The 144,179-nt window shown below is 38.5% G+C and overlaps 1 protein-coding gene across 1 annotated transcript; it reads right to left on the bottom strand.

Annotated features, from left to right (window-relative positions):
- Positions 1-30,229: 30,229 nt before the first annotated feature.
- Positions 30,230-113,378, bottom strand: HS3ST5 (heparan sulfate-glucosamine 3-sulfotransferase 5). The gene is made up of 3 exons (XM_013948831.2): positions 113,366-113,378; positions 36,171-36,309; positions 30,230-31,942 (listed from the first exon to the last, which is right to left on the bottom strand). The coding sequence occupies exons 2-3, from the start codon at positions 36,275-36,277 to the stop codon at positions 31,012-31,014; spliced, it is 1,038 nt and encodes a 345-aa protein (XP_013804285.1). The 5' UTR covers positions 36,278-36,309; positions 113,366-113,378; the 3' UTR covers positions 30,230-31,011.
- Positions 113,379-144,179: the final 30,801 nt, after the last annotated feature.

Here is a 144,179-nt window from a genome sequence, read left to right as displayed (position 1 = left end):
TGTACTGAGCCAGCAGAGCGATATTGTATTGTGAAATGTATGCGCGTGACCTGAAAGGCACCACGTACAACGCAGAGGAAGACGCCAGCTTTCATCCCGACCCCCCCCAGCAACAGCCGGCGCAACCACAGAAGTTACAGGCATATAAGGGGACTGTGAGCGGGGGATCGCGCGCGCCGTTGGTGGAGCAGGAGACTCCCCGGCCGCCCAGCGCTGTTTTGCTTACTTGTGACTTGCTCAATTATTCTATTAAATTGGAATTTATGCAACCCGGCCCGAGTGGTTGTCAATTTGTCGCGTTTACCCATAACAATTTGGTGCCGTGACTCGGATGCAGGCTTCCCTGGTTTCGGGACTCTGACTCAGGGGAGGCGCCCCATCCCGTCTTCGGATGGCCCCTGAGTGGGTAGTTCCCCTACCAGAACCTGTATTTCCGAACCCTAAATCAGGACAAGTAAGCAAAAGAACTGCAGTATCCCGTAAACTTTGTGCACGAAGATCCGAACGAAGACTCAGGATTGAGTAAAGTATTGGTAAGTGGTTCCGTTCGGTTGGGGTGGGATCCCCGGAGCACGTCTAAGTGAGACGTCCCCAAGGGACGAAGCGAGAGCGGACCCTACAGTAGTGCGGTTCCCATTGTCCGCGAGGGCGTGGGCCACGACCTAGGGGAGCGATTGAGCGTGTGTGTGTGTGCTCCGGAAGATGGGACAGAAAAAGAGCAAGTCTTCTGATCCCATAGAGGGCTTTACAGTCGATAGCCCTTTAGGATTAATGATTAAGTATTGGAACGATTGGCCCTCCCGAAAAGGCAAAAGTCGAGAGAAAATGGTACATTACTGCATGCAAGTATGGGGTGGGAAGCAGATTAGAAGAGACCCCCTTTATTGGCCAATATACGGGTCTTTTGAAAATTGGATATGTCAGGCCCCAAATATATATGTGAATTCAAAGGAGCCCTTTAGTTTAGAAGAAAGTGAGTATGCTAGTTTATGAATAAGACCAGATACTCGAACCATGATATTTACCCTGAAAGAGAAGGGTTCGAGGAAGAAAAGCAAAATATTGGAGGAACTTCCCGTTTCTCCTCCCCCCTATATTCCCTCAGCTCCAGCTCAAAACCCAATACCAGCCCCTCCTCATAGCCCCCCCCCAACAACCCCGGACTGGGATCTAGACCCTCCTAGTTCCCCAGAAGAAACCCGAAGGGTCACGAGGAGTCAAACGAGGGGAGGTGGGCGACCTGATCAGCTGTACCCCTTGCGAGAACTCCCCATGGGAGGACCGCAACCAGGGATGGGTTTTGTGTCCGTGCCCCTGAGTTCAGGGGATGTACGGGATTTTAAGAAGGAAATGGGGAATTTATTAGAAGACCCTTTAGGGGTGGCTGAAAAACTAGATCAGTTTTTGGGTCCTAGCCTTTATACATGGGAGGAATTACAATCCATCTTAAGCATATTATTTACAGTGGAAGAAAGAGAAATGATCCGTAGGGCTGGGATGCGGATTTGGGATCAACAGCACCAACAAGGTCCCACAGCAGATATCAAATGGCCCACCCAACGGCCGGACGGGGACAATCAGAATGCTGAGCATCGGACACATATGTCCGATCTAGGAACCATAATAGTTCAGGGAATCAGGGAATCTGTTCCCAGGGGGCAAAATATTAATAAGGCCTTCATGGAACAACAAAAAAGGGATGAGACACCAACAGAATGGCTTGAGAGACTTAGGAAAAACCTGCAACTTTATTCCAGGGTAGACCCCAGTACCCCTGTGGGACAGGCTCTATTGAAAACACAGTTTGTAGCAAAGGCCTTTCCAGATATCAGAAGGAAGTTAGAGAAGTTAGATGATTGGCAAGATAGAGGACTGGGTGAATTGCTGAGGGAAGCTCAGAAAGTGCATGTGCGAAGGGAAGAGGAAACTCATCGGCGGCAGGCAAAGATTCTGGTGGCAGCAGTCCGAGAAGGACAGAGAGGGATCCAGGCGCAACCTCCTAGGTCGTATAACAGACCTAAAAGAAAGCCACCTCACCAAGAAGGACAACCCAGAGAAGTCGTGATGAGGGACTTGAGGCAGGTTGAGTGTTTTTATTGCCAGAAGAAAGGGCATCTGAAGAGGAATTGCAGGAAGCGAATGCAGGATGAGCAAATGTTCCAAGAAGATTAGGGGGGTCAGGGGCTCTATCTGCTGGGGACTCATAAAGGAACCGAGCCCTTGATAAAATTGAAATTGGGTCCCCAGCGACAAGAAGTAGAATTCCTTGTGGATTCTGGGGCAGAAAGATCTACTGTCCAAACGGTACCCTGGGGGTGTAAACCATCCCCAGAGAAACTACAAGTGATAGGAGCTAAAGGAGAACCCTTTAAGGTCCCAGTAATTAAAAATGTGAAAATAGAATCAGACTCTCGATTAAGTGTGGGACCCTTTTTATTAGTTCCCGAAGCTGAATATAATTTACTGGGCCGAGATATGATGGTTAGTTAATAGAATCAGGGCCCCTAGACAAAACTTGGTCGGCCCAGGCTTGTGAATTGTATGCGGTTTTTAGAGCCTTAGAAATTTTAAAAGGCAAAATAGGGACTATATACACCGACTCTAAATACGCTTATGGAGTAGTACATACATTTGGGAAAATATGGGAAGAAAGAGGACTGATTAATTCGCAAGGGAAGAATTTAGTGCACGAAAAATTAATTAGAAAAACTTTAGAAGCTCTGAGGGGACCTCGGAGAATCGCGGTAGTACACGTTAGGGGCCATCAAAAGGGCACATCTTACCACATAAGGGGAAATAATCTAGCAGATGAAGAGGCAAGAAAGGCAGCTTTACACCTATTGTCTGAAGGAAAAGAGGGCCAAGATAAGCTAGATACCAGGATGAGTTTTACTAAACAGGAAACAGATAAATTACGACAGATAGGAGCCCTAGAAAAAGAAGGTAAATGGGTGTTGCCCAATGATAGAGAAATTGTATCCAAAGGTGTGGCTTGGAGAATCATGAAAGAATTCCACCGACAGACTCATTGGGGAGTGCAAGCATTAGTAGACCAGTTTGGAACCAAGTATATGTGCATTGGAATATATGACATAGCAAAAAGACTAGTGGGAGAATGTTTGACCTGTCAGAAGGTTAACAAGCAACACCTCAGAGAAAAAGTCCCAGGGGGACGATCAATAGCCAAGAGGCCATTTGAGAAAATACAGGTTGACTTTACAGAACTCCCGAAAGTGGGCAGGTATAAATACCTATTAGTTATAGTAGATCATTTAACTTACTTTATAGAAGCCTTTCCCGTAGCCCGAGCTACTGCGAAATTGGTAGCCAAGATATTGCTAGAAAACATCATACCCCGGTATGGGAATGTATCGGTCATAGACTCAGACAGGGGGCCACATCCAAAGTCATTAAAGAAACATTAGATCCTTTAGGGATCAAGTGGGAGCATCACACTCCTTGGCATCCTCAAAGTTCGGGAAAGGTAGAAAGGATGAATGGGGAAAAAAAAAAAACAGTTAACGAAGCTAATGATGGAAACCCAGATGAATTGGATCAAGTGTTTACCCTTAGCCTTGTTGAATATACGAACTCAGCCCAGAACTGACACAGGAGTCTCCCCTTTTGAAATGTTATATGGGATGCCATATGATTTAGAAATACCAAAAGAACATCCTAAAGCAGAAGAGAGATTATTACAGAAATATATTACAGAGCTTATGAAGAGAAGACAAGAATTGATAAAGAAAGGACTAATAGTACAGAGACCTCCACTAGATGTAGCCATTCACCGAGTTAACCCTGGAGACAAGGTTTTAATTAAAACCTGGAAAGACTCATCCTTGACTCCCCGCTGGGAGGGACCTTTCCTTGTCTTGCTTACCACAGACACTGCTATTCGCACTGCAGAGCGAGGATGGACACATGCCAGCAGAATTAAAGGGCCGATCTCAGAATCATCGTGGGAAGCCTTTGGAAACCCGGACAATTTAAAAGTAACCTTTAAGAAGAAACCTAGAAACCTCGATAAGTAAGACCACATTTTGTAAAACCTCACATTGTATTTGTTATCCCTTTGTGTGTTATAAATATAGGATTTGTAAAGAGAAGTAGTGGACTCATTGGTAGCACGGGTACCTCCCTAGCGGCAGTTGTCGCCTTTGTTATGGCAAATTGACCCATTTGACATTAAAAAGGGATCTCAAGAAAAGATCGGTGGAATGGTGGGAAGCTTTTGCTAAAGGGGTACAACCAGAGAAAGGTTGTACCTACGCCAACCACCCCGATCACATAAGGCCAAAATTGAAAACACCAATTGTAGGTGGACCGTGCCGTATGTTGAGTGTCACTCTGGAGAACTGGGAAGCGTTTAAAAATCCAAAAAGCTCATACAGGAGGTTCCCCTGAAGAATACGGCTGCTGTCGAGAAGACGGTACACCCTGCTGCTCTGAGCAAAAGAGTAGGCAGAGGAGACAGAGACGTATAGAAACTGTGGGGATCGAGGCCGACAAGCCACCTCCTAAGCAGGGATACCCAAAATTGTAAGGCCCAGACTCTTTAAAGTCCCAGAGACACTTGGCATCACGGATCGCCCCTCCAAGGCATTAAGGGTTCGTAAAATATCCGTTAGCCCAGCCACGGGTCCACTACTCCTCTGGAAGATGATTGTGCTAGGCTTATTAGGAAGACGAATCAAAGGGGGAACATAATATACACCAACCCCTTAAGTGGTCATTAATAAGGTGGGAGGATCAAACAGTGATCCAAGTACGAAGTGTACCCGGGAGTCCTACATTCACAGCTACTTTATGTGAGTTGGTGCCTATTGAACCATGTCTAGATCATATGGGGTTTTACTTTTGTCCTAGTTCTAATCCTGGGCAAGGATACTGTAAACTCTTATTATTGTGCTTATTGGGGATGTGAAACTATAGCCTCTGATTGGACTCCAGGAGCAGGATCAGATAAGTTTTTATCAGTAAAATGGGGGCCTTCTGGGTGTATCCCCCCTAAAGAGGATTTCCAGCTGGGGTATCGGGGAAGTCCCCACTATACCCCCCTGGGAACTTGTAAATATTTAATGATAAATATCACCCGTCCGGAAGATCCGGGATGGTTCTTGGGAAAGACCTGGGGAGTCTGGTACTGGGAGACCGGGACCGATAGAGGTGGATTAATTTTCATAAAGAAAGAAAGTGTGCGACCTACTCCTCAAGCAATAGTGCCGAATTTAGTTGTTAAGGGAGTAGAATCAGGAATCCAACCAACGGGTGCGATCATGAATTCGACAAGTATTCCTATGAATCACCCCACCTCGAAAGATACTGTTGTAATCTCAGAAAGTAAAGCCACAGAGAGGATAGACAATCCTCTGTGGAAGGTTGTGCAAGCAACCTACAAAGTATTAAATGCTACAACCCCTAGTATAACTACCCATTGCTGGTTATGCTATGACATAAGACCCCCTTTTTATGAAGCAATAGGAGTAAATATAACATATACCTTAAGCAATGATCCAGCTTCACAGTGTCAATGGGAAGATAAGAAGAAGGGATTGACTATGGAGCAAGTTACAGGAATAGGAATGTGTATTGGCAAAGTGCCAAAATCAAAGAAAAAGCTGTGTGGATCTATATCATTGCAAAACCACATCCCTAAAGATGGATGGGCTATTCCCACCAAAGGAACTAGATGGATATGCTCAAAAACCGGCCTGACTCCTTGTGTCTCCTTAAGGGTGCTTAATGAGTCCCGAGAATATTGTATACAAGTAGAAGTAGTCCCCAGGATCTTGTACCATCCGGAAAAAGTGATGTACGATCATTGGGACACCCCTCATCCGGTCCGAGTAAAGAGGGAACCAATCACCGCGATTACTATAGCCACCTTACTGGGCCTCGGGGCAGTGGGAGCGGGAACCGGAATTTCCTCCTTAGTGATACAACAGCAGAGCCTTAGCACCCTACGGGCAGCTGTGGACGAGGACTTAGAACGAATAGAAAAATCCATCACCGCCTTAGAAAAGTCGTTAACATCACTATCAGAAGTGGTGTTACAGAACAGAAGAGGGATGGACCTTTTATTTTTACAACAGGGAGGATTGTGTGCAGCCCTAGGAGAAGAATGTTGCTTTTATGCAGATCATACAGGAGTTGTCAGGGATACTATGGCGAAACTGAGAGAAGGCCTTGAAAGACGTAAAAAGGAAAGAGAAGCCCAGCAAGGGTGGTATGAATCATGGTTCAGTCATTCTCCCTGGCTAACAACCCTATTGTCTACAATCGCGGGTCCATTGGCTTTATTAGTACTTGTGTTGACCTTCGGACCGTGTATAGTAAATAGAATAATTAACTTAGCTAAAAGCAGACTCGAAGCTGCCCACCTACTGTTGATAAGAAGTCAATATGAACAACTGAATGAAGATGAGAGTAAGCATAACCCTATGCTCCTCCTGGCACAGGAGGCTGTTGTTCGATTTGATGAACAAATTAAAAAGGACCAAAACAAAAAGGGGGGATTGTGATAGGTAATAATTTGTTACATCAACTCGTGAAGTGATTTTACCATGAAACTAGGTGCTAAGTACCGGCTATCACCACAGTGATTGTACTGAGCCAGCAGAGCGATATTGTATTGTGAAATGTATGCGCGTGACCTGAAAGGCACCACGTACAACGCAGAGGAAGACGCCAGCTTTCATCCCGACCCCCCCCAGCAACAGCCGGCGCAACCACAGAAGTTACAGGCATATAAGGGGACTGTGAGCGGGAGATCGCGCGCGCCGTTGGTGGAGCAGGAGACTCCCCGGCCGCCCAGCGCTGTTTTGCTTACTTGTGACTTGCTCAATTATTCTATTAAATTGGAATTTATGCAACCCGGCCCGAGTGGTTGTCAATTTGTCGTGTTTACCCATAACATAAAGATGGGGTGTACATATAAAGAAAACATAACTGAACTGCAAAGTCTATGTATTACATACCTATGGGAATAAAGCTATAGGTGACGAAGGAAAAGTTTTAGTTAGCTAACAGGAAGACAGTAAGAATAATCAGAAAAAAAACATTTTCTAGCAAATATTAAAAAAAAAAAGTATTGCTGTATTGCTGTTTCTACTGTTATAGAACCAGGTTCTGATACTCTTACTTTAGCGAGCTCATTTACATCACAAAAAAAACCTACAGCAAATGCAATGTTTGCAAAGTATGAAGTATGGCTTCATAGCTCTGAGTAGAGACATACCTGACTGCTGAGCATTCCCCCCAGCTATACTAGTAGGTATTAGGACTTCTCAGCTCAGATCCCAGAGGCTGTAGCATTGAAGAAAGCAGAACAATTCTGATTCTTTCTCAGAAAAGTGTGTGTGGATGGCAAGGGATTATCAGCATTGGAAAGGTATAACTTGTGCTGTCCCTTCAAGGACAGGGTTTTTTGCCACTTGAACTTCAGCCTAGAAGCCTGGATGGTCCATATTGCCACAAGTAAAAGAACTGTTGAATTGAGCAAGAGGTTTTTTTTTTGTGCTGGGTAATGCCAGGAAAGGGGTAATGTTAGAGCCAGAAAACAGACTGAGTTCTTGGCTTTAATGGAGATTCTTATTAAGCATTGATATTTAGTTGATTCTAGAGAGAATTGGGAGTTGTATTTAAGTTCTAAAGAGTTTATTGCAGTAAGATAGGATGATAGCTTTGTCTATACCAGCTGAACTATAATTAGCTAAATTAGACACAATTAAGTCAGTTAAATGCCTTCTGTCCATTTACGTGCAGCTTATTTCACTTCACTTTCAAACAGCTGCTAGTCAAGTTTTACTAAACTGAGCAAAATCAACTCTTCTACCTGAACAGAGCTTTACAGAGGTATCAAATTTACAGGTCGGCCCTGGGATGCTCTCTGGATACACTAGCTGTGTCCTCCCTGCCTATTTCAATCAAATAAATAAGCGTAGTTTGTAAACTATTAACTATTAGATTAGCTATAACTATAGATTAGCTTTAACTATAGATTAACTATTAGATCTTTAGCAACCTGGCTCATGAAGGAGTGAGCATTCACTCTGGCTGCTCAGCTGGAGATGCAAGGGGCAATCTCCTACAGCAAAGGGTCAGTACTCAGCAAACAGGGCAGAAGATAGACACTATCTCTCTCAGTGACATGGCTGTATGTGCAGCACCTGCTGTAGGCTACAGCAAAACTGGGAAGGTCTGTAAAATACAAAATCTAATTATTGTGCTATAAAAACAATGGGGAGCTGAAGAGTTTAACAAATTCACTGGAGTCAAGATGAATGGCAGAGTGACACTATTGGGGTCAACAGTATGTGGTGTTTTGCTCTCCATCTGCCTTACAACATTAAAAAAGGAAAACCAGAGATAGCTACTGTGTCAAGTTAAGCTTTGTGATTTTATCCAGTTTGCAAAAGAAGTGAAATTAAAAGCAGATTCTTGAGCAGTCAGTCACAACCAGTGGTGAGCTGTACCATGCAGTGCTAATAGTGGGGCCAGGTCCCTGGAGTACCTGAAAGATTGCATTTCCTAAGGTGCCGATAGTGGCAAATCAGACAGAAGTAAGACCAGAAAGCTGCAGCCAACATCTTTTCTCGTGGGGAATATATAATTCATTGCATGTGGACAGGCAGGGAAGGCTCTAATGCTTCCAAAGCTCATTACAGAGGGTCAAATCCTGAGAGGCATGGAAATCTTTTCCCATGCAAGGTAGTTACACAGGTGTGTGACCAGTCCTGAGATGAGTCAAGGTGAGGGAACACTAGAGGCACTGATAAGGGAAGGAAGTAAAGTCACAGTCCTTGGTGATCCTGGTGGTCTTCTCTTCTCATCCAGGTTGACCTGCTTAGTAGTGAGCACCCTTGTAGCTGCATGCTACTGGGTATTCAGTCTTGTCTCCTGCTCTTCTCTGCCTGTTCTGTTGTCATCACACTGTATAACCATGCTCCAGTAATGAATTCAGCCAAGTGACTAAAATTTGTCATATATGACTCATTCCTTTCCTCCATCCCAAAATAATTATATGTTGTGTTTTGTTTGATGTATACTGATGTGTGTTGTTTTGGTAGGATTGGGATTTCTTTATCTGTCTATACTGCAAAATGTCTATGTGAGAGAAGTCAAGGCAGATGAAATGCATTGTAACTTCCTACTTAAATTCATAAAATTAATAAGGGTCTTTGTATCTTGGGAGAGTTTGTTCCAAGGTTTTTGACTGAAGCTAGAAAAAATTTATGAACACCATGGCCTAGGCCTTCCTGACAGAGTGTGGGCAACTTGTCCTCCTGTGGCTTTCCCTACTTGCTACTGGGCATCTTCTTGCCCATCGGCTATGTTGCATGTACCTCTTTGGCAGACATGTTAGTCAAATCAGTATGGCTGGTGGAGAGGTGCTATGCTGAGAGCACCACGCAGCGACCCATTTAAGCCTCATTTAAGTTTTACTGAAGTGTGAAGAACAGGGCTGAGCCAAAGCATTGGCCTTTTGTATTGCAGCAGAGTGTGGGTATTGGGCATTTCATAGTATAAGAATTGTAATTTGAGTAAAATCATATTTAAGCCCCCAAATCTACTCAGCTCAATGTCCTAATCCTTTCTGGCCTTGACTTCTTTATTCAGAAACAGCCTGCCTTTTGTCAGGATGCCTCAGGGGCCAGGGGCTCCGGGGGTCAGTGGGGGAGGGAGCTCCTGGTGGATCCTCTCCCATCTCCCCACCCTGAGGGTGCAGGGCCCTGGTGGTAGCCAGGGCAACCCCAGCCCTGGGGGGCATCGGGCACCGCTGCAGGCCGGCCCGGGCTGAGGCCGGGGCTGGGGCCAGGGTGGAGGCCAGGGAGTCCCATGGCCGAGCAGGGGCCGGGCTGGGGCCAGGGCTGGGTTGGGGGGAAGCCAGCAGTGGACAGGGATGGGAGGGCTGGGGAGACCCCCAGGGCCTGACACACTTTTGTATGAAATCACTTCATAAACTGGAAATCAGCCATAAGTCAGTGAATGCCCCGAAAAAATATCTACGATTTTGTACATTAGAGTATCAAAATTGTTTTAGTCCAAATAAGAAGTCTGTCTCTTCCATCACAAAACTAGTTTCCCATTGTGTTCCTTGAGGGGGAGCTCCTGTTAATGAAAAGGAAGCAGGATTAAATCTGAAGAGAAAACTATGAAGTAAAGGAATATTTTCTGAAGATGCTAATAAGCCAATTGATGGAAAGAATTTCTCACTCATATATAACAAGATTAATTTTCTGGCTGATACACTGCCTTTCCAGCTGTCCTCCTTCAATTAGTACCCTGTAAAGTTTTGTGACCAGAATTTCTATGTCATCTTCACTGGAACACAACGGTGCAATCAGTTTGTGTTCTCCCAGTTTGAGCTCTCTGTATGCATTATATTTCTGTGAATCTTCAAACTTAAAGTGACTACATTATTTTACTGTGAGTTCCCATATACTCTCTCAAGGGAATAAAAGTTTCCATTGATTTAAATTTCAGAAAAAAAAAAAAAAGACAGACAAAGAGAAATCAGTTAAATCTTCTCTTCCAGCTGTAATTTTTCTCCATGGAACATTTCTCTCTTTTACTAAGAAATTTTTTTTTTCCACTTGAATGTTCATTTTAACATAGGATTATAATTGCCCTCTAGAAATTAACTACTATAGAATTCTTTACATTATTACCATCTCTTTGGCAAAAGAAAATAATTTACCCAGGCAGGTATGCTTGGGCATCAGTTTTACCTTTGATGCTTTTGAACAGGCACCAGAAGTACTGATCTGCTAAAAAATTAAGACCTTATGGATTTCCATCCTTGTTATCCCATATTTCAAAATACCAAACTAATGTTTGGATAAGAAAGCCACAAACCACCATGCCATCAGCTTGCCTTTACATCCTGAGCCATGCAACTGAAACAACAAGTATTTTAATAATTTTTACAGCCTTTTTTAGTCACATGGTTTCTATAATATTGTTTTGGCCAGGCTTTGAGCATCAGTAACTTCAGTAAAGTTGGAGTGAAAGTAATCTTTATTTCTTGACATACCTATTTCTGTCTGAATAAAGATAACAGGACTAATTTACCTTATGACAACCTGAGTATTGTATTACTCTTTTATCCATTTTCACATGCTTTCCATACACAAATGTAAGGAAGTCATGAAGTCATTAGGGAGTCATTAGGCTAAAGATGTATTTTACCACCATTCTGCCTTTGCTGAACATATATTCAAATACAGTCATTGCTCATCACAAAGAATAAATCTTTATCAAGTAGGGAGCCTGCTGAAACAGGCCAGACCTACAGCACTACCTAGCATCATCAATCTTGCCTCTAAAGCAAGTGTCCTCAAAATCAGGAGTGAGAGAAAAGCAAAATGCTCATTTGCCTATGTGCAAATCAAAAGCTACTCCCTCACTCAATGGCAATCTCTCAAAACCACCATATATAACTGGGACAGCAGTTTCCAACTCCTACTGGATTCATGAAGTTCATCACGGAGAAAGCTGTTCCCTACTACATCAAGAATTTCCCCTCTGGGCAAAGCTGCAGCTCGCTAAGTCATGCCAACCACATCTCAGTGGGAGCAGAAATCATTGCCTTAAAAAGAACAACCCATCTGTTGCTTCCTCCAGTGGTGGCAGTGGTTTCTGCCAAGGTCCTGCAAGTGTTTTTCATGCAGCCATTTCCTTCCAGAAAGTGAGTCATGTTGATGTTCAACGCCATCAGTTGCACTCGTGTAGCTGAGGAAGAGCATACACTGAAACTGTGGTGGATATTGCCCATGCTGACAGGTAAAGGAACAGGACAGTGTTAATTAAAGTGAAAATCCTGAAGACAGCTTTATGTAGATTTTCTAGCCCCAGACTGATCTGTAACTGTCTGGGCTTGATGTTTTACATGGAGTAATAAATAGCAGCATGCTTCTAGGCTTCGGTTGCATCTCAGTGAAGTGCTGAGACTTAGGAGCTGGGACAAAGCGTCTCATACATGTCTGTGAATATGTCTGGCATTGAATGAAAGTAACCTTACTGCTGCTTATCCCAGTTTTTCAGCGCAGTATGGCTCCACCGATGGACTGCTGCCTGTCTCAGAGCCAGCACTCCACATGCCAGGCATCTTCCATTAGCTCAGCCAACCCGTGTATCTAATATACATTTTGTGTTGAACTACTCTTCACTGTAAGGGACTTCTGACATTCCCTTTGAGTGGGACCAACAAACTCCTATGACTGGAGAGAAGGCTGAGACCTTTCTACTTCATCTATTAGGGAATGTAAAGTGGCAAAGTTACAGTTAGCAATGGTTGAGGGGTAATCCATTTGGCTTAGACCTGAGATAAAAGACCCAAAGAGAGTGTCTGTAGTTGTGTATGTACCTTATGTATTAACTTAAACATATTCTGTCTTTTTTATGTGCTTCATGCCCTAGTATTATAAGCTATGTATATACTAGTGAGTAAGATGTCTGGTAGGGCACTTGTCGTCACAAGTCACTGTCTTGCCACAGGGAATGCTAACAAATGGACAGTGCTGAGGCAGTGCTCTAGGAGAAGACCTGAACCTGTATGAGCTTACTGCTAGATATGTCATAGTGTTCAACAGGTTGTTTTCCTTCCAATAAATTTCTGATACGCCTGTCCTTGTGTATCAATATCCTTGTTTAAATGACACATTCTAATTCCTCACTCTTCCTGGGGAGGTCTAATTCTTTGGATTTCTAGAATTTAAGTAAAATAAAGTATAAATTTAATACAGTTTCTTATTTCCTTGAACTATGTTTAAATGGTACTTGGTCTGCATGGATTGTTTTTCATCTCTTCCTATTTGACTTTTTCTGGTATCTGTTCTTTACTTCACACAAGGATAGGACCTTTTTCTTCTTCCTTATCCATTAACTCTCTGAGACTTTTCATTTGACTATTAGACTGTAACAAGGGCAAGTTAGTCTTCTCCAACCCCCAAACCCTGGATGTCTTTTGTGCAGGTTAATGGAAAAGAAATATGAGCTCCACTGAAAGTATCAATCTTTAATGAAAGATCTTGACAGACATGTCTTTGCCTATGATTGCCACTGGAGATAAATTTTGCAGGCCTAGAACATTTCTTTCCACAATCATAAGAGAACAGAAACATTGCCTGATGATACCCTCTAAGTAAAAACAAAATGGTTCTGTGATCACAGCATTACAGTTCTTACAGTACAAAACAAGATAGCTGGTCCTAGCCACCTGCTTTGGAGATGTGGAACTTAACAATAGCACGTTAGTATTGACTAAGTGGTCACACAATGGTAGGGCTGGCTGCAGCACTCAGAAATCTGGTTCCTATGCAGCATAGCCAAGGTTTCAGCTTCATTTCTGTGGTTCTGTGTAATTGTGCCTTAATAATCCCTGGCGTGAGACTCTTCAGCACCTTTTATCATCAGAGGGCATGTGTAAGGCAAAGATGTAGTCAGATCCATTTTTATTACTGTTTTCCTTACCTTCCTTTGTGACAGGCGTGACAACCCTGATCCCAGTAGAGTGGAGCTGCACAGTCAAGCAGCCACATCCTGTGGTGTGGGAGTGGGCACTGTGCTCCCACACACAGTATGAATATGGGAAAGGGGGGATTAGAGGCCCCATAGTCCAAGAGGGCTAGGCATAGTTAGGATCTGGCCCTAACCCCCCTGGTATTTCGATGAAAAAGATCTGTGTATAGAGTTCTCACTGCAGAATTAGTAAAAATCTCTAAACCGTGAATTCTGACTTCTTGTACGTGTGTACAGCCCGATAATAGGAGAAATCAATAAGCAATAAACCTAACAACTGGTCACCTAACATCACTTAGAAACAAAAATAAATCAGATGGAAACAAATGGCAACAAAACCAGAACTGAATTGTTCCTTTTCTCTGCAAATGTATGGTTCATTAGGCATACTGTACGAACTAGATTTAAATGTGCAAATATGCAAAATACAAAGCTTTGAAATATTTGCTTGCTTTCGCCTTCAGTGTAAATGTATATTCTTTCTGTGGATTAGTACTTTCCTTCTGAAAATAAACAATGGTCATAGCATGGGAGATTTCTAAAAAATATTTGATCTGTTTCTCCTCATGTTACAACTGCTGCGAATCTTCAGATTTAGCTATTAACATGCTGTTCAAAGATGAGCAGAAGCAGCTGTTTACACAATAGTACATAGAATAAAGTCAAACCATCTAGCTTGATGCTCATGATACTTCTGAATATGTTGTGATTCAGCTAGGTGTTGTCAGTATATTCAGACAGGACTCATTCAATAAAAAATACTTATTTTTCAGAGCATACATATAAGCCACTAGACAGTGTATGCTAGTTGTTTCTTCCCAGATCCACTTTGCAGAGGTTACTTACGTTATAGCCCAAGCTAGAATACTCCTGGTTTGTTTTTTTTGGTTATTGTTGTTTTTTAATGAAAATCCTAATTTAGAATAAAAAAAAATCAACCTATTCTACTGTTAATTTTTGTCAATATTTTGACTTTTGTATCATTTTATATAGATATTTTAAACTCTGCTTTTATATTTTTCACAGTTTGGTCCAAGGAATACTTCCAGGCATTTTCCTTCATTCCTTTCATTAAAGAAAGAAATGTAGGGATAGATCCCACAACTGCAATGAAGCTGTTGAAACATTATTGCTGCATCAGAACAATACTTTGCATTTGGCATATTATTTTGATGAATAACTGTATTCTGTTTTCCAGATTTCCCTCTATTTATTTATTTATTTTTATATATCACCTTGCTCATTTATTTGGTTCAAGCTATCTGCTTCAAATGTACATTGTAATAATGGCCAAATCATCCTGGCTTGGGAGGATCCATAAAGTCTTTGACACCACAAAGAATTTTCAAGTTCTTAGTTACAAATATGAAATATTTATACACTCATCCTTTACTTTTCCCAGCTACAGATGTACTGGTGGAATTACCATAGACAGAAACTTTATTGCGTTTGCAATAGTACCTGGAAAAAGAACCTGGCAGAAAAGAGACATTAAGCATTAATAGAGCCTTTCCCTTGACTTTCATGTTCTTCACATCTGGTTCTTCTAAAGCACTGACCACCAGGACTGAGACTACAAGAATATATTCCTGAATTCTTAAAGTGGAGTCACCAGCAGAGGGGATCATGATACTAATGTGGTTTAATGCACGCTACCTGGGGAGGCCAGATGTGTTTGACAGAAAAATGACTGAAAAGTTGCCACTGGTAAAACAAGCTGAGAAGAAGGAGAGTTGAGACTACTACAAAGTAAATAGGGATGCAAGTTTTGAGCTAAAAAAGAAAAGTGTTTTCATCTCCATTTTGAGGTATGACCTGTCCCAGTCAGTCATGGCTACTAAATAAATCAATGCTATTGACTAGACCCAATTGTAATTTGAGACATGTGAAAACAGAAAGCAGAAGGTATCTGAGTTTTTAGCTCAATGATGGGTTGGTTATTATCTTCTTCCTATCCCTTTTCCAAAGTAGCAAAAATACTCCTGTGTATTTCTTTTTGTGGTGACACTTTCTGGCCTAATGTGACATTTGACCTTTCAACCATATGTCTGTTTGACCTTATGAACTTCTCAATTTATAATATTTCACCATCTGGTTCCAACCCATTTAAATGAACATGAACTTTCTGTTACTACTTTATCCACCAGTTTCTTGAGACAAAAAGTATGTATCTATGTATCTATAGATATGAACACATAAAAGTTTCATTGAGGAGATATACTTCATTGTAAGTTCATTCAACACACTCTCACTGCTTCCACAAGCAGGTCAAGATGTTGATAGAGGTAATGGTTTGATTTTTAGAGATCAGATATCTGAGTTATTTTGCAGATAATTACCTAATGCAGCCCAGGTGCAGAACAGGTGCCTTCTCTAATGTGGCATCTGCTACCTTATCAGGCTGAAGCTGAACTACTGAAGCTTGAAGACATTTTGCAGTTTGTTAAAAGTCCAGCAATTCTAAATGTCATGGGAGAAAAATGCACAAAACTTATTTGTGAAATTGTTTATCTCTCACACTAACAACACAAATATTTATAGCCACCAACTTCTCTGATACCTTTCTAGTTTATTTGCTTCTTGCTGCCGAATATTTTCAGATACAAATGTTAATGAATTTACCTGGCATAACCTTTGCGCAGCACAGAAATATGATTCCCACTTTGTTGAGAAGAAACTGAGACACAAGTGACCTACCAAAGGTTACATGGAGAGAGTGAGTCAGAGCCAGAAATTCAACCCATCCCTCCTGCATTTTCAGACAGAGTTTTAATGGTAAGATGAGCCATCCTTTTTATCAGATCATATATGTTTCTTAAAAGCCAAAAATTTCCAGCTTGGATACCTAAGGTTAGAAACATAAACCCATATTTGTGTGTATTTTCATAAATATCTTGCTTTTTAGATCAGGACTTGCTGATTCTATTGAGATTTTGTTGAGGTTTGCTCCAAGTTTACAATAAATTCTGGAAGATGGGAAATCCACCTGCAAAAAATACTATTCTGATATTATTATTTACAATTTAGAAACTGGCACTAATATCAATCTTGTAGAATGGCCTGTTTTCTAGTTTTAAATAGGAAAAAAAACAATAAAAAAACCCTAATATTCGTAGAAATATCATTGTTGCCAAAAGCTAATACTACATTAATCCCAGACAAATTTCTTTCACTTTTATCATGACTCTTAGCCCTTCACAACCACTGTGAAACTTCTTTATGCTGTCTCTGAAATTTTCATTATACTCTCTGTAAACTTTTGATCTACTCAAGATTAATGGGAGTCAAATACCTCTTACTACCTTTGTAAGTTAAACACGATCTTGCTTCTCTTTAAGAAGGTTGCCTATCCTTAAATCAAGACATTTACCTTTTTTTAAAAAATATTCCCATCTGATCTCTAAAAGATAATACCTAGTGCCTTACTAAAAATGAAGTTAGACTAACTGTTCTACAATCTCTGGAATAACCATAGAATTTTGCCTTAATTATAACATAAAACTAGTCCATTTTCCATCTTTGGGGATCTGTGTTGAACTTCTGTTCAGTGACCTTTTTTTTTTTTTTTTTTTCAAAATTGCCACTAAAAATTCACCAATTAGTAGCTACCATTACCTTTAGAAACCTTGGCTATGTCCTTATTGTCGTTGGCTTATGTCCTTATTCCTGACTTATTTTACTGAAATAAAATGTTTAAGAATCTTAAGTCTTAAACTCTATGGGCAGGAGACCCTGTCATACAAATCAACTAAAAAGCAAAGGATTGAAATGGGCATGAAGACAAGATTCTTCCCTCTCTTCTCTTGTCCTGCTTTGTCCTGCATTTATCATTATCTATAGAGAAACTCATACTACTCTTGGCTATTTGGTACTATTCACAATAGATTTCAGTCAATGGGGCTGCCAAACTAACCTCTTTCATCTGCATTAAGGGATAAATCCTGAGGCTTCTTTATGAATAAGGAAGAGATGAACTTGCTGTTTTTCTAGAACATGTGCACTTTTTTTTTTTTTTTTTGAATTGACCTAGAAATTTTAACCCTGTGCAAGCAATTTTGACCCAGCCAAGACATAAGAATCTTGGCCCCTGCGTTAGGGTGTCCAGCTATCTAACATGTCAAGTGGTGACCTGTTGTTCCTACTTCAGCTGAGCTGCCAGATGTTTGGAAATCCTAGCCTTGTCAGCATAACTGCTGTGCACAAGGCAGAAGTCTCACATGCTGAAGACATTTGCAAAAAACAAGAAATATAGTAACCCCCAGACAACTACGAAAATTACCCTGCATCCTGATAACTGATCCTGCAGATGACACAAAAGGGACTTGCACACTATCGGATGACAAAATTGAAGGGAGGGACGGTGATACTGTGGGAGAAATAATATAAATGGTCTTGACACTGATGGAGCAATTTGTGTAGAAACTGATCTTGATCATTTTTATTGTCAGGTTCAATAAACCAATGATGTATTTTTAGTCAAAATGACAATAAAATACAATCACTCTGTAACAGTAACCGACCTCCTGATTGTTTATTTTCTCATCAATTTTTATGTTATCTGGAAATGGCTGAGCAAAGATCTTTTATGCTCATCAATGCTGGTAAAATATTGAATAGCATGGAGCCCTTGAATCTTCTGTTTTTTAAAATATAATTAATTATTAAATAATACTCTACTAAAATATCATTTTAAAAGATATTCCACTGAAGCTATGTTATAAATTTGATGAGCTTTCCAGCAGAAGTGCCCTCAGATAAAATAATCAGCTGCAGCGCTACCTATAATTTATGGATGGATTTTTAAGGAGCAATCCATCCCATTCTCTAGTTAGATTTGGTGGCTTGAAACAGATTCACAGCAGTACCCCATCACAGTTACTATTATTAGCATTTATGTTGCTAACTGAAATTCTAACTTTCAAAGCACTGAATTTCCTGTAAATCAGAATGGTCTGACACTCTGTGACAGATAACGGGGCAAACAATCCTCTCTATTCTACCAAGTGTTACAGTGCATTTCTACAGTGGAGTTTGAGGATAAGATCACAATTTGAAGTTTTGATGGTTTTTATTTTTTAGCTTGTGGGTTATGCTGTTTTGCTCCATTGCTTCTCCTATTGCTTGGGAATTTTCATTTTAGCTATGATTCAGGTCTTTGAATAGAAAACTAACATTCCTGTTTCAAGTGATCAGCAGAGAGCTCTCTCTCCACAAGTTCTGTTGGGTAATCTAGCTCTTACACTGTCATTATTGTTATTATTATTATTGTTCTATGAATTACAGCAGTGTTAGTTCTTCAGGATTAGGGCTATCTACATTTGTAACACTTTCAAGTGACCTAGTTATGAGCCCAATTTGGCAGTCACTTTATGAACAGAGAAATGGAAGGCAGTTGCTATCACAAAGATCTGCGTTAAGCACTGCCATGATTGCCTTTTCTATAACACTCTGATGGTGAAAACCGTGGGTCATGAGGATTTTATACCCCACAATGTGAGGAAATTCAAGCATAAATATCCAGCCAGTGGAAGATGTTTTTAGAACATTCTGCTGAAGATGGTCTAAGAGGCTAGAAGAAATATGAGATTCTTGGGACCAAAAGAGGAAGCCTGATTCGTAGCTGAATTAAGACACTCAGCTGAGCAACTGGATCTCTCAAAAGTTCTGGAGCTGGTCTTGGCTTATAGAGGGAGATTTAAAAAATATCTAATATTAAGCTGAACTTGACTGCTTTAGATATGCAATACTTCTATGTAATAGGAAGGAACAGGACTTGGTGACTTACAGCTTTCTTAGGTGCCTGTATTCTTAACTGGGAAAGCAGAATAGTTAACTGGCACTCGAGCTGAGCCTGTGCCTTCATTCACACAAATACAGGTGTGCAGAGTCCAATCAGTCTAACTGGACAGCACATACCTGGAATAGGTGTATGTGATTATATAGGGCTGCATGACCATGTGGGAAAAGGTATATACCTGGTGAAACAGCTATCAAAAACTGCAAGCTACAGAATGTGTCTTCAGTTTATTCTGGTCCTTATTTTTTTATTAAAGAAACACTTGAAAATGAAGCGGTATTTTTTTCCATTTATATGTTCATGTATTCACATGTATTCTATGTGAATACATGTCCCTTCTGGTTTACTTATGAACCTATTTTCTCTAGTGTTTCCTTTCCTCGATAAAGCTGTAAAAGCCTTTCTGATTCATCATAGATACTTTGACTAGCGTTAAATTGTTTTGCTTATTCTCATCTCCTAAATTTTGCCCTTACATGTGCCAACTGACTTGTTTATTCTCTTTTTCTATTTCCAATATAATTCTTTTTGTGCTTAAACCCACAGATTTTTACTCCAATCTCTTGTCAAATTACATCAGACTCTTGTGATTCCATGTATTCTTTCTTTTCAAAGAAACTGGTGCCTTCTATCTATCACTTTTATTTTCTACTTTTTGTGTGTGTGTTTTTTATTCTGAGATGCAGAAGCAGTTTATCTCCTTGGGAGATATGAGCTGCAGGGTGATAGCAATGATTCATTTGGACAATTCAAGTTGGCTATCTCAGTGTATAAAATTTCTCATCCAAAACTTTTGCAGATTCCCCTGCATCCTGAATCCTAATAGAATCCCTGTCTTGGACAAGTAATATAATCCTGGCATGAGAGCTGTGCATGACTCTCCATGAGTTATGCTCACGTTGCTCAGGAGTCACGCCTTGGCCATGCCTGCTCTGTAGTGGCTCAATATGTGTGCAAACATCTCCCTTCATTTAAAACATGGAGCTGGCCTTTGGAATTAGCTTCTATTTATGTGGTTAATTTCTCATATATTTCAATTAGAAGCATAATAACCTTTGTCAATACCTGTGTCTTGACACACACTGCTGCCTTTTCTCCTCCCTGGAAATTTGATGAATCACCAAAGCAAGAAACACGGCAAAGGGGCAAGATTTCTCTCATGCGAGAACTTTGAACAATTACATATCTATTGCTATGCAAAAATACTTAGATCCAGAACACAAGAGTTACAAAGTCCCTTCCTAAAGCAAAAATACAAGAACATATTTAAAATAAGAACAAAACAACCAAAATAAACAAAGTCTTACTAAAACAACAACTTTTGTTAAACACCCTTAGGGAGAGACTGAGAGAAAACTATGTGACAGGTGTTTGTCTGACAGGTAGAAGGTAGTCATGTATGGTGGAGACGAACTCTAGAGACTAGGAAAGATCAGGTGTACACAAAAGATTTGGAGTAAGACTCGCTCTGCATGTACGCGTACTGAAAGGATATGTAGCAAGGGAGACATCTGTCTTTTATTCCCAAGCAGAAAGTGACAGCAGCTCTCCAGGAATCACATGTCTTTACTGAGTGATGGGTCAGGGCACACATCTGGTTCAGCAAACAGACTCATTTGGCTCCTGTCCTCCCACAGCTGCTGATTTGGATACCCCAACAAAGCCAAGTGTCTCTGCCAGTTTGGGGGCATAGCCCTCCCCTGGGGGCTGCACTGAGGCTGCTCACAAGCTGCTGTGCCTTGAGGTTCCCTGTTTTAATCCCTTTGGTATGAATCAACACCACCCACAACCATCCACATGAAAGACTTTGATTAAGTCATTAAGACTTTGATTAACATTAAGATTTTGGATTAAGTCATTACTCTGGATCTGTGTCTCCCTTTGGTAGAGATTATGGGGAGCCTGATGATCTGAGATTCAGGGTGAGAATGTGATGGGGTAGGTACAGCATGGGAGGAGGAGGGGAATGGGTGCACGTATGCTCCTAATGATCCTATGTCAGTTCCCAGAGACATTTCTATTCACTTCCTGACCATGGCAATGTAACACCAATGGAGTTGTCCTACTCTGGATACAAGCTGACAATATGTTGGATACACTGGCTGGATATGCTAGGACCAAAATCACTGCAGACAAAGCAGTCTTACAGAGTTTACTACATAACCCTGGCCTAAAGATCACATTAGTTTGAACAGTATGTTCTCCAGCAGCTGTGATGCTTCTCTCTTTTTCACACCCGAGACTTTCCTCTTTTCTCTCTAGGGCTATAAAGTCAGGTCCCACAGAACTATCTCTCTCTGATCTTTTGACAGCATCTTAAATTAAAGGCAGTGGTATTTCATTTCTGTGGGATCTGTTTCTCTCTTGGATTTGACTTTTAGTTCGCCAGAAGTAAATGAGTTCCTAGATTCACAGAATGCATTTCCAAAATGCTACAGCAGAATAACTGAAATTAATTGAATGCAAAGTGCTACTACACCTTCAGCTTGATCGCATGAAAAGCTGTGCAAGTTAAAAGGGCATCAAATCTGCTGAATTGTAACTAATGAAGAGCAGTTAAGGAAATGAAATGAGATCACAAGGGTTACTCAAGTTAGCTCTAATGCTTTTTTCATAACGTGTTCTAGGTTTGAAGATTTCTTGGTAGATAACAGAGCAGTTCTACCTCTTGACCATTTGAGTCAATTGGTCAGAGTATTTAAGTTTTCCCATGCCATGTGAACAAGTACAGTGTCAGCCCCATAGTTTACTATTCAGAGACGTGGTATTGCGGAGTACGTGGACTCATATCTCTCTTGAAATAATAATAGCAGTGGTTTCACTTGGAGACTGCTATGCTGTTCCTAAGCTTAGAAAGTCCAAAGTTGACTGATAGCTTGCAGGCCTAGAGTTTGGTTTCATAATATGTTTTCTTTTTACTAGACATTTGGGGTGACTACAACTCATTTTTACAACGTCTAAACTTTGTCACCACCTTGTGGAATTTGCAGCCCAGAAGTAGGTGCTTAGGTTTCCCTTACCATGTATAAGGAAATGTGCTTTCTAATACTATGTATAAGGAAATGTGCTTTCTAATAATTCAGCAATCAGTACAGTCTATACTGAAAATATCAATTTAGTCTCTTATCCCTTCGTGGCATCCATCAGTTAGGCTTTCCCTGAGGAGACGGTAGAAGATATAACAGGGCTGAATAAACCTAGCATACATTCACGGCATGTGATCCTGCTTCACCAGTGTCCACGTCTTGCACTTACCCAAATTAATGGCTAACTTACATTCCAGAGTTTCCCTAGCTTGGCGGAATCTGAATGCTTATCTATAAGCATATCCTAACCATGGTGCAGTCAAGTAGGAAGAATGTAGGCCAGGGCACTTTTTCAACAGCCAGGAAGAGAAGATCCCTGCCATTCTAGCCTGTTCCCATGATCATTTCTGCTCTTTTATGCAAAATAAAATGCATTGCTGCTACTTTTGTTAATCAAGTAACTTAGCATTTTGTGTCATTGCTATTCTAATCTATTGAGAAATTGGAGCAAAATTAAGAATCTAGAGTGTTTAGATGGATCCAGGGCTTGGCAGGGCTTCTGAGTAGCTATATTCTGGATATATTTTAATACCGAAATATCACAACTAGAAGTGAACATGGCGATCATGACATACTCAGCATCAACTTGCAGCATTTCAAAATAAAGCCCATGTGGCTTTGCAAAAGGAAATTTTATTGGGATCTCAAACATAAAAGAACCTATATGAGTAGCTGCTGTACTCCTTCCCTATTTGTTATCAGCTGATAGATCGGCAGGTGATTCTATCAGAGCAGACCACGTTCATGCAGGTGGCAAATGTAGTCTCCAGGACAGAAGCACTGTCAAGTTTTTTTCCTAATTAGCATGAATACAAGTTTTTTCCTCCAATTAATTCTGTGGGCCTTCAGAGCAAATTGATTTAAATGAGCCTGGAGGTGTAACAATACCTACCCATACTTTAGAATATGCATTGCTAATTACCACCCATGTCAATGATAATTACATGTGGCTACCTCTTAGATGACTTTGCCTTTAGCATTTCCTTTTTACAAAAAGACCCCCAAAATATAAACAAAAACAAAAAAAAACAAAAAAAAATCTCCTTGATGCAGACCAGCCCTTTCAATGCATAGAAAATCTGGAGGTTTTACTTTCTTAAAATACAATTTTTGTGTCTAAAGATTTTTAAGACAAGATTTAAAATTTTTTAAGACAAACGATGGTTTCAGTTCACCAATCTTCTGGGCCATTTCTTTACAAGGCACTGTGATCCACCAGAGCCATCCAGTATAAATAGTTTTTTATGTTTCTAAAGCTGTATTATTAGTAGAGCTGCACTGAAGCACTTCTAACAGCTGGAACAATTTTTTGAAGATGTAGCTGGTAATAATGCCACTGCTAGGTCCCATCTCTTATGAAATGCCTATCACTTTTTTCATATAGTAGGGAATTGTAAATTAATTCTTCTAAGTCTCCATGGGTTTGGAATAGAAATGGTGCCTTCACAGTTCAGCGAAGTGGAAAGTCTTTCATCAGTAAAAAATCAGCCAAGGAATTGGATGGCAAAGGCCTCATACGTTGCAAAACAGTTATTTGTAATCAAGGCCAGGAGTAAGATATGCATGAGTCTGTCATGTTTCTTTCTGTTTATTTAATCAGCCTTAGGCATAACATCAGATGATTTGAAGTAGCATTGTTTCCTTGTCATGTACTATGATAAGCTACATCCTTTATGTATAGTGTATGTACTATATCAAAGGACTGCAATCTGTTCAAAATATAGGCATTTCATATTTTGCCTGAATTCTGATCAATAACCAGAACTTTTTCATAGAGGCATTAACCTTCAGAAGTACTGACCACTGCTTGGGGGGGGAGATTATTTTGAAAATTGTTAGACACAATAAGCTAAATACAAAGACATCAACAGAATCATACTCTGCATGGCACAGTCCTACTCTGCAGTCACAGTGGCAATGACTGTGACAGCCTACACTGATGTTTCTTTGCATATCTCACAAGACATACATTTCAGGGAGTTCAGTGTCAACCGTGGCTTTCTGTGCACCACATTAGAGAAGTTCGTAGCTGAAATTGAGTTGAATAGAGTCAAAGCTCAGCTGAAAATAAGCTTGAAATAAGCTAAAAAGAGTAAGGTAGTCTGGCCAACATCAGCTCCTGAAGTCATGCTACTCTGCCAGTTTTAATATGGATCTCTTAACAGCAGGTAATCTTAATACCATATGCTAAGCACACTGCAGCAGATGGACAATGGTGTTCTAGTCTTTTCTGTGCTTTTCTTGCACTTTTCAGTTCAACCCCTAGGAAAAAGGCTGCTATTCAGATTGATAAATCATGGATGTTCTCTAAGGGCTTGACTCTCACGGGTGTACTGCTGGAGAAAGCACTGAAAATCACTAAATACAGTTAGTGATAGCTGGTAGTACTGAAGGTGGATCTGTAATATCTGCCTCAAAGTTGTCAGAATGTGGATCAGGATTTAAAGAATGGATTAGTCAGAGGTGATCAACCAGTAGAAATACATTATAGAATATCATACTGGTAAACATCTCCACAAAGAAAGCTGTAAACAGAGGCAAAAGGAACCATAGCTGGTAATGATGTTTAGTCTGAACAGGTCACTATTTCAGTCACATTCATGGGCCTTCGGTAACAAAATCAAGCACTTATTTGGCAATTTGAGACTCATTAGTTCTATATTACTACTGTTTTGAAATCTTTTTTTTTTTCTCCACTGCGAAGTAAATCTTTTTATATGATAGGCTTTAAACAGTGACACTAAAATAGAAGACTAACAACACTGTAGCCCAGCAGCCAGTGAGCCTCCTTGGAGCTGATAAGTACAAAAACGAATGTTTGACAAGGTGCATCACAATTACACAAAGTCAGTTGCAACACTTATAGCAATAAAACATTCTTTGAAGGCCTAGATTTAGATACATTTACATTTTTACTTTTCTAGTATTTCTAAAAAGTTAAATCTTGGTTACTAGTGAAAAATCTTTTAAAAGTGTTCAGCCAAATTTTTTAAAAGTGTTTAGCCAAAATTCGTTTTTCTGCAAACAAGCAATTCAAAAAGCCAAATTTACAAACACTTATTCTATTCCTGCAGTCTTTTACAAATCTGAGGACCAAGTCTTCTTAAGGGTTTCCAGTAAAATTAAAGGCTTCTGGCAATTGTTATTTGAAGAAACTAATAAAGCAAGCCATTGCATTTTCTAAATGAGGTAAGTAGGGAAATAAAACTTCCATTATTATATCATTATATTCATCATCAGATTTTAAAAGGTACTACCCAAACTTATGTGATTCATTTTACACATCTATTATTGCAAATTGATAAATTAGGTGGGGGTTAGATTGTTGCTCTGAAACACCTTGACAAGGGACTTAAGGAGTTTCTGGATAAGTGCATGGAGGAGAAAGCCACTTAAAGCTACTAAATATGAAGACTACATGCTCTCACTGAAGAAATTCCATGATTACAAACTGTTGGAGCCTAGAAATGTATTCGTGCTTTCCCTGTCTTTATACCTTTCCCGAGGCGTTAACTTTGGCTGCTTCTAGTGCTGGACCCTATTTTGAACATACCTTTGCTCTGACCCAGTACAACTTTTCTGATGTTACTCACTTTTTTAGATCAGGTTAGTTTTCTGCTTGCTTAGTGATCTGAAACAGCTCAGTGTGGAAGGACAAGGTGAGCATGAGAGTCAGTGCAAAGGAGAGGGAAAGAGGACATTGTGCAGGGAGGTTGGGGCCTTGGCATGCATCAGTGCCTACCTCTGCCAATCATGGATTGACTTAAACTGCCCTGGGATTTTAGGGTCCCTTAAACACCCAGCTTCCAAAGTTAGTTTTACAAGCAAAACAGCAGTGTATCCCATTTTAACAACTTCTGTCTGCTCTTTTTGAAGAAGAGTCATTTGTGAACTTCCTAATCACTTGCACCAAAAACATCAGCAGTGATTTGTAAGACTGTCGTTAACAAATGATGATTCTGGATAATCACTGCTCCAATATTAACTGCTTTAGAAGAAGCTGGGTCTTGACCTTCTTCAAGTGAGTATTAAAAATCCCTTCCAGTGATGGGTCTGTCTTTGACCTTCTCCAAGGAAGCAGAACATTAATCTAAGTGATATATTATTGCTAGAACAGTCTCCAGCACTGATAAAACTTCATTGAGTTATATCAGTTAAACCTCAAGCAAACGCCTTTTGTTAGAGCTTTCAGCCCTGCTGCATGGGAAATAAACCATTTACATTTGTGAAATCATGTCTGCAAAATAACTGGATGTGGTGACTTCAGTATGGGATTTAGGTACATCAGTTTAACAATGAGTTTATTGCATCAAACTGAAAATGTCTGGGAACAGAATTGTGGAATTCAGAAAAGCCTATAACTCATGAAATTTTTCAGCTTAGCAGCTTGAATGGGTACACACACATTTATGTAGTAAAGTCTCTCATGTTTCAAAACTTTGTTTTGAAAGCTTTACACAAACCAGCTCCCAATAACTTTAGAAGAACTTTATTTTCTTATTATTGCTAACATTCGATTGTTCAGAGGAAAATAGATCTAACTTGCTAAGTCATGATTTCACCAAGACTTACTAATATCTGTAGCTATATTGAGGATAGAGGAAGGAAGTTCCTCTGAAGCTTTACTGTCATGTTCTTGTGGGTTGACTGAACTTTTGCTTTTGTTTTCCTCAGATTATCATCTATGTTTTTGTCTTATGTATAACTCAAGTCAGAAGGGAGAAGCAATGCAAGCTAAACCTTTACCACGTCTGCTCAGTCATGAAACTTTTGCATTCACTCATCAGTCCACACATTCTGGATATACCGCTAAGGCATATGTCCAGTAAAAGTAGCTGCTAACATAATTTGGAACTGCAGAGAATTTAAATAATATGCATCAATGAAACAGATTTTCGTGGCTATATTGCCCAAGTTTATATGCATTCAACAGTGACTATTCCTCAGGGCCTTGCTGCAGAGAATGCCACGTGAGAGACATTGCTCACTGTGAGCTTTTTGAAATTCTCTTTTAATAAATTCTCTTTATTTAAATTATTTAAATTATTTTTAAATTATTTAAATTGTTAAAGTTATTAAATTATTCAAAATTTATTTCTAAATTTAATAAATTCTCTTTTCTGGAAAGTTTGCCTGCTATGCAACCTATATTATTATACCCTCTGCCATTCTACATCGCTGCTGAGGGCATCCAAGATGGGAAAAAGAAAGGTTTCTCTGAGTTACTTCCGTGTCTTCTCCAATCAGAAGACTGCCAACAGTTCCACGGGCTCCCAAAATGAGCTAAGTCAATTAGCCAGGGAGTAAACACATGAACATCAGTGCTTCCACAGCTTGAGTCTGAACATTGGTTAGACTGGCTCGTGACTGTGGGTTTGGGCCTTCTCTGTGGTCTGTGTAACACTGAGCTGATGGGCAGTGCTCAACAAGAACTTTAATGGCAGAGGAAGATCTTGGGCTAGTATAATGTAATATATTGCTACAAACATTGTATTTCTTGTATTCTTAGACATCATGGCAAAAAACAATGCCATTAAAATATGGCAAATATATTTTCATCATGCTTATTCTGATTTCCCAAAGAAAAGGCAGTATAAGGGGTTAATGGTAAGTGAAACAGTGATCTCCAAATGGCAATCCTTTAGCTATCTATATACTGATTTCTGAAAATACAATTTCAAATTCAGCTTTCATATTCTTTTATGTTGTAAATTGTTGTTCTATTGAGTTTAAATAGCAGCTGGGACAATCTGATAAAAATGCACAGAAATATTAGAAGATTTAATCCAAACATTTACCAGAGCTGTGAAGCCTGCAATTTTGCAGTACAGAAAATATGAATGATGCAATGCCGTTAGACAGCTTGAATGCCATAAGTTAACAGCTGCAACTTCATATAACTGTGCATCACGTTGCAATCATAAACCCAAGCTATGAGCTCTCTTCCCAGTCTGAACACTCAAGATCAATTTGAATAGAAGTGATTCACCCATAACTTGGAAGCAAAGCAAAGTGGATGAAATTAATTATTCACAAATTGGTCTTGAAGAGGTAAATACCATAGGGTCAGAACTTCTCAAACCAGTTATGAATACTGCAGCATAATCCCCATTATCTTAGGAGTGTGTTTTGGGTGGTTTGTTGGGTCTGTGTATTAAGAACCAGTTTTTATATTTTCTCTTCACTAGCTAATCTCAAAAAGACTCAAGGACATTGTGCTGAAGTTTCAGTGAAAGTGAATCAACATCCTGCTCCTTTAAACCTCTTAATATATTGCAGTGCCTTCAGTCCCACTTTACTCCCCTACTACTCCTGACCATTCCTTTGTGCTTTTTTTGAACCAGATTTATCTAAGGTATGTCCTAAACTTAGCTAGGTGTCTCCAAATTTGCAAATGAGAAGCTTGAGTTAAAGTTGACTGGCCTTGATGGGAATATGAGTAGTCAGTGTCTTTTAGTTTGTAGTCCCTGTGATTTTTTTGGACAATGTAAAGAGATATTCATTTCAAGTGCATGTTTCATGCTTAGAGGTAGCTTTGGTCTAACTTACCTCTTTTCATTGCAAATATATCTCAGCCCTCAGTCATAGCTTGTGGACATGACTAAATCAAGCCAGCAACTATCATACAAAGCCATCTGGAATCTGTCTGCTTACCGAAAGACCTTGCAAATTTTATATTGGATAATCCTCCTTCTCTTTGAACACTATTAGGTGAGATAAACATCTCAGTCTAGTGTCTGGTCATGGGCTGGATAAATGACTATCATACAGAAAGTAATGAGTAGTACTGTAACTGCTGTGGAAAATTTCACATATGCTCTACCATGTTGTGTTGGCAAGTCTCCAAATCAGCATGAAGAAAGGGCATATTACTCACAATCCTAGCACATACGATTAAAGATACAGTGAGACAAGTAGCAATCTCTCACAAGAGATTTGAAAAATCACTTGTTTAGAAAATGGATGCTTCCAAATCACTGAGCAAGATAAACAGCCCACAAGGAAAACTTGATCTTATTACAATCTGAACTACCAGTTACTCTGCCACCATAGCTCAGAATATTCAAATGTTCTGGGATACCTCCCAAAATCTGTGTCCCTGTCAATCTTTAGATGTTGGTTTTAAAATACTCTTTTTTTTTCTTTTTTTCTTGTTTCAAAAGACTTTTTTCAATCACTTTTATTGTTTTTCTTATGAATCTTTAAGAGCTGTACAACGTATAAAACATTAAAATATCCATTTCCTGAACTAATTTCTAGTCACTTGCTGAATGGAAACATGAGCTATATGTTTATATCAGTAATAAAAACTCTGTGGTTTTTTGTTTCTGAGCGGATGCATCTATTAACAGACGAAAGCAGAAGTAGCAGAAGTGTTTGCTTCACTTCTCAAACATCACCAGCTTTCAGGGATGTAATCTCTATAGCTCTTATTCTAATCCTGTTTGTCTGTCTGTCATTTTGGTTTTAATGGCTGCTCTGCTTTTCTGATATACCTGGTTACAGTAATCTTTTACAGTCATTCTTTAGCCTCATGGGCAACTGCAACTGAATTAATTATTGCAAAGTGCTGTAACAGAACAGCAATAATGTTCTTTGAAGTGTATATTACACCACATTTCCAGATGGCTGAGTTTTTTAACAAACTCAGCTTCACCTCATATATCAGTTTTCTCAATGGTCTAAAACCAGGTTTGCAAGTGAAACTCTTTCTCACGCACATGCACACAGTTTGTCTGAGCTAAGGGACCACACTGATACACATCAAGCAAAGGTGAAAAGCAGTTGCACATATAGGTAATTTTAATCCATTCCATTTTTAAATACCACAATAAATTTAATTTTCACAATAAATTAAATAGCCATATTCAGTTTACAAAATAGAATTACTTAGTGTGAAACTGGTATTTACAAACATTGTACACTATGTACACAATGTTGCTCTTTGTTGACACACGAGCATAGAAGAAGAAATTATTAGACCTTTTTTTGACGCATGATTGATATGCTACAAGTGACAGTATGGTCCATACAATAAAACAATAGTGCAAACTCACCACAGGAACTCTGAAACAATGTAGTTTATATGAGATAAGATACTCATTTCAAATAATAAGAAAATAGTACTATCCACTGTCATTGTAAAAATTCAGCACTGTATTTAAAGTGTCAGTATTCCTTTAGCAATATATATACCAAATATAGCCTGAATATTATGCTTCCCCACAGCTTCACAGAGTTTTGACATGAATTTGAATGGCATAAACTAACATTCTGCTTAGATCAATAAGTAAGTCACATAAACACTTTACTAAGCAAGAGGAACACTGACCCTTTTAATGGTATCTGAATTTATTTCCCTAAATACCACCTTTTCCTTTATTATTATATCTTAAAAGATGCAACTATGCTGACAGTAAATTTTTGTTAGTTGCTACTCTGTAGAAAAGATTGATCCCACCATATATTTGGTCACACACTGCATATGTACAGGTATGCACGAAAAAAGTTACTTTGATAGCCGTGTCTATGAAAAGTGCATATTTTAGCAGAGACATTATTGCATGTCTCAGGTGCAACAGAATGTGTTGTATGAAGTTCAGTTTAGGGCCAGTTAAATGTCCTCCCAGTGATCTGGTAAAATTTTTGATTAAAAGGATGAAAGAACTTGCGCAATTTGGTAATGACAGAGGTATCCACCTCTGGATGAATGCGTCCCTTGCTACCCGCCAGGCACTTGTTAAAGACAATGTTAAATCGCAAGCAATAAAACCCTCTGGTGGCATTGAAGTATAAATTGTACTGACTTATCCTTGGAGGAAGATTTAGGAACTTCTCGACCAGCTGGAGTTCTGGCAGTGGTTCAGTGATGAGTCGGTCTCCATCTACAATATGAAACTGCTCAATTGGGAAATATTTTAACCATCTCTCCAGGTGTTTTGTGTAGATGCTGGTTCTCACTGCCTTATACTTAGTGTTCACTTCGCAGGTATTAGGATCAATAGCCAGCTTCTCAAATTTGTAGTAAGTTTTGTTCTTTCTCTCCTTCCCTTCCAGCACCTGAGTGTAATCAGAAATAGCTCTTGTGGTGGGTTCCCTGACAATGATCAATAGTTTGATAGATGAGTTCATTTTGTAAATCCTTTCAGGTACTTCCTCTGTGATAAAATATGCAGGGCTTTTCTCAATTGTTATTTGATGAGGGTAAGAAAAAGGCATTTTTTTCCGGTACCACTCAATCCCCTTGGCATAGTTCTCATCATTGTCAAAGAAGTGAATCTCTTGAGAAGCTTTGACCACTGTGGGGTGAAGGTTCAGCATCTCCAGCAGTGCTCGGGTACCTCCTTTCCGCACCCCAATGATGATGGCCTTGGGAAGCTGCTGAACCAAATTGTGGAGTCGTATCTGCTCCTTTGTGGCATTACCCTTACGGAACTCATGGAGTAGCCCACGTTTGAACTGCAGAGCTCGGAGCGGGATTTCCTCTTGGCCATGGGGTCCAAATCGACTGTCAATGGGACAGAGGGGCTGCAGTCTGCAATCAGCATAAGAGATATTTGTAAGCAGAGGACAGCTCATAAGGCAAGGTTATAGTATAAGTCAAATAGATTAATGGAAGCCTATTGCAATGCAATGTGTGTATCTTTCACATTCTACTTTATTCTGCCAATAGTTAAAAAGTTTGCAAATCATTTGATTATTTATTCTGATATTTTGCTATGATTTGACTGAGTAGTTAGTAAGTCCTAACTCCACCTTTTCGTTCTTTTCAAGCACAGGCACTATGGTTACTCTTCTCTAGGATTCATGTACCTTGCTTCCTTTCCCATGCTACTGATTAGGGTGAGATTGCTTCAGCAGTTTTTTAAGTATTCTAACGTTAGTTTTATTTGGCCATTTTGATCTGAAAACACAGTGTATCTAAGTCTTCTGTTACCAACACTTCTCCTATTCTGGCCTGAATACTTTCCCATGGTTCCCATTGTTCACTTTATTAGCTGCCTGATCCAGAGCAGGCCTTTTTAGTGACGAGGAATAAAAAGGATTAGACACTCAGCTTTCTAGGCATTGACTCTCAATATTTTCCCTCCTCATTAGCAACTGCCCTGTGTTTTCCCTGAGATAGAATCAGAAGGACCAAGGTTCAGAATCAGGGATGATTAGCAAGGCATAGAAAGAGCAACAAGAAAAGTTTTTTTAAAATACATTTATTGCATTACCTGTACAATTTTCTTATCGTCTCTTATGTATCCTCCCAACTGTACCTCTTTTTTTTTTTGCCTTAGCTTTTCTTCTTTTGCCCCTGCATGTTTATGCTATTCTGTTATATTCATTTGAAATTATTTCATATATTTTCCACTTTTTATATGCTTCCTTCTGTTTGATATCACTGAATGCAAGAATTAATTCAGTAAGAAAAATGTTTAAATTTTGCTACTATAGAACTTTGAAGAAGCCCTCTCCCCCTTTCCCAGATCAGTGTTTCGCTCATTATACAGGCTAATACAGCACTGAAGATGAAATCACCATGTAGAGAGAGCTTCCAAAATCCTACAGAAAAATATCATTAATAATTTTGCAGAACTGTGTTCTTCAAAATTAAAGATATGTGAGAACAAAGGTTGCCTAGGCAATTTTAATATGAGCTTTCTGTGCATATATATTATATGTTTTTTAAATTACATGACCACATGCTATTACTTTTCACAGGACCCCTACCTCAGCCAGTACACCAGATGGGCAATGCTCATTAATAGCTGTTTAGGTATTCAGCATTTATTTTGGTTCCTCAGCTTGTGGCCCCTCACTCATTTACTGTATATTATTCAAAACCTGCTTTCAGGACAGAATTATTTATTTCTTTGTAGCTTTTCCATCCTTCACTGCTTGTTGGGGTCTCTAATTTGACACTGAAGCTAGCACAATGGATGGTGGGGACAAATAAGTTTGATCTCTCTGGCTGACCAGATCACTGTTGCCTTGATTATCCAGATGCTTGTCCAGACAGAGCTGAGGAAACAACCCAGATGACATTGCTGGGTTCACATGAGCTTTAGTTATTTGTTTTCAAGCAAAAAGGATTCCACAACAGCAGTTCCAGACCTATCTCAACTAATTTTATCTCTTTTGCTCAAAAAGACAGTTAGTGCCTTCAGTGTAACACAACAGCTTGCCAAACAGGGTGGTTTCCTTTAAAAGTAAATAAATACTCAAGATATCCTCTAGCCTAGGGGAAAGATTGATGCTGTTAAAAGTCCTTCTTCAACACTTTATATATCAGTTTTGTAAGTCTTTCCCCTTTCTTTTTCTCTGTCTACACAATAGAAAAATATCTTTTATGAAAACCTTGGCAGTTATTGGATTAAGCAGGCTGTTGGCTCTTGGTAGCTGAGCTCCAACCGTAACTATTAGCTGTTATACTGCAGCACGTTAACATTTTTGATTCTCTGAGTCTTTTTTTCCATTAAAATAACAGGGTCCTTTGCAAAGAGAGTGTAAGAGAGACCTTTATTACATCATTGTGAAGTTACTCTTCTGAAACAAGCAGTTTCTCAAGCTATTACCAATATTATTCTTGAAAAAAAACTAAAGTAGAACAATTCATCTCAAAGAATTATACTATTGGCAAATTTCAGAACACTTAAAATAGAGTTTTATAATGGGAAGAGCTGAGCAGTCTTAGTGACAAGTAGCAGTACTACCTGCACTGTCTCTCCTGATCCAGAGTACTTGCTAATATGATTCCAATGTAAACATTGCAGTGGCAAAAGATTATAAGCTTGGTTCCAGCAGGAGTGGTTCAGAGCGTTAAGTACAGAGGCTCCCTGCACTGCCAGTAGAGAGAGGTAGGCAACTTGAAGACTGATCACAATTTTCTCAGAATTGCTAGCCACAGAATTTGTTTGAGCTTCTACACTTCATTCACTCAGGATCCAAAGGGCCAGAGCCTCCCCTGTAAGTAAGTGCTCAACTTATAACATCTTATGACTCAGAGCATCAGGTAAACTATTGGTGATTTCCTTTCTGTCCCCCAAAAAAATAAAGAAAAAAAAATCCAGATGAAGAGCCTAATCTGAGACTATTAAATGTGGTCCATTCCCAGCTGTCTTGTTCAAATTGGAGCAGCATAAATAAAGCATAAATGAATCTGGATTTCTTCCTGAACAACTAGTTATTCCAAAGCCAATTGAAGCCACTCACAGTGTCCTTTTACTGACAAATTCAACAAGCTTGAATTGTGCCCTACTGCAGAGGTAGAAGTACATTTCCAGTTAATCCATCTGTGTTTTTCTCTCTCTTTCATAACAAGTCCAAATCAAGGGCTTTTTTAACAGTGTGGTATTTTTCATGCTGCATAATGCAAGAGGATGAAACTGAATTTTACTGCCATTGGCAACATTATATATGAAACCTGTGGAATTCACTGCTGCAGGAGGTCAGTGAGTCAAATACTGTGGCTGGATAATTTTACGGCCCTCAATAAATTCTGTAGATATGCGAGCATAGATAATAGTATAAGGTTAATTAGATTTCATGCCTCAGAGCATGAGATGTATTTCTGCAGGGACCAATAAAGAATGCTGTCCCCATTTACAGAATTGCATTAGTCTCAGTGAAGTTTTCACCTTTGAAGCATCAGCGCTGCTTTGACCACCAGGGGAAGGAAGATATAAATTCTGGGCTTAATTTACAAAGTGCTTATTCTTAGCTGAGTACACTGACTCCCTCTTCTCCTGGAGCAGGGCTGAGCATCTGAAGAAGACATCCAGGAACCTCAGACTGAGCTCGTCATTACCAAGCAATGGATACTCTGTAGTTCCATTCTTACTTAACATTGCCTATTCGGCCAGTGTTATGTCACAATTTTGAGCTCAAATAATATTTTCCGTCTTTTAAAAGAGCTAATAGACCAGTAGCACTAATAAGCTGTCTACTAGCTTCTGGAAATCCTGAACTCTAGTTTCACTTGCTTTTCCAAAGCAGCTTTTTTTACCCTGTCTTTGTGTATCACACATTAAAGCAATCCCAGGTCATTTTGAATGTGTCAGAAACAGCACTGTTAGTGCTGGTAGTACTACTATTACACTGTCAACAACCAGCTGGAAACTGGCCTGGTCAAAAGTGCCAAATACTCCTTGATTTCGTCTCTTGGATTTTCTACTTCTCTGCAGGAAATCACTTGCAGAGACAACCTACTTATCTGGCACATTCAACTCCAGAAAATCCTAGCTAATTAACACTGTTAAAATTCTCAAACCCTGCAGCAATCTTTCAAGTGAAATAGTATTCAAAACTTGACAAGCTGCTCTGCAGGCTCATACTTAATTTTAACTACCACCATAGCATATTAATTGCTTGATTGTAAATTTAGGAAAGACGATACATAAATACATCATAACTGTTTTGCTGAAACTAGAGGTCAACACACAGATGCACACAGTCAAAAATGAGCTACTGTAATGACATTTTTACTGGATGCTGTTTTATTTCTTCTCTGAAAATAAGTGCAAATGCATTTAGAATACAAATGGGAAGACAGAGACACTTTGACAGAGATGACCTGCAACTCTATTATATTATTCCCTTCTGCAAAGGGGAGGAAAGAACAATGAAAATCAGTACTAAAGTGGACAGTCCTTCTATACATGAGTAGAAAGAAAAAAAAAGAAAGAAATCAGGCCTTTGTGCAATTACCGTTTAAACAAAAACTCAGAACACTCTGAACCCATTATAATTAGGAGAACAGCTACTTAATGACTTACCTATCCAAGCTCCCAACTCTGGCAACTAGATACAGGAGACTTCCAATAGCAAGGCTGCCTAGCACAAGGAGCTTCTGTCTCAGCAACGCCTGCTGTTTGAATAGCATGGCCCTCCATCAATCTTCAGGACTTCTTCAGTCTGCAGAGACAAGAACACATAAAGCACTCATCAGTAAGCAATATGCAGGTTAATGTTTATTAACAGGTCTTCAATCAGTTGTTACAAGTGATTAAGTCACACTTGCAAAGATCTTTTCAAACTGCAAAATAAGTAGTTAAAACTTTTTTGTCTGTTACTGCTTTTTTTGTTCCACATAGCAACACTAAGCAATGTATCTGGAATAGGGTGCTAATTTTGGAAGTGACAGTTCAGTTACACCCACCATTACTAGGGCTGGCTAACAGCCGCAGTGTGGGACCTGACTGGGTAGAGATTTGTATTGTAATTGGATGTCTTGCTAGGCAAATCTGTTCAGATTTTAAGCCCTTTAGAGTCAGAATGGGCTAGATTTCAACAGAGATTTAAATGCTCTGCTGCCAAGTGAGGCATCAGACACCAGGAGTTATGCATACATGTCCCATGCACACAGTGTATGGGGGGCATGTTTACTGTGTCTGTATTATTATTATTATAGTGTAAGGAGGACAGAAATCTAAAACAGTGTATTTCATCATCTGTGCCAGCAATCCCATGATGTCAGACCTGAGAAGCATGTAGCTTGGGTGGGCACAACCACAGTTTTTTGACAGTAGCTCAATGGCAAGTGTGTGACCCATCCTCTCATCTCCTGCTGTGTATCGGGTTGGGCCATTCTGTGGAGAACCCCATAGGCACCTTGTTTGCCTGACACCAGCCATGGGATGTCACCTCAAGAAATGATCAGGCATAAACTGGCATCCTTGAGCTGAGTATGCCCCTACTCACCTCCAGCCTTCAGTAACATAGAAGCATGGACTTAAATTTCCTTTTCTGATATGCTCCAGAGCCCGCCTAAAGCCCACAAATGAGCTTGGCTTCGAATAGTTTGGATAAGAGGCAAGTCTGAGTCAAAAGATGTGACCCTGTGCCAAAAAGATTGAATCAGAATAACCACTATATAGAATTGGAGGACCCTGGGCAAGGTAAAAGGATGTGCTAAGCAAAACTATTTGTCTTCACCCTGTCTCTTCTCTAGGAATTAGGCTGTTGACTGGAATTGCAGACCTATTTAGGAAAAACAGTCATGAGCCACTCTTAGAGCTGGATGCCTAAATAGTTTCTTTAGAACTGAGGAGAAAAATCAGTCCTTTCTTTCAGAGCACAGGCAAAGATGATGTGATGCTCATTCTTTGTTTTTTACTCTCTCCCGCTCTTAGGCTTTCTCATAAATGTACAAGAGACTTACATTCAAATCTTCTCACTTGTTCAAGGGATTTAATGCCATATATTCTGCTTGCCAAGTGAATGCTTTAACCACCAAATTGATCCTCTTGGTATAAAAAACAGAAATATCAGCTGGAATCTCCTGAACTACTCATTCATATTCTCAATCCCTAGACCAGGGAATGTTTAAAGCAGTATGGAGCAGTTTCAATAGAAAGTACTTATTTTCTGAATTTTGACTAGACTTACTTATTTTGAACAATTTTTAATGGCAAGCTTTTTATGTTTTACTAGCAGTACAGGTTTACATCTTCTGCAGCTCCTTCCTTCTTTTCTAGCCTTGGCACTTGCATCAAGCAAGGCAGGGATAAATACATATAACTATATACAGAAGCAGGATGGATAGTGAAAGTGCAAGGTGTGACTGGCCACCCCTTACCAGAGTTTGCAAAAGTTCCTTTGTCCTGCCCATGTTGTTAAATTTTGAGAGTGACTGTGGTTATAGTTTTGGCCCAGAAAGCTCTAACAGGATTCTTGGATACAGTTTGGGAGCTAGTACAAGCCAGGGACCATTCCCAATAGGCCGCACATGTGGCCTGCCTTAGTGCTAAGTGAGTTTAATGGTATGGATACAAGCCACTCCATGCTGGTTGCCTTCAGGGCCACAGCATAGTCCCAAGCATATTTAATTTACTGCTGTAGAGAAAGCCTTTGTAAGTCCAGCTCATCATCTCTTGCTAAATGAACCATGCAACATTGGAACTCTGAGTCTGACTGAGCCTCTAACAAACTTCTGGTGTGCTAATAATAATAACAACTCCTTGTACAGCTGTAGAGCCAGGTCATAGCTCAGGACAACCTATCATAGAGAATATATTTATTTTTACATAGATAAAAGCAACTATATAATAAGAATTCTTAGATAAGTTCCCTATTGCAACAAGAATCATATAAAACAGAGAGAGGAAAGGAGTTTGTAATGTAAATACAGAGGCAGAAGAAGTATTATCATCCTTTTAAAAATAAATGAGGAACAGAGGTACAGATAGATGAAGTGATTTGCTCAAGGTCACAGAGAAAATCTGTAGCACTAGTGGGATTCAGGCTGAAGTGTCTGCATTCCTATAGAGTGCCTTAACTGCAAGACCAGTTTTCTCCTTTATTTCTTGATATACTTTTCTAAACATTGAAAGATAGATATAAAAGAGGAAGTCTAGATATTGAGCAAGGCAGACAACCCACAACTGAAGCATAATAATTTAAAAATGTAGGAAAATACATAGATATTGTATCTCTGTGTTGTTATGCTACTGCTAATTACTATGTCAATTAAGTTATTTAATTAAAAAAGAGGGAAGGGGAAGATATGATGATGACAACGATAATAAATGTTCGTAGGTTTTCAGTTTTAAATCCTTCACTGCTGCTCTGTCTAGATAAAAGTATCATATCATTACAATAATAAGTTCTGAATTTCATCTCTCTGAAAACGTATACATCCCTCTCTACATGAAACTAAAGTTCTGTCCACACATTCTTCCTTATACAGGCTCTTGGATCCCAGTGCATTAGTCACGCTAACTCCTGTCTGCAGGCCTCTCCAAAGCTGTGGAGATCATCAGCACATAATGAAAACAAATTAAAGACAACCTGTTTCCTGAAGTAGATTCCATAAGGTCTTATTCCCTCAATATTCATGTCTGCAATAAAATCTAATGCATTAAAAAAAAAAAAAGTATACACTTATTGGGAATGTGATTTCTCTAAAATGGTTCCACCCGGTCTGTGTTCATGTATGAGTGAGGGTATTTCCATGCACAGAAAACTCATAGACAGAACAATAGCAAGTGCTAAAATACTGCTAGAAGTACAGATACAACATTATTTATTTGTCTACTTAATTTGTTGCTATCACTTTCATCATCTAATTTGGAGCCAATTGAGAGAGTTTTACTCCAGAGGGGTTGTGGCCTCTGTAATACTTTTCTCATATGTTAGGCTCTTACAGGAAACAAAATTTAGAGAAATAATATCGTAACGTCTGAAATAGCTACATCTTGCAACGGATATATTGAGATAGCTATATGTGACAGAGAAGAGGATTAACAAAACAGTTCTGTTTAAACCACTGAGTTAATACAACCAGAATGTGATTAAGGTGAAGGTCCCTAAGGCAGATATGTTACTGAAGACTAACATGGCAACACTTAAAATGGAAAAAAATGAAAATTCTGGGACACATTATAAGCCGCATAAAGTTTACCTTACAGAATGCACACTTTTAAAGTTAACAAGAAGCTGGAAGGCAAGATGAAATGTAATTCAAAGTGACAAAATTTTAGCAGTTACTTGAGTCAAATACTTTTTTAATTTGGATTTATTTCTCTGTCAGTGACCATGACTGAACTCACACATTGAAATTACTGACCACTAGGAGGAGGCTTGTGAAAGCAGCAGACAGAACTTTCCCAGTAGCTGGATGCTAAGTATGGAACTTCCTACTAAAAGAAATGAAAGTATACTATTGCACATATCTAGTAGACTTCAATCAGAAATATCTGTCTTGATATATCTAGTTAAATATGCAAAATACATGAGGAAAGTCACTTCCTGGATCCCAAGAGAGTCATGATGACTAAGAATAACATAAACAATTCATAATGTGGAATGAAAATATTATATTTTCTAGAAATCATATTAAAAAAAAAAGTAAGTTGCCTTGTGATTTCAGAGGCACACCTGATTTAACTTGTTAGACTGACATGGTAAAGTTACACACAGAGGGTTCATTTAGCACCATAAATTAATATCACCAACATATTGATTTGAATGTCTTGCCCAGCCCCATTTCCCATGCTCCTACCCTTGTGGGTGAGAGGAATGGAATTATCAAGTGAATTTCCAAGAGAAGACAGTGAAGAGGACTAGCAGAACTGTGATGATAATACCAGTTGAAAAATAGACGGACTGTTCCTCAAAAGATGAAGTGGTCATGGATAAAGAAAGATATTGCATATTCTGGCCAAAGAAAGTGAATTTTTGTTGAATTCTTCCAAAAGTTAATTTTAATTTCAAGTTGAGTCAAAGTCAAATTAACTTCAAATTAAAGATAGAATATTTCTCATAAGTAGAATTATAAATTTTATAAAGAATTGTATAGGGGGTATAGAAGGGGTATAGAAGTAAAAGGAATATGTTAGGGGATACAGTGCTGGCAATATCAGGGAATAGCATCATTCACTAAAATAACCATAATAAGAACCCCAAACAGCAATCAAAAAGATTTGAATTTGAAAAAAAAAGAATGAAAGCAAAGAGAGTGACACAAATCAAACCACAAGATATGTTATTAGGATTGAAGGAGGTACATGCCAGAAGTATGTTTTTAAGAAGAACTCCCATAATACTTTTGGAAATGAAATGATTGTCACTTAAAACTTTCTATACTTGCAAAAGTACCAAGACAGAAATGTGGTGGCAGTGAAAGAGGCAGTGAAAGAACCGTAAATGTGTGAGAGGGAAGGAATTAAATCTCTGCCACAAAACTGTGTCACTGACTAAATGAACTGAAAGATCCAGTAGTAAAGGCAAAATTTTAGTCCATTGACTGAAATGAGGTGGGGAAAACAGAAAAACATACAAATAATAATGGTATTATTGAGAAAAGTCTGAATTTCATAACAAGAAATTTTGCAGAAACACTGAAACTGGAGGCTGTTGCTATAATCAACTACTCCAGATAAAAAGACAGTGAGACAACAAGATCACCAGCAAGTTATTTGACAGTAATCAGGGGAAAAATTTTGGGCACGTGGAGCAGAGATGAGAGGATGCTATTGATAAATGAATAATGTGTGATTGATTGTGAAGTGTAAGAAAGGAAGGCAACATATAATCCTCTGCTAAGAAGACTGAAGAGATGACGAGTTGACGGAGTCATGTGATTAATCAAAGTGAAGTACAAACCACAGGCAAATATGCACAAAGGAAGTTGAAAAAATAATAACAAACAGGATTTTTTAAAATAGAATATATCAATCAGTTGGTATAGATTTTGGGTTGGTTTGCTTTGCAAACCAGCAGGGGTCATCTGCTGACCAACAAATATTTGTCTCCATACGCTGCAGAAAAATCTTTTGAGTGTGTGGGATTTAAATACAGTGACTGAGAAAAGAAATCAGGGAAGAGAACACTCAGCACATTTCCTTTTCTTTTGCTTTTGCATGATGTTTTGTGAAAGCTAACTATAGCTTCTTTCATTCGTCACTGTGAGTAAAACTCATGCTAATCAAGCACTTAGACTTTGTCTGATATGGCAAATTACATAATGTTTGGAAGGAAGAAAATTTACCCCTCTGACTGTGTGCATTAGCTCATGATCCTCTCCATGGTCTAGCTGGAAGAGCTAGTTATGTTCCTGCTCCTTCTTTAGCACCCTCTCTTCCTCCTCCCACTTGTGCTATCTGGACACTGAGAAAGTCAAGGCCAGTGGCAAGGAAAAGATACACACCCTCTGTGCCTTTTCCCCAGTACCCATTGCTTAGATAGTTTAATTGTAACAGCACTACCACACCAGGTGGACTGTATTAAAGAACTGGAATAATCATGATAAATCAGAACATGATTTTTCATTAGAGAGGTGATTTCTCATTCCTAAGAACTCCGAGCAGCCAAAGAACTAGCAAAATTGTTACCCCTTTTGGACACAATAAAATGAGATCGATAATGGGAACTGAAATCTTTGAAAATACCAGTTTTCTGAGGAAAGGGCAAAGTGCTGAACCTGTAGAAAGGGAAGATGGATTTCAATCTTTCAAAAGTCTTCCTAAACAGTTCATCTTTTCAATGTCAAAAAGAATTTAATTCTAATGAGTAATTACAGTGTTTCGTTTTTTCCTCTCTCAACCATAGGTACCACTGAGTCAGACGGGATGAAATAACATTCATACATGCTTGCTCAGTTCACAACCTCAAGGAAGAAAAGAAGAAAATTCATTCACAAGAGAGAACAAGTTCATGGATTCTGGTAAATATCCCTGACTTCTAAACATGTCCTTTTCTCCTCATGATTCATATTGACTGAAACAGTGGAGAAGAAAATTTCAGCAAATCTGACAGAAAATAGTAATGGATGCAGATAAACTCCAACATAAAGATTTCCTGTAATCTTATGCCACAGCTGTGACAATGGCTTAAAAATATCTTTTTCTGTCTGCTATTGCAGAGTTTTGTCATTTAGGACTGCCTTAAGTCAATGCCCTTGAAATCAATTTGGTGCATAAGGAAGTGGTAATACACTGCTTTACTCTGGGAGACCTTCTACAAAAAAGCCAGCATCTGTATGTGAATATTAGATTAGAAAAATTATGTTCCTTTCACAGAAATTAACACGTTATCAGTGCTGAAAGAGAGCATTTGTTATTCAAATCCCAAGCCCATGGTACACGCAGATACCTGGTTCCTCTGAAGCCTACAGAGAATAGTAATTGTTATTTATTTAGTGCTATATCCACAGAACATCTAACTCCAGACTCACAGCTATTAATAATGCTAACAGTACAAAAGTCCACAACCAGCTCTTTATCTCATCCCTTTTTCATTTACCTTAATCATTCTCACCATTTTTTGTATCTTAATGAAAGGCATTGAGCAAGATGGTGACAGGAAGCAAGAAACAGATCCAATACTAGCTATTGCTGCGGCAGTGCCAAGTAAGTCTGCTGGCAGATTGTCAGAGTAGTTAGGCATCTCGGATGCTTTGATGCTCCTGTGGTCTCAGACACATCTGCTTAGGAAAACTGTCTTATTGAATATAAGCTTGTGTGAAGGCTGGACAGATCTGCTAAATGGTGACTATGTTGCCATGATCCACGTTTAGCTATGATGCTCCAGGAATGCTTTCAAGCACATAGACCTTAATAGGACTTTATTAGTCCAAAATACAGATGTCCATCTCCTTGCCAGCATCCTGAGTATATTACCTTGCACTGCTCTTCACAGAGCACAAGATTAATCTGGTAGGCTTGGCCTTTTTCTTCAAATAAATGGTGTTTCCCCAGTTGTTCCCCTTCTTTTCTTCCAAAATGATCACTTTTCTTGTCTGCTTCATTTCTCAGGAACTGTGGAGCTAATGACACTAAGATAGAAAAAACTGTGGAATTCTGACTGTAGAAAGCTTATAATAGATATTAATTTCACAGTCTTCAAAAGAAAATATCAGCCTCATTTCTTCCAGCTGGCATTGCAACAGCTGTAACCAAAAATAACAGTCAAAAAGGGAAAAGGAGGCTGAGAAGCAAAATGCAGTGAAATAGAAGGCAGAGGCGATAACAGCAAAAGTTAAAAAAAAGTCAAAAAGGAAGCAAAGGCCAACAGCACTGTCACAATGGTAGTAGGCACTCTGCTTTTTAACTCTCTGGGAAACACTTCGGCAAGAAGATGTTGAATCCTTGGATAGAAAACCAAGTAGGCAGATAGACAGAGCTTTCTTTTCCTGTCCTTCTTCATTTAGAGTGTTAATTTTGCCATGAAAAGTTTCACCATGATCAGTGGGATACAAAGAAGGCAGGAGGGCATTACTTAATCTGACTGAGGGTGACAAAAAGTAACATCTTTTGACATACCTGTAAATTTAAAAGTTTTTTTCTATTATTTTGAATCATGCTTGCAGACTATTACTCTTTTTTTTCTTTTTTTTCCTGGAAAAGTTGCCCTTTCCCAAGTAATTTCATACCTGATATATGACATATGAAAGGCTATTTGGAGGTTCTTCAAATAATTAAAATCCGGCAGACAATTTAAGTCAATTCTCTCTCCTCTTAGCTAATATGGTGGCAAAGTCTAGATGGCCTCCTTCATCTCCTTGCAGCTCTATTTTCTGCGACTTACCTTTAAAAAAGAGTAACAAGACTGACCTAAATGCAAAACACTGCTAGGAGTGAAAAGCATTGATGGGGAAACTAACAGCAAAAATTATCCAAGCTGCAAATATATTTTGCTGGTGCACTGCATTTACAGTAAAAACATATAAGTAGATTTTCCCCACTGTCTTTACTCCCCAGTGAGTAAAAATTCCAGTGTATGGGATAACAGACACACTCACATGGAGAGAGGACTGTGCCTATATAGACATGTTATCAGAAAATGATTTGGGTAAGTCTGAACATTTCTTTGCAGCCTGATCTTAGTCTTTATTCTCCATGGACAGATACACTGGCCTAAGTACATTGCTCCAGGTTCCCATGCTATGTGTGCTGCAGCAGCTCCTACTGCCTGCACGTCTGTGGCTTGCTCTGCAAAACCGGAATAAACAACACTGACTGCCCTTTTTCCTATTAGTGATGCAAATGTTCAGGTACCGTGAGATGACATTGCAAAATACTGTAACAACTGAATATGATGCCCTCTTCTTGAAATCTTTTTCTCCTTAAGCCTCTGTGACTGTGTTCTGCTTCTTCTGCAGCCTCAGCTATGGTCTGTGTGTCCTGTGGAGCAGTCAGCTCACCCTCTACCTGCCTTTGAATGAACGTCCCAGGGAACAGTGTTCTGGGTCTTTTTCTGTTCTTCTGATACTTATCTCTGGGTAATTTCATTTGTAAATAGAAATGTAGCCTAATATCTTTATGCAGATCACTTGCTCATCTTCAAACTTTTCTTCTGTCCAAACTAATATTCTGGGCTACCATTACTGATGAATAGACATCATAAACAGACATCACACTAGTTAATATGGAGCACCTACATTTATTTTGGATCAGTAGCACCTCCTGTGCTTTACTCCTACTCCCAATCTAAGCCATCTTCAGCTCAGACACCTCAACCTCATACACAGACTGAATTTCATAGCTTCTTTCTGCATAAAAGTCTAAAAGATACAACCTGTTCCATACCCATCTAAAATTTTCCCATGGGTTATCATCACCCTTCCACCTTAACTTTTGAAGAGGTCTTCTCTCTGGCTTTGACCGATAGAACTTTACTCCATTCACATGCATTCTGAGCAGTGCTGCACAGAGCATTCTTCCAGACTGTCATTCTGGCCATATCCCTTCTGTCTAGGCATCCTTCTATTGTCTTCCCCCTTTCTCTGTCTTACCTTTCTGTATATTTCCATGTCTGTGGCTTCTATGGGATTTCTACAGGGAGGAACAGGGAGAAAAGGGTTTAAAAAAAAATTTTGATCTCAAAGACCACTCAGTTAATTTGCAGAATGTAAAGTCTAGATGAGTCTCCAATATGCCCTGGCCATAATATTTCCCTAAGTAGTGCTGCCTATTTTATGCTGGTTATCTAAGTGAAAATATCAATGCTGGTTTAACTAGGGACTTGTTACAATGAGAGAGGGAGACCTATTAACACTTTTTTCTGAAAATGAAAGAGCTGTGATTTTCTGCTGTGCATGTGTTTTAAAGGCCAATAATACTCTGCTACTCAGGCCCAGGTGACAACTCACAGCCTCCATCTGGGAGGAAAAGAAAGTGGAAAAAAAGGGCAGACAGCTCATGTCTGCAGCAGCCAGGTGTTACAGAGTTGCACGGTGCCTGAGAGTTCCTTATAAATGAGCTCTCTGCTCACTAAACAATCCTGCTTCCCACCCACAGCCCATTCATCTTCCTTCCGTTGGGTAGTGCAGGCTGGAGAAGTAACTGCTGCCTTGGGGCTGTGTTCTGTCTCTAACATGCATCCAGCTTGGCAGATAGGTCTGCTCCATGGTTTTAAATTTAAAAAAATAAAAACCTAAAAAAGTCAACCAAAACCTCTTTGCACATCCTTTACTGGTGGAGCTCTGAGGCACGAAAGAGGCCAGCAGAGGTATATACTTCTGATCCTGGCTGGCAGCCACACTTGAAAATTTACAGAAGGGCTGTTCCTCTGCTGACATGAGATGCCTTCTCTTTCTAGGCTAGAGCCACTTGAATACCATTTGATCCTTCTCTCATACTGATTTCATACTAATGCACTTCTGTTGCCTTGGTGGAATTAGCTTAAGTTTAGCTCCATGGAATAGAGAAAATCTACTCCTTTCTCTATGGGTGTTTATAACTTGGTATCACTTTTTGGAGATTTGTTTTTTTTCATTTTTTCCATTTGTTTCTCCTGCCCCATTATAATGACAGTCACCACAGATTTTTTAGAATAGACACATTTTGCCTGCATGATAAAATATGCCAGTCTTGATACCACAGTGAAGGGCCATCACATGCATTCTGCGTAAGTTAGTGGTGAATCAGTGAAAGAAGAGAGAGAAACAATAGATCTGGCTGGATGCAAAGCTCTTATAATTCATCTAGGAACTTGAACTAACCCTCTGGGATATGCTGTTCATGTTTGTAGTAGCCATTAGTTAAGGTATCTGTCTGGTTTGGCTTTGTTTGCTCTTGGCACTCATTTACAGAACCCACCTCTTAATATCTTTTGGGATCATGGGCTGACTGCAGCCTCAACACTGACTATTTTGAACAAATACAGAAATCAGTAAAACAACTTGTGCAGTTCAAAGTCTATTGGTTGGCTAAGATTTAACCCCAGAAGATCTGAACATTTTGTTTAATTGGCTTTGAAATGCATGCAGATGCCTCCATATGTCACATATATTCATATGGACCTCATATTAAAACCAACTTCAACACAAGTACACAATACAGTTAAACTATTTCTGTTTCCCTATGAAAATACAGGTTTGCTCAAACGTCCTAGTTACATATTATGTAGATATCAGAGTTAGTGGCATCTTATAAATGTCTCACCAGAGAGTTGATCTAATAATGAAAAAAAGAATACTCACAAATAATTTATTTGTCAATTGGTGGGGGAAAAGACGTGAATAATTTATTTGGTCAATATTATTCAATCATCAATAGAACTGGTAGAATAATTTGTAAATTTACTTCTGATTAATTTATTCATCAGTTGATGGTAGGAGGATATTAATGAAGTAAACAATATTCAAATAACGTTCAACAGGCTCTCAGACATAGACGGGACATTCATGGAGGAAATGAGAAATGGGTTCCTCCCTTCACCCTAAAGGCAGGCTGTGGATGAACACAGTGGATCACCAAACTGCAGCTACCCTGTAGCTGCTTTGTAGCTGCTTTGTAGCTTGGTTTTAGTAATTGCCTTCTTTCCCGTCTACCCATTCAGGACAATAGAACTGCAAAGGTACTCTGGCAGCCCGGGGTGATTTATTTGTGTCATTGATGAATGTGTAAAACTATTTGGAAATTCCTTATAGTGTGTTCCAATGGTTTCTGCTGTTATTGCAAAAGTCCAACTACTTCTGACACTTGGTAGCAAAGGCTGCAGGTACCGTGGTTCCATCACAGCCTTCCAACAGCTTGATGCTTGTCACAGAGTTGAGAAGTGTGCTGCTTTCTGCATGTGTACTCAAGGCAGGAAGCAGAGGGTTTCCCTCAGAAAACTACAGGATCCTGTCCCCTATTTCTAGATGAACTGAAAAAATAAAAATTCAAACTCCAAGACAGCTTAAGGAACCCTTAACAGCTTAAAATGTTTCGTTTTGTGTCTTTAAAGGACAAATCAAGCTACCAAGATCCATGACATATTTTAAAAGTTGTCTGGGGTTGTGCAACAAAGTGTGCAAACAACAAAGTGTTGACATCCAAAGAGTTAAAAATAACCCCCTTTCCACCGTTCCTTTTCAAAATGCACTTTCTCAGGCTTGTTCTTGTGACTTTCAAAATCATTTCAAAGCAAATCTTATTTGAATGTAATACTTAGATTTGTTTTAATTTAATAACATCTTTTCAATGTTTGTGTGAGGCAGAAGTTACTCTCAGTCTGTGATATGTAATTCATTCAAAAACATGCCACTGCCTTCAGCTAGAATCCATTGGTTTGCTCCAAGTTTCCTCTACTGCTATTGAATGTTTCCATAACAAATCCAGTCTGAGCATTGACCAAGAGCAGCAACAGAATACCATTAATAAAAATCATTCAGAAATGGCTTTTGTTGTGTTATAATCTCACAGTGTAATAGCTGTCATAAAAATACAAAGATAAAGTAGGCATGTGGATGAGAGCAGGAGGGTTTTTTTCTTTTTTCAATGTGCTAAGTTTAATGGCAGATATATGTGCAGTTTGGGATGAAAACAGATGCCCTTTATGAATAGACTAAGTGGAGAAATCAGCTGGCTTATATTCTGCTCTCAATTGCTACCAGGATTTTTTCACTCTTTGTTCCTTTGTTAGCTATAAACAGTAAGCACTGGAAATCCAAAAATGAGGGAAAGTTTATAAATTATACACGGACACAGAGTTTATTAGTGCTGCATGCTCATTCTCTTGGGAGTCACTGGAGGAAGAGCTTTGAGCAATTTCCAAATTTTCAAGTGAGTTCTCCATTTCTTTATCTCATTCAGCTTTTGATATGGTGCATAAATTATTTATCAGGGCTACCATTATTTCGTGAGCTTGCGTTGTCCTCTGGCACCATGTCTGCAGAATGATATTCATTTTGCATTTGCAATTATTAAACTTAAAAGAAATCAGTTAAATTTTCCTCTCTTCAGTTCTCTCATTTAGCAGAATGATGTGAGCAGAATTTCATTTTGACCTTGAACCCTAATTACTCTTTTCATCTTACCATTTCACCAGAATATGTAACTAAAGTTTATATAAGAAATATTTCTATTTTCATTTCTCTCTTTCTCTCTCTCTCTCCTTTTTTTTTTTTTTAATGAGAAGATGGGATAGGGAATAAGTTTTTCCAGATCATAAATTCATCATTAAGGCCTTAGTGAATTGTGTGTTATGCTGGTTAAATTCAAAGCAGGATCCACTTTTATATACTTTAAATCTGTGTCCTTGAAGTTAATTTTTGTGGCAGTTCCTCTCATAGCTTCCCAATTGCAATAGTATCTGAATGGAACAGATTCTCAATTACTTCACCTTAAAGAGTGTAAAAGAGACATTAGCCATTTTCCATGCCAGTACGTACAATATACTCTTAAACGAATCTTGTTTATTCTGATTGACTTCTTCCTGTTTTACTCTCATAACATGCTTAAGTCTCTTCCTGCCATCCCTCACCCTGCTCCACTGATGAAATTATGAGGTAGCAGACTACCAGGCAGAAGATTTCCATTAAAAAGTATATATGGACAATTTTACACCTAAAATAATGTGCTGATGGACTGTAATGAGATCATCATTTGGCCTCAAGATAAACTTTGTCTCCACTGTTTGGTGCAAGAGCAGACTCAGAATTATGTTGGTGCAAAATAATTTCCCCTGAACTGAAAAGTATCCACATGGCACATCAAATTCCTGCCCATTCGCAGTACCCCTCTGGCTGAAATCCTCTTGCAAAAGAGAAGAAAGAATGAGGAGCTGTGGTGGGAGAATGGCTTGTGGACATTTATGTGCAGTTTTGCTTTACCTTTTGCAAAGACCTGGAGCTATCCGCTTGAACGCAGAAGTCTGTGCAGCGGTAATCCTGGTGAACAGCCCAGTGTGGACGGCTATGAACAGGGTTGTGTGTGCTCCACAGCAGCTGTATGTTCTCACCCGAGGCACTTGTCAGTACAGAGGATGGATGGTAGCGCCACGCTCTTTACCCTGTGCTGACAGCCACTCAGGTGAATGATTCGCCTTCTGGCGTCTCTACAGTAGGCCCCATGTTCCCGTGCAAGATCATGGCCTAGAATAAGGAAGCCGTATTACAATACTACCTAAGACAACTTTACTAATACCAGAAGTGGTTTAATTCTCTGATTTCTTTTAAGTAGCACTCTCCTTGTTCTGTCTGCAGGTTTATTTTAATCTTCCAGTCTCTGAAGATGCTTCTCTCATGACTCCATGAAAATTCTTGCTGCTAGCTAACCACCTTATTCTTCTTTAGAAATATTTGTTTTCTTGTAGGCATTGATATATCAAGGTCGTGCATTACTTCCTTGAGCAATTCTCATTCTTGAGAATAGTAAGCATTCTTACTCTTGTAAGAACACTAAATGTATTGTATTTAATTAAATTTAATGTATTTTGTATTCTTGTGTGACTGAGTATCATTCATCACAAATAAATATCTAAGAAGGTGGGGTGATGTCTGTGACCACGTTACTATTACCAGCAGCATCTGGTCTCTGGAGAGTTGAGTATGAGACAAGGCACCTTTTCTCTCCAAGTTACTGGCCTTAACACTGCCTTTTTAATAGTTACCTAACAGACTATGCAACTGTATAGATGTTTCTATGTTATGTTAGGTCAGATAAGGAAATTGTTAGCTTTTGTTTTGCAAAACAGATGTAGGTATAACTACCATAGAACCGAAGTTTTAAAAATGCAGAGAACCTTGCTTTCTGTCTTAAAATTTTGTTGTTATATGTTTGTACATGCATCTTTCCTTCCTGTTTGTACTTGTAAATAATTTTTTTTGTCTCTAAAAGGTGCTGGTTCAGTGCCCTTGGCAGCTAAAGCTGCCCACAGAAAAGATGCTACACTAGCCTCTGCAACAGGAGGTTTCTTAAACTACCCCACTTCACTGTGCCTTTAGGCTGACCCAGTGAATCGTTCCTACGTGTGAAACTATTGTGACTGTTGGGACTCCAGAAACAAAGTCCTTATGCAAACATATCGCAAACAGTGCTTCTCTGCTCTGTCACCACCACTCCTCTTTCTCTCTTCTTCTCCCCAGGTGCCCATTTGCAGGGAGCCCTTCTCAAGGACCAGCTCCCCTCACTCCCTGGCAGGCAGAGGCAAGCCCATTCCTCCTAGCAAGTCATGGAGCTGCTCCAGAGTGCTGCCCAGCCCAGTCTAATGAGACCCACCTGACTGCCTTGAGATCCCTAGGAGCTCTCTGTGCTATTTATAAATACTTCATATAGGTCTTGGTCTTTGTGTGGATCGTTAGCCTAGTGCTCCAAAATAACTGGCATTAAGCTTCATTCTGCTTGATTTACACACAAAGATGCCAATCCAGTTTTCACAGTGCCCTGCTTCAGGCTTTATTCACACTGCTGTGTGAAGAGCAGGACTGATCATAAAAAGGCAACACTACATGTACATTCACACTCCTCATCCTATATCTTCACAGCTCTATCATCAGAGTATGCCAGAGAAACCAACCATAGAGCTATCAACATGTTTGTACCCTTTGATGCACCAGGCAAAAAAGAAAGAAAGAAAAAAAGATGTGTTTTATCCCTTAGAATTCTAACAGCTTCTTTCTGTCTATGAAAATAACAAATACTTGCTTTGAAATGAAGTTTATCAGCTGAATATTAATGGGAAGCACTTCTGCAGACTAGTATTTAGTCTGCAGTGTAAAGGTAAAAAAATAAAACCATTCACCCAATTGCCTCCTAGCAGAGAGACTGCTCTGCAGAGCTCTGTGCATCTCTTTAACTTCTGAAGCTGCCAAAGGGGCCAGCCACAGCACACAGAGGTAGCCACTGTTATCCCTGCTTTTGGAAAGGCTTGCCTGTGAATGTTACATTACAATAACAGCTGCTATGCTTATCCCTTGAACAAACAGCAGGTAATACAATTAAGCTTGCTTTTGTGCAAGGAAGATCTGTTCAGAGGGATGCCTAATGCTTTAGATAAAAATGTGGATCAGATTAGTTGACACCAATTTAATACTTAGAATTCAGGAGCAGGCTCTAGCTGTTATTTTAATACCATTCCTATACATTTCCCTGCAGTGTCCCAGCATCAAAGCCTTGATGGCTGCAACACAGTGATAATGGCACAACCCTTCCCGCCTGTGGCTCTCTCTCAGGTTGCAACTTGGAAAACATGAACTCCTTCCACTGACAACTTCTTCCTCTTTCCAGGGCTACCATTTTCCAAACAGTCTTCCCCTGCCAGCTAATACAAGTAATGGAGCTGGGACCTCTGCTGTGACTGCGAGTGCATTGAGCTGTACCAACCATCTGCCTTATAGGAAGGCAGATCTGTTTGAAATTCCCGTAGAAGAACAATGCTATTATTATTGCTAATTAATAGTAGGCAGGGACACAATACCATTCTGAATGAAATTTAGTCTCAATCAGAAAAGTCAAGTGTGATTTCTAATGATTAAATTTTAAAATCAATCAATCTGGTTGGGTATGTGTTTTCACAAGATACAACAGCTTACTGAAACATGTCTTTCTAGTGAGACTAAGATTGAAACAGAGCTTTTGTTTTTTGATTGAATTGATTTTTAAAGGAAGATCTGTTTTAATTAGAATTGTACAGCAAGATCTGTCAAGCTTATGCTCCTCTGGAAGTTTATTATGAAGCTGTGCTGAAAGAAGGATGCTCTATGCGTTTACTCTTTCCCAAAGGGCTAGATGAAGTTAAAATGAGCCTCTGTGCCTGCTGGCACATACAGACCCCATGGGCCTCCTAAATTCCTACTCTGCAAGGGCTGCTTCATACTGAGAAAAGGAAATATCATCTCCTTTCTTCAGAATGGCAGATTAAGTTTTCCCTGGTTCCCCCTTCTGAGCATCAGAGTCTCTAACATAACGTATATGGATGCTAAAGAGCCCAGATGGCAGCTTCAGCTTTAAATTAATAACATCAGCACTCCAGTCAGATGGGGAATGATATTCAGTTGTTTAGTTTGTTCACCTCCAACCCTTCTGTGAGTTGCACTAATAGTTTAATTTAGGGCTGCTGATTTTTTTTTAAACCAATTTTCCAGAAACTGTTTTTAAACAATAGGCGCCTGCGTTTGGTCAAAAATTATAAGGAGGGTCATTACAGCAAGCTGGATGGGTAGACACTACTCCTTGTTTCAGACTGCTGCCGTTAAACTCTTGGAAAGCTCTTACTGATAATATTGGAGTTATGTCTTTCGTTACTACAGAGAAGAACTATTGAAAAGGTCTGAGCCTCCAAATTCCTGGGATCTTGGTTTCTCATGACTGTTTCAATGGTAGGTTACTCCATATTATGCAGTATGAATGAAGGAATCCCAAATAATAATGATCATGGATCAGTGGAAATCAATACAATGGGACATGCAACAATGAGGCAAAATTACAAGAATGGTGGAAATTTAAAGTTCTGAAAGACAGCCCATCAGTAGCTCTGTGAGTGCATCTTTGGAAAAACAAAGTAACATTAAGCCAAACAGTCATTCATCATTAATAAATTACCATCAAAGTGATGGGGTTCTGGTATCAGAGCCTACAAAACTTTGGATAAAGCCACAGCATGTTCTTCCCAGAAAAAAACAACCCCACATTTCATTCAGGCTGAACAATCCAGCTGATGATGGCTTGGGCAGAACCAATGTCAAACCCTTTAGGACCTACCCAATGGAAGGAGGGCCTCACACTGGTACCTCACAGAGGTCTTCCCATTGTCTGTGCCCTGTACAGTCATCCATGTTTCCTGGTCCCTTAAAACTGAGTCAAGTAGTTTTAGTTAATAAACAATGAATAAATATAATATACACTATTTTTTTTTCTCATTATTTCCTTACGTTCTCAAGGGGCAGTTAAAATTGCTGGCGAATGACAGAACATATATCTCTTTCTTGCTATTTCCTTCTAAATTTGAGGAAAGAGAGCAATTACCTTTGGCATATGTTACATTTCAGTGTTCCCACTGAGGTAACATCTCTTTGGTGTGAGTCTTAAGGCCATGTTCCCTAGGGACTGTATTTTATTGTGGGTCCTGTGACTTCAATGCAGCTTCAAGACACACCCTCCAAACCATATTTTCCTCTCTAAAGAATATACCTAGCAGTCAATAACCTCTCTTCTCAATCCTTGCTTGTAAAGGAGGTGGAAAACTCATTAAAATCTTCTTGCACTGTCTATGTTTTCTTTGACTAAATTATATTTGCCACTGTAAAGCCCTATTGATTAATTTAATAGATCTTTTATTCTTTCCACAGATGAAAGTTTTACTTTTTATCTTATCTTCTTGTGCAATCCTCCCTCCAGTCTATTTAAATACCCTGTCAGCTTTATAGCATTTTGTAAACTCTCCATTCTTTTGCTCCTTAAGTAATAGCCTAGTTTGGGGTAAATCACACAAGCTCTCAGCAACTACTAGCAACAAACATGTCCCTTCCCCCTAGGGTGGTGTTTGGCTCAAAGATGACAAGTGTCAAGTGTATTTGTCACTCAGAAAGCTGACATCAGGATCGTTGGGCTAAAAGTGGACTCCAATCCACAACCGGGCTGGGTAGGAATATAAAAAATTTTCCTCTATCTTTAGTAGAAAAAATTCTGACACCACTTCTTGATTCTCATCTCTCCTCTGGCTAGAGCCTTGGGAAGTCACTCTGGGTGTGAAGCTGCAATAAATCCTGAGAGTTTCCAGCAGAGGCAACAAGAAGACACTAATATACCAGCGTGATAATGTGGTGGGTAAAGTGATGGGGTAGGAGAAGCAGGACGTAATGCTTAATGATGTAAGTTCTCCTCGGTCAGTGCCAATATCAAAAGTTGCACCAGACGATTTAAGAGAGAAAGCAGTCTGGCTTCAGAGTCACACGGTGGAGAGAAAATCAGATCCCCCTGGACAGTTTTTAAGACCCCCCAGTCTTAAATCACAATCTCACAATGTTCACTGTTCATACTGTACTGAATATCTAGGCTTTTTAGAAATTTCCCATCTGCATATGGCAATTTGCTTGTTGATGTTTAGACATGATTGACATAATTCGACAATCTGGCTTATTAGTTTGCTTTGTAACTATGTAAAATGACGACAATGGTTATCCCAGTTGACTGAGGACATGCTTCCTATGACACAGTAAACAAACATAGCAAAGGAGGCTTTTTTTCCAAATGATTGCTCCAACCCCCTAAAGAGAATGTTAACTTACTTCATCAGCTCTGCACTACACCAAGATTCTTAATGAATCCCCAAGTCACTCAGCTCCATTTCTTGAGCCTGGGGTACAGTAGCTAGAATTGTATGCCTGAGATCTTTTCTTCCGTCTTTAGTTGCATGCTGCATTATAATGAACCCATTTATTACACTGTCTGTGAAACACATTTCTTTGAAAGTATTTCTGAAATTTGGATTCAAAATCTACCAAACTCCTTAGAGGAGTGCTTCTTCCTATAAATCATTGCCTCTTAATGTAAGGAATCTGATGAAAGAATGAATAACGATAGTAAAAAAAAATAAGAATAAATCAACCTGCTCATTAACCTGCTTGCAGAGTAAACTCTCTGCGCTCTGAAGGCCAGGATTTAAGACAGTTCCTCTAAATCAAAGGATTCTTTCTGACGAATCCTGTTCTCCAGCTCCCTTCTGTAAGTTGTTTGGGTACTCAATGGCTATTTGTAGTGGATGTTTTTCAGTTGTTCACAAACATTAGCACTGATATATTTAGAGAAAATAACACATGGTATTCCCAGGGGAAAAAAATCATTACCTTAGTTTTGGTGCATCTAATTACAATAAGTCTCTATCATACTCACCATCTACCCTAATTATCTGGGGAACTGCCAGTGTTTAACAATGAAGGAAAGAGTGCTCCAGTGTCCAATTAAGGTTTTCTTTGAGGATTAATAAGTCATGTCTCATCAGCCCCACTGACCCAGAGGTGCTAATCTTCACCTTATCACACTAATCTTAAAGCAAAATTCTGCAGATCAAGAGTAGCAGAATGGTTGAGTTAATTGTTCCATTAGGCTGATGAAGTCTTTATGCCTATGTCCAATAATACACTATTCCCTGCACTCATTATGCACTCTGCTATAGATCAGAAAACAAATGGTAAAAAGACTGCCATAGCCATTTGGAGCAGGTGATCAGTAACTTGGACGCTGCTCTATACTTAGCTGCAGGTTGTTTTGATATGACTGTTTATGCTACATGCACATAATGGAATAAGGCTGAGACAATCATAAACAGTTAGGAGAGGTTTTTAGCACATCTAAATTCAGACTCAAAAGGAAATAAATCGTGTAGTCAATAATGGAAAGAAGACTTAACAGTTATCTGCCCTGTAAACAATATCCTTGATTAGAAGGCATACACAGTACTGTTTTTTTAAGGTCAACAATCCAGATATTTTCACCAGGAAGAGTTTTTCTCATTGATAAGCCTCCAATAATCATGGAGAGCAAGACAAATTGAGTTAAAATATGCCTCTAACCATTACAATAAATTAGAAATCAAATTTTAACTGTCTTCCCAGTTGATTTGTATTTGCTTTGTTTCCAAGTAATCAGGCAGGTTAAATTCTTCTGGCACAAATGCTCACAAAAAGTACTATCCTCACAGGAAAAATACCTTTCATAACCATTGCTTTTCAAACATTTCCTCCTTATGATCTGACTTAGGCAGGAAAGGAAATGTGAATTGATACCTTTCAGGGCATGGGTCACATACTTGTGTCACTGAACAAAGGGAAGGAGAGAAAGATAGGATCAAAGCCAGAATAATTTCACAGGGGTGGGTAGAGAGGAAAAGGGAGAAGGGCTGGATTTGTGAAAAGCTTTTGAATGTATAATCTTTTTTTTCCTATTCACACAATATTTCCTTCCTTGTGTCTGTCTCTTTTTCCTTCTAAACAAAACATAAATCTCTGCTTTCCTTCTCACCATTCAGTCGCTCCCCCACAGCAGTGGGACTCAGGCATACTCTTCCTGCTTCCAGAAGTGGGAGACTAAAGACTCTGAGTTGGATTCAATAGGACAGAAGCATGTGTTTGAAATAAGGCAAGTATTAAAAGAGGGATAAAGAACTGGGTTAGAAGAGAGAATTTTTTTTTCCTTCTCTTGTCTCTGAAATGTGAGTCATATATTATTTTCTGAAACTCAGGTAAAGTCTTTTCTTTTACACACTGAATTCATTCTGAATGTAACACCTGAACAAACAAAGAACACATTAGACAACACAACTGTTAATGTTCTTCATAAAGATTTCTCAGAGAAAGCGGAGCTTTTGGACAGTTTTCTCAGACAGCTGCTATTTCATCCATACTGTTATTTCTTTTTTGCTTCTTGAAGATATTTCAAAAAAGATTCCTTTTAAAATAAAAGCTCATAAGATACTATCATGTTTACTCTCTGTGTCCTGTACTGAGAAATGGGACGTACCATTATACTGACTTCAAAGCATTTAATCTGTAAAAAAAGACAGGTGACTTGTACATAAAAGTGTGCTTTTTGTAAAGCACCCACACTGGATCATTTAAATGATTAATTTAACCAAGACGCCTCAGAGATAACTTGACTTCCACTATTTTTCATCCTTTCTCTCCTTCACCAATTTAGTTGTCAACAAAATATTACCAGGCATACAACATTTCCAAGGTCACTCTGTCACCCTTCTTCAAGCCCCAGATTAAAACCCTCTTTTAGTATAAAGCTACGGACAAAACAAAATTAATCCTCCCTTACTCTCTAGCCTAAGAGGATTCAAACTCACAGTCTCCCTTCCCAAGAGAATTCCAGCTCCTCAATTAACGGACTGATATCTTTATGTGCGCACATGCATATGTGAATGCCCAGAGACAGAGGGATGGACAGAGCACTCTGTGCCACTCCTAATAAAGCTGTTTTATTTTACATTAAATAATTAAGGATTCTTTGGGCCAGAGAGCAGGACAGAACATGACCACAGGGCAGCAATTAGGGTACAGAGAGGAGCAATTAGGGCAGCTGGGAGAGAGGAGACCTGGTTTTAGCTCTTTGCTTCAAAAACTGCTTGTTATTTAAACCAGTAACTGTTTTGAATAAAACACATAACCGTGTCTTTCCTCTAACCTGGTTGATGAAGTGTAGGCCCTTCACATTCCTGGTGGCTGGTTAGCTTTGCCACATTTGCACCAGAAGGACTTTCAGTAGAGGAGGTCTTCCCTCCCTTACTCTAGCTTGTGTCTGCAGTGAGGCACGCTCTGTTCACTGGGCCATCATCTGGTCAGATCACCTCCTCTTTGGGTACCTCCAAAAGACAAGGAGCAGCTGAGAAAGGTCAAGACTCAGTTATAACTGAACTGCTTTTACGCTGTACTGGTGTCAGATTGGTTCCTCTTTTCTTGAGTGAAAAAGGTGATAGAGCTATGTCAGTACCTCTTTTTGAGCAGGCTTAAAGGGAATTGATGGCACTGATTCCCCAGGTAAAAGTCCTAGCACAAACCAAAGGTCCTGAGACCCTGAAGCTGAATTCCCAAACAAGGCAATTCTCCACCTATTTTTCTAGTTGTGCTGGGGCACAGAGGTGCCTTCAGAACATGTCTAAGACAGGTTGGCATTAAGAGTTACAGTACTAAATATTGCCAAAAGCTGGGTCACCCAGCTGGGCTATCAAGATTCAAGTCCCTGCCACAGAACAGATATTTAACTACAAGTCTCCATTTCACTGGGTGAATGAATGAATGAATGGGTGAAATATCATGGGGGTATATGAAGTACAATTGTATCTGGTTCATCAAAGATGGAAAATAGGGTTTTGATACCTAGCTGCAAGGCAGAGTTTGCAGCAAAGAATATCAAGGGAAAGGAGATGTCTGTCTAGGTAGAGGTCGATGCCTCAGGCCTGCAGCTTTTCTCTTCTTTTCATTCCTGGTTAGTTTAGGTGGCTCCAAGATGGAGCACCTCACCAGGGATTAAGGACTCCAGGAGATATTAGTTAAATCTTCTACATGTCAGCACATGGCCTCTACATGCCTGAATATCAACATGTGTCTAACCCACAGCCCTTCTCCTTTTAGTTCTTAGTATGTATAGCAGAAATATTTCCAAAGTTAGCTGAGATCACTTACATTATTTTCAGATATTATTCCTAGAAAAGATAAGTGTGAGACAGCACTGTAACTTGTGGTGTTGACAAAACAAAATCATTTATGCAACAAACCATTATGAGACAAGCAAAATGCTTGGAAAGTAGTTAACATCAGATTGTTCCCATTTATACATTTTTAAAAAAGAATTATAAAATCATCTAAATCATAAGTGTTTTGCCTTTCATATTTCTCATTAATTTCTTTTATTGTAGAATTCCACTGAGTGAATAACTCTGCACATTATGTACAGAACATAGCAGTGGAATAATTTTATATCTTCTTCTCTTTCCCTCTGAATTTTAACAATATTAAGCCTGAATGGTTATAACACAAAACTGAAAGCAAACTGCCTGACAAACTAGGCAGAATTCAGCACTAGAATCAGCTATTAAAAAGGCAGAACTTGGAGTGGGTGCGTGACCAAATACCCTAAACATTGCCTTCCTTTTCTGATTTGTGACAAATTACACCTAGTCTATGCAGGAGATGTTGTTGCCCTCCTGTTTCTTCTCTTTAAAAAAGTAATAACTGCATTTATGACTCTCATTGTGTCAATAAAAAGCAGAAGAAAATTAAAAATGAAAGAAAAGACCTGTCTGAGGTGAAAAACAAAATGGGAGCTATGTGCACAACTTTCACTCAACGACTTTCAGTTCATCAGCCCAAATCACCAGGTATCCATTTATAACTCAGTTGTAGCCTTTGATAGAAACTAAATTCAGTTTGCTGGAGTTGCAACAAGGCACTTTCATTTTATTCTGCCGGAACCTTAACCACATCGGTATGATATAAATAGGAGTATTTCCCTAGACTTAAACATGCTTGGGTTTGCACATTTGATTTGCCAAAGCTGTTTCCTTGTTGAGGGGCAGAGTGGTTTCCAGTAGCAGCTAGAAGACTGCCAAGTTACTGTTGTGGTACATAGTCTGGTTCCCGCTATAATTTCATATTTTATTTCTTCATTTATTTATTTTTAGCTTGAATTTGTTCTTTTGTAACTCTGAGAAAACCACAGTTGAGGTGAGGAGTTCTTGGGGGCAGGTGTAAAGTCGAGAGGAAAGTGTTTTCCTTTCATGGAGAGAGGCTGGTAGAGAGGGACAAAAGGACAGGAGGAAGCAATCACCATAGATGGAGCAGTGTTTCTTTTGCAGTTGGCAGCCAGCCTATTCATAGCCTGCAATGAGTCCAGGAGGGAATACTAGGAGTTATGGATGTAACCAAACCCCTTAAGAGATGCTGTTAAAGTAGAAAACCATCTCTCACAAGGCTGTTTGAATGAGTCCTGTTCCAGATGCTTCCACACTAAAGATAATCCTTCCTGTTGGGCCTGTGTCAGCCCTTAGAGGATGAGAGCTGCACTAGATGGTCTACCACATCCTGTTGCCACCTCCAAGTGAGGTAAGGCAAGCAGCTGCCAATTTCAATGTTACAACTTCATAACAGCTTATTTTGGTTATGGAGCAGAAGTCTTTGTCAAGGACCTGGAAGAACATTATTTAGCAGAGGTAAAATTTAGGCTCTAAAGAGCCTGGTTGTAGTTTGCAATCAAATGGAGAGAGTGAGTTATGACACTGATTTTGAGAACAGTATTCATTCCAGTTTGTATTTGATTCTTCAGGGGAAAAATTTTAGACAACTTCCAGCTGTATGACTCTAAACTGCTTTATATATTCCTAAGTGAGGATGATGTGAACTCAATAAATAATATAGTCAGAATAGCCCTCAAGGATCACCCCTTTCTCTTCTGCTAGCCTTTACTCAAAAGAGGGGCTCTCCTAGGACTTCTTGCAATGGCCTCCATCTTTCTGAAGGGGAAATTTTTGCCACGTCTCCTCCAGCTGAGCACACACATCTCTAGGGGCAGCATGACTCCCTTTCTACCTTTTCCTTGTCCTCGGCTCTTGCTGAATATAATATATATTGTTACACAATCTTATTATAAGCAAAGTTAACATCAACAACAACAAAAAAAGTTTAGTCTGAAAGGATTAGGCTGCAAGCTCAGCCCTGAAAATTTGTCCTCTTTAACATTTGATTTCTTTCTCTTTGCCACTATTTTTTCTCCACCTAACAATTTTCTCAAAAAAGAAATTTTGTCAACTTAGCTGCTCTCAGCATGGTGTCCATATTACCTCAGTAAAAGAAGGAAATTTGATGTCTGGACATGTGTAGCCTTGTGGAAAAGGGTCTTACTACACACACTGACAGGCCTAGCAGTATGGCTAACAGTATTTCCCAGGAGTATGGCCTTGCTTCAAAAAACCCCCCAAAAAACAAAGAAGAAAAGAAAAAAAAAATCAATGTTGACTCTTGACACATTTTCATTTACATCAGTGCATGGCTTTCAGTCTGGGCACAAATCAATAAGCAGCTTTTAACACTGCTCAGCTAGTTTGTTCTATGCAAAAGATGAGAGATTTGCCTCAAGTGGCTTGTTTTTCCCTTTGGGCTCCAGGCAGACTCTCCACCATTAACACTGTGATTCTTCAGGATGAAGTTGAGTTTATTTGACTGCCTTTCTGTGCCTGATTAGAAGAGCTTGAACTGTAATAGTAATCACACAACATTTTCTTCATCACCATTTATGGTCAATTGACGCTGTACTTAGTGAAAGCATCTCAAGCAGCCGACTCAATGTATGAGAGGGCAAGAAGTCAATAGGAAGAAGAAAGATATAGTTTCAAAACACACAGTACACAGCTTGTGGAGCTGCTGCCGCATACAAACCGTGTGCTTTATTGCACTGCAGATGTGCTGTTATTACATGTTTGTAATGTTTATTACATGGGAAATCAAGGGACCAAATAGTTTCTCCAAATCGTGCTGGCTTCAACAACTGTTTAGTTTCAATTCAGCTGCCTTCAGATTTCAGCGGAAAACTGACCCATGAAGCAGATACCTTCTGTTTTGGATATATTGATGACTGTTATTCAACTGCCAAGCATATGCCATGCTAATAATACTACCCAGATGCTTAACAAATGCCAGTTTGCGTAGGATACTATTAATATTTTAACAGTTACTTTCATATGGTGGTCCTTCTAAACTGCATGTCTTTGTCATACCTTGGTTTTTGAATACAGAAGAGTAAGAATACAGACACCCAGAGATACAATATTACCAGTTTTGTTTCCTAAACTCTCAGCACCTCAACTAGGAGTTTTTTAGCTCATGAAGCCTCCATGGAAATTTTCACACTAAAGTGCATGCAACATCAAAACAAGATCCTACAGGATTCATTTATTGCATACAACACCTTAAAAATGTTCTTTGCTAGGAGAAGACTCTGTGCGAAGCCCAACATGCAATAAAATGGGCAATCATGATTTTTTCTACAGCACATTTTAGACATGCATGACCAGAGTTTTCCCACTTGCTTAAATCAGCTAGTTGACTGATTTTATTGCTTTCCTGGGGATTCGCCTTAAATAAAGGGAATTCCTCAATGGTGCAGAACTGATGTAACAGCTAGCAGAATGTTGACTCTCCTTATTCAGGCTTTCCTGGATTAGGCCCCTAGAGATCCACCTACATAAATACATATAATAATAAAACAATGTATAGTAACTTGAGTCAGTGCTCATGCTAAACAAATTTCCCATCACCTTTTTAAACAAAAGGGCTACTTTTTCAATGAATAAACCAAGATTTATGCAAGGATTTGTTTTCAGTGGATGAAACTAGTGTAGTGTATATGGAACACACTGAGCATTTTTTACTTCAGACAGATTTTTCTGATTTTGAATTTTTCAAAATTTCCATTGACTGGCCCAAATTATATGAAACAGCTGTCAGTCTAAGACTGGAAATCATTTTTTATTAACTGTCCAAGTTTTCTTGACATCTCGCTCTTAGGAGTTTAGAGTTACAGGGCAACATGTGTTTCCCAGTGGAAAAGATCAGAGTAGTAATAAGAATAAAAAGGACTTTCAAGGACACTCATAGAGAGAAGTTAGCCATGAATTTCTTTAAATTGGTATTCCTTTTCTGTTGAGGGGTTTTAAGACAGATTATATCAAATCAGTGAATAAGAAAGTAAAAATAACCATCCATTCAAATGCAGCCAGACATTAAGCTGGAAATGAACACTGCATACCATCAGTGTTGCATAAATTTTTAGACCTTAGTTCCTGATGCAAATACAGTATGCACTTGTGCCCAACTTTGTCCCCCGACATTTGCAAAATTGTAGGCAAAGCTCAAATTAATCACTTAATTAGGAAGCATAAAATCATACTTCCTGTGGAACAGATCCATTTCAATTGTACACCATGTACTACTAGTACCACATACAGAAGACTTGTACCACTACTCACCAAAAAGCCCATTAAATGCCAAGTCCATAAGCACACTCCAGCTGCTTTATACTGCTCCACCAACATGAGTTAAGGCACATTACCACTGTTTAGTATGACTGGCTGTAGCACAAAGGTTACAAATGCAAACAGCGTACAGCTGTAGGGATCAGAGCTGTGCTACAGCGCAGCAACAGAGGGAGGGCGAGGGAGCAGGGAAGCACTGCTCAGCAGCACAGCTCTTCCCATATCGGATGACTAACAGTGGGCACACCAAAAAGGTTGCAATAACTCTACTCACCTCCCCCGCCACCACCCCCTTCTGAAATTCACCCACTACCTAGCTGCAAAATGTGAGTAGTCCTTTTTTTTTTTCAAATTTATACCAGATTCAAAATTTCTCACCCATTATAAGAACACTCTCAGCTTCTGTGATTTCTTTAATAGATCCCTGATGTAATGTACTCAGATATAATGTGCTTTCAAAAATTGTGAATACCCATTATGCAAAATAACAAATAAGCATTATATAGTTGTTAGTATGTATCATCTGTTTCAGACAAAAAACTGAAGAAAATCTGAGATCTAAGATCATCTGAGTAATTTAAAATTTGTCTTTCTTGTCCATTAAATAGGCCTACCCTAATTACTGAGGAATAGGCTAGCATTCAAAATCTTTCAAACAGGATAGAAACTACTTATAGGGACCTCACCAGTATAATTTCCCCATTTTACAGACCCATAAGTGAGAAGGAGAGGGAGCTGAAGTGTCTTGTCTGAGGACATCCATCAGGTCAATGACCAAGAAATTGTAGAGCCACACATCATTTTCCACTGGATCAGTCAGCAGATCCAACTAACCCTGCAGCTGCAATGTCATCAGGAAGACAAGAAGGAGGTGATGAGCACATGGAGCTGGGTATGGAAGATAGGGAGAGACTCAAACTCTTTTTTTGAGCTTGCAGCTCTGCTGGATTAAACACAGCCTGACTGACTATATTTCAACTCTAACTGTTCTAGTTCAGCTGTATAGTCCAGAGGAGATAACAGCGTGCAGGGTTTCAGTGGCCTTGGAGTGAAGTTAGATTGTTCTAAATCTTCTGAAACATAGCCTAACACTCCTGGAGACAGTACCACTGAAATGCAACATACATTTCAGTGGACAGTCAGAGTTCAAACATATGCAGTCATGCTGGTATTTCACAAAGAACTCCATTTGGAATGAAAAAGAACATGAAGATGAGGCCATGGGAATTTTTCACCATCTGTGGTAATAATACGGAAAAGAAAATTCTCTCTTGGGGCTGCAATTCCAGGATTTATTTCCATGATTCAAGTATTAAATTTTTTGTAGCTTATGATTGTTCACAAAGGCAAATGATTTTTTTTTTTTATGTTGCACAACTCCTGGAATAAGTTGCCAGTCACTGTAGACTGTTTGACACAAAATACTCGCTTATGACCAAGCACAGTGCAGCATTTAGGCCAATTTCCAATACAGTGCTCCACTGTTGGTTGCCCCATTCTTTCACATCACATTTCCTGAAATAAAGGACTGTTGTAACACATGGAAAAAATGACATCAATTGGTGTTCTTAGTCTTTTTTTTTTTTTAACCTGTTTATACACACAAAAGTTTGTTAATCACAAAGCAATAAATCTGAACAAGTGTACATGAATTAGCATTATCATCAGAATTCTTCACATAATTAAAAGTCCCCAAAATTGCCATTAGCAATGGGGACATTACCAGACTAAGTCAGACCGATAGCTTGTCCAGGCAACATTTCCCTTTCAGATCTGTGGTCAGGTTAGGGCTGTGCTCAAGACAATTTGGAAAATTCAGTTAAACGAGCTGTCAGCATTACACCCAGCATCCAAACTGCCCAATAAAACCTTCCTTGGGTGCATGCTGCACTCTGATGCTATTGCTCCTTCACAGGACATGCTTGCCTCAGTGCTGGCTCTGCTTCCCCCAGGCATGCAGGGTGAAAACCCTATTTTCAGACCTGTTTTTCTTCTGTATAATGAGGGGATCTGTGCCAAGTTATTTCTAGCAGTTTTCAGAGGAGCCCAAAGTCTTTTGGCTCTTGGCTCGGTATACTTTCTTCCTCTTCCTGGAAAAAGAAATGGTACTAAAAGAACAACAAACAACTGGGGGAAATGTAATTGAAGTTTTTAGAAAAACCTGCTTGAAAGTTAGTTCCTAACCTTCTCACAGGTTATACTCAATACATTACAGTTTTACTCTTATATGCTTTAAAATTCTAATGTCAAATGTGTTTAAGCTTATTCAGTTCCTGGCCTCAATCATTTCTTATGACAGCAAGCTCCATTGGCTAATCATTTATTCCTGATTCAACTGGGTCTTGCAACACAGTAGTAATTAATCAGATGAGGAACTGCTTTCATTAATGCTGAAATGCAACAGGAAAAAAAAAAATCCCTCCTCAAAGGATATGCATAGAGCAACAAGTCTGATCCCAGCACAAACAGGGACGTGGGCTGAAATGAAATCTCCACAGAGCTAAAGGCTTCTGACTTCTGAAAGAACTTGGATAACACAGGAGAAAAATCTGCTTTTTTTTTTTTTTTTTTGGTTTGGCTTTATCTGAAATTCAGAATTACAACAATACATATCCTTGAATCATAAAATACTAAATTGCTTTTTACCAGTATTTGAAATAGGATTATCTTATGTGAAGGCCAAGGCATGGGATAGGCACAAGGATTAGGCATTTGAAAGGTTTGGAGAGATCAGGTTTTCGTAAGGGGCTTTGATTTAAATGGGAGTTTGAGACTTAAGCAATTTTGGACATCTGACAGTTGTAATGGCCTGAATGTCAGGTTGCCATCATTGATTTTGGTTCCTCTCCAGCCAGGCTGGCATGTCACCTTTTGCAGCACCACGCCGCAGCCCCTTCTAGGTTTTGTGACCCTATGAGTCAAATGCTGGGGCTGGCCTCAGCTACTGACAAGCTGTTTGACATAGAGTGTCCTGGAGCAGGAGAAAGGCCACAGTCCTTTACTGTTAAGCAGGGTCCCCACACTCACCGAGCAGCCTAGCAGCAGACCAGCAGCATCCCCCTCTTCAACCTGTAAGCAACCTGCTCTCCATGGATGTGCTGCTGTCTTGTGCATGGGAAAGGCAGACACGAGAGGTCTGCTTTTGCAAATCCTACAAAGTGCCTATCTATTTATTTTTAGAATCCTGGCCCAGGCATGTGACTGTAAGTAGAGCTATATAAGTATTATAGATAGATACATAAATAGATAAGTAGATACAAAGATACAAATGCATGTGGCATATCTTGTATCTGCTGAGATACCTATACCCTCTTATCTCAGGCAAAACTTACAAAGCAAAATAAGGGTAACAAACATGTCTATTCATCAGTTTAGACACGTATAAGGGGAACATATTAAGGTAATATTTTAACCTACTTTTATTCAAAAAGGGAGCTTTGAAAAGACGCACAATGAGCTGAATTCTGTATTGGTCCTGAACAATTAAAAATCTGGTGCTGATGAATAGGTCTCTGTAGAGTACTGACAGAAGTGCAATGACATCTTCCCTTCAGGGAAGTCCAGGCAACAATAACAATGGCTTTATTTCCCTTATGCTTCTCAGAAGTAAGAGGATACTAGGAGAACACATTTTTTTCCTGCCACAAACAATCCTAAGACTTGGTAGGCCTAGTAGTCTATCTTTATACTGCTCAAGAACATTTTAAATAGCCTTCTAGAAATACTGGATTAGAGGGATGGATTTTCCACTATAAGGTATTCATGTTTACTTGTCCAATAACATGAGCATTTCTCCCAGTACATCTACAACAGTCACACATGCAACCACACACATGACTTGGTGCACGACTTCTTCAGGTTATGGGCACATATGGGCACACCATTCTAGTAGTACTGCAATACTCTATGTGCATGGTACCCAAAGACATTAAAGTCATGAAGTGTCATTACTTTTGTGGTGTTCATCACCACGTTCAGACTGGTGAAGAAAACAGTCCACAGCCCACTCTCTGGCCTTAGAAGCAGCTGGCACTGCAGTTTGCATCCATGTAGATAAGTTCTCTTTAAATAAGGGTGACCTCATCTGTTTTGCTTGTTTGGAACAGTCCCTAAGCACATGTTGCCTCCTGAATGGTGCTGGGGCATTGGCTTAGAGAGTGCTAGTTGGCACAAACCCAAGCATATGCCAGACAGCATGCTAGCAATTAGTGAGTAATCACAGCATATTGCTTGAGCCCATGTCCTGGCACTACCTCCCTGGGGGAGATGCAGCCCACACCACTTGTGTGCACCCCAAACTGTTCTCTGGGCTGCCCAGCACTCTTGTCCTGTACTGCCTGTGCACACAGCAGCTCTGCTTCATCCCAAAGCCTCCCCAGCAAGGCTGAGATGCTGCAAAATGAATAGTTCTTCCCATCCTGAAACACTCTTTCCTTTCCCCAGCAAAGCTGCTTTTAGTGTGGGAATAATGGGAGTCTGCAGGTCCTGGGAAAGGATTGTACTGGGATAGGAAACCCCATATGCTGGCGGTAAGTTCCCAGAATCACATTGCACTAAAGATCTTCCAGTGGGGTAAAATATCCACTGACCAGTCCTGCTCCTTCACTGAGATCTCAGTCCTTTACTGAGATTAATTTATCTAGGGGCTGGGGCACATGGGAGGGAGAAAGAAAAATGAACTCTTCATCCACCTCCCCACCCATCTCTTGTCTGAGAGAATTATAGTACCCCAGTACTTGATACTGTCTTTTTTTGGCATTGATTTAGTGAAATATTCATATTGTGTTGCCTACCACAAACTTTAAGACAGATGGTTGCATAGTGTATGGGCACCAGGTATTTATATGCATCAGATAAGCATAAATATACATAAAACAGATTCTTCTGAAAAACAAAGCTACTGTTTTGCAGTATTATTGTTTCACTACCAAAATAAAAATTCTTCCATGTCTACCAGGCCTCAAAACAAACTGGTTGAGGATCATCACATATGCTCCCATAGGAAAAAAAGGTTTGTAAAAATCAGGGATGTTTTAGTTCAATTATTGAGCTATTCCCTAGGAGGAAAAGATTAAAGTGACGTGTGAGTTTACTCTTTGCCCATACAGGCTTTCTCCTAACAATCTCTTTTTGATAAAGTGTCCAATCTGGTTTTGAACAGCTCCAGACAGAAGATTTACCCATCTGTTTTTGAGGAAAGTGCAGTAGCATTAGGATTAGCTATTGTTCTCCATTTCTTGCCACTGCTCAGAGACAGATCCTTTCTAAAAGTAAGGTGCATGTAAACCTGATGTTTTATCTTGTATACCTGAGTGCTTGTACAGCTGCTTTTATACTTGCAACCTTTGTCACTTACACGACCACTTCAGTCAAAGATTTTTTTAAATATTATGATTATTTATTTACAGAGTTCTGCCTGTAGAAAACATCAAGGTATGATCCTTGTCTGTAGAAAGATTTACATAAGGCATCATTCCCCTCATATTGATATTAAGCCTTGCAAAATGGTTTCACTATCCTGAAGTTGCCAAAATACCAGGTATGCATACAATGGACTGAAGCGTGTGGGGCTATTAGGATAAAATGCTACAGAAGCTGCTAAATGATGGTTGTTTCCCTGGTACTCGGAGGCTTTCCAGCTTGTGGATCCGTAGAGTTGCTGACGCAGTTATAGCAGCAGCAGCAATTTCTCTACAGCTTTTATCAGGAGTAGAGACTGTGCACTTTGAGCCAGCAGAAGGAGCTCTGCTGACGACACCCTTGGGTCTGTAGTTTTATACTTTGCTTTTCCCTAGATGCACTCCTATTTATTTATTTATTTATTTCTCCTTGCAAGGAAAACAACTCCAAACAGACTTACTATGCTGTTTTTGACACTATTCTTCCCGCTTTCCCTTCCCCTCTCTGCCCCCCCCCCCCCCCCCCCGCCGGGGCCTGAATTTGGAAATTTATCCATGAATTGGATAACCAATGTATCATGTCCTTCTTTGTGCATTTTTTAGGTTTCTGTTGACCTCTGTGATAGCAAATGTTTCCTAATCCCAGTATGAGACCTGGAGCACTTCTTGCTATGCACCTCCCTCTGCTATGCTTGACTTTGCAGCCCACCTTAATGCCAACTGGAACAGACTCACATGTGTGAGCACAGAAGGTAGTCCACAGCTTTTAATTTTCTGAAGACAGCTGTTTCATAGCAAAAATGTTTTAATAAACTAGTGTGTGGCGGGAGGGTGAGGTTAGGGCTTTGTAATGGTTCCAATTCCTAGAACTTTTCCTCCATGAAAAGTAGGAAGGTCACAAAGGGCTTCACATATGTGCGTATACACACATACGTATGGAGAGAGAGATTTATATATATTTCTAAACTATTTACTCTGAAAATCATACTTGTTTCTATTGAATTTTGAAGACACCTTATCCCTATATCATAGCATGATCCATTGCAGTGGTATCACTTAATGTGGATATTTAGTGTTTATAACCAGCAACACTACCTAGGAAAAAGAGAAAAAGGTTCTTGTATCTTGTTTTAGCTGAATAACTCTGCTGAAGTCCTGCTTAAAGATTTCAACCTGTGATATTTTCCTCTTAAACTCTCATGTCATTTAAAATGCTACATCTTTAAAAATTGTATCTTATTAGAAAGGACATAATGTAGCAGAGTCTTGGCTTTTGCTAAGACAGTGACAAGGCAGGTATTCTGTTTTCTCCTTTCAGCCTTCAGGTTCCCGCTTAGGGGCCACCTTTTTCTTCTGCTTACCCAGTAATTATTTTCCCCTGTACTTCCTGACATGACATGTGCTCACACTAATTGAACATCCAAATCACAGTGAAGAGTTTGCATGCTGCATTCTCTAGCTTTAAAAAAATGCTAAGTGTTACTAGCCAAAATGACAAAAGATGTGCAGACAAGGGAGAAAAAATGGTGTTTTAAAAAAAGGACATGGGAACCTTGTTCTGATCTATTAGCATTATGCTCATTTGGATGGAATATATTAACTGTATTTGGGTAAAATATAGCTGGGAAATAATGCCTTGCTATCACACATTATGCAGAAAAAAATATTCTTGTAACTGATGTAAAGACTACAGCTACATTTTAATCAAAACTGATGCCGTTACAGGAATAACATTTCTGTTGCCCTTGATAAGGGCTGCTTGTTCTCTCTATAGCTCAACTTTATCTTTTTATGGTGCAACTGAAAAATATCTTTTTTTTTTTTTAATATAGCACCATATCCCCAATCCATGTGATTACAGAAGGAGAAAAATAATAAAAGAAACTCACTCAATATATCAGCAGCCAATCAACTAGCTTTAATGGCCATGGAGAATGGCTTGCAAAAATTACTGAATTGCTTTCCAAAGGCAAAGCTCAAGGCTGATAGAAGACCAAATATTTTCCAGTAATTTTTAACAGTGTCATGATTCTTCAGGCCTAACTGGATATTCTGGCAGACCGTTAAGGGACATCTCAGGGAGCAACAGGAGAAAGGTGGTACCGAAGAGCAATGGGATCCCATGTAAGCAAAAACTCAGAGCCCTGGGGCTGTGAGGATGCTGAGAAACAGCTCTGTAGCATTTGGGTAGCATTACTCTGGTTTGATGCCTGTGGCTTCTTTGCTGTTAAATTTTTGGGGGGTTGACTCAGGCAAATGTAAGTTCTCTTTTAGCTTTCTGTTGACAGATCTGCAACTTTAAATAAATAAATTGGTAACTGAATCTGACATCATCAGCTTGTTAATGGAAGTTTTATCCTCTGGCATCAATATTATCTTTGATTATTATATACTCTGACTGAAAAAGGAAGTACAGCACTGTGTAAAATCAGATAAAAAGGGGAATAACAGAATATGATGGACATTACCAGGGAAGCATGGTCATTGAATTTAAGGCACTTCAATAGGACTCAGGGCATCCAAGTCCAGTTTCCCTTTCTAATGATTATCAATGGAATTGGAAAATGATTAAATGCATCTGTGTCTGAGTATCATGTCCTAAAATATTTCCTTTCTCCTTCTCATCTAATCTGATTCAAACTGTTCAAGTCATAGACTTTCCCTGGCTATGTACAGTGACTGGCATAAAAAGTTCTGTTCTGTTGAGTGCACTGGTTATAGCTGCACTAGTAAATTAAATAGTGACAGGACACAAGAATTTGGTCATATACACCTTTAAATAATGCTTAACCTAAAATAGCATTGTCACAGTGTCCATAAACTATATATAATATAAAATACTATCATAAGCTTTTATAGTATAATCATAATACATTTATTATGCATTGCATATAGTTGCATATTATTCTATGAATAAAATTGTATATAAAATTAAGAATTTCAAACAATAAATGTTGCATATAGTCTCTTTTTTATTGCTTAAGATACAGATAAGATACTACTACAAGTAGTTGTTTAGCCATAATGACATGTATTTCAAAAAATAGTGCCAGTTTATCTCACTCTAAAGTATAAGCCATGGTAGTTAACTGGATGTTCTAAATCCTGTATATATTATTTTCATTTATATTGCCTGACTAGTACCATATTTTACCTTTTAACATTTCTTAATCTAATGGAAAAAACTTCCACTCAATAGGATAGTACTGGACACAAAAGGAGTATGCTTTTGCTAAATAAGGTTTTGTCTTACACAAGATTGCATAAAATTCTCTATCTGATGTAAATAAACCCACAGCAGTTTGAAGGAACATATTGTAGGACCTCTACATCGAGTATTGCATAGTCATTCGGGGAAAGAATTGAGATGATTTTCTGCCCTGTAAGAGCAACTATACTTCTGGAAAAGGCTGGGTAGTGGTGGGTATTTGATTAGTTCATCTCTTTTCTTCTGACTCAGAGACAGGGAAAATAATGAATGACTAATCATTTCAAGTTACTGTTTTTACGCTGAAGCTATTACAGAACCAATGAAAGAAGTCAGACAGAAAGCTATAAAGATGTGATTATGTTATAATGCTATTACAAGGAATTGTGCATAGATAATTATTCTGCAGTACAGATAATTCCAACAAAGTCTAATCACAAGACACATCATGAGTGAAAAGAATCACAATTCTCTCTGAATTCCTTTTAGCTGTGCTTTAAAAAAACTGCATCCACACTGTGGCTTTTTAGACAATAGAGGGGAAAAATTGCCCCAGATTCTTTACTCTACGTCCTAGCCTTGCACAACATTGCCTTGCTGTTTACAGAAGCTCAGTTTGCACTGTGTTCCTTCATTAATCATATCTGGGGTATAATTCAAAGCAGCTTTGGGTCTTCTCTAAATTCCACCAGCTGGTAATAGTTTCTTAGGGACTACCCGACAACTGCAGGCTGTGACAGCGCTGCATGTGTAATAGCTCAGCTGACAGAGGGGATTGCACCTCTGCATCAGCAGATACAGAATTAGACTCAGAGGCTAACAGTAATAACACACTTACTTACAGCAGCCCAGGTATGTCAGACGGTAAATTTAGGTAGCGCTCTGGCACCCTTTGTGTCTGATTTCTGGGAATGGGGAGAGAGTAGGAACAAAGCTTTTTTTTTTTTTTTTTTAATATACTGTTATTTTCAAACGTTCACTGGTTCTCATAGTACATTTTGGAACGCATTAGGAAAGTGCTCTTCATGTTTATGCAACTGCTTCTAACCTACTGCTCTGTGTTTCCTTTTCCCCTCCCTTGTCATCACTCTCTTTTCTGAGAGTCTTCCCCTCTGCAGCTTCACTCAGAATAGGTCCCATGTCTCTGTGCTAGCAACTCATATCTCAAAACACGACTCAGTGCCATACTCTCCTTCTCTATTTCATTATTTATACCATGTGCCCTACACAATGTCACATTATTCAGTTCTGAAAACCCTGGTGCAATGCAATTCACATCAAAGCAGCCAAGTTTGTCAGCTTCTCCATCACCTAAAAAGCTCCATATTCACTGCCCAGCCTCCTTGAGTATGTCTGCTACATCCCTGCCTTCTACCACATAAAAACCAAACCAAACCAAACCAAACCAAAAAAAACCCAAACACTTCTACCACACTGCTTACAGGGAATTGACTGATTTGATATATAAATTGTCTCTCAATTTCCCTTTTTCACTATCCGCTGACTATTTGTCTGTCCCTCTTTAGAGTGTTTGTTCCTCAAGGCAGAAATGCTGTTCAGAGCGTATCTAGCATGCAGGGAGCAGTACTTAGTAATAATTATTAACTTCATTGTGTGCTTAATTGCGCAAGGCACCACCCATAGTTCCTGCTTTATTCCAAAATGGTTTTATGTATTGGTCCTTTAAATGTTTCAAATGACAATACTTTTACAGCAAATGATGCCCTGCATGTGAAATAAAACATTTTAAGAACTGGTTGTTGAGATCCGTTAATCAAACTGTTTATTTGAAAAGCATCTTAGCACCAGCCAAATCCCTGTGAACTCAGCCATGTTACTACATGCTGTTTCTTGAAGTGTAGAATTTGATATTCATTTCAGGATGAGCAAAAGCTGAATAGGTTTTAAAGGTGATACCAGTTGCAGCATAAAGTACAGCAGCAACATAACATAGTCCTAGAAAATTGCAGTCTTATACCTTCCTAAGGTTACCTAAAAGACAAATTCTAAATATAATTATACCTGGATTTGACCTGTTTCATGGACTTTATCTTTCACTAATTTTTTATATTAATTAGTATTTAATAATTATGCAAGTGTCTGTGATTTAAGATGCTGAATGATATATGAGTACAACTGAGCCCTCAGCTGAAGGACAAGTATTTTAGTGAATGTGTGACCTGACCCAAAGGCTATTTCCAGCAGTTTGTCATTTAGTACAGGGAAGGTTAGGTAGGTTACAATGATATATGATCTTTCATGCTCTGAACCTAACAGCACAGTTGAACTGATCCTATGACTTTCATTAACTATATGCATCTCTCTCTCTCTCTCTCTCTCTCTTTTTCATATATATATTTATATATATATATATATATAAAACTGAAAATGTGACAATCTTTCTCCTGTGACTGAAAGAAGAGTGAAAGCTTGTAATAAGTTCAATCAGTCTATTAAAACTCTCTGCTCAGTCCATGCAAACCTGGACTCTGCTGAGTTTATTTTACACTCATTCATTTACCAAAAGGGAGAGGGGGAAGATCTTGGCTAGGGCTCCATGTAGGTTCCTGCCAGCGCACTGCATTAAGCAGTCACTGTGGCGCAGTAGCAGCCTGGGGAATGCCGGTGAAAAACTGCACCTGCAAATGGCAGTGGGCTGTAAGGGGGGAGGAGAAAGAATGTAAACAGGCAAAATACGATGAAAAATGGCTAAAAGCCATGGGCCAGCAAGACATACAGGTGAGCTTGGAGGGAAAGTTAGTGGAACAATTCTTCCCTTCTTTTTATGCATTTATAAGAATTAGAACAGGTAAAATTTCAAACAGTGAAAAATGGGCTTTTTTTCTAAACAGTGTTATGAAAAATGCTGTTTTTTTGTTATTTTTGGCATTTCTTTTCCCCAACATTTTCCATCAGAAGACAGGAAAAAAAAATTCTGGAAGATATTTATTATTCTCTAGCCAGCTGGACAGATACCAGCAAAAACAAATAAACAATTATTTCAAGATGCAGTTCATAATGTAGTTTATAATCACTAACATTGTCATCAATAATACCTCTGCTTTTTATTGAAAATCTTTTCAGGCAAAAATTTTACAACAAGCTCTAAAAATAATATTGAGGCCTGATTCTTCTTGTAGATTGGTTAAGCAATTCTACAGAGCTCAAATTGCCTTGCATAAAATTAAGCTGAATGGGGAGCTGGGAGTCTGCTGTCTGCTCCTACATCAGCTTGTGGGTTAATATATGAGATTCCTCCATGATGATATCCCTTTTAAAAGAGTCTTCAAATATCTAGCTTCAAGTCAAATAATAGGTTTGTATACATATGGATATGAGTGAAAAAGGAAGCAAGCTAATACTGATCTTTCTTTCAAGGTCATTTTGGATCCTCCCTGGTAACAGCTAAAGAGAGAGTTAAGTTTTCAGTAAAAAACAAAACCAACTCCCCAAGGCAGAAAACTTTTTAAATCTAGAAATTATGCAGATCAACAACCAGTTTACAGAAAGCCAAGACCTGAACCAATAAAACATGTATCCTTGCTTTTTATTCGGTCCGTGGGGGAAATGTCCTTTCCCTGTCTGTCCCTTGTTCAGCTTATTTCCATTTTCATAGCAGGGTCAGGAGGAATTTAGGAAGAAGGATGTAAGACTTCCTACCCATTCCTACCATGATGTTCCCACTAAGGCAAGACTGAGAATTGTATTCCAAGGACTCTCTCCTCCATGAATGCAGAGGCAGGCCACTGGGGAGCACACCATCTCTGCTGCTTCACAGTCTGATATCACCACTAACATGAACATACATGGTGGAGACTGGGAGTGCATCCAAATAATGTCACTGTTTGTTTCGTTCAGGCAAGCCACATCAATGAGAGCAGGGTTCAGGACAACACTGGGCAATATATTTGCGTTGACAGCCTCTTCCTGTTACATGCTATAGATGCCACTAATTTGATAATGGAATAGTTTTTAGAATCCCTTTAATCCTGGGTAACCTTTTGCTGTAATGTTTTTTCTAAAGTGGGTAAAATAAGATAGGCTTGATTCCTAGTATCGTAAGGCTGATGGTCATGGTCACTAGCTGCATGTGACCTCACTGTATGCAATTCCTGCTTTGCTCTAAAACACTGACTTAGTGCCAGGTATGGGATGAGTCAAGCGCATTATTTAAGATGACTTCACTTCTTTAGCTTTGGAAAGCAATGATTCTGCAGAATCTTCCACCCTCTCACACAAGACATCTGCATTTCTTCTATATATAGAACCAGAAAAGAAAGCCTTTGAAGGAATGAAGAAAGAGCCACAGCACAGAGAGCAAGTGCTGGGAAGCTCCCCTTTCCATCAGTGATTCCTCCCAATGTTGGAAGGCTAGTGCTCTAGTTATTGACTCATGATGCCTTTCTGGTGGCAGTGGAGACCACAGTGGCACTGACAGAGGCTCTTGTTTTTCAAGAAGTGGAGCAGTGTGTTTAAGACAGCTGTAGTCAGCAGTAGCCTGCTGAGATATTGCTATTCAGTTGCTTCACATCAGAGTAAAGGATAACTTTAAGGTTAAAAGTACATGAGACGCTGGGATTTCTAACTTCCATTCCTGGCTCTGCTAATTATGTTCTTGTTGCTCAGGGTAAATGATACCCTGATTTTAAAACAGGGATGAAAGTATTCTATCTAGATCCTATAAAGACTTCAGCATGAGAATTTCTATGAAAAAAACACATGTAATTCTCTGCAAGCCATACCAGAAGCTTAGATTAGAAATGACACAGGGCAGAACAACCTTTTATTATGATTATTTGCACTGTTTCATACAATATGATATTCAGCATGGTTGGGGCCTCACTGCACTGCTTAATACAATACAGGAGTGCAAGAGCTCCTCTTCTGCACTACTCCGTTGTGTGCTGAGTGCCGTGCCACTGCCAGGACAAAAGAGAACTTCTTCACCTCAGCAGCATTCTTCTTGCAGACTATAAGATGCTTTATTAAGGGAAAATCAATTATGCTCGAGGAAATATGGCATATAAATGAGATGTTGCTTATTCATGTAAAAAGACGTTTTGTGTGAAGATTTAAAGAGCCATGGCCTTACAATTCTATTGAAGGATGTTTTAAAAATTAACACTTGATTGACAAGTCACTCCTTTACGGGTAATTCCTGGAACTCAAACTAGGGACATGCACTTTTGAAGTCTCCAGTAATTAAAGCCTATCTCTGCTTTGCTGCATCCATCCTCCACATTGCTTCTAACATCTGAAAATCCTCTGAATTTCCTCTATCAAATTCTGACATTTTTACTATTTGTATGATATACCTGTTATTTTTAACCTAAAACTTCAAGACAGCTACACTGAGAAAATTCTAACAAACAGTACAGCATCTTGAAATTAGAATGGCCTTAAGGAAATAACAAATCTACAAGACTTTAAATAATGTATGAAACTTTCAGTTTCAAATTGCCTTTTTCAGCTGAGTGATAAGACAGACCATTTGGGGATTTAAACTACCAAACATTTTTCAAAATTTCAGCTACTGGAGAACATGCAAACCTAGAATATTTTCTGTCTTTTCTTTCCTCACCAAAAGAAAGTGATTGAGTGTTTGCCAGTGCAGAAATAGCCTCTCATGTTTCCTGCTAGATATAGGGAGAAAATAAATGATAACCTAAATTTATCAGGGTAATTAATCTAGTGAAAGCCTACAATACATTTATATTGTGGAGACTGTGTGTGGCATACCTGGATGTATTTCCTAAGGCTTTCTTGTGTGCATGCAAAATTACACATCCATGTTCATCTGACCTGTCAAGTTGCACTTATTATACCTGAGAGCAGCGCAATGAAGCCTGGTGCCCCAGCTGTGTCCTGGGAATCACATTCATGTAGACCAACAAGGGCACCCCAGATGCCACCCAGGCACTCTGTGTTGAGCACCGCAGGTTGTGGTGCTCTAGCCTAGACAAGAGACGTCCTTTGAACTAGTGACTTGTTTTTTTTCCACCCAGAAAATGCCTTTTCTCCTGTTTGATGACATGGTTTTCCACCATAAAAGGCCCACAGACATGGCGGGACAAGAAGCAGGAATGTTTTTGTCAGTTCAGGGGTGTGGGAATTGAAGAGGGGTACAGCAGGAGTCAAACAGCCTGGAGGCAACACTTGAGAGCAGCCAGCTGGTGGTGAGTGTAAAGCTAACCCTAACCTCACTGCTGGCTGATGCCTACACTTGAGCTTACAGAGATTTTTTTTAATTTTCCAAGACAGTTGTCTTCCAGACTGCCAACTCTCTGCTCTGGATGGATGGATAGAACAATTTCTCTTGTTTCTGCCTGTGTTGCTTATTTGTTAATGCTCAGTTGTGTAAGGTGCTGAGAGTCATTAGCTCCCTTTGAACTTGATATAAATAAAAGTAACTCAGCATCAGAAACCTGAAATGATTTTGAGTAAAAACCTGGCATCAGCCAGACAAGAAATTAATAGGTTGTTATTTGGTCTTTACTTTAACAGAAACAAATTTTTACCTCCTGAAATTGACTCTTCCTTCTCTTCCCTCTTGCCTTTGGCCACCTGACCTGGTCCACTAGTTAAGAAGGAATCAGTAAAGGAATAAATAATATAAGCATTAATAAAGTTGCTGACCCTAGTAAAAATTTCCTGATATTTCTAAGTGCAAGAACAGGATTTTTGTGGCTTCAGACTTTCTCAAACCTTGAAGAGGTATACTTGAATTTTCTATGTCTGGTGTCTTTTTCAGAACGAATTATGGGTGTAGAAAATTCATAGTTAAAATAATTCAACTGTTTCAGAGAACAAGAAGAGAACAGGTGTTGTATAGAGCCTCTTTTTTTTTTTTAATGGAAAGAAGTTCAAGGAAGTTGGGGTGGAGAGTGCAGAGAAAGGGGCAGAAGTACAGAAGTCAGCAAGGAAGGTAAGTGAAAGAGTGTGTGCAAAAGAAATAAGTACATACAGAGGCAGAGGACAGGATCTGAGCTGAGTAGTAGGAGGCTCGTAAAATGAAAATTAACTGTGTTGCCATTTTCAGAGTGTAGTGTATAACTAGAAGTTATTTCATGGAGTCTTCTATCCAATTTGTGCAAGGTGACTTGGAGCTGTAAAGTGGGAGGGAATACGATAGCATTGTCTCATTTTTGACTTTTCCTGATAGTATTTGAGAGAACATTAAAAGTTTTTTTTTGTTTGTTTGTTTTTTTTACTATTAAAACACTTCTCTGCTCTAAATCTATTCAATTTATGAACTCTGTTGAAGGAACAATGATTGTCTGCTTTTTGAAAGCAAAAAATCATTACAGATGTACAAATCATTCACATGCTGGTTTCGCTGTGACTTCAGACAGCTTGGGGAGAATTCCAATATATAGATCATCCCCAACCTCCCAATTATGAATTGACTTTCAGGTATTAAAGTTTGCAATGGAGGAAACAATGACATGGAAGAACTGACATGTTCTGTTTAAAAAGTGTTGAAGCCTTTTTATTTATTTATTTTTTGATTGGAATGACTTTTTGATAATTTTTGAATCATTTTCAGTTGCTGCAAATGTATAGCTCAAAATTTTCACCTGGAACTTCATATCCAGTTTTACTCCACAGCCACAGTTTCTCTTAAAATATCTTTTTTCCTTACTACTCTATTTTATGTGCATAACCTTCAAATTAAAATGGTGCTCACACTTGCATGGATAATGTAAGATTATCAAGCTGAGTCCCTTCCCTCATCACGGAGTGGATTCTCCTTCTTAATCTCCACCATATTTTACTTGCATTGGAGTATTTTCCTCACTTCAACCCTTAGCACAAGGTGAAGTCCTTTACCTAAGCATGAGGAAAACTTGTTTTAATCCCTCACGGCATTGAGCAAAATCATTTCCCTCAGTGTGGTTCTCTGAGAAATAAAATTATCCAAGTACTTGCATTCAAGAAATAGCATTTTAAGGGAGTGAAGGTTATCTGAAAGGATATTTGAAAGGACTACTGTGAATGGATCTGTAAAGATACCTGTGAAAATGCAGTAATTAAGTGGTTATTGTTAACCATATTGTTAATGAATCCCACTGTTGTGGGCAGCACACATGTGTAAAAATGAGTTCATGATAAGAAACTCTTGTCCCTTCAGTCTTCTTTGTTTTTATATCAGTCAGTCAACCTAAAGTTATAAATTTCCTTTCCTTGTGTAGAGCGTAGCAACAGAACTTTCAGGATTTATATCAATATGAAACTACATTTAACAGATTAGAAGAAACACAGGGATATAGGAATTGCTGCAGCAGCTTAAATCAGAAGTCTATGTATTTCATTGCCAGTGCAAGAAACCTACCACTGTTAGATAATCTACAGTTTTTAGATAACTTTCCCTCCATGGAAAGTTGATGCTTGAGATATAGTAAAGCAAATTGAAGCATGAGAATTGTGACCCCTTTTCTTGGAATGATTACCAAAGTATGAACAGTCAGTATTCTTTGGGGACAGGGCGGGGGGGATATTATAATGTACACATTTTAAATATGCCAGTATGTAGTCCCTTGAAATAGTTTTCATTTGCTAAATTCAAATTCACACACATCATGCTATAAACTGTTGTGAAAATGACAGCTTTTTTTCACGGGCATGTGTATATTAGTTGTGTTTCATACTTCATAAGAAAGAAAAGTCAAAATAGGTTTTGATCTACTAGGAAATACAGTATTCAATTGATAGTGCTTCAATACTACAAACACAGAAAATACGTGGAAGTCCTGAACAAAGTTCTTAAACACATTACAGTCAGAGTTATCACAGTCTTACCAATTTGAAACAGTTTCCTTTTTATTTTTGCGGCTGTTGCTGTCTTCACCTACAAGGCAGAGCACACAGTGCAAACCAACACTTTGTCAGAGAGAAGGATAAGGTAGCCCAGAGGAAATGCTACAACAGACTTGGGACATCTGAATGTTCTTCAGCTGTAAACATTTGACTGAGTCACTAAAGAACATGCAACCTGCACAGTTCTTGCCATGATCACCTCCATGTACAGAGATTTGTTTTGGAAAACATTTTGAAAGTCCAGCCCTCTAAGTACCATTCCAAAGCAGACAGCAAAGCAGATAACAAAATGCAATTAAACCTTAATATAAACCTTAATATCCTTCTAACACTTTTCACTTTAATCTAAGCACACAACCCTTCTGTATAGTAGTACCAAATATTCTAAACATGAAGATACTCACATAGCAAAATAATCACAACAAAAACTTAATTTAAATATTAATTATTTTCTCTTTCTTTTTTCCTTGACAATGATTCATGTCTATGATTCATGCATGGCTACCTTATCTGGTATTTAGAATTGATAACATGATGGACTAGCAACATGATAACATGATTGACTTAGCAACACTGCACACAGAAACATGCTCTGAAAGTCCCTCTTCAATGGGTCAATGCTGCTGTGTGATGAGCATACACAGTGCCCACTAAAGTCAGACTTACAAGCAAGGAATCAACATCTGCAACAACATCAAGCCTCTACTACAGGGAGAGGGCTAGAAGTAAGTCACATAACATACAAGCCACTGGAAGGCATTTCAAGGGGGTGGGAAGTTAGAGTTGCTTTAGGTAGAGGTCAAAGACGTACCAACAAATCTTGACTTACTAGGGTGAGAGTGGTGGAGTACTAGGAAGTAAGATGTAACCAAAAGAAAAGCCATAAAGCTGGAGTAAAATTTTGCTTCTGATTAAAGAGGCTAACAGATTTGCCAGAGCCTCCAGTGGAAGTAGTGAATCTCAGGTTGGGGGATAGGGAGCCAGTGCAGGCAGTGAGGAAGAGGATAGCATAGGAAAGTATGACATGGGCCACAGAGTATCTCAGTGAAACACAAGGGCTGGAATGGTGAGGCAAATCACATTGTCTGAAGTGCATTTGGATAAGCTTCTATAGTACCAGAATAAATCATTTGCTGTGGTCTCTTTTAATGTGTTTCGGTAATGTAAATTGTCATCAATGGACTCTCTTCCCTGTACGGGTTCTCTGTTATTTAAAAGGTGTGAGCTCATGTTTTGGCCTTTTTCTCATTAGGAATGCCTTCTCCACCTGATTGCTTGTTTTCATATGCAATAGCTATTCACTGAGATGTCTACCTGCTGTCAAGTTTGGTCAACAGGTTCAAAAGTTGATAGGAAGGCTTAAGAGCCAACCAGACAAATATGGACAGCATATTCAGGTAAAAGGCATTTTCTTCAGAAACCAGGATAAAGTAAACAAATGATTTCACTCATCTCATCAAGTAATTGACATAGACTGGCATGTTTGGTATCAATTCTTGCTCAAGAGACATACTCACATATATTATGTTTTTTACTCAAAAAGTGCAGCACTCCAAATTTCCACATGCATACATAAACTAAAAAAAGCCTCACAACTTTTCGAGGTTAGGCCATTCCTGGGAAAGAGATGTTTTCTCATCTGCTGGCAAGGCATGTTTGTCACATTTCATGCAAAAGCATCTGAGCATGTTTTAGTTATCTATTTATTTGCTTGCCAGAAAGAACAGATGATGTTAATCACAGCAGTGACGGAAGAGAACATCAAAAAGGTTCACATGGCTTTTGATTAAAGCATATTAGATAGTATTTTAACTTCAAGGGCTTTGTTATTGTCACAGCTTCCTGCAGGGATGCACCTAATATATCTGTGCTTTTTCACCGAGCAATGTATGCAGTGTGCCAGCTCTCTTGCTGTTACTTTCCATATATATATATTTTTTTTGTTTAATTCCCTTGATGATTTGGTATTCACATCTAAAGTTTCATCCAAAGCTTTAAAATATTTTGGAAGTCCCAGGACTGAGCCTGCCTACTTTTTATTTCACAGCTCCTTAATTCAGGAGATTCAGCTCCACAACTCTGTTTCTGGGAAGCGGAGAAATCCTGACAATCCTGCTTCACACACACCAAGATTCAGTCTCACCTTACACCTCAATTACCACTTCCTGTACTGTCATGTGCCATGCCAGGCATGGCCGACAGGAAAGAGAACTCAAGCATGGTGAAGCCAAAGTATCCTATGAAAGGTAAATGCTTAATTCAGGAAAAATCCTTCCCCCATTGAAAGGAAGGCTGATTCCTCAGAGAAGGCATATTCTTGATTATGTCAATCCTCTAAGGTATGCTTTGCATTCCGGGTGGTAGCGTATGGAGATGGACCGGTGCTATCGTTTCTTCAAAGCAGCTACAGAGCTGAGTTTGAAGAGTTAGGAAGCGGGTGGAAAAGCAGCTGAGGACAAAGCCAACTGGTCTACATCTACATGTGCACATCAGAAAGATGCAGAAGGACCACACTGGAAAACTTTTCCTTTATACACCTATGTTACTATGTGGGCATCCATGTGGTCTGTATTAGGAAGTATTTGGGGTGTTCTGTAGATGCAGAAAAATCTTTGTGGCTAGGCTATATATGCACTTTTTAGGCTGTGCCTACACAAGGAAAATGTTCTTGTATAATGCAAGTTTTGATCCGAAAGTAATACACTTGTATATTATCCCATATGGACACTCAGAGGTCTGACACAGGAGACGCTTTTTTTCAAACAGGTTACAAGGAAACAGTTTTGCCCCAAACCAAAAATGTGCCACCCAGACTAGAATGCACCAAATGCCTTGCTCAGACAAGCTCTATTGTCAGTCCTAATAGGTCTCTTAGAGGCACTAAAATCTGCATGATCGGTGCAGGGAAAAAAGTCCAGTGTCATTGGAGAATGGGACTGTGGCCACTTGGAAGCCTTGGAATAAAGGAGTTTGCCCTGGCTGGAGGGCAATGTCCCTGAAAGCTCAAGATTTCCATTGAAAGAAACAAGCACAGGCTTAACTCCTAAATAAAAATGTAAAGACAAATTCACCTGCCTGAGAGAAGGAAAGGGATGGGGGAAAATAAGAGAAAGGGAAGCTTGAAGAGTTGGAATTCACACACAGACCCTTCTTGGATGATTCATTTCCGTAGTTAGATGGGAGACTGGAACATTAAAACTTCAGTTCAAGGACTATGTCAAAATTCTGGTGCTTCTAATGAACAGATTTAATCACTAATAAGCAATAAGCATCCCTGTGACCATACTTAGACATTACAAGTATAACGAATAGGTAAATAATATAAGCAAATATAAGCTCCCTCTGCTTCTGCAACAATACTTCATCATCAATTAAAGCATCCCTGAAACAGGAGGCTTTCTGATTGGGACAGGTATTTAGGGTGGTATATATTTCATGCGATGTCATATATCATGTACAGAAATGAAGCAAGGATATGAAATAATAACTGTGATGGCCATTTCAAACTCAGATCTGAGTTGCTTTGATGTGTTGAATTTGATTGGATAATCCCAATGAACAAATGCAGAGTTTATTCCACCTATCTCAGCAGGTACCTGGGAACTTTATCCGCCGTTACAATTAGGACTGCTGCTTAATGGAACGAAACAAATATAGGCATTACAGAATAACAGGCAACATGTAATTCTACAAATAATAACATTATTTGTGTAATGTGTGTGTATGGGTATTTGTGTGTATGGAACTACCAGATACAATATGATTCTTCTTCAAAAATCAGAGTTCCTTTAACAAGTACATTTAGAATAGACATAGAAATTACAAAACTACTTATTTTCTTGTGAGGACTGCAGATTTGTCTGTTAGTACTCTTAAACTGTTTCTGCATAAGCTTTGACAGCATTGCACAGAGCTGCACAAAGGAGTGACAAAGAGAGAAGAGTTGTGTTTGAAGGTGTAGCATACGTATAAAAAGATAAAAAACAAGTGTATGCATCTAATTGAATGTGAGAGCTTGATTCCCAAGGCCCGCTGAAGTGAATGGAAAGATTCATTGAGCACTGGATATGCTCCAGGATTGCAAACATTTCAACAGACAATCAATCACAAGTGTGAAAACCTGACCCCAGACATAATTCCGGCAATGGCCTTATTTGTAGCTGTTATGTGAAAACATGTTTTTATAGACCAGATGAAACAAAAATAGAGGACAAGGAAAACACTGAATACATATTTCGTTTTCCAGTCAATTGTAGTGTGACTTCCAAATAGCTTTCCCTTGAATCTTCTTTAGGCTATATAATTGGTGTACACCTTTGATTCTGCCAGAAAAAACAAATAATCAATTATGTAATCTTTCTGATTACATATTTTGCTAGATTTATGGTAAATTACACTTTGGAAATTTATTTATTTTTTAAAGAAACATTAAACTGACTTGCTAAGTGGGAATTCAGAGAAGGAGTCTGTGTTGTGAGGTGTTATTACATATATACAAAACTGACCTGGAAATGGAGTTGAATACTGAGGTAATAAAGATTGTTGGTATTACAAAAATGTCATGTTAGCTCGAATGAAAATTGATTGATAGGAATTACAGAAGGGTCTCATGATACTGAATGACTGGAAAATGAGATAGCAGACAAACTTCAGTGTTGAGAAGGCAAACTAATGTATATTGGTAGGAACAGCCTTAAGCATACATACACAATATGGTGTGTATGGTTGTGCAGATAAACTCTTCCCCCACTAGGAGAAAAGAGTGCAGAAAGTTCTGTGGAAAATGTCAACTTAGTTCTCAGGAAGAGTTAAAATAACAAAGAAATGGTAGAAAATGAAGGGATAATAACAGAGGAATCATCATTATGTTACTGTCTGCATTCCTGGCATGTCCATGTCTTGAATTCTGCTGATAGTTCTGGTTGTGTCACTTCAAAAGGGACAAAGTAGAATTACAAATTCTTCGAAGAAGAACGATGACGTTGGCTGACAGCTTCCCTGTGAGGGATGACTAAACAGTCCAGAACTCTTCAGGCTGGAAAAGAAACATCTCTAGAAGGAGAATATGATTGAGATCTATAAAATTGGGAATTGCATGGAGATAGAGACAAGAGAGTAATTATCTAGGAAGATCCAAATGAGATTATCATCAGGAGGTTTAAAATAAACAAAAGGAAGTACTTTTTAAAATAACACAAAATTCAGTTGTGAAACTGTTGTGAAGGTCAAAAACATAAATGGATTGAAAAGCAGATTGAAGACATTCAAAGAAAGATCCATCAAAAGCTATTAAACACAGTGAAGTGATTGCCACATCCAGCTCACAAAATCTCTGACATGCAAATTACGGGGAGCAACAAGGGTACAAGACAAGGTATCCTTCTGTATTTGCCCTGTTTCTTAAACTTCTTCCATAAGTACACTTTATTTATTCCTGTCAGAGACAGGATACTGTCCTGAACTTTTGAGCAGATCCAGTACAGCTGTTCTATATGCGATATATAACTCAGCTTTTGCTTAAGCCAGTGAAATCATTTCACTGACTTAATGGGAGCTGAATTTGGGTATTTGGGAGTGTGAGCCTCCCAATATGATGTTTTGCTAAGGATATGAAAACTGAACTTGTTAGATAGGTTACTGTAAATTCAAAAGAAATGACAAAGTTGCTCAAACCAAAGACTGTCTGGACAGTAGCTGAAAAGCAAAAGCACTGCAGGGATTTATTTTAAAACCAAATCCAAAATCTATAATTTCTACTGAGGGATCTTGGGGCCATTGTACTATTTGCAACACATAAATTAATAATGCATAGTATTTTTTCACCTAAATCTCTAAAGGACTTCAGGTTAAATGTTGTCTTTCTTGATGAGGGAATGGGGTGAGGGGGAATGAGGTGACTTACCCCAGTTCAGCTGGCAGGCTATCAGCAGAGCTAGCAATGCATTCATTGCCTGTGGATGGCCAAATGCTGTTTGTAAAATACTACTCTCTCCTAATAATGAATTGCTAATAACCTGACTAGATCCAAAGGTGGAACTAATTAGATTTGTTTCATGTTTCATGGTGAGTCAAATATAAAATATAACTAATACAGGCGAACAACTTAATATGGTAGGAAGAACATCAAGCTTCACAAGGATATATATTGATAAACTCGTCCAGGAAATTCGATGGCAAATAAAAGCAATAGTTTTTACCCTTAGTGTCTGGACTCACTGCAAAACTGTGAATATGCATCACCTCAACCAAATATCACAGTGAAGACAGAGGAAATTCAGTTCTGTCATAGGGGAATATATTAACTTTACTGCAGTCTTCCTCTATTCAATAGAGTATCTCCCTAGAGAGGCATTGCGGGAGTTCTGCATGCTGGGAACACCTTGATGACCTATGTACAATAGAGACATCTTGCTACAATTACATCTTGTTAAAAGGAAGGCTGGGAACCTGAGAACTTATAGGCAAATAATAAGAGTATTTTCACATTTCTCTGTCTGGGTAGTAAAAATATACTCTTCTGTTTTATGTTGCTTAATGGTTATTTTACCTTTGACTTTTATACTTTAATACACAATAAGAATGCTGTTTTCAAAGAAAACTTTTGGGGAGGGCATTAAAAAAGAGAAAAATCTGCTGGAAAATGCCAGTTTTTACAGTGGACACATACAAAAACATACACTGGCTAGTCCAGGGGAAAAAAAAAAAAAAAAGACTCAGTATGCCTAGAAGTCTCAATATGTATAGAGGTGGTATATAGGTGACAAAAGTGTTGATACTTCCATCTGAAGTTCCAAGAAGTGCCAATATGTTATCTAAAAGCAGTATGTGCCATTTTTTGGACCCATTTGGATATCAGTAAGCATATACCTTTAAATACATGCATATGTTGCTCAACGTGTGGGCCATTATACTCTGGTTTCTCATATCTTTATGTATGTTTGTTTATGTATTTACACAGACATGCACATGAACTCACATCTTACTCATCTTTAAAAAAATTAAACAGCAGAATTAAAACACAAAGAAAGCAAAATACGTGGAGTTTCTTTCACTATTCTCTTGCTGTCCTGTCTCCAAGAAAAAAAAAAATCAAAAAAAGAAATTCTGTCTACAAACATTTTAGTTTTGAATGAAAAGGCCATTTAGCACAAAATATTTTAGACATAAAATTTTGAACAAGTCTCACAGAAACCAAACTATGTTTATGTTCTGCAAACTTCATTAAAAAACAAAATCAACATCAGTTCCTCCAGTTCTAAAAGTTGAGTTCCAATATGACCTGGCATAGTCCCTTTAAATTTAAAATCTCAGGGCTAGAATCACTCCAGAGATCTCAACAGGCTGGAGAAACCTGGCCAAGAGACGTGTTGACTCTGTTTCTTTAATTCTAGAAGTTTTCCGGATGTTGAGCCTTTCTGGATCGACCAGTCCGTCTTGGCAAATTTCTGGCAAGCAAGATACCTTTCTGGGCTACAGGTCAGACATATCCTCTTGCAGTACAAAACGTATTTGCTTTGGAGTCTCACCAAGAGGCAAAATTACAGTTCCACAAATACAGGTTTATTATAAGCGGTCTGCTTAGAATATAGCTAGCGATCCAGATACTGGTATACTTCTCCTTGTCATAGTGCCTAGAGTGCCTAGAGTGTATTGATGGTCTTAACTCTCTTATCCTCACAGACCTATAAAATAAAAATCATAAGTAATATTTGCAGACCAGTGCAGCCTGTGATTCACTGATGTTACTTTCTCTTGCTTTTTGGTCTCTCACACACATATTCAATAACGTTTGACATAGAAAATGAATGAAACTTTAATTAAAGGAAGAAATGGGGTGGGGGGAGTGTATACCACACCACTAAATCACAACTGCTGCATAGTAAGATACTCTCTTTTTAACTCATAAGGTAGTATAATCACTGTATATTTGTTAAAGAACTTTATTTGAGCAGATGCATATGTATAAACAGAGAGTTATTTTACTCAGTTTTTCTTCAAGGCCAGAAATCCATACTGCTTCATACTAATAGTGGACTCGGCCAGCTCTGAAGACAGAGCGGAACTCCTCTGCTGTTCCGATGCATCAATATGTAAGTACTCAATTGGCAGCTGGATTAGTGCACAGCATGCATTTTCTTCTTTGTGAGCAATTTTTTTAAAATTCAAGGGTAAATGTCAAAACAATGCTGTAAAACCAATTAAGGAGAAAGAAAACAAGATTAGAGGTGCTACTTGAATTATTTATTGCTGTTCGCTGCTGCCAGGTCTTTAAATAAGCACTTAATAGACCTTACTGTAACTCTCTTAGCAATGCAGTAATTTATTTAATGCACAATTCAGCAGTATCCTAGCACTAAACTGAAATGCTCTACATAGTAAGTATGTTGTGAGTCTTTTTGAAATGTCCTAAATTTGGACTGTTCACCATTTACAAAAACCTTTATGCAGAGCTAAATTTATTAATTTCATTCAATAATCTGATATACTAAACACATATTGATTTCTGTGGAAGAGAATACCAAGATTTATTGACCAGAAAGATTAATTCTGACCAATTTAAAGCCAAGGTCAATATTTATCTTGAGGGGCAATAAATTCTGATATTCAGAAAAACAAGAGGCTGCTATATATATATTGTTATATATACTTTCAGTGTTTTCATAAGAAATATCTGGAAATCTCTCCTCCATGGATTTGAATTTCAAGTATGTGACTTTCTCATTAAGATTAATGTGATAAAATTGGGAAAAATATTAATAGGACCGGAGAAAACCATCAGTTCTAACCCATCTTCACTAACATGTCCATGGAATATGCTGAATACAGTCAGGAAAAATTTATTTGCAGAAGTGAACAGAGTGGTCAACATAGCTACAGATTTACTGATTTGTGGTCTAGTAAAAAAATAGGAACATCCTGATATACACACAGTTCAGTGCCATTCACCAGCATCATGTGAATATTCACAAAGGTTGTATCCAAACCAGGTGGAGGGAGGATCCTGTGAGACACCCCAGAGTCTCTGCAGAGGGCTCCGGGAAAGGGTAGGGCACGTGCCTCCAAGTGGGAGTGTGGGGCAATCCAGCTCCAGTCTATCACACACAGCCAGGTTAGCTTGCCCCAGCTAAGCTAGCAACTGTGACCTATTGTCCTGCAATATAATTCATTTATCATCCATTCTACCACCCTGTCTTTTGGGAACATTATATAGGACCTATGGCTAAGGCATGAAGCAGGAATTCAAACATTGTGTGCTATAAACCTAGATTATTTCTCCACATTGTATAGACACAGAGAAGGCAAACTCATCAGTCTCTTACCCTCCACACTGCCATGTAAATCAGCCTAATGATCCAAATCAGTAATATCTGTGAGGTGCTCAGACCCTATGATAGGCTGCCCTTCACACATCTGACAAAAATAGGGTTCTTAACAGTGAATGTCAAGAAGTTCTGTTTTTGAGGGAAAATTATTTAAAATGCCTTTATCTCACTATTTGAGCTGTAGATGCCTCGCACTTTAAACATTTGGGCTGAGTGCCAAATCTTTATCCATACATACGCTTGTTTGAAAAATAGTGTCAGATACTCATTAGCAGTAACCCACAACTTTGGAATTGACAGCATTTACCTACAGGAAATAGTCTTTTTGAAATAGTACTTCATACTGAACCATTCTGAGATAATTGTTCCAATTAAAAAATACACAGGTCATTGCTGTGCACCTCAGGATGGAAACTTTATTGTGCTGCAAAAGAAGTCAAATAGGAGTTCAAAGTATTCAGCCACCTGCAGAACTGATGGCAGAGAGCCAAAATTTTGAAACTGATGCAGGAAAAAGGAACTAGTCTACATACAGATATAGTGTTAAACTGGATAGGAGTCATAGCTTTGCTCCTTCTCCCTCCCCTCATGCTTCCCAAAAAGGAAATGAAATGCCGAATTTCTTATGTCTTTGAGTATTGTTGAGCTCTGCATAAATAGGAATATGCTCACTGTAGGGAAACATTCAACTATTTCCATCAAAATGCTAATTATTGTCCTTTCTATAAATCAGTTGGAGAGGATTTGGGGAAAAAAACAGCACCCAGAGATTATCACAGGGGGAAAAAAAATCAAAGAAGAAAACATGACATTAAAAAATTGCTTCTAAATTTAGAAACCCACTAACATGAAGCTAACCATTTATTCTCCCTGGAGCTGCTCCATATATTAAACTGATGTTGAGAAGCCATGAAATCCTATGCTTCCAAGTACAGTTTACCATTCGGATTATTGCACTTTCACATATTCCTAGTGTCCTGTCCAAGCTATCACTGACATCCTAAAAGAAAATCCTCCAGTCTTTGCTACGCAGAAATAAATAATGTGGGACAACAGCATCAAGCAACATAAACATAAAATTACTTGTTATTAAAAACAGGGCACAATTTTTTAGAGGAAATATATTGCTCAGTTGTAAAATAATATGTTTGCCATTCACTCTAATGTTTCAACATTATGATTCAATCTTCTAAAAATCTGACATGGAAAATAACGGCCTAATAAACCAATTCATCATAATGTGTAAAAGAAACTACTGGAACAAATTGTAATAACCTTTCAAAAACTAGCAGCTTTTAAAAGTATTAATTTCTACTCCAGATAATTGGAAAAGACACCTGGGCGGCCAAGCAATATTTTTTATGGGATTGCCTTGTCAGGGACTCAGATTGTCTTCAGAATCAGGAACGATCGTTTAGCACTAAGTGACAGTGAATCTTGCAAATGGGTCTTCCTGGATGGTGGTTGTCATAAATTACCAAACTGAACTCTCCTTCAAGGTCAACGTAAAAGAAGGCAGAGATCAAATGGCCTTCACAGAGACCTGAAGTAGTCTTCAGGCATCACGTAAGCAGACACTGGTTGTGTTGGATTCCATAAAATTGACTTAATAGACTGACAACATAAATTATTATCAAACTTTGAAGATATTCTTGTGAACTAAATAGCTGAAGAGTGTAATTGGGATTCTAGTTCACAGGAAGAAGGACTATATAACACAGGTTGCTATCTATTACATTGCAATATGTGCAATAATACTAAACTGGTAGCATTAGAATTGAAGATGTTGGTGTGTTTCAAAGCACACATGGAAAACAAATTCCCAAAGAAAAGTACTAAGCATATCAACTTATTTTCCCTTTTGGCTTTCACAATGTCCCCTGACAATTTTTCTCCAAATAAATGCCAAGGCCATTTGTGTTTATATAAACATTGTTACTCCCAGCATTTCTGCTTTGAGATTGTAGTTCTGGATTAATGAAAGTTTAGTCAGTGTTGTTTATAAGAACAGCCTATAATAGTGAAAACTTGCTAAAAAGTGATTTTAGCTTTTTTTTTTTTTTGAGAGACAAAAAATGGTTATAAACAATCTGAACCCTCAGGTCTTGAAATGGCAGGAAGATCTTTGCTACCATCCCTTTCTCTCTAATATGGAAGCTGTGTTTCAAGAGTAACAAACGTTAACTCAAGGAAAAAAACAAAACAAAACAACAACGACAAATAAAGAGAAAAAGTGTAGGTGAGAGTTGTGAGCTGGGCTGTTTTGTGCCATCCACATTTAAGCAGAGTCCTCTGCCATTTCTGGTAGGAAGGTGCATTACGGAGTGCTGTCTTAAAGGTTGCTTGCTTGTGCCTCAGCTCACATAGTAGAGGATGCAGGCAGAGGAAAAAACTGTATTCAGTGCGGTGTGTATTTGCAAAGGAAGGGAATTTAGGAGGGTAGAAGGAGGTTGCCTGTGCACAGTGCAGACTGCAGCTGCTGCAGGGACACTGGAGCATCCAAGGTACCATGATGCCCTCATAGGGTCCCACCTGGGTGGCAGGGAGCGCCCTGAGGGTGCTTCAACCTTTGCTGTGTGTCGGTTCAGGTCATGCTCAGTAATGTCACAACCCCATTGTAACCCCTCCCCATTACACCAAAATGTATCCTCACGCTAATGAGTTTTTAAACAATTCTAATAATGAAGTATTGGCATGCAGCAGCCTATTGGAAACCTTTAAGGAGACGCAGTGCACAGAGTAATGCCTCAGCTAATGCAAAGTGCTGACATATTTTTCAGAAGCCTCTCAAAGTGACAAATTTCTCTTTGCATCTGTTTTACTGTTTAGCCTTAAACCAGGAACAGATTTTATGTTAAAAAAAATTAAAATAGAGGTTTGGATATTTATAGAGTGAACTACGGCTTAACTACAGCAGCGCAGCCAAACGTCCCCAACAGCACCACACTCACAACTATGAATTCTATTGTATAGTATGAAATCAAGGCTTTTTTTCTAGCAAAACTTTTGCTAGTTTTACAATAGTTCAGCAATTTCACATCAGAACAAAGTGATTTATCCTGCAAGAGCCATCCTGCAAGGACAGAAACTCTACTGGACGAAGTAAGGGCTTTTGAATTCCTGTGGTTACACACATGAATAAAATGACTTATAAAGTTTCATACTGTTTGTGTACCTTTTTTTGCTCTGCAGCTTTTCACCTTCCCTCTCCCTATGGTGAATCAGTCCTTCCTGTGCAATGATAATACTTTTGTGTGCACAACGACCTCTGGAACTGAACAGCTATATCATATAATTGCAAAACTACCTCACTCTTTCCCACTACCTTCACCTCAGTCCCAAGAAACAAAACAAAGCAAAATTCTCCCCGCAGCTGCTTTTCAGTGATCTCGCATGTCTGAGCCACAGCCAAAACTAGGTCAGACAGCCTGTTTCCACATCACATACTGACCTCTTAACAGTTTTGCTCCATGATATTCCTAGTGGGTCAAAGCACAGATATTTAAAAGAAATTAGAAGAATAAAATCCTCTCCACCACTTTCTCTAATTTCAAAATATATCCGTGACATAGTTCGAAGTTCAGACTGAAGATGTGCTAATTATACAGGGAAAAACCTAATTAAGTGAGGCAGGAAACCCACAGCAACTATTGTCACATTCTTGTATGACAGAAGCATCAATCTGGCAGTCACTGGAGCAAACGCTCAATAACTGACTGAACTTGGATCCTTTTTTGTCAAGACCTGCAAAGTTAAACGGGATACCAGCTATGACAAGAATTAAACTTCACAGACCACATTATATTGAGCAGTCCTTCCTTCTCTCCTCTTTTCTTTCATCATATAAGCAAATTCCCAAACAAAATACAGCTTAGCGCACTTGCATGTTGAAAGTTTTGAAATGCCATGAAAATGATGTTCCTCACTAATGAAAGGAGCTGAGGTTGTAATAAAATGTGTTGGAGGTCACTACTTTCTCCCTGCCCTGCTGAGTACACTCCATTGAATAACACAGAATTCCTAGTTAAAAGAACATGGTAGCATAAGAGAGAGAGTGGGAAAGTGTCAGAAAGAGAAAGTCCCGTGTCTGTAAGGGAGATGAAATTGTAACACTGATAAATATTATGACGTTTTCTGGAATTCAGCTGTCCCAGCACTCATTTTCCTGAATACTGGAGGATGCTAAAATATTATTGTAATTTTCAAGGCCCTTCCCTCTCCAAAAGAAAACCCTAAAAACAGGAACAAAAGTGGTAATCTCGGAAACAGAGAAAGGTATACAACTTGTAACACTCTTCACATGTAGGACCTTTTCAAATACGTCTGCTGCATATACCTTGCCAAAGCTTTTATATTTAAAAAGTTCATCCAAGCAATCTGTGGTGTGATTAGCATTGCTAGTTAAAGATCAGTGGAGGTTTGTAGGAAGCGTAACATCTTTTTTTAAACCAAACGATACAGCTAGAAGAAATAGATCAGCTTTCAGGCATACGAGAAAGTCAGTGCACTCAATGATATGAAAAAAAAAGATGTATTCAGAACAGCATTTGGGACAAACCAAAACTCCCTGCAAGGCTGATAAGTGTGTTGCTAGAATCCATGAAGTAGCAAACTCAGGTGTACTACGCATATAAAGAAGATACTATCGATGAAACAGTAAACTCTCAGTGTTGTTTCAGGCAGTCAGTAAGGTCAAAACCAACCAATCAAACAACCAGCCAAGCCCCAAACCCTGCAACACAGAGAAGGAGAAAAGAAACAGATCTGAAGGAAGGGTCACTTTGGGGCAAAAACACAGCAATGTTACACAACTTGTCTTGCGTTGGGTATCACACAAGAAATGCGAAGAAAACCTGGGCAGAATTTTACCAATAAAGAGGAAAAAAAAGAAGACAGAAAAGCCAACATTTTGCAGAACAGATATAACTGTAATGGGGAAGATCCCCTGCAAGAAGAAGGAACTGTACTAACTCCTGATTCAATGATCACATCATTCCATGGGAAATCACGTGCATCACCAGCATCTTCCAGTTATCAAAATTGCGCTTACTGTTATTTACCAAAAGACTGATCTCCCCTTTCTAGCGAGAAGTCAAAGGGAGATATCCTGGTTACACATGTATGAGGCTTTACTTAAGCACAATAGTGCACTCATCAGGATAAAAAACAACACAGGACTATGAATCAATTTCTGAACATGTCTAGCTCATAAATTCATTAAACAGGTAATGTCATGGATGGATTTCTGTATTCCATTTCCACTAAGATGTAGTAAGCCAGATAGTACTCTAGGACACAAAAATATATTTAATGGATTAGGACTATTTTCTGGATAACGTATCACATAAGATACCATTATAGATCCAGCAGATTCAGTAGTATTTGCTGCATAGCAAATGCCTTGTGCATTACCAACTCAGCTCAACTCAGTTAGATTTTATAACTTAAAAAGCATTAGGTGTAATTATTTACAGATGGTCTCATAAAACAATGAAGTTGAGAATACAGAACTAAGACTGTCTTGCTGTTCTATATTTAGACAGATTTTACTTGGTCGCAGAAGCCTATCTGCAAAGAATAACTTCCAAAATTTGGCCTTTAATTAACTGATGTACAACTTCTCAGTACCTTGGATACTGCAGCTGAGTGAGAAATCAGATAAAAAAGACTATCTTTATTAATAATTACATTTAATACTTGACAAAAGAGGATATATTTACCCATGTTTATTTCTTAATGTAGATTCTGCCCAAGAAGCATTTCCAAAGAAAGTGGAAAAAGAAATTTTCCAAAGTCTGTGGTGTGTTTGCGATAAAGAGACTAGAGAACTGTGTAAGAACATGTTACTAATCCAGGTACCAGGCACTAGAGGAAAAAGTCAAATAAATGTAAATGCATTAGAACACTATGATAAAAATTGGGATGTAGCAATTTCTCATGGATTCAGTTAAGTATTGGCAGAAGACTCAGTGCATGAAAGGAAGAGGATCATTTAAATATTACAGCTTGTCAGGGACACCAAGTCTTGACAAACTGTTGCAAGGAGTATTTATTTTAGTATATAAAATGGAGTAGAGACATTGAGAAGCCTCTGGAGGCAATTAGAAAGAAACATATTAGTGGCGGTATCAGCAAAGTCACTAAGAATAGTTTCGTACCTGCAGAAATTCAAGTTTTTCAAAGGCAAGCCAGAAATGTGGTAGGCATTGACAGTCCTCGACACAGGTTGTCTCTAGCACAGATGACAGTACATTACAGTCATCTGAAGTACGAGTTAATTTAGACATGGACACTTTCCATGTGGCAAGCAAGCAAACAAAAACACTAAACTTTTTTTTAACTAAGGAGATACTAACTTATATGTGCTGAGGGAAACTAAGACTGCCAGTCAACCAAGACAAATATTTTGTTTGCCACAGTGACAGGGCTTCAGTTATTTGTGAGAAACTAACAGTTATAGATGACCTAATCTTTAAGGTTAAAGAGGTGGTACCAAGATCACTAGAATTAGAAATGATAATTCTTATCCTTTCCTTTACTATTTTGGCTTGGTCTGGATGAAAAAATTGAAATGAGTCTGTAAGCTGTCTATGTTGCTTACAGCAACATCCCATGGCTTGATCCCTTTGTCAAGCTTTCACTTCCAAGTAACAAAAGGTAACATCAGTTTGTTTTGTTTTTCACACTACAAATGAACAAAACCCTTTGGCTCCTATTAGACTATCACAGTTATACTCTGGAACCAAGCGTCTGAGAAGCCCCAAACCCTTAAAGTAATTTTTAAGGCAAACACTGAATTTGACAACAAATCCTTGATGCACAGAATACCACACAACACCCGAGACACTGCTCTCAGACCACGGTTCCCATTATAATTTAGAGGACAACAGCTCCTGTTATTTACATTTGAATAAGCAAACAAATGAATATTAGTGAAACAACTGCTATAAAACAATGGCAACTGTAGCAACATGGAAAGAAAACAAAACCATAAAACTCCTCCTTAACCAAATTAGGGAACCCTGTACTTTGTTATGTTGGATCGAACCCAATGTATTAATGGATGACAGGATCATCTATTTTATTACTAACACTCCACTACCTGATTTCAGGGAAGTTTTTTTCCCCTGTAATCAGCAAAGCCACAAGTTATTATTTCAACCACAGATGAGAAAAAGTTTATGTCTAAGTAGGTGAGTTAGTCCCCCACATACAGTGGTTAAAATGAGATATATAGCAAAATGACACACTGTTCTTTTCAAGGTAATAAATATTATTCAGTATAGGCAGGATCCCTCTGTAGGTAAGATTTATAAACTAATTCTTAACTTTTGATCTCTTGTAAAACAGCTGTTAAGTTTTCTCTTCCAATGTTTTCCACTATATCTTGTCTCCCAGAACAATTGCTTTCACAGGGGAATCTCTTCACAGGGGAAGATTTTTTTTGTAATGCTGATTGTAAACATTCAGCATGCAACAGGTTAAACTAATTCAGCTTTTAGGATATTTATTTGTGCCTTTTTCTAGGTTGGTCCCTATAGGAAGACATAATTATCAATATCAAACAATCATACCCATGATATTTGAATATATGCAGCAGCCGTTCTTCTTTCAAAGGAATGTAAAGGTCATTGGAAGACTAGAGGCAACCACCAGCTGCAGTTACACTTGTTTTCTTCTAGCCCAGAAAAGGAGGGAGAAAGGGAAAGTGAGAGATAAAGTGTCTGAGTGACTGCTTAGTGGCTGTAGAGGGTATTGCTCTGGGTCATAGAAAGAATACACCCACTTTTATACACACAGCTGCACTTAATATCTGAGCTTTTAATGATTTAAGTATTTAAACAGCTAAGTTGTCTCTTTGAAAGAGGAATCACATGTATGTTCTGCTTAGCTTTATCACATTAGGCATTTTTCTGTTGTTGCTGCAGTGGAATGTTTTTTGGAACAAATCTGAGGAAGAGTCCTCTAGAGAAAGGCCTCTTCTTTGTCACAATTCCCAATGCATTGTTGTTTTAATTTTGGTTAGAACTGTTCTTGTACTGACGAAGTAGAGAATGGAGGGTATTGTATCACAGACAGCCAACAGCTGTGAGACTTTAAAAAGAAATACGCGCCTCTGTCTAAAAGAAAGCAAATGATAGCAGAAATACAAGAAGCCAGTTCTGTATATTCCCTGTATTGTCAAAGAACTGACAATAAGGACAGCCTTGTTTCTTTATTCTCTCTTTGGCTTCAAACAGATGAATAGGCCCAAACTCTAAATCATGTGATGAAAGTGGTAACACATTTCTTTCCCTCCAAGAAGGGCATGCATTTCTGGGCATAATATTTTAAAATGTTTATACACTGCCCAGAGACTGCGATGTATAGTCTCTCATTTCGGCCATTTTTTTCCATTATGCAAAGACATACTAGGTTTGTGCTTCAGTGTTTCTCATTGAAAAATACAACATTTAAGACCTAAAAGCCGCATACACCAAGCACAGGCCTGCAGCATGGAGCTTCAGCTAGTGCCTCCTGCTCCCCATCAGAGCATAGACCCCTCAGCTCTGAAGGCACTCACTGCACACAGCCATGCAGCACAAGAGAACAGAAATTCATAGAAAGGGCCATGGGGAGGAATTTAATTAGGATGCACCACAGGCCAGCATGGGAAATCCTTGTGGGATAGCCAAAGTAGCACAGGGTAGCTCTGTGCAGCGCCGGTGGGTGAGGAGAGGGGGGGTGCATGGGACAGGGGGCTGCGGTGGCTGTGGCTCTCCCAACCCAAGAACTCTCCACACAGAAAAATCCTTCAGAAGGGAGATGTCAAATCTTGATCAGGTAACTGGATATAACTTTTTTCTCTTCTGATTCTTGTTCTTGTTCTTCTTCTGATATAGCATCTTGCTTCTGATTCTTCTTCAGAAGACAAGATTGAGATTCATTTTGGCCTTGAGGGAAAAATTATGTGTTGAACTGTCCTTTGGTTCACGTTTGATATTTTAATTATAAATATTATATGTATAAATGCACAAGCAATTCAAAAAAGCTGAAATCTAGAGGGCTTATCTTAGACAACAATCTTACATTAGTTGTAACAAATTTTTTACAGTTTTCTTGGCCGTGACAAAACCAGCCAGGGTCCTGGGCAACCTGCTGTAGGTGACCCTGCTAGAGCAGGGAGGTTGGACTAGATGATCTCCAGAGGTGCCTTCCAGCCTCAACTGTTGCGTGATTCTGTGTGATTCTGTGACTCAACACCTTCTTTGCTCTATTGCAATAGACACCTGGAAACTAAAACCTCTGAGTTCTGTAGCTGGTCTGCCAACATGTAGGTTGGCCACTGATCAACACATTTTTTTCTGGTCATGCCCACAATATACTAGGCGCTTTCCAAACAGTTGAAGGCACTGTACTTTCCTCTTGGAGCACATGGGAAGACTTTGCAAAAACAACAGTTAAAAGCTTCCAACTCATTAGCAAAGTGCTCTGGGCAGAGGCTGGCTACATCTTCCATGCACACTATATTGACGCATATTTTTGTAAACAATCTATTTAGTGTAGTCTTAGACATAGGCATCTGAGGTGTGCTATGGGAGCTTATTAGGCCACTGTCTTACCTTTTTCCCTGAAAACCATCTTCTATCCTGATAGGTAAAGAAAACTAGTAATTATATGACCTACACTTGGAGATAATTTAGTTTGTCAGAGGGCTGGTATAAATAAGAAGAAGATATTAAACAAAGAAATAAAATTATATAGTGCAAACAATGACAGGAATACTGGCTTTCTTTCATTTTACTGGAAAGATTGAAAGAAGGCATAACAGTCTAAGCATAAGTTTGTGATAGTACTTTGTGTGCTGAATTTGAATGGAATAATTCAGACATTGCATTGATCAGTAATAGTTCTAGTATCCTAAAAGGGGGAAAAAAAACTAGGACTGGAACAATATTTCCAGCCATAAAACTAGAAAGCAAATGACAATGGATTTTTAATTAAAGCTTAAACCAATTTCTTTAAATAGTCTAAAGTTTACACATAAAAGTTGTTTATTAGTTTTCACTTAGGACAATCTATAAAATCTTTTAGTTCAAATCTGAGTCAGCTGCAACCAAAATATTCAGGAAATTTATTTTTTCAATTTGGGAGAACCTTTCTATTATGTACTGTTTCTAATAGCATACATGCTTCTCATATGATCTAAAAAAAGGTAAAGTAATTGACATTGTCATTGTACTGAAGGAATTAGATCAATATTAGCTTGAGAGCTCCCATAATTCTTGCAACTTTAAGCTTTAAATGGCATTGCTGAATATCAAATGTATAAAATGTAGATGATTTGAGTATTAATTTCTCATTACTTTGGAAAGGTTGATTAAATTTATTGAACCTTCACCTGAATTTCTTTGGCAGGGCATTGAAAATTTATCTTAATTTTATTTTAATTCCAGGTAAAGATAACATGGGTAAGCTGAGTGCTCAGACTTAGATGTTGTTATATGTACATTTAGAATTTCACAGTTTACTTATGTAGTTTATAGTGATAAGGAGGCTTATTTTGTGGTGTGAAAAAAAGAAATTATAATAAGTAATTTTATGTATTCCAGTTTGAGCAGTTGGTAATACTGCTGCTAATAAAATCTCTTTAGTTCACAAAAGATGGTATACTATTTAAATAAGACCAGCAAAATATTAAATCAGCATATATGAAACAAAAATGGGAAAACAAATCCTGGTGCTAGCATATTTCCTTCTGAAGCTCTGCAACAAATTGAAAATCGTTCCAGAGAAATGGTTATCTTTTACTAGATACACTTTTATGAGATAGATAGTTTTAGTTTTTTTATTTTAGTGCAGGAAAGGAGTCATTACAAATAGGATACAAATGATCTAAAGATGATAAATCTCATCTCAGCTATTTGTTCATGTTTGGCTGCTTAGGCTTTGTACTTAATGAAAACACTTGTTTTAAATATGCTTACTTATATTTAATTTTAAAGTAATCACTATGTAAGTCTTGATGTTACTGACACAACCATTTCACATTTATTATTTATAAAACAGAATATAAAGTGTATTAAAGCTCTGATCATCAGAAGGCCTAGATATAATCTGGCCTCTTTGTTGTTTTTGGCTAGTGATTTTCTACAGTAATCTGTTTATGTTTGACACTACCACAGTGCTCTAAGAAACTAACATGCAGCAGTATTAGACAACTACAATGACTATAGAATGGAAATTTCCACTTGCTTTCGAAAATGTTCATCATCTCTGCAATGACAAAAAACATAATCACTGTTATTAGGTTGTTTGATATATAATGAATTTAGACTCATTCTTGGAGGGATTTTTCTCCAGTTCTCCCAACTCTAACTGAGATGCATTTGTTCTTTCCTTCTTCAGAGGTCTTTGTTATTTCAGTGATTCTGTGAGATGCTTTGGAAATAACTTCTTAGTATACTTAAGCAGCTAGATTTTCTACTATCAGAAGTTCACCAATTCTTAATAATCTTACAATTACTTCATTACTATAATTTGAATATCCATGTGATTTTGTGGTTCTGGTAGACCAGAAGATGCTTATTCTGGTTGCCTCACACAGCACCCAGGGTTCTCTCTGGAAGTACTTTTGTTGACATGAATAATCTTTGGACCAAGAATTTTAGGTCAGGCTCAGGTGCCCTTGATCTTACTGGGCTAATTATCTTTAAGAAGAGCATAAGTATATCTAGATTGATTTACTAGTAGCATCTACACTTGGACAATATATTTATGGGCAATGAGACACAGGAATAGAGAATATTCCTCCAAGGTTATTCGAAAATATTAGTTCTAAAATGCCATAGTCCCAAGGTAATGACGATGGCACGAGAAGCCAGGCAGAACAGAAATTCAGCAGGACAAGGAGAGAAGCTTGTGAGGATGGAAACAGCTCAGAGACAAGGGCAGGTGATATGCCCTGGGCAACAAAGGCAGCTCAAAGCCTTGTTAACATCATCTGCTCCTGAGCTGTTCTGGAAGATTTTTAAAGGTGTAAAAGGAAAAAAAAAAAAAAAAAAGCTCAGCTTAAATTTTAATTCTCTGCTTCATCTTCAACACATTGAAATGCAGTTAACAGTAGCAAGTGTTCATACTAGATAAGGGAGTTGTTGCGACTCTCATAATTATGCTGTTTCTATAGCTGAGCCTGGCAGTGAGACAGAGCAGACATAGCATTGCACTGTTAGGACAGTTAGTGCCTTTGACAAGAATCCATTTCCAAGTGGTCAGAAATGCAGTTCTATTTCTTCTTCTCTGTAAACTCAAACATCAATGAAACAAACATTTTCCAGAAGACAAGTTGCTTTTAAATCCTTTTTTGCAATGCTGATGTTTTTAATGTATTTTTATACACTCCAGCAAAGAAGACAAGTGTGAAGATCAAGAGGTGTATACAAATAACACCTTTAATCTGTATCTGGAATAGGAACTGAGTTTTCTCTGTACTGGGGATGTATTTTTATTTAATGACTTAGACAAATACTTTCCTCAATGTATTCATCAGTTGCAGATTCTTTTGTTTTTTCCTTAGCTAGCATAAGGAAATGGTCTTTGGAAATTTCAGTTTTCATAGTAACATTCAAAAGTTGTGCACAGAGTGTCATTTGATGTCCTCAAGAAAGTTTTGATGTTCTTAAAAAAAAACAAAAACAAAAAAACACAACCTCCAAACCTGAAAACACCACTATGTACTCATGTGTGCCATCTGCTGGTACTTTCTAAACCAGCTTTAGATACGTTCTTATTTCATAACCTCTCCAGTGTTTCTCTCAGAGACACTAATCACCGCTAACACCCACTAAGATCAATCATAGTTAAAGATGTTCCTAAAAGGCAGGATTTCTATAGCTGTACATCCAACTTCTGAGGTATCCAAACTTAACAGACACTTTCAAAAATGTCTTTGCTTGAATTTCTTCCTCTCTAAAACATGTTTTATAATAATGCTGTTATTTTCCCCAGTAATACATGAAATAGTTGTGTTTGAAAAATACTGGTTAGTATTTACGTGTTCCTTCACGAAAAATATTTTATTTCAGTGTGATTCAGCATCATACACATGCATTTGTGTGGGTAAACACTTCTTCAGTATACAGAATATGCATGCTCAGTGCCAGTGTTTTATAAAATTTTGTCACAGTAAAAAAATGTTGAAAAAGGCATGCTGACATAACAGAGAATTACATTTTCAGACAGTAGTCACTTGCAAAACTGTTACAGACAGCATTCAATTTATGCAGTTTCAATGACTAATAATATGACAGATAACTACAATTTTAAAAAAAACCATTCATGCATACATAAAAATAAATGTATCTGTGTACAAGAATGCATATTCATGTATATAAAAGTACAGATATGCATGTATATAAAAATAGATATAGATGTCTGTCTGTCCATGTGGTTGTGTAAAGCGAGTAAAGCAGCAGTGTCTGAACACTATAGAGCATCACTAGAATTTTTGTTTAAATGCATCTGTATGTGTGTGTATACATATACACACACACACACACACACACACACACACATAATATCACTTTCAGTAGGAGTGTCAGTAGGTTGAAGAATAAGTAGCTGAGTCGCATATAATAACAAGCAAGCTGAATTGCTTGCTACTGTATTTCAGATATACCCAACCACCATTCCTCAGGAGAAGATTCAAATCTGCCTGATACTCTTATTTAGTGGTCAGAGTAATCTCTGGGAAAGAAATTGTTAAGAGGCTGAAGTGATAATCTAAGAAAAGCACTATGCAGTGAAGGCATCTTTTCTGTATCTTGGAGTTGATGAGAAAACGTTCCCAGGCAAGGCCAAGCCAGCAACTCTCCTGCCTGTCTGATGGGAACCCGCTGCCTCTGGGAGCCGCTGGGGTGGGACCTTGGGCTCATGCTCTCTGCTCCTGCACAACTGCGCTGCTCTCTCACTTACCATATTTTTTTTTTCTGGTTGATTAGAAATGGTATCAAAATTACAGGGATGCAGACAGACTTCAGCTCAGTCAACAACTGGTAGTGAGTTAAAGTAACATAACATCTATATATCCTTTTCTGCGTTTCTTCATTGAATCTTTTCTTCTTTTTATCTATTTGAGAGAATCTAAACTCTTTGGAGGAGGAACTGTGCTTATTTTCTTCTTTGCAAGGCGCTGATGAAGTTGTTAGGACTAAGCAAGGAGAAAATAAATACAAATGTAAATAGACATAAAAGGGTAATTCTGTGTAAAGAAAATATTGCAGCATTCAAAGCAATGCAGGGAGGTCTGAATCTCGTTTCTTGAAATTTAAGCTGTGGCTGCTATGATGCAGCCAGTCACTCTAACCCTATGCATGTCAAGTCTGTGGAAATTCAAAGCATAAATGATGACCATTAATGTTCAGAAAATGTAAGAGTGGTTAAGCAGAGTAAAAAATTATTTTAAAATAATTTAAAATAAATAATCTCTTAAAAATGGTAGCCTATGCAAAATAAACATTTGATAAATTCTGTAACATGCGAAAGAATATGCCTTCTAATCTTTTTCCCTCACTTTCTCACACACTACTCCAACAACAAATGTCTTACTTTTAGAATTTGCTCGTTCTGTTTAGATTATCTCTGAAAGGGAAAATTAGCACACATTGAACTGAACATCAGTTTCTGAAAATGAATAAATTATACATTTTTAAGAATTAGTTTGATAATCTTATGAAAGTTTTCAAAGCATTAAACCATTAATGTTAAGCCTCTTATTAAGACCATATTTAGAAAAATGTCACGGTGACACATTTCTGGGAATCATATTTAGGAGAAAACAGACTGACACAGAAGACATTATTCTTCACAGAGGAATAGGAGAAGTAACATAAAACAATTTTTCTGTTACTTGTATAAATAATTTGGTGCAATTATAATGGTGTTATCATTCTAAAGTTGCAATATTAATCCTTGAACATTTAAAATAATTGCTTTTGTTCCTTTAATCTCTTGGTTTCATTGTTCTTTCATCTTCTAGTTAAATCCAAATGTCTACAATCGGAAACTTTTTAAAATATTTCACCAAGAAAGTTTGTGGAGATATATCATCTCACTTTCATTTTTGTCCTGAGGCTATCATGTTAGACAGTAACAGAAAGTAGTTTCAAGGACAATATAATGACAGAGATGGAATAAATTAAAGGAGAGTATAAACTACTTAATTGCAGAAATAATTTGCTCTTGTTCTAAAAATGTAGCCTGGAATAAATGTTTTAAAGGCAAAAATGCCTTTGAAACATAAGCAGGCTTTTAAAGAGCCACCACAATTTAATTCACTGATAGCCCTGTTTTGTAGGAACATTTTTAACTTTATCTAATTAGCAGTTTTGCTGTAAACTATAAAAATTGAGTAAAATATTGCTTACTTATAAATGTATTCTGAAAACATTTAATCATACTATCAAGTCTCTTGTTAATTGAGTATAAATCTGAGGGATTAGTTAAAACATAGATGTTGTTTTTTTGATGTTGAAATACAGCAAATAATCCCCTAGCACTACCTCTACAGAGGGTAGAACTGCTTGTATTTGCCGCAGCGGAGTTGAGGACAGTAAACTTTTGCCTCAGTAACTGCAGGCCTTTTCCTCCCCTTTTCTCCCGGCTTCATATCATATATGACCTCCTTCTCCTAACAGAGTTAGACCAGCTACGAGAAACCAGCTCTGCTGGGTATGGCACTGGGTGAGAAAATCTGGATTTTATGAGTCACATAACTGGGCAGGATGTACTGCTTGGTGCTGGACTAATTATTTTGTTCCCTGAAACAAGCCCAGTTGAACATGTCAGAGTCAGATATTTGGCTGTAAGCTGTTTAAATGTGGGGAGGCCCTCCTGGCTGAAGGACATGACGCCTGGCTATCAGCGCGAACCAAAGCCTCCACGTCGCTGCTCTCCACCTGCTCCCCCTTTGCCGCCAGCACCTCCGAGCGCCCATGCGTTCCCCCCTGTGGCCCCGGGGAAGCAGCAGTCGGGGACCCTACGGCCACGGCTTGTCCCTGCTCTCCCAGCCGGGGCTCATGCTCGCGCTCAGCTAGTTTGCTTGGGCTTGTCCTCGCCTTAAACACACACTGTAATGATTTTCATGTGGCCCAAGAGCAATCTGAAGACAGTTCTAGCTATTGGCGTGGAAAACCTTTAGATGTAGGTGGGATTTCAAAAGCAGAAGTTCCAGTACGTTGGGATTTCAGATGCTGGCAGACTAAGGTAGCACATCCTTGAAAGATAAGGTTAAAACCTACTTTTGTCAGCCAAGATTGGTGCTTTGAGGATTTCCTTTTGGACACTGGCAACTGAAACAGCACTTTCATGGTCAAGGACTCAATCCAATTAGGAATTCCAGTGTTGGACCCATAATACAATCAAAAATCCCATGTACAATCTAATACCTTTAGTAAAATACACAGGCAGATTTCTGCACCTGGGAATGAGGCAGGAGCTGCTCAAGGAAAACACCAGGAAACACAAAGCAGAGGGGTGTGCGGGAAACCTCTGCCCCAGCCTGGGCTGAGGGACGTGGCACAGGCTGCGGGCACGAGCCTCCCCCGCCCGGAGTTCAGAAGCCAAAGCTAAAGAAGATTACTTAGTGCTAGTTAGATGTGTACTAACAACCACTGCATGTAAATTAGGTCTGAACTCACTCATCACTTTGAAAGCTTTATTTCAGACCTGAAGATTGGCTTTTCTAATTTTATCGATTTGAACAGTTTGTCTAATAACTACGGAACTTCTGCTGACTGGCTCCAGCAAAATAAAACTGCAGGTGGGTTGTTAATGCACCCTCCTGAGTAGAGGAAATATTTAACCTTCCCCAGGCCTCAGGGTTTCTGCGTAGACACAAAAGGACTCTGGCCTGGATCAGGAACTTTAAAAATTGAAATAAGCCATAGCCACTGAAAGATTTTCAGCATCTTGGAAGTGGCAACAGATATATGAATTTCCCTAATTATTTATTTATTAAACATCGGTGTTAAAGTCCCAGTTCAGGTGTCTACTTTCTGCAATTCATTCCAAGGCCTTTATTTCTTTTAGCTCTAATGACTTGGCAGATTTAGCCCTAGGTGCCTACCATCCTTTGGCTCCTTTGAAAGATCTCAACTGTAATTAATATTTTGTGTGCTAACAACAAACATAATAGTTTGTTACTTCATAAACAAACAAAAATATTTATGGTCCACTATACCAAAACTGATTAAAAATATCAGGTACCTAACTTTATACTCTTAAAGAAACATGATATTAAATGCTGATTTAATACTCGTTGCTTTTTTTTTCTACATATCAAATGGAGTGAATTACTAGTGTGAATTACTGACTACTTTTGAAAATGTAAACCTATATGTCTTTCAACATATCGTTTAACATACATAAACATAGTGGCACTCAATTCTTTTCAGAGTGACCATGCTATAAATCACTAGATTAAATCATTTTGATATTATGAAGGAAAAAAAGAAAAAGTCCAAACCTCAAACCAGAAGAATGTTTTAGAAATAGAGTTATTACAAAAATTCTTCTTAAATTTATATTTTTATCTACTTTGAATAAAAATATCAAGAAGACAAAGGTAAACGAAAAAGAAATTCAAAGCTTCTGGAAGACAAGTTTCTTTTTGGAAATTATGACAGTAGAAGGCAGTAGAAAAGATGGGAATTCAGTTTGGTCTCATATATCTGGCATAGCTTTTAACTACAGTATGACTACAGTGGCTCTGTAATAATTACATTGATGAATTCTGCTGTACTTCATACTATAGTCCCATAATTCCTTGCTGTTTCCTCAAGTGCCATACCCTTTATATTTCTCTTAATACCTCTCAATAACAGCCTGCTAAAAGGCTTTTACATAACTTATGCAATCCTTTTTTTTTTGGAAATTAATCACCTATAAAACTGTATATTCTCTGGATACCATGAGATGAGGATTGCCCCCATTTTGCATAAATTGCTTTTTTGTTATTATTACAAGGCTTATAGGCTCAGCTCCTTGTTAACATGGCTCACAATAAAATTGAGTTTGTTCAGGTCACACTAGAGATTAACACTTGCCCAAAGATATTTCTGCATTTATTGCCTTTTATCCCCGAGAAATCCTCCTCACCCAGCAGTAACATTGCTAAACTTGCGTCCTGTTGACCTGGGTTTGAGATCTGGGGGCACTGGGAAAATACTTCCTTCTCTTGGTTTTGCGGGGTTGGGGGGCAACTTTCCCTTTTTCTTTTGCCCCTGTGATGCAGTCCCCCCCACACAGAAGAAAAGTACTGAACATCGTCTGAAATAAGGATGAGTGTAGACATTCCTGCACATCCAACCATATACAAAAGCATGTTTCGTAATCTTTTTTTTTTTTTTTGTCTCTAACTGAACAAGCAGGACTATAATTCTTGCAGAAACCAGGACTTCTTGTTTTCTTTTACATTACAGGGTTTTCTAATCACTATCCCAGTTTAAGCAACAATCCTTCAATTCAGCAACAATTCAGTAGTGCTTAAAATCTGGTCTATCTTTTTCTCCAACTTTCCCTTCATTTACAACATGCAGCATATTAAAAAATTATAAATTCCTAATCTGAGATACATAATACCAAAATTCCCTTTTCTCACTCTCCACGTGGGGTAAACCCTAATCTTTTTCTGAACCAATATGTACTACAAGAAGAAAGTACAGTCAAGTGAGAAAAAAAAAAAATCCTTGCTCAAATAAGCAAGATATGTATATTCATATGTTCACAAAGAAATTCAGCAATGTTTTTAAAATGAGAGAGTTCTGAAGGTATTCCAGTTTTCTTCTGGCACTACCAGTAGGGGATATTTGAAATTGCAGTTTCTTCGTCACAGATGCAGAGTCATGATTAAGCAGTATACACACAAATAAGCAAACGAATGGGTCTTATTTCTTTCACTGTATTACTACCAGATCATGGCAATATAAACAATTATAACATCCAGTGATGATGTAAGGCAAATTTCCAGAAAATAATTCAGCCATGCATTTTACTACATTAGCAGCTTAACTAGTATTGAGAAAATGTGTTTTGTTAACTGGAATCAGCATGTGATATATAGCTTGATAGTAATCATATCAATTTCCTAATCAGCACTACTTAGAGTTGACAGAATAATGATAAGCAATGCAGAGAACAGGGCACACACTGAAAAGCACTCTGTAATATTGAGAAAGAAAGCACTCTATGCTAGAATGAAGGGGGGAAAAAAAAGCAGACAAGTTTTTCAATCCATCCTTTCACTCACACATTGCAAGTGTAAAAAGGATATCCAAGCATCATTTGCCACATGCTAAAAAGGTCAACTTTTTTAAAAATATCATTTTTTGTCACACTCAAGAATTTTACAAGTATAAGAGAGAAAAAGCTGGAATCGGACGGCAGTACATAACAGATGGGCTGAATTTCACTTTGTACCTCTAATAGGAATGACAGTTTTCTTAAACTAGTAGTAGCCATAATGAAGTTCTTTACAAATACCAATAAATGTATCCTTACAATGCCCATGCGAGATGAGAGGGTATTGCTAGTATTACTACAAGACAGGGAACTGACCTATATAGGTTAAAGATAAATCATCAGAAGCATCAGCTAGTTAGAAAATCAATTTGGGAAGCCTGCAACCTCACGCTGTTACGCGCTTCATATGTTCAGAGAAGAGTATACCCATTAATTTCAGCTGCAGCGGGAGTTGTTCAACATTTCTGTCTGTCAGTCAGGCCCCAAGTGTTTCCTTTTGGTTATCCAGATGGAGTGAATTGCAAATAAAACATTTAGTGATCAGCTGTGAAAACTTAGATTTTTGTCACCTGCCCACCGTCACTAGGAAGCCTATGGCACAGAGGCAGGGAGAAATCCAAGGTAGAGGCAGGTATCTTCCTGTGGATAGAGTTTGGGCAATTTAAGAAGTTGTCATCCCCTGCTGTTACTACATCAACAGCTAAACCATTTTATTGCCCTCATAAAAACTTCTAGTCTGCTTCAGCACAAAGTCAGCTGGCTTAAACTATCAGCAGTTAATGTAACTCAGTTGTGGAGGCAGACACCTCCAGCGAAAGGGTAGTAATGAACAGCTGGTGGGTAGTAACTTCTAAAACTGCTATACCTACTTTTGAAGCCTCAGGTGCTTTATTTTTTTCTTCCTGCATTTTCCTGCCTTAGCCATCATATAAATTCCATTTTCGCTGTATATGAGATGGGCATCCTACAGAGATCAGCATATTTTTTCTGTGCATTGCTGTTTTGTTCTCAGTGCATAATCCCTCCTGTGCAGTGAAGGAATCAGAGATCTGAAAAAAAACAGTATGTAATCATGAGCTAAAGACTATGCTACACTGTATACACACAAGGGGATCAAATTAGTGTTACATTAGGTCACCCTTGTCCCTGAGCGCTTAATTTGGCTGCACTTCAAAACAAAAAATACCATTTCTCCATGCACTCTGCCTTTTTTTTTTTTTTTTTTTTTTTTCCAGAGAGCATGTCATTGTGTTTCCCGCTTTACGGGGGAGCACCCTGAGCAGTCCTGGAGTGCACAGCAGCCCCTCTGGGTCATGGCAGCCGAGGAGCACCCAGACCAGCTCTCCAAGGGGACGTAGACCCAATAGAGCACAAGTCTTTTCTCCTTGCCCTAAGAGTGTAACTGAAACCAGACTGTGCACCACTTTGTGGAGGTCCCACTAGGGGAAGAGGAAACTAACACCTCACCAGGGAAATGAGCTATTTAACTACAAAGAAATCCTGGACCTGAGAAATCATGGAGTTAGTTCTCGCTGCTGTTAAAGACTGATTTTCCTGACCATTTTTAAAGCCCACCCTTTTCACTCCCCTATTCCTGCCCATTATCCCCTGGATTTTATTCCTTGTTAAAGCTGGTTTGTCTGCTCCCACAGCATTCATCTCTGTCCAAAATGATTCCTCACAATCTGTAGTAAATACTAGAAGGAAGAAAACCCTGTAAGCAGATGCCCATTCTGTGTATGTTTTCATATGATATCATGGTTCTTTTGTGTCTGGAAACTTGAAAAATCTACGTTAATAACACATCTGTAGGGTTACAGAAGTACACCTGAAAGTGCCAATTCACTTTCACACACTATGCTGGAAAAACAAAAGGTCAGAGGCAATAAAATGAGGAAGACTGAAATGTTGTTTTCAGTTAAGTCTGCCCTTGTTGTTTCAAAAGGCTAAAATTATTATTATTCCCGCACACAGCAGCCCTGTGGATTTGTTTGTGTTTTGAATTGTGAGCTTCCTATTTATAGCTTTTCCAGAGTTTTGTCATTTGCCTTGCTTGCAGAAGCTGCCTGTGAAAGCTGGAACATGCTTCCTCTGTGGAGCAATTGCAAGAGTAGCTTAATATCATGAACACAATCCCACAACACATCTGGCAGTGCACTACACTGCATAAGTTTGTTACTTCTTTGTATAGGGGATGCCCTGAGGAAATCATCATAAAAGTACCAAGAGATGACACCTGGAAAAACAAACAAACAAAAAAACAAAAATGAAAACTTCTCCCCAACCCCACCTTCTAGTGAAACTAGGACAACTGAGAAACACACTGAATGGAAGCAAAAGTTTTCTACATAATGGGTGATTCCAGCAGGTGGGGAATTAAGAAAACCATCAAGTATCATGAGACTTAAGATAACACTGTGGGTTGGCCAAAACGAGCAATGGAGGAATGGGAATGACTCACGTGCTTCACAAGCCCTGTTCTCTGTTAGCACTATACTTACGCACACTGAATTTATCTTATGCATTCTTTGTTATTTTCATTCATTCTATGCTGCAGGCTGTAAACACATTTGTTATGAAAAGAATAAAATTACACAAACTCGGTGTGATGCCCCTGAAATCTTGCTACAAGACTATTCATCACCTTCACTTTCTCATCACAAAGGCAGTGCACCATTTGTTATTATTAGATAATACAAGAGAGAGGGAAACAGAAAAAAAAAAGAAAGACATAACACAGAATGAGGTTGGGAAAATGGACAAAAGAAAGAAGAAACATGGTGGTGGGGCTGGAGGACAAAGAAATGAGGGAAGAGACACAGACACAGCAGAGTGATGAGACTCAATTCAATAACAAGCTTCCTTTTTTTTAAGATATATTTTCTCCTGCCTCACTACTTTTTCTATTGTAATAAGGTTAGGCTTTTGAGTAGTTTTGAATAGTGTGGTGGTGGTGGTGATTAACAGAACAGTCTCATGAGTACTTTTAGGCAAATAGTCTTCAGAAGTTCCTGAGTCCATTTTGTCAATTCAATGGGAATTTTAATTGACTATTAAGATACAGCAATACACAGTAAAGTCATTACTACACTGCTGCAGAAATACAAGCAAATATGCAGTCCACAGAAAAGGCAATTCTCTTCTGTGGGTTTATCAGAACTGCTGCAACGGCATAAATACCCTGACGAAGCAGTAATAGAGGATATAGAAGAGCTTTTCAAATATACTTTCCAAATATGCTATTCCCCCAAACATAAACAACACACAGACAAAGTCCAACAATTAAAATATTAATTGTACATGGGCTGGACAGTTTCTGCCTCCTATTGCTGTATATATATAATAGTTCATATTTTGCTGCATGATGTGAGCTGATGGTCTGCCTTCCATGGGTTGCACACACATATAACAAAGGGTAAAAATTGCATTATTAAGCAAAATTGCCATATGATGACATTCAGTCCCTTTGAGCATATTTGTTCCCTTTCTTATTTCCAGAACAAATGTCCAGTAATTGCAGAGACATAAGAAACAAGGCTTCTAGCGCTCTCAAATCTACAAGCTCACAGGGTGGGCTGAACCCTAATTTTGCTAGAACTCTGTCTCAGTTGACAGTTCCTTCAGTAATAAATTCCTCTGAACACCATCACAGGGAGGAATATGCCACGAGCAAGCTTTCTCACACACACAACACAGAGAAATACAACAGCGTGTCAGGTGTCTTATCAACATTGTATCAAAATCAGCTTGTGGCTAAGGTCAGTAAAGCTTACCATGATTCTGCCGTCTTCAGTGAAGGATTTATACCACAGTCTAATCCACAATAAGTTGTAAATACAGAACCTGCATTTTACAGAAATGATGAATTTTGCAGGAAAGAGTATATCACAAAAGCACATTAACCACCTGAAATTCTATTTCTAGAATATGCATAAACAAAACAGCATTTCCTCATGCTACATTTGTACTGAAGTAGCAAATAAGCAGGAGCCCTTCCGTTTAATTGCGAGTTTGCTCATTAGACAGCAAACATTTGAGAAGAAAGCATGGCAGACTCTGTTGATGAGCAGCACAGAGACCATACATAGACCAAAAGCAGGATGAATATTGCACACCGCTCTTCGTCTCAAAGGGCTTTATTAAAAACAAAAGCATATAAAGTAGCTCCTGGACTGGATGATGTTTAATTGTGTCCTCTTGGGAAGACCGTACAAGGCAGACTTGCTTGCTTCCTTTGTAGTCTAGAGGGATCTAACAAGCTCTCAACAGATTCCCTTTGGACTAAGAAGCTACTGCTGAGTTGCTGGACTCTAGCTAAGACTTAGTGTCAAATTATGTTTAGCTGGCTCTGGATCAAGTGCAATTTTGTTGACATCTTTTTCACACTAAATGAAATAACTTTTTAAAAAAATATAAAGGGTTCAGTGCAACAACTTCTTCTAGATCTACATTCTCATTAGTATAAGTCTCTGAGCATGCACAAACAGCAGCCTAATGCTAGCAAATAGTGTCCTTTAAAACAACAATATCTTCAATGGGCTTGATTGCAGTGAGATTAGTGACCAGTCTGCATTACCTTCTGACTTTCGGGAAGTCAAGGTAACTGTTTCCTTTGGATTTGGTACAATTCAAGGATTCTTGAGCCAGAACCAAAGCAAGTACTTAGGCACAGCACTGCAGTGCTGATCCCTTATAGCTCTTAGTTGTCTACAGCCTCTGTTCTGCAGGCAACGTATAGGCAAGGCGTGAGAAGAACTGGGAAGAAGAAAATCCACAGTAAGTTTGGTAGTTAAGTAGTACATGAAAAACCCCAGGCAATCAACCAACCAACCAAAAACAACAAAAAAAAAAACCCACATGGGACCAGCCAAGTTAAACAATAGGAAGATCAACAGAAAGGATGTGGCTTAAACTTTGATGCTGCCTCAGTGCAAATCCAGAACTTATCCTGGGTTAGCAGAACGTCTCCCTTGTTTTGGAATTTGTAGACCAACATCTACAACAAGATCAGCTATTTATCAAGAGGACCAGAGGAAAAAGAGCAGAGCCCTCCTCTATCATCCCTGGTTTATTTCATGGCTTTATAGTTAGTGCCAGAGGGAAAACAAAACAAAACAAAACAAAAACTTGCACCAGACAAGCATGAGAATTTCCCTAATGATTAGGCACCCACTTGGAAAGAGGCAAACCAGGCTCCACTGACTATTTGGTAGAAAACGGGAGAAAATGCTCCAACAGGAGGGCCTGGCATTCTTGGGTTTACGCTGTCAAAATCTTTTATGCCAAGAGGTCTCAGAGTTATAGCCTGTAAACAGCATGATGCTACTGAAACCAGTGGAGCTCCACTCGCAAACACCAGCTGAAGATCTGTCCCTCCAAATATTTATGTTCATTGTGATATGGTAATGATACAGCACATTGCTCTACCATTCCATTGCCTTAGATTGATCTGTCAGATGTTGGGAAATACGATGAAGGAAGCAAGATTAAAGGGAAAGGAAAAGCTCAAAATGAGTTTACATAAAATATTCATAACTGGTAGTAATTGCAAACAGAAAATAGGAAATAAAAAATCCCTATTAGTAGAAGTGATTATGAAGTGTCCAAACTATCTATGTGCAGCTCCCCCTGAGGAATTTTTTTGCATAGATTTTTGTTGCTAGAGTTTGAAAGTGAGCCAGTCTTTTTGGCCTATATCCTCAGTCAGATTTTGCTACTTTATTTACCTGTTATATAACCTTAGACTAGTGTTATAAATTACTAGTAAAAGAATCATCTCTATGCCTTATTTCTACTCTCCACTGAAAACTCTGTCTACAGTGGAAGCAAGATGGCATCTCAACTGTGGAAAACTCCTAAACTGTAGTATCTATTTCTTCAGATGTTAAATATGTTTCTTTTGTGCATTTGTAAATTGAACTGACATCTAGAAATTGGTATCATCCTTATAGAATTAGGTTTTCTATATTATTTATGCTTATTATTATAAATCAAGCAATCCTGATTGGCCTTTGTTAAGTCTGCTAACTAAAATCTTTTTAGAAAGCACATGTTTAAAAGGTTGCTTTTCAAATATAAGATGACAGAAAACTAACAACTTTAAAGACTTCTTACACATGTAAAAATTATATCCATTTCATGTAAAAAGTGATGAATATGTTGATTTTCTGGGAATTATCATTTTTTTCGACTACACAAAATCACATTTATTCCATCATGTCTATGTGTCTGTGGTGTAAATGCTAGTGTTGCTTAACCAGCGTTAAATACCAGCTCACACAGAAGAATGAGAAAATATGTCCAAGAATATTCTTACAGGCTAACATATGCAGAAGAACTACTGGATTTGAATCACATCCATTACAGAAGACAAGGTGTTCAGTCAGATCAAGTGTGAAGAAGTTCGTTGAACTCTAGTACTAGTTTTCTGAGCCATATTAGTCCTGTTAAATTGTAGAAGACTGCAGCTAAATCCCCCTGTTATTCCTTTCAATCATTTTAATGTTCCCATAAAGAAGCTTCCCCTTCTAATATCAAACATCAGTTTACAGAAAAAGACATGAATTATACTTCCATGATGAACTTGTCAGTTTTTGCCATCTGAGCGCTCCACTCAGCTTTGGAGACCACAGTAGCCTTGTTAGGTTTCTAAGGCGCCCTAATTGCATACATTTGAGAGTGCAGAATGCTTTAATTTAAGCCAGCACACAATCAGATGCTGTGCTTTCACAAATATTCAGAAACATCATCTGCCAGGATCAAGAGTAATTGAACTGATATCTACTGGGTTTTATCTACAGCTTTGCTGAATAATTTTTCCTTTTCTTTAGAAGGCTTTAACACAAAGAGAGAACATGCCTAGAGTCCCACAGAGGTGTTTTGACATTAGGCTTAATAAAGCATGAAGAACTCATTAATAAATAATGTTCTGCTAGGTTAACAAATAAAGCTGAATTCATTGGAAAAATTCAAAAGTAAATCACATCATGAATGCGGCCAAGCTGCTTGTTAAAATGATTGCAATGGTCCCATTTCTTGGGTATTTTGGCTCAGCCCAACACAACACTGCACAAACATTGCAGCATAAATGCATGCACTTTCAGTTACAATGTTACCTGTCAATTTTTATTTGCACTCTGTGAGCTTGAAGTGTTTGTAAACAAGTATTCATGATGCTGACAAAGAGATATTTATATATGGTTAAGCTTTGCTGAGAGAGCATGGCTGTCTGGAGTTTCAGAGGAAAAGACCTTCCATACTCACCTAGTTATGCCTCGTTCCATTTCTGCATGAAAGCTACAGGCTTGATACATTTTACTGCAGACACATTTGAGTTACAGTATTCAGGGATGTGTCAATATTTCCATATGTCCTTATTTTCCAAGGTTAAACATCCTGGTAAGTTTTGAATCAAGGTCTGAAGAGGACTACTAGCTGCCTGAAGTCAAGGACAGAACTCTATTGACTTCAGTGGCAACAGGATTTCATGTGGGAAATGGAGGAAGGTTGTGGCAACATTGGGGTCTGAATTCACCCTCCATCATGATGCCTTCTTAGTTAAGTGCCTAAGTTGGGAGCTGAAGTCACCTTAAACTCCCCCTATAATCAATGCCAAGAGATGAAAGCTTCCAGAATGTGATTCAAATCTGGCTGCTGATTACAGAATCAGCTTAAAATGAGCAAGTTCTTAATTTAGCGATTTCTGTTACATACTTATGCTTGTAGGCAGGCAAACTCAGTCCCTCCAGTGAGGCCAAGGAACAGATTGTACAGTTCATGTTTGGACCCACGAGGTCTACACAGTTGGTCAGAAAATATATGCATATACATATATATATATATGTATAGGAAAAGTTTCCATATTTTATTTTTAGCTTATATTTGAGTTATAGTCATATTCTAAATAAAGTAGTCATGATCTTCAAAAACAGGGACAAAGAATCCAAATTCAGGTGCCCAAAACTCCATCACAGTTTCTGCAAGCATGGAAATTCTACATTCCTCTATGTTAGTTCACTGTCAGTTGTAAGTAATTCAACTATTCTGGAATGACTGCTGATAAAAAAAAAAGTATTCCATGCCATATTTTTACTTACAAAAAAACCTTGCATATTTTAGAGTGCTTATAAAAATGAGATTATTTTTCACACCCAGCTGAGCTGCCAGGTTCCATGAGTTACCATGAGTACAAGGATCAGATGAAGCTATAAAATCTTCTAAAAATGACTTAAAAACTCTGATATACTTGTTGAAAGCAATAGCTATTTAGAAGGGGAAAATTCATCTTCTCCAGTGATATAAAAGTCCTCACTTCTTTCTTTTAAAGAGGACTAACAAAATAGACTTCAAATCCATGCCATTTTTAGGACAAGAAATGTGAGATAGGAAAAAACAAACAAACAAACAAACAAACAAACAAACTGAACCATTGCATCTGAGCCATAAATAGGGGTGATTTTCATATGACACTTTGAATTTTACAAAAAGGGATAAAAGTGGGAAAAAAATCAAGCTTTTTTTTTTAGATAAAAAAGAACAGCTACATATTTAAGCTGTTCAGGGCTCCGAAATGTTAAATAAGCATTTGTGATGTGGAACAGTGAGCAGAGGTGGATAAAGTGCATGGCCCATTTATTTTTCATATTATTCTTCCATCTACCAATGAACATCATTTCCACCCTAGGTAACTTTAGAATACAAATGCATGCACACAAGTTAGTGGAAACTGAAACAGTAAATTTTTTTGGTGAATATGCTTCCCATATGCTAAAAGAAAAAAACAAAACAAAACACAGGAATATTTTCAGAAGTCCTATAGCTCCATAGCGTCTCTTGACCCGGCATTGAGAAGCATCATTACTTCTGAAAATAAGGGACTTGTAAATTTTAGAATCCAGTCTCTGCTCCTTTTTTTTTTTTTTCCTAACAACTGTTAAATTTTAAGTGTAAAAATAATCCAAAGAGAAACCACCAAAACCTAGATGAATCTATTGACTCAAGAGGACATAACCATTAAAAGGCAAAACAATCAGTAAATAAAAATCCAGAAATAATATGAGCAGCAGGGATCAGAAACCATTTTTAATTTTTTTCACTGTTATGTGCTAACTATGCTTGGACAATCTATGGGCAGTCTTGACTGTCCATCTCCTTTTTGCTTGTTTACCTCAAATTCTTGGTAGCACAGTGGTCCAGCTTCAGCAGATTTTCCTCATAGCCTGTTTATTAGGACACTCACCAGGGAAGTAAAGCTCATAGCACTGAATGTCTCTGAATGACAAGGTGACCCCAGGCACCCACATGCAGCATATCTTTGCTGCAAACTAGGCAAAATTTGCACATGTTCTCAAATGAATAGCAATGGACTACTGTGCTTAATCTGAGAACGTTTCAGGGTCAGGTCAGTGCAGAACAGAGGATTTTGCGGTTACCTAGCTTGTGAGATCTGAACTGCCTTCGGAATAAGAAAGTTATTGGGATATTCAGCACAGCCAAAACAGCAATGCCATAAGGTTGTGTGATAACAGAATTTGAAATGACCAACTTTTTTTGATGTAAGCTAAGATACCTGTGGACCCTCAGCTGCTAAAGGGTAGCTTAAAGTTCTGGCTTTTGGGGGGGTTGGGTTTTTGTTTGTTAGTTTGTTTGTATTTTGTAGTTACCCTATTAGACTTCTATATCTAAATTCTGTTTGCACTATGCCTCAGTTCTCTACAAGCTTTTTAAGATCATGCCAATAATCCAGAAACATATATAAGGACAATAAAGTTTGCTCTCAAGGACATTGTTTTCATTCTAGAATAACTCAGTGTTACATGACATAAGACAGCAAAATTAGATTATAAAGTTCATTCCATTGTGTATATTTACATAGTTTTAGAAGTCTTCATCTACAAGCTGCTAAAGAAAAGCCAAAGTTTGTTTACAGAAAGCCTTATGCTTATGTGAGGGCACAGCTTTTACTTTGTCAAATATGCCATAATCACAGAATCACAGAATCGCTGAGGTTGGAAGGGACCTCTGGAGATCATCTAGTCCAACACCCCTGCTCAAGCAGGGTCACCTAGAGCACATTGCACAGGATTGTGTCCAGGCGCGTTTTGAATATTTCCAGAGAAGGAGACTCCACAACCTCTCTGGGCAACCTGTTCCAGGGCTCTGTCACCCTCACAGTGAAGAAGTTTTTCCTCATGTTCAGATGGAAGTGTCTGTGTTTCAGTTTGTGCCTGTTGCCTCGCGTCCTGTCACTCGGCACCACTGAAAAGAGTCTGGTCCCATCCTCTTGACGCCCTCCCTTCGGGGAGGGTGTCATTCCTTATAATGTATTCCCTATAATGGATATTCAAATAGCAAGATGTGTACCTTATCATGTGATGGAATGACACAATACACAGAAATAAAAGGAATTACTTTATAGAAAGAAGATATTGCTACCTCATTGCCATGTAAATTCATCCACAAGGAGAAAAAAAACCCCAAAACACAGAATGATGTTTGTGCCACTGTATGAAAGTCAGCTAGAATAATCAGTCAAAAATGGTGAGAAAGAGAAAGCTATTCTGATATTTTTCCTCTTACATTATTAATTTCAAAGAAACTTGCAATTAAATGTAAAAAGTTGTCAGATATTTCTGCTATATTTGAAATATTAAAAATAGTATTTGATACAGTGTTCAATCGCTGTTAAAGCAGGAGATTACTTTGTTAGGCTCATTAAGATCTTATTTTTCTTGATCTCAATCAAGATATCAAGATAATAATAAATGGGGGAAAATGTCACCTCATATCAGAACAGTGAGAAAGAACTCAGTAAGCATTTGGTGTTTTATACTAAACACATTTTGCTGCTGAGTTTGTAATCCTTTTTAGGGAAGAAGGGAGGATTTAGACTTTAAAGTAACACTTAAAAATGTAGAAAACCAACCAACCAAATCAAGAAACAAAATATTTCCCCTAGCAACCCAGTATTTTAAAGATATTCCCAAGATCTAAGAATTATCTCAAAGAGACAGGAGTTCCTGTGACTGTCCTGGCAGATTGAAGAAAGCCATTTCGCACTGCACTGACTCAAGAGTAAAAGGGGGACGTTCACACCCCATCTTCTGTTTTTTTAAGGACTCCAGGAGGCAGAGGCCTATGAGTATAGCCTTCTGGAGTTTGCTGCCCTCAGCTTTGCAGAGCAGCTGGCTCTGCAGGGATTCCCAGTGGCAACAGAGCCTTTGGGGCCAGGAAGGAACAAGGCTGAGAAGAGTGGACCCCAAAGTGGATCTATCAGCCATCCTTTCCTAAGAGGAGCTGGGTTACATGAATGGTCAAGAAAAAGAAATTCCCAAATTTCTGGAAGTGTCCCATGTGCCCTTTTAGCTGGTCAAACTGCAGTCAGAATTTAAGACTGTACCCTTAGGATTCAGGTACTGAAACCAGAGAAATTCTGCGTTGTTTTCATGCCTTCTCTAACAACATCTGTCTTTTAAGTACCCCTCCAGGAATATATACACAATTTAGAAAAACAAATGCTTTATTCATGATAGCAATAAGTATAGCACAGTTGCATGCATACCAATTGAATAGTAGTTTTGCATTTTTAATTTTATTTCCACCAATAACTACATGTTCCTACAAGTGCACTTGTGCAAAAATGTGCACTGAGTTTGCTACACAGCTTCTAATGGAGATTATTTTAAACAATTTGCATAATGTGAATGAAGGTGAGATAAGCAGTACTTCTGGTGAGCCAGTGAAAAAGCTACATGGAAGGAATAATCAGGAACAATTTGTTCTAGGAATGTATTTTCATTGTGAGGCTCAAAGATTAACCTATAGCTTTAGCACTCTAGTTCATATATACAAAATATATATGGGAAATATATATATTGATTCTATTACTTTCTCAAAATGTCTTCACTTATGAGATAAACATTCTTCTGAAAAGTCTCTACCAAAAATCAAAAACATGCAGTCATCGGTTTAAAAAAAAAAAAAAGCTAATCATTTTATTCTTGCTCACTCCCAAGTATGTGCATGAAGAAATACAAGAAAAATATTTAGAGGAATGTGTCTTACTTGGTCACATCATGATTTACTTCAGGAGGCTTATTTGAAGCTTTCATGTATATTTTCACTTCTACCAACCAGTTTTCATTTCAATAGGCTATCGCTGTAGTATCCTGGCACTTCATAAATGAGTGATATTTGTAAGGTGAGACCTCCTGGTGTTTAAGTCACTTGTTTTTCACCTTCCTCCTACCAAGTAGAGAAGGCTTAATTTTGGAAAAGATATAGAACTTCAATAAGCTAAGTTCTTTGTTGAAAGGAGACTTTGCAGTGTGTAGAGAGGCTCGCTACATAACCAGAAGAGAGGCATTAACCCCTTCTCTCTGAAGCCCTCTTTGCTCAGAAGGTTTTAGTCTGTTTCCTCTAGAACCTGACCATGTGTGGAAAATGAAAACATAATCATGAATATCCAGAGATCCAAAATCATTGATACCTTTGAGAACAAGACTAGTGCTCTCTATCAAAAATCCAGACAGACTGGGAGCCTCTGAGATGCTGTAGTTAGGAACAATGTTCTCTTATTATGAAGACTGGAACAGCCCTGGATACAATGAGTTAGATCAACCCCTTGTAAAATGTGGACAGATCACTGAGGCTAGGCCTTCATCTGGGAAGGATGGAAGAATTTTCTACAAAACCACAGGTGACTGTTTTTTTCACTGCCTCATTTTCTAAGCTTAGTAAAAAGCTAAGAAAGATTGAAAAAAAAACCCAAAAAAACACCCTACATTGCAGCTGTTTTTAATTGGAGTGGGAAGAGTTCTCAGTTCATTCTCAGAGGCCGCAGCTCAGTAACATGCTTATCCACGTCTTTTTCCAAGGATGTGAATAGTCTCATTGCGAACTAATGCTCAAAGGCACACGCCTAGAAATCTTGCTAAACTAACTATCTGGATCATTTCTCTCTTTCAACCAGTATTGTCTGGATCTCACCCAAGTTCAATCTGAGCCAGATGCTCTTCTCCAGGAGCCACTCTCCTCTATGCAGTGCAACATCTTTGTGATGGCTCTGGCTGCATCTGTGGAAAATGAGATATACACTTGGGTGTCATCTGCAAAGCCTGAAGCAGCTTAGTCTCTTTCTGAGCAGTCTCCTGAAAGTATTGAAAATGGTTGGGGGGGAAGGATTTATAGCGTTGTGGTAGAACTGCAGGTGCTGGATAATGGAGAAGTACAGTTTTACCCCTGCTGTTTTTTGGGTCCTGTTGGAGTCAGGTTTTGTGTCTGCAAGATATACGTGATTGGGGTATATTCACTTGGCACTTACATGAAGAAAAAAAAAGATAAGTAATTCCTTGTCAAAGGCTAGAATTATTAAAAAAAAGAGCCCGTGGGGCTATGCAAAACTTATTAAGGAATGTTAAGGGAAGGGGACCTGTGAGGAACAAGGTGGTGGTGGGGAATAGAGAGGAGGGGGTATAAAAGGAAATGGTTGAGTGTGAGCAGTAGCCAGTCAGTTCACCTGTCTGATCAAGGCCTGTGGCTGATCACTGCAGTCTATCCTATCTTCTTATTATATCCTTTCTTAACTATGTTTCCATGCAATCTCACTCTCTACCCCGTGTGTGAGCGCTGTAAGGTCTAGGCGCCAGCAACTGGAGAGACACGAGTGAGTCAGCCTGGGTCAGCAACTGGTGTCAGCCCATGGGTGTCTGTGGCAGTCTGTGCAGCTGTCCATGTCCATGTCCATGTCCATGTCCTCTGTGTGTATGTGTGTGTGTGTGTGTGTCTGTGATACACGCTCAGCCTCACTACCAGTTGAACCTGCAAACGGGAGAGCAACATCTGTGTCCATTGCCCTAGGACGCAGAGGTCCCCAGACACACCGGGTTGGGCTCCAGCAGCCGGGCAGGATGAACCCCGAGCCCACTGGAGGCGGCGGCCTTTCTAACATCCCCTCACAAATACAACCAGAGGAAGCTGAGTTGATGATACTAGCAATGGGAAATGTGGTGCACCATATAAAACTGTCTGGATACAGCAGACAGAATGATGAATATTTTTTCTTATTCCAATGTATTTCGACTACCATGTATTTTACATTTAATTTTACTGTTCAGGAGACATTACTGAAAGAAGAACAGCTTTACCTGATAATTTTCTTGTTTGGCAGAGCTGATACATTAAAAAGGTTAATGTACTAAATTTACATTTTTCTAGACTGATAATTTCTTATTCCACTCTCTCCTCCCTTATTCTTAACATCTTTAAAAAGAAATGATATAAAATAGAACTTCTTTTGACAGTTTGAGTCAGAAAACCACACTTTCCCTACCGATTTTCACGCTCTACAAGCTTTGCCATCATAAACCACTTTGCATGTATTAAGAAGCAGTATTATATTAGATGAGGCAGTTTAGGTGTACCCCATTTCACTTGGTGAAACTAAGCAGCTTTGCATTATAACTAAGTCGAGCTAATGAGAATATGCTTGAAGCGCATGTTACCTGGAACTCAACTTAGCTAGTCATTCAATACTGTAGCCTATGAGTTTGCAAAACAGTGGCAGGAATCCTGCTGCGAGGTAGATAGATAGGAAAATTATTATAATCTGCATTCCTAAATTGAATGAGTATTTTGCTCAGCAGAGGCCTCTTGACTGCAAATAGTCTGAAATTACATCCTGCTGTTTAAAATATATATATATATATTTTAACTGAGTAAAATGTCCAAATTTCTTCAAATACCTTTGAAATCATGTGTGAGCAAAATCACTGAGAAAGTGAATGTTGTTTATCCTTCACTTTCTATGGTAATAACTGTTTGGTATTCAAATTTTGGATAGAAGGGACAAAGTGCCCAGAATTTATGGTTTTATACCTTGATCTTAATTGTTTAATTATCAGCTTGATAAAGCTTATCATCTTATCTCCTTGTTATTTCTTTTTCACTGAAACAAATTTTATGTTTACAAGTGTCTTATTTTGTACAGAAAGAAACTGATATGAATACATAATCTGAATCAGCTGACAGGTATGATGGCAAACACACTTGTAAAACAAAACATGTACGGAAAGTATATGGGAAAGACTATGTGAATATGGGCATAAGACCATGAACTAGCAAGTAGACATAGGGAATAAACTTCCCCCACACAACTTGCTAATTCTTTAGCTCAACTGAAAACTAGAAGAGGTAACAAAGAAGAAAAAATAAGGCCAGCGATAAGTCTCAGAGGTAACTGTAGTTGACTGAACAATTGTGTTTTACAATGTAAAAGCAACAAATACTTCAGGATGGTTTGCACTGTGTCCTGCCTGAATGCCCGAAACAAGAAAGTGGAGGTTTGGAGGGTTTAGCTTAATCTCCTCAAATTCTCTGTCCTTTAAGTAGCAGCCTATGAAAAGGCAAAAGATAAAGGAGGGCAGTGGGACAACTTGTAGGGACAGCAGTACTCCACAGCCAGAGTCAGCAAAGGCTCTGCCTTTGCGAAAGGGGGCCACATGCACGCTTTTAAGTTAAACAGTCCGGGGCTCCTCCTCTTTCTGGGAGTGCCGGTGACCCGGCACAAGCTGCATGCTGCTGAAGTCTTTCCAGCTCGAAACGAAGTGGCCGGGCTCTTAGTTGCCCCCCAGAAAGTATCCCCAGCCCTTGCTGTACCTTTAACTGTACCTCGGCATTGCATGGAACCATGACAATGGGGCAAAACTATGCCAGGGAACACGTGAACAAATCCTAACACAGATGAGCAAGAGTCAGGGCTCAAACCCACATCCAAGCCCTATTTAACTACTACAAATATACAGATACAGCTTTAGGTTTGCTGATGAGGCATAGTGGTGTAGAGGATGATGAGGTTAGCTGAGTTTGAAACATGGTTCTCAGCAGAGAGCCAGCAAGGTAGGCAAGGGTGATGACAAGGGCAGAGTTATATCTTACACACAACCCTTTCTTCATAAATTAAGATGCTTTATGTTGAGTCGCAAGTCTGTTCCCACATAGGATTAGGATTCACAACTCTGACCTACATCGGAATTGATGGATATATCTCTTCTGTTTTTTCTCCTCACAAAATATAATTGACTGAAAACTTCCCTTTTTTCCCCCCACATTAGGTCAATCAGCCAAGATAATGGGAGGGCAGAATTCACCATTAAGGGGACTCTTCTCCCAACCTCCAGGAGGCCATTGTAACCTCCCGGACATAGTCCATATGCTGTAGGCTTAGCAAAAAATCTCCAGGACTGATTTTAAATCTGTGGTTATGCTAAGCATTCCCATATCATAAACCATCAAATCTTTTATTTTTCCTTCTTCATCAAAGCACAAAGTTTATTTTCACTTAATAGGCTAGGTAATTATTTCAGTATAATCACAACTTATTCATTTATATCAAGCTTATTTCTTACTTTTAGGACCTAAGCTTCTGGCAGGCCTCATGGATAAACCTAACCTCACTTTCATTTCTGCAAAAGGGAAAAGTTAGTCACAGCATTCATCATGGACTAATTAGACAGGTGAAACTACTGAATTTGCAGCCATTCAGAGAATTTAGCTCATTTGTTCTGGTTTGTACTGTTTAAATAGACATATCTGTTACCTACCAAAAAAAAGTTAATTCTCCAGTCTGTCAAATAAAATTAATAATGTTTTAAGTAGCAAGACCTACAGAATCCATGAAGAATATACCTTTTTTTTTGCATAATTTGCCATCTAAAGTTATATATTGGTATTAATGAATGTGTCCTTTTATAATGAATGTGTACTTTAGTAGCAATACTGTAAGCAAAAAGAGAGATATTTAGGATCTTTTATCATTACCTCATCCTAATATAGCAAGACTGTCAATAGTTGTATTGAGTTCTAAGAACCTGTAATCCTGTAGAGTATATATTTAACAGCCAACATGAACAAAGTCTACGCAAATCCCCCAAATAGGAATACATACATACATACATACATACATATATGCTTGCAGTAGAGCACAGTGGAGTTCATTACACTTAGTCACTACGAGAAGACCTGCCTTTGGTCATTTGACTGACATGTTTTAAAGCATACTCTCAAATATATATGTGGCATCAATCACCATTTTATCAGCCTGGGGTTATGTGCAAGCAACAGAATTGAAACAAAGTCTGCACCGATTAAATGAAACAGTCTTAAAACTTCAGGCTTTTAAATAATACACTAACCTTTGTGTCCTTACGCACATCCAGAAAGGCCAGTACATCTACCTTTGATCAAGAACATTCAGGAAGAATAAAACTCATCTGTTCCAGTATTCAGTCCCAAGAAGTCTTCAGGGGTTACTAAAAAGGCCAGTGAAGCGGTAAAGTAACTCCAGATATGTAGATGGAAATATCAAACATTACTGAAATGATGTACACCTCGTTGAGTCTGCACAAAAAGAGAAGATGTTTGTTACATATTTGAAGAAGAAAAAAACGAAAGAAACCATTTCCGTGTTTACATCTGAAAAGAAATCTTGTGAAGTAGGGCCCAAGAGGTCACACTTGAAAGCTCAGGCTTTTGAAAATATTGTCCCAATACCTTGTAAACATTGGCAGCCTGGAATCTGGAGCACAGGTCAGGGAGAAAGGGGAAGGAAAGTTACAGAAAATGTGTTTCACAATAGCCTCAAACAAACCCCTTCCTAACAATAGAAAATTGTTAATTACACATTTTTAAATTGGCTGCAGGGAAAAAAAAAAGTTAGATCTTTACAGGCAAGAAAGAGTCTACTACACTTTCTGTTCTTACTCTGCTGCCTTTTTGCCTTGACATTGACCAGAGATTTATTTTATAGGCATTTTGTAAATCACTGAAAAAACTACCTTTACAATGCCAAACCCCTCTGGAGTAAATGTTACTAATGCTTGGTGAGGATTGTCTTTTTCCTGTTTTCTCTATAAACCATGCCTATTTATAATCTAACCATGCCCCCATATTGAAGAAATGGAACACAGATACAAACGTGAATGTGGCATTTAATTGTAACTCCTATATTACAATTTCTAGCTTTAGGCATGGAGAAAGATCTATTTTCTTTCAAAGTAAACCAAGCCCCAAGCATTTTGGAATACAACTAAGCTCTTAAAATCATCAATGCCAATGTAACCTGCCAAAAGACATTAACTCAGTAACAATTCCATCAGTCAGGAATCAGGAAAAAGAAAAAAAAAAAACCTTCTGAGTGCAGAAATAAAATTAAATCAAAAGGCTTCTGCAGAAACATTAGGAGATATGCACCTGCTTGAGTTCCTTTCAGTATGGACAGAACCTAACAAATGCAGATGTATTTGTACACTTTAAACTTTACATTTTGTTGTTGTGTGTTTGATGCACCAACAAAGAGATGTTGAAGTGTACAATGAAGAAACTGCAGAATCTGGTACAATCTAGGAAAATATGACCATCCTTTTTTGGCAATGAGAAGTCTTTATTAAAATAATTTCATCCACTTTACATAAAGTACTTGGCTCAATAGCAGTTTACTTCTGACTGCTGTTGCCTGTATGATAGATGATTTATAGAGCTGGATTATTCATTTTTCCATCAGAAACATTTATTTATTAATAATTTATCAGATAAATGGCTTCTGATTGAGCAACTTAAAAAAATGTAGGCAAATCAATGGCAAAGGACACCAAGCAATATTTTATAATCATATAATAATTCAAGCTTATGCATTAGACTGAACAGATGATGTTCCAAAAGCCCTCTTTCAGCAGCTCAGTTTTGTAGCCTAAGTGTTCAGCAAAAATAATAAAACATATTTCAACTATTGCTCTGTGAAATCCTGCTAATTTCATGAACAGAATCTTTGAAAACTAATAGGCTGGCTGCTGAAAAAAACATAGAATACAAAACTTCACTGCAAGTTAAGTGCACAAGTTCTCCCTAGAAATGGGCTTAACAGTTACATGAAGAAGAGAAATGAACTTGTCTCTCTGCTGTGTGAATGGGCCTCTGGAAATCAGAAGGGCCTGGTTCCTCTCACATCAGTGATACAGATAAAGACTGTAGGATTAGATCAAAACAGTATTTGCCATCACACATATGTGAGAAATGGACAATAAGGGAATGAAATGTGATAAGCCATTAAGAGGAAGCTCTTACAAACTCTTGCCTCATCACAAATAAGTCATGCTCTAAGTTAAAGAAGTTACGGCTAAACTGATCACAGGAAATAAAATGCATTTTAAGGGCTGTGCTCTGACAGTCTTCACTGCCCTTGATGCGTTAGAGAAGAGGAGGGGTGTTTGGAAATGCTGGACATATTTTAGGCATCTTGGTGGAAAACAGAATATATACATTTCCCCTCCTCCCTATCAGAGGGTAACATGAATTAAACAACTTAAAACTTTTCAAGGCAGCACACAAGCTCCTCAAGAATAATGTTGTTGGAAGTCATACTATTTTATGGATATTCTGTCATTGCATAATGGACTGGTTTCCCATCAGACTTAAGGATACTAGTCAATAATGTGTTGACAGTATCTAGACTTATTTATAAAATGGATACTGTTCAGTTTGAATGAACAAAAATTCTGCCAAGAATAGATTCTTTTCATACTTGGTAATAGATTCTTTTCATACTTGGTAATAGATTCTTTTCATACTTGGTAATAGATAGGATTTTTCTTCTGCTATGTGATGAAATCTCTTATTGATTATAAACAAGAAGTCTCAAGAATGACAGACCTACCAATAAATTCAATTCAACACCTAGAATATATGCAAATAGCAATATTTGCAAGTTTAAATAATGATTACAAATGTCATCAACTTATTTAGGGTAAACAATTTAAAGGAATAGATACAAAGTGAAAAATCAAATTAAGTGGGGGAGCATCATTACTTTGGGGGCAGGTTATTTAATTTTTCATTGAACTCTTTGTGTTAATGTGAATGCTACCATTTTTCTTTTAGTGACTGTCCATTTTTGATGTGCATTTACCCAATGTATCTAATACTAGATTCCATGGTGAGTGTATCCTTTCAGACTATATCGGCTCCATCGTTTTTTCCATGTCCCACACAAGGGCAAAGGGCAAGGTAGTCCCAGTCACTTTTATTTCTTTCTCATCAGAGAAAGATCCCTTTCAACGGACTGACTGCTTCTCTGCTAAGTGTGCTAGTATTAGTGTCAACACTATTAACCGGTTGGTTGTGTGATTGTTGTACATAAAGCTTCTAGCTGGTTTCTTCATGTTAGATACACCCAGACTTATCCAGGGGCTCTATCAATATGGAAAAAGTAAAATCCTTGGGAATCAAAGCAGCTCCTGTGTGCAAAGCTTCAGCTTTTTATCCTTGAATTGTTGCTGGGTCCTGGTCCTCTGACCATTGCCACTGCATCACCTTATTTTGCTCCTGGACTCTCTCTTGGAGTGAGCCAGCTGGTTCCCCCTGCATAAAACCCGGAAATCTTTTTGGACACAGTTCACTCTGGGGATCACTCCCTATGGGCAGTAGGGACTAGACCTTGCCAGACTTGAAACCTTCCATCCTACACAGATCTTTTAGGGCAACCCATCCACCTGTGGTCCTCAGACCCTCCCACTTGTCCTTATGATGCATACTAACACATGCAATACAAGTCTTTTGCATCTAACTGTAAAAACACCACTCTGGCAGGCTGCAGTTTAGTCCTTACATAATTCCAAGCCCACTGAATGGAATGAAAAGCGTAAAAATACTAGTTATTTCTCAGGGACATGCATATGCTACGCACCACCAACACTGAAAGGAAGGACTCTCTACTCAGTTCAGCTTGAGTTCTCACACTAGGAGCCAGGAAGCTCCAGAGAGCCAGCTCCACTGTCAGCTGCTTTAAAGAGAAGTAAAGAAATGCTGTAGAGGTGAGCCCAGAGGAAGTTTGCTATCTTTGCCACTTTACAGATCTAAACAAAGGGGCCAGCAGAAGTATGACATATCTCAAACTTGACTTAAAAGGAAAGCCAAAGAACTGAAAGGTTTTATCTGCCTACTCATTATCCTCATGACTGCTATCTTTCCTCTGCCTTTCTTCCATTTACTTAGTAGAAAGACAGGAGGAGAAGCGGACAAAGCAATAGAGAACAACCAATAGATGTAGATGTTTCATTTGTCCCTCTTAAGAGAGTAAACCCCTCACTCAGCCACTTGATGATTTAAAAGCATTTCAAAAGCTTATTGACTTCAAAGCAAAAAGTATTGACTCATTAGAAGCTATTCAGGAGGAGTCACCTGCACTGCAGAAGGCTCTGTGCTGCTCCAGGCTGGGCTGCTTTCCACCCCTGTGAGGACTGCTGGAGCCTACATCACTGAGCAGCTGCATCAGTGCCCAGTCTTGTGGGCTCCAAGCATTAAAACCTTATGTTAAGGCACACCAATGCATAAGATCTGGTGAAGGTTGTGCTTTTTTTTTTTTTTTTTTAATAATGATTTTGAGGAGGGTTACTTGCCTCCTCTGAACCTGCTGGAGACATTTTTTGTGTGTTTAAGACTTACTTTAAAAGAAAAAAATCTTATACAAACATATTAAAGAGGAGAATCACGTGATTCTAGAAAGACAAGATTTAAAAAAGAAATATTCTAATTGGTGTTTTTATATCAGACAATAGCAAGCAATTAAGGAATCATATATTTTAAGAAATGACCTCCTTTTTCTCCACAGATGAAAGCTACTCTCCCTCAAATAATATGGAGTAAATGATCAGGACAATGCTCCTAGTCCATTGCAGTGTAAAATAAAATAAATTAGCTTAAACTGTCACAGCTGATTCATACACGCTGCATAAACAGAGTGAGACAGAAGACAGTAAATCTCAAAGGACAGAAGTGGTTTTTTTTCCTTACTTACCATTGTGATCTCTTGCAGTAGTAGCTACCTCAAGTAAGTCTAAATGCCAAAAATCTTTCAGACTAAGACCAAAAGAACAACACTTAAAAGGTTTTAGTGTTACTTTGAGCCCACATCCAGAAATGATAATTTAATAACTGAATAGTTCTTATGAATGTCTTTCTTAAGTATTTAATGTCTCAGTGTTTTAGCTGAGACAAGCTGAGTCAGGTACTGAAAAAAAAAAAAGTAAAGGTGAACAAGAAGCAGTCAGTTGTCTATGTTTCCTTCCAGGGACTACTGTGACAACAGCACAGACAGCAGCTGTAGCTACTTCTGTGGCAGTGAAGGTGGTGAACTGGCAGCAGATATCAGGGATGATCAGGCAGGTGCAAGTCACAGTCAAAGCTCTTCCCTACATGAGCAACAAACTTTGTTCAAGGACCAATATGCCCTTTTTCTTATTAAAGTGCTCTGGATGTAAGATGATACCCAGCATTCCTTCTACATGCAGAGCAGAAGAATGAGTAAAATATCCAGTAAAATATCAGACCATTTTCAGGTGCATCCTTCTGCTCAATGTGACTTCCCCTGCTACTGCTGCATTCTCTTTTCCTCCAGTAGGCAACGCATCTGATATCGCTTTTGAGAACCCTAGAAATTGTGTGGTGATTTCTCTCTCCAGTTCTGCAAAAACTAAGAAACCTATGTTCACATCACTCTCTGCTAGCAGGGATTCTTGAGTCTTGAGTCTTTTTGCCTCTTATATGATCCCACAAAAAAACATGCAGAGAGCCACTGGGACTCCATGACCACTGGGGACAAAAAAAGAGTAAACCATGAAATACTTGGAATTTCTGGGATTCCTGTCTGCATATATCTTCGCCTCTGGCTCTCCTGTGCTCACAGAAAGTCATTTTCAGAGTAACCCGAAGTTCCTGAGCCCCATGGAATTGGTCTAGCCCCGACAATCAGACTGCCCCAACTTCTAAGAGGCCAGAGCTTCCTGTATTTCTACCTCTGGGGTAAACTCCCTTTGTCAGATTGTCTTAGGACAGTAGCCATGGGATGTCCTTCAGCACAGAACTGCCGAGCCAACCACTGCCACTCCGGGAACTCTTGAGCAAACCTGGAAGGAATTTCTGCAGCTGTTTCTATAGACTATTTCACTTGCCACATATGTACATGAACAACCCATTCTGAAGAACCACAGTTGCCCAAAGGGAAATTACTCTTACTTCTCAGACATGCTGCATATTACCCGTTCTGTTGATATTCAAAATGTTTTACAGACAAGTGAAACCTATAGTTTAGTATAGTTTAGTATAGTGTAGGATCTTTTCAGTTCTAACATTAAATTTTGATTCAGGGAGGGAATGAATTTCAAATAACTCAAAACTGCACGAGCAAGGAGTTGAATACCAGCAACCTGTATATGCAATAAATAAATAAATAAATAAACCAACCTCCTGAATACCTGAATACAGATTTCAGTGGATAAATATATGACTCGGACTATTTGAAGCAATGTGTAATAGATGATTTCTAAATGCACTGTGTTAACCTGTGCACATTTCAAAATTTGCACAGATCTCTTGTTTAACTGTCAGGCAAAAAGTAGCATCATCATATCATACTGAGTAATGAGGTACTAAGATGTTAATCTAGTGCAGTTTGTCTACTTGCACACACACACACACACACACACACACACATATATGAATGAAATAAAATTCTAAAACTAAACTGAAATTACTTTTTTTTTTTTAAGAGTGAAATGTACAGTAAGACTTTTGAGGCAGCATTCTGAAGTAAAAATGTTCTATTATAATCAAGTATAGGTTTAAGAAGAAAAACAAGAATAAAATGTACATGGATAAACTTTCTAAAATTACCTCATAGAGTGGGCTGTAGGTATGCTGAGTTTATCATCTGCCACTTATCCCTCATTAACAGGTATAAATTTTAAAACTCTGAATTGTAGGAAAAGACAATCTCTCTGAATTTGGAGGAATGTAATATTGTAGCCTAAAGTCTGCCATCTTTTGTTATATTGGGTGGTACCTTGTTTCACTACTCATCTCATGTCAGCAACATTGCTCATGGAGAAATATGATGCTTACTGCAACAAAAAGAAATCTATCAGAATATAGTACTAAGCATGCGTAATCCAGGTCCATCAGATTCCTGGAAGAAAATTTGTCTTTGACTTTCTAACAATCACAATTTAGACTATAATACCTCAGTACAGGAACTTCGATGTTTGGATCCCGTCTCCTCCCTTCTTTGCAAGAAAAACAAAAAAGACAGTGCAAGTATCACACAAGATATCATTTCTACCTGAGCACTGTTTTAAGTACCACAAAAGTGCCCTTAGAGTGTGTACTTTTAATTCACCACTGTTACATATGTATTATATACAATTATGTGAATGCTTGTGCACCAACTATGCAATAATTATTCAATACAGATTGCCACTGAAGACAAGACATAGCTGCGTTGCTAATGTAAATTTAGCACAGCAGCAGGATAGTACGGCCAGTTACAGTTGCTGAAGAGCTAGTGCACGGTCTACAGAAATGGGTCAGTTTTACCAGGGAACCACTAGTCCCTTGAATGGGAGACTCCATTGCAGACAGAAGGACAAGGCCAGTGTGAGTTAGCTCAGCAGCAAATCTGTTTTCAGAACTGTACACATGGAATAAAGAGGCAGCCCTGGCTCAGCAGAGAGTTGTCTTGCTATATGCTAGTGTGCAAGATGACATAAAAGTGGACAGGGAGAGGATGGAGCTAGGACACTGTTCGCATCACAGCCCTGGCAGCTGGGATACACTAGACTCACTGGGAAGGGAAGGCTGTGACAGATACAGACCTCTGGCAGGTTCATGTGACAGTGAGAGGATGAAGAGGGACAGTGGGACTCACACATACTCATCAGCACACCACACACTGACAACCTAGTCCAAAGATTTTGTGAACCCAGTTTAGTTGCGTATGTTTAAAAAGGAGACACAGTGTCCAGATTCATTAAGAAGATATTATTCATGACATATGCATTCCTGAAGTCATAAGTATTTAAATATATGGATTCATAACTCTTTAATCTTTCTGGGCAAGATGAAGAGGGTAAAACCAAACCAATGTTGTGACAAGTGCTACTGAAGTTTTTCCCTTCAAAGCCTGAATAAATATGAATATCAGCTACTTCATCTTCTCAGCCCTACTTAACTAGATCTTACCAGTTAATGCCTGATAAAATCTGCAAGTGGGAAAGAACGGCTGAAAAATCAGTGCAAGGAGTTCTTTTCTCCTATGTCATAGGTACTCAGTGTTTCCTACTCCATGATCTCAAGGTCAGAGGCAAGCTTTTCATTATTTTCATATTTAGGAGTGTTATGGCAGTTGTATAGTTTGTCTTGTGTCTTATGTTCTTCACGGGAACTTCCATATATTCCAGTTAACTGGACTATTTAAAGAGAAGCCTGATAAAACATCAGGAAACCCATTCCTGGAGCATATGACATACAAGGTGAGGATAAGAACACTGGCTTTGTTCAGCCTTAAGAAAGAAAGTCTGAGGAGGGACCTTACTGTGGTCTACTGTTACCTAAAGGGAGGGTGTGGAGAAGAGAAGGTGGAGCTAGAGTCTTCTCAGAGGTGCATAGTGGGAGGACAAGGGGCAACAGTTGCAAGAGGAAGGAATTTCTGACTCGATATCAAGAAAAAATTTTTACCATGAAGGTGGCCAACTAGAGCAGGTTGTCCAGAGCGGCTGTGGAATCTCCATCCCTGGAAATATTCAAAACCCACCAGAAAAAGGCTGAGCTCCCTGCTCTAACCAGCCCTGCTTTGAGCAGGAGATTGGACTGGAGACACCCAGAGACTCCTTCTTCCCTGGGTGGGCAGAAGAATCAGTTTGTCTGATGGGCCAAACACTGCTTGCAGAACTGTTTCCCAAGAAGCTCTGGGTATTGCTACTGATGAGAGAGATTTTTACCTTTCTCTGAGTTAAGTTCACACAGCAGTACTCTGAATCCAAAACCAAATCACCCATGCATGACCCAAACAGGCTCAGACCCATCAGCAGGGCTTTCCAGAGGAAGTGTGGCTTCCTGCAAACATAGCTATACTTTTTGCAGACCTGAGCTGACTCAATATGCCGAGGTATTAGAGAGCAGTAAATACTTTCTCAATGCAAGTATCACTGTGGCTTATCTTTTCAGTACCTTTGCCCATTTGTGTAAGTTTGTTTTTTTTTTTTTTCTGATTTGGGGAAGAATTCATATCAAGGTACCAGGATAGAGCCAACATATAAAATGAGTTGAATGGCTCTCCTTTACCACCTTCTCTCCCTAGATGGGTAAATGTATAGATCACATGAAATAGCATCTGATTCTAATTTATCTGATTGGACTACTGTTTATTTCAGCCATGTTTTCAGTACATTCACATCTTTTGTGAAGGACTTTAGTACGCTCCCAGGCAGGCAGCAAAAACAACCCTAATCCTGCATTGAACCTCCTGGGATCTGATTTAATCCCACTCACACAGAGGCAGTATTTCTCCATTTGATCTCAAATCTTGCCTACTAACTCCTCCTCCCCTGAGTGCTGCAGCCAGCCACATGCAACGTTTGCGGCTGGGGCAGAGGCAGAAGTTTTCTACAGGCACGCCAAAGGAGAATGACGAGGTGCATTAGGTAGCACTGTTGGATATGTAGGTATACAGCCCATAAAAGCAGCCTATCACTAACCAGTTGTTTAAACAGCCGAAATGCCCCCTTTTCAGAAGTCTGTTTTGCAGTTTGAGCTAAGACACTGCCAGCCATGAAAAATGCAAAAAAGTTGCCTGTGCTAACACAATTATTTTGCTGTTTCTTGGTTTCCTTGATAAACACACAGAAAGAATTGCTCTGTACTATACAACAGCAGTAGTTGAGTCAGAGCAGCAGTCTTTATTTTCAATTTGCTTTTATGTCAATTCCCGTCCCTGTCCAAAAGCTGCCAACCATTATCATATTAGCAGCAGATTTGGAAAGTGTTTTTCCATTCCAGACCAAAACTATGCAGTCCAGTCTCAGATGACATAGTTGATGTTTCACAGTGATCTCCTGTCACGTGTCAGATTAATTAACTCAGCTCTGATTAATTAAAGTTAGAAGTTTCTTTTATTCAACCATTTAAAATACCAAATTCAACTGATTTCCTGCAGAGATACAAAGGCACAATTCCCACTGCAATTTTTCATTATTCTTTACGGAGATACTGTGCCATTTTCTGTACTCCCACTGGAATTATACTGATGTGGCTCTACTGATGTTGGTAAAATTATCCTTGATTTACTTTGGCACAAAAGAGATCAGAATCAGGTCTACTGGGATAAGATAGTTCCTCCCCATGCTCATATTTACCTTACTTAAGACTACAAAAAAAGAAGACATTGCTCAGACAGTTTCAATACACCATCCTGTCTTATGGAAAAAAAGAAAAAAGAAAAAAAAGTCAGATATCAACTCTCACATGATCTGCTGTTCTTTGTGGTTATCTGGAAGAATGAGAACAGTATGAACCCTGCATAATACAGAGTTAGAGCTGATGTTCATGGGATCTGCCTAATGCAATACTGTTTAAGAACGAGACAGAGTTTGTTATTCTTTTTAGTGACAATTTTTTTTGGGGAAAAAAATCTTCAGAAAAAAGAGGGACAGTTTTCATTAAAAATTAAGAAAGCAGTTCAACGGAAAACAGTGTCAGCTAAAAGCTCCCCCAAAACGCAAGTGTTTCCACTTCCAGTATTTTGTCCATGATTTCTCCAGTCTTCTCCTGCAACATGTATTTACCAGCTCTGCTAAAAAACAAGGGATTTTTAGAATAGACTACCAACAATTGCTATCCTTTGCTTGTGGTATTTGATCAGCTGAAACTACTAAGAAGGCTGAGGAAAGCAACTGAAAGAGGTGGACGATGAATATTGTCAAGGACAGGCAAGTGAATGACAGAAGCTGCTTCACTGAGAAAAGAAGATAAATGTTTGAAAAGACTTTTTTTCACTTTGACAAATATTTTCCTTCTATTTCTGTTAAACATATCAAGATCAGCATTATCTGAAACACTATTTTCTTTTTAGAAGCCAATTAGCATTAGTGAGTAAACACATTACTTCCCATGGATTTTGTAAATTATGTGTATTCCTTTAAGGTGCTTAGACACCAGAGTGATAAGAACAACACAAGAACTTAAAACAAGCAGAAAGAAACCATAAAGCAGCTTGTAATAATGTGCGGAAGCATGGTGGAGCTTCTGTGGGATGCATAGAAGGTTTTTTTAACCACAAAACTTGGTCAATAAATCTGCTCTTTCAGCTCTAGCTTTCAACTGTATCATCTCCTAATTAATCTATGATACTATGAGTTACATGATAGAGCCAAAAAATCTAAAATGCAACCCTGCCTGGCCTTTCCAGATAGAAGATTTCCACTGATGTTAATATGAATACTCTGCGCAGAGAGCTTGCAAAATGGGATGCAGAAAGTTAAGTAGAGGCTCAGCTAGCCCCTCGCTCCAATTTAATAGGTTGGACAAGAAGGGCTGTCTGTGTGTGTACCACTCTACCCATGAGCTAAAATCACATGCAGAATACAGATTTTATCATCAGTTCTCACCATTGATGTAGCACAAGAAATTTGTGGCTGCAAAAACTGTGTTTAATTAAAAAAAAAAAAAGATTTTTTTTTTCGATGATAAAGGAGAAATCATTTTCTACCCTTTCCTGGTGGCCAAGCTTTCCCCATGCAATCAGGACATGCTTTCTAGGTTTTATTTTTCCTGCATGAGGCCTAATTTAATTTGTCCTTATGTTCTCACTTGACTCTGGGCTTTACAAAAGAACACAAAGTATCATTGGGCTTACGATCAGATCAAGAGTGCTGGCAACACTGAAAAAAGCACAAAACAAAATACCCATCAGCAATGACACCATCTTTTCAACGCAGGTGCTTATGGAGAGAGAGCTCTCTTGTTTTCTTACAATTCCCCCTTAAATTGATTTGCATTACACACCAGCTATGAATTATTGGCAGATTGAGCTATCTGGCATAGTGCGTGAACCAAAAAATCATCAACGGTCATTCCCCAGATCCTAAGGGCCACTCTGCATACAGCAGCAGAGACCGTTATGGATGTCAGAGACAGCTGGATGTCAGGAAGCAGAAATAGCTGTGTGGGCATACCAAAATGCTTGTGTCAGCTCTGGTTCTTACATTCCCTTTTATTCACCCTAAAGTGACACTACTGACTTCCAGCAAATCTTTCACTTCCAACCTCTGGTCTTCTTGGGACTTCAAGATTAAAGCAACTGGTAAGAGTTGGATTAAACACTGACTAATCACAGATGTATTTGCAGACATGTTACCTGGGCTGTTATTGCCTGGTCTAATACTATAACAGTGGCAGTGAACTTTTAAGAGTGAGCTCAGGTAGGTATGGCCACGTGCAGTCTCTGCAGGATGGACCGATGGAGGTAGAAGAAAGGGGTTTAGTCTACCAAGTTTATTCCATTTAGGAATGCTTTAGTTACACAGAAATAATCATTCTTAAAACAATGTCTGAGAAGATCAGTGTCCAGAAGGGTGCTTACTCTTTTTCTTACATTCTTCTCTAGAAACCTGTGGGATGGGCTGTTCAAAGAACATAGACCTTATTTCTCTGTGGAACAGAAGGCTGTGCCCTTGGGCTTAATGCTGTCACATCATGCAGATAACCTCCACTCATGTTTTTCTGAAGCTCAGCTTGCTCACTGGTTACAAGCCCTGTGGTAATTCATATGGTCAACAATGATTTGCAGTCAAATAAACTTAAAAATAGAGATAGTTTAAAAAAAAAAGAAAAGGAAAAGAATTTAGGAGAAATACTTCCTGTGTTTGGGGATCAAAAGGTCAAACTAGCTTTACTTAAAAGCCAAAAGAATAACCTTATCTGCAATTATATTTATGCAAGTGAAAGATGTCTCTCAAACAAGTACCTTCATAGCTAGACTTCTAGGTTCCAGAACTCAGGTGTAACAGATACGGTCATTTAATTAATTTCTGTACACAAGTTTCAGATTTAAAAAAAAGATAATTGTTTTTACATGTGCAAAATGGGCAGTGGTGCAGCAGTTCACACTTCATTCAGAACAATTCTTGCTCAGAATTACTAGGTAGGAAATCCCAACAGAACGAGTAATATGACACTCTATAGAACTGCTGAAAATCTGAAAAACAGCACATACCAAAAAGGCCCACTCCAAACAGGAATTCTTAGGAACTCCCATCACAACAAAACTGCTCCATATGAAAGCTTTAGAGCTCTTGTTCAAAGCCTCAACAAATGCAAGTAACATCAGTGCATACTGACTCCGAGCTGATGTAATTTGCCATAGCTCTGTGAAAGTCAATGACAATACATTGATTTCCACTAACTGAGCCTAAAAAATGCCACATTCATTTGCCAAATAAACGAACCCTGCCCACTCCACCCCCTTTAAACTTTATTTAGCTTTTCTACAGGGTAGCAGAAGTGTTGAATTAGCATATAAACTCAGCATCTGAGCCAGGCAGAGCATATGAGGAAGACATAAGAAATTCACTATTGGGCCTCTCCTTACTATAGACTGAGACAATCACTGTCATAAAGATGAATAAAAAACAACATGGAAGTTCTGAAAAAAATTCCTGTGGCCTAGAAGACTGGGGGCAGTAATTTATTTGCTTATTTAGTTGTTGCTCCCATCATTATTGGGTTACTTGCTCCTGTTATTATTGTTTAAAAAGAAACAGTAATAGAAAAGAGTTTACTACGGTCATTCCACAGACAAATGAAGTTTTTAGAAGAAAACTCCAGAGAAACAAAGTGGATGGGAATAATTAACAATTCATAATCTAGCCTTCTGTTTTAGCATTGGTGTTTTACTCCTATCAAAGTACTGAATGTTTCTGATGTAGTATAAGAAACATAGAATATAACTTTTCTTAAGAAGAGTGATGGATGACCTAGTTTTTGAGGTAGTATTCATATGGTTATCCTCCGGATTTTATGTTTAAAAGATTATCTTGACATTAGAAAAGAAGCTTTTCTGTATTTTTTCCCCAGTTAAATTTTGAACTCCACGCTTACAGGGAAAACTAAGCTGATAAGGTTTCAGACAAGAGTTCCATAAAGAGAACCCTTTTAAAGAGATAATTTTCTCTTGCCATTGAAATTCCTTTTTGGTTCCATTTCCCAAACAAAACACTTGTTGGATGACTTATTGACATTATCCCCCTATCCAGAACTCAAGCATTATGCACAGTGAAGCTTCTTAGATTGCAGCAGTTTTAAGTAGGACACTTATATTCCCCAGTGGAGAGAACAAAGCCCCAGGCACCCAGCGTACATGCCCACTCACTATCACAGATGCTCTGTTTGTTTGTTTTAGAAGCTGGGAATCTACTACGGCTAGGAGTAATAGCTGTGATTGCATTTAAAGAAGATGTTTTGCTACCTATTTGTCTCCTTGGTCATACTCTAGTTCCTTGACTGAACTGGCACCCATACCATGACAGGTCAAGGACTATTTTTCATTTTAAAAATTCTTTCACCAGTGTCACAGGTGCACAAATTTTATAATCCAAGAGAGCAACCTATGAAACTAATTAATGCACAACAGAAACTAATTTGCCTGCCCAGGTAATATGTATGTGTATAGTTAAAAATGTGCACATACCCAGTTTGCTCACATGCTTTTCTTGATTGATTGACAAGAAAAAGAAATTTCTTATTTGAATTGAATCAGCAATTAAAATCCAACTGGGATTTGAATTAGGGGTTGGTTGCCTGGCCAGATATATGAGTTAGACCACATTTTAGTATTTCAAAGATTCTAGCTCTTTGCTAAATTAATACCTTTTATACAGGGATATAATATTCCAGAACAATTTTGTTTTATTCCTATTAGGTGCCTAAAACATCCACAGTGCTCTCTGTATAGACACTACCGGGCCTATTTAGAAAAGGCTGACCTTAAATACACCACAAACAGCCTGAATTAAGATCAGAAGGCCACTCTTAACTTTCACTTTTCTATGAGAGTAACTCAGACATGTAATGTTATAATATTTTTATGGTTTTGAAATGTAAAAAGCCCACCATATAATCATCACTTTCTTTTCTACATAATTATAGTCATTTTGTAATATATCTAGAACATAAACGCAAAAGAAAAGTAATTGTAGTTTTCAGCAACAGCTAGTAAAAACACTGTTTTAAAGTTAAACCCACAAAAATGCTGTCATTCTTCATGCAAGTGGTGCCTGGAACAGCAGAAAACATTCCTAAAGCATTGTTGTTTTATAAAGGGTATCAATTAAACATGTGATTGAAGCTATAAATTTTGAAGTTCACAAAGTGGAACATCCCAAGTGGTATAACAGGGGTTTTGCATACTGTCAGTGGAACAAAGGAGCACAGAGCATTTGCACAAAGTAGTTTTGATATCAATAGGTTGAATTGTCAAAGCTATGAATCATCAGAAAAAATGTGCCTGTAACAAGTAATACAAGATCTTCTAAGAGGTTCTGTAGTGTATCATAGCTAAAATACTCAAAAAAGCTATTTCACTTCTTTTAACTGTTTTTTTTTCTTATCAGAATAATATACACAACATATAAAATGAGGAGTTTTCTATTTTTCGTGTCCTATTTTACCTATCCTCAAAAGAACAATAATTGTTCTCTTTTGCTTTAAGGCTGCTATGCATCTTTGAGAAAATATTAAGCCTAAAAAAACTAAAATTTCCTTCAAGGCTGTTACTAGATTGATTGGGTTTGAAGATTAACAGTCACTGAATTGTTTCCACCTCTTTTTTTTTTTTTTTTTTTGTGATAGTTCTGTAATATCATTCACATTTTTATATGACTTTTTATTATGCATTCTCTGAACATGCTTTCATACTTTTGTAAGGTAGATAAACACTAAAGAAAGAGTATTCTAGTTATTTCAGCTTTTTTCATCAGGAAGAAAACTGACACCTTTTTGTGGAAGAGATAGGTTCTAGAAATCCAGCATATCAGGTTTACTTTAGTGAAATGCAATTTGTACAGATAAATCAGCTCAATTCTATGCTGTGTACTGATAATGCAATCTTCTGCTTTGTCCACCGCTCAAGCTGCAACAAACTGGAAACTATTTCATTCATATTCATATGATCTGAAAGGAGATGGGGCTGTGAAGAAACCACGTGGTATAAAACAGAGTTGCATGGGAGGACGCTCAGACCAGGGATCCTGACAGATCCAGCAGGTGCCTGTATAATTGCATGCAGGACCCCAAGGATTTTTTCCCTGTTGTCCCAAGGGAACCTCAGTTCCAAGACCAGCTGTTAGAAACATGCCAATTTTCAGGTTTGGCTTTTATAATATGACACTCGCATACAGGACAGAACAAATGATGAAACTAAGTAATGAAAAAATTGCTGTTGAATTTTTCTTCTTATAATAAATTGAGATCTATTTCCCATAAAGAAGTGCAGAAGCTTTAGAGCAGTAAATAATATACAAGCCAAAATGTATTTTTTATTCATGGACCTGCTGGGACTTTTTGCATGATCCAGTTTAGCTCTACGAAGCAAGCATTTAAACAATGAATACAGACTTCATAAGATTAGTTGGTAGGCAACTACTTCTTTTTTTCCTTGTCATGGACTGCCTTATCAAAAATTCATAGAAAGGAATCCATAACCTGATAGTTTTTTAAGACAGAAGGTAACATAATCATTTTCCAATGCAATCTGAAAACATATTAAGATGAATTCATCAAAGAATTTCCATAAAGCCTGGAATATCATAAGTGAAAAACTCAAAATCTGTGATGACATTTAATCATCTAAAGCAAGGGATCTATCTTCTAACCAGACACCTCTGTGATCTGAACTGCTTCATCTAGTTTTAGGCTTACAGCACTCTAAAGATAAATTTAAAAACTTATCCCAGTGAAAGTTGCTTTTGATTAGAATGACATATCTTTAAAGTTCCCTCATACCTTCTTATGTAATACACAGTAAGTATTATTGCATATTTATGAAACAATAAATACAGCATGAAAAGCCAGCTGTGAATTGCTATTAATATACTTTTGGAGTGTTTTGCTTCTCTAACCTATTACTAGAGAAAAATATCACTTGTTATAAGAACTTTTATTGTTTCTGTACACATGGATAAGTGTAGATTAGTATCAGGGGAAAAAAAATGTTCTTTGACTGTTGACTAGTAACAGTATATTCTCCCGGTAACACTGGAGTGAATGATATCCATTTTCAGAATATGTGCAATAATCTTACACAAAATACCAAAGATTAAATAGGGAACTTCATATACAAAGCAAGACTACACCTTCAGCCCTGACAGCTGTTGAAAGAAATGTGGAGAGTCTATGTAGCACCTGAATAGGGTCTTTGGTCAACTTCTTCAAAGAGAAACTCCTGCACTGGGCAAAGAAATGTGCACAAATCTCAATAACATTAGCAATGAACTACAATAAACCTACAATGAACTGAGCACTGAGGAGGAAGGAGTAAATGAATATGACAAGATGTGATTAAATAAAAAAGAGGCTGGAAAAGTGCATTGAAGTTGGCAGACCAAACGAAAAAATGCAAGTGATATCTGCATAGGTTGGTGGGTTTAAACAAATTTTACAATTATCTCTGGCATAAATCATAGCTAGCGCTGGCATACTGAACTGAAATCAAAT

Source organism: Apteryx mantelli, chromosome 3 (genome assembly GCF_036417845.1).
Source record: "Apteryx mantelli isolate bAptMan1 chromosome 3, bAptMan1.hap1, whole genome shotgun sequence".
In the NCBI taxonomy this organism is placed as follows: Eukaryota; Metazoa; Chordata; class Aves; order Apterygiformes; family Apterygidae; genus Apteryx; species Apteryx mantelli.
This window is presented reverse-complemented; position numbering and strand designations above follow the sequence as displayed.

Excerpts from the sequence above, each read along its gene's own strand:
- HS3ST5 (XM_013948831.2), bottom strand. The coding sequence starts at position 36,277 with ATGCTATTCAAACAGCAGGCGTTGCTGAGACAGAAGCTCCTTGTGCTA. Across the intron at positions 31,943-36,170 it reads AGAGTTGGGAGCTTGGATAG|ACTGCAGCCCCTCTGTCCCA; the intron begins GTAAGTCATTAA and ends TGCTGATTGCAG.